This window comes from Sus scrofa, chromosome 1 (assembly GCF_000003025.6).
Source record: "Sus scrofa isolate TJ Tabasco breed Duroc chromosome 1, Sscrofa11.1, whole genome shotgun sequence".
Classification (NCBI taxonomy): Eukaryota; Metazoa; Chordata; class Mammalia; order Artiodactyla; family Suidae; genus Sus; species Sus scrofa.
The window spans coordinates 15,834,812-15,978,990 of record NC_010443.5 but is presented as its reverse complement, the minus strand read 5'-3'; the positions used below and the strand labels follow the sequence as shown (position 1 = coordinate 15,978,990).

Here is a 144,179-nt window from a genome sequence, read left to right as displayed (position 1 = left end):
AGAAAGACGAGGAGGGGAGGTCGCAGGGGGATGGCTGAGTTGACTTGGGGTGGGGTGCTGCTGTGTCCGGAGAGAATGCAACCCGAGTCTTGGCCACCGGAACCGAAAAAGAGAAAAAATCCTAGGGAGTGATTTGGGGTCCCAGAAAGGATCCTAACATTAAGCAGTGGAAAGACCCCACCGTTGATGTGAATCTTCCCAGAGTCTTTAACATGTTGTAAACTGTTACTCAAGTTCATGGCAGGCTGCCCTAGCCCTGGGAAAACCACACCTTCTCCTGAGTAGTGGCTTTTTCATTCCTCGGGGTTTTGTCTGTTCCAGTCAAGGATTGTTCCTGTATGTGGAGAGAAAAAAAGTGGAAGAAGATGGGGAACCATGTTTCTTGGAACAAGTGGATTTTGAAGGTGGAACGTTGGGGACAGAGGCTTTCGATTTAGAAGGCAGACAACAAATAAATAAGCAAAACAAACTAAGAGAAGTAGTAACAGGAGAACACAGCTGCATTACTCCCGTCTCACATCTTATCACCTGCAGGGACTTTACAGGCCTCCATTTATTCAATAGACATTTAGTAAATACCCCACCATGACAAGGAGCTGCATCGTTTGCTCTGGATGAAGTGTATATGAGCTAGACTTGGAGAACCCGGGGTCTGTTGGGGAGGCCAAATTGTGTACTATTGGCAGATAGATGGTGAGGAGTGGGAGCTGGGACTCTGGAGCCAGTGCCGTGGCGCTCAGAGAAGGCGAGATCCGGCTCAGCTGGGACAGCCCAGGACAGGCTCAGGGAGAAGGAGCTGAGAACTTGGACTTGAGGAAGGGCGCTGGGATTTGGTCTTGTTGGGGGTGTGGAGGATGGCAAGGACCAAGGCACGAAACGAGGCGGTGGAGGGCTCAGGAAGAGGAGGAGGAAGCCTGGGCTCAAGCAGGGAAGAAGACTGTGTTGGAGGGAGGTGCAGAGCCAAGCTGCAGAGGTTCCTGAGTTCCCGTGTGGGAGTTGTGGAGAGTCGTGGGCAGCCCTGGGCTTGGCAGGGGGTGGCTAGAAGACGTGGTGTGCAGACTGTGGGTGATGATCTGGTCTAGGGTGACTGCCAAGCCCCATCTCGCGCTTACTGAAGATGATGACTTTGGCTGGGCAATTTATCTGTGGAGCCAGGCACCATTAACCTGCTTCAGGCTGCAGTGGCTGCTGCTGTGGGAAAAGAGCCACGAGCCAGGAAGAGGCTCTGATAGTCGCGGGTGTTTTGAGGCCGGCTGTGTGATGGTGAATCCCTCTGGTCCCATCCACAGCCTCGCTTGTTGTGATTTGCTCCGAATCTGGCCAGGCCCAGCTAGGGCTTCATTCTCTTATCATTTGGAAGCTGAGCAACCCTGATTTCTGGAGAGTTTGCACAGGAGGCTTTAGGGAATTGCCAGGCAGTGCATACACTTGAAATACACACAAATAGTTACTGGTGTTGGGATGGTGGCTCTGCTTCCCCAGTCACACTGAACTACACCGAGGAATTCTGAAGCACTAAGCGAAGAGATTTTGAGTAAATATGTGGAAAAACATAATCCCAGATCATCAGGATCAAATCATCCTGGTTCCAAAGAGTTGTTACCCCTCCACCACCCCCAGGTGAGCAAACCTGTGGCCACAGTACATTTGATCCAGCAGGTGAGTATTTCTGTACCTTATGGTGGGTCAGCATGCCATCACCTCATACTCATTTGGAGGAGGGGTGGGCAACGCATGTATTTAAAATGTGGCCAATCAGCCTGGGTCCCTGGTCAACCAGCTGGCCATGTGATAAGGCTTTAAAAAGTGCTGCTGCTGCTTCAGAGAAATTCCCAGATGACTGATGGCATCTGGCCGGTATCTTTGCATGTAGGGAAAAAAATACAACTTACCATCTTTTGATAATCCTTTAGGTATTTAGAACTGGCCTTTTATGAACCCACCCCATGAAAGGGAGCCTCTCTCTCATTATTTCCTAATCTCATTCCCCTTTCATTATCCGAAATTATCCTGTTTATTTGTTTGCTTCTTGATTATCTGTCTGTCCTCATGAGAGTGTATGCCTCGTTGGTCCATCTGCTTCTGCTGTGTTCATGCCTGGAACATCCGGGAACCTACATTTTCCTTCCTTCCATGGTTGGGGCAGGCCCTCCGTGTGCACCTCCTTGGGTCTGGCCCCCAGAAGTGAACACTCTTCACCAGCCCCCTTGCCTTTCGCCTTATGTTAAGCATTAAATCACATAGAAGCTGGAGGTAGAAACTGCTTAAATAGGTGCTCATTAAAACTTGTGTTCATAGGGAAAAGCACTTAGCTTTTCACTCACACCCTTGACATTGGTTTATAACATGGTTACATAGAAGTCTTTGATCTTTAAAAAAGGATTAATTGATTTATGAATTATGAAATATGTTTCATCTTATTTTCTAAGTTTATGCTGTTTCTCAATGACATGGGAAGGCAGGTAGCCAGGGACATCACTCTGTAGCCAAAGACCATCAGGAAGTCACCTGGAGTTCCCGTCGTGGCGCAGTGGTTAACGAATCGACTAGGAACATGAGTTGCGGGTTCGTCCTGCCTTGCTCAGGGTAACGATCCGGCGTGCGTGAGCTGTGGTGTAGGTTGCAGACACGGCTCGGATCCCGAGTTGCTGTGCTCTGCGTAGGCCAGTGCTACAGCTCGATGGACCCTAGCTGGAACCAACATATGCCGGGACGCCAAAATACAAAAAAAAAAAAAAAAAAAAAAAAAAAAAAAAAAAGGAAGTCACCTATAGTTGAACAGATTGGGTTTTTCGCCCACTGCAGTGCAGGAAGGACACACCCTATGGGGAATTGGGGCCTGTCATTAAGAGGGTGTGAGAAACAAATGACAGGATTTGGGCTTGTGTTCATTGCTATTGGGGAGGTTTGAGGAAGGAGAGTTTTACTCTGCTTTGGATGCTGTCAGGAAGTGGGGAAATTCTATGGTTGGGAATTTTTTTTTTTTTTGTCTTTTTTTTTTGCTTTTCTAGGGCCGCTCCCCTGGCATACGGAGGTTCCCAGGCTGGGGGTCTAATCAGAGCTGTAGCCGCCGGCCTACGCCAGAGCCACAGCAATGCAGGATCTGAGCCGTGTCTTCGACACATGTTGCCTATACCACAGCTCATGGCAACGCTGGATCCTTAACCCACTGAGCAAGGCCAGGGATTGAACCCGAAACCTCATGGTTCCTAGTTGGATTCATTAACCACTAAGCCAGGATAGGAACTCCGGTTGGGTATCTTGATGAGTCTTATTTGGAAGACAGAAAGAGCAGAGGAGACTAGAGTGTGATTGGTAAAGAAATAGTCACTACTCATAATAGCCAGGGCAGGGCGATGCTGCTCATTTTGTTCAAGCAGTGGTCTCGTTTTTATCTGTGTTCATGGCTGACTGATGGGACAGAACACGTGGGGGCTCAGCAGTTTCCTAGATTTGGACACTGATCGCTTCAGGGATCAGAAGCGGGGCTACTGGCCTTTCTCATTCCCAGACGATACCTCAAGAGAGGAGACCAGGTGAGGTGGCTCACCCGGGAGCTCTGGCCATGCGCACAGACGGAGCAACAGGATCCACGCCAGGATGTCACCTGTGGGCCGAGCTGCATCTCTGCATGGTTGGCTGAGCAGTGTGACCAGTGGGTGGAGAGGGCAGGGTCTGAAGGGCAGAGGGCAAGGGCTGGGTTTGACAGCAGCCATGGGGCTAACCATCTGTGGGCCCTGTGTCTTCCTGGAGGTCCCGGCCTTGGTGAGCAGCATCCTGGGGCCTCATCCATGGTAAGATCCACGAAGGCAGGAAGTTGCCATTCTTGCTCAGTGATGGGACCACCCCCTGCACGCAGTGGGTACTCAAGAAACATCCGTCGAATGAATGACCGTGAGCTTTCTGTTGCCAAGGGTCCTGGCATGTCCCCTTCTGCCCAGAAGTCCTCTCTGTGCCTCCTCAGACAGGTCAGGGCCCAGCCTGGTGTTGGTTGGTGGTTGATCTTCCTGTTCCTGGGTTCCTACCTGACCTGCTTCTTTCCCAAAGGGTGAGTGGCTGGAGCCTCCAGGCGGGCTTTTGAACAAGGTCCCCACAATATGTGATTTCCTGGATCCTCTTTCCAGGGGTGTTATGGAAACCGCTGGCTCTTAGCATGACCAGTAAGAGGAAAGAGGAAATTGACAGAGAAAGAAAAATAAAGCTTAGATGATTATTGCGAACCAGACAGAAAATGAAGGAAAAGAAGAGTGTATTTATTGTATCAGTGAACAGTGATTGAAGTATCAGATCAGCAAATTCCTATTAATCACTGGAGGAACCTTAACATTCCATTAAAAAGATAATATGCAATGGTATTGAGTCGGCTCCCTGATAAATAAATTTCCCAAATTTTTGGGGGGAAAAGAATACAGAGTACCATTCATATGAAGATTTATTCACTTTTGGTGTTCCTGTCATGGCTCAGCGAAAATGAATCTGACTGGTGTCCATGAGGACAAAGGTTCGATTCCTGGCCTCGCTCAATTTCTGGCATTGCCGTGACTGTGGTGTAGTTTGCAGACGTTGCTCGGATCCCTCATTGCTGTGGCTGTGTCATAGGCTGGTGGCTGGAGCTCCAATTCAATCCCTAGCCTGGGAACCTCCATATGCCTTGGGTGGGGCCCTAAAAAGACAAAAAAAAAAAAAAAAAAAAAAAAAAAAAAAAAAAAGATTTATTCACTATTGAATACCGTCCAATAATGGTGCTTTGCAAGGTATGTATTCTCCCCAAGAAATCCTATCCAGAACCCGTCTATCTGTATGACTCTTAACTCTAAGTTCCCATCTCAGCCTCTCTTCAGAGCTTAGGGTCCATTTATTTTATTACCTTTAAGTATCTTCCAGTAGGAACTTCCAATATAACCTACCCAAGACAGAAACCAACCCCCAAATCTTCCCCTCTTGCCTTCTCAGTCTTACAAATGGAACCACAGGGTCTGAAAACTGGGGAGCGATTCATCTCCTTCTCTTCCCTTTCCTCCCCAAGTCAACCAACTGTAACATCCTGTCAGCTCTTCCTCCTCCTCATTTTCTAGTCTGTCCCTCGTTCCTATTCACTGGGGTGGCTTCATTCAGGCTCTCATCTCCTCTTGCTGGGTTGCAGCCACAAAAGCCTTCCTGACTTGTCTCCCTGCCTTTGGGTTTCTCTTCCACCCACCTCCAGGAAGACTTCACCTACTTCCCAGAGACTGGGGATGACATGAGAAGTCACATGATCTGGTGATTCTCCACCAACAAGACAAAGAAGTTCTCCAGGTGGGGCCCAAGGTTTTTCTGTCAACTACCAAACTTGCTGTAGTTTGTGCTCCAAGTCCACCAGTAACTGTGATGGGATTCCTGCTCCTCTTTCCTGCTGTGGTTTATCCACCTGTAACCTTCTGGAAGGTGGGCTCATGGACCCTCAGTACTGTTCTTAATCTCCCACAAGCAATTGTTTATGACATGCTGCAGCTGTGACTGCATTTATATATTTGGTGTTTGAAGGTCTGGGGTGACGTTCGACCTACAACACAGAACACTCTCCACAAGTACCATCGGAAGGTGTGTGCCAAAAAGACAGTCCCTGTCCAGCAGGGCCTTCCTAACTTGTAGCCCAACCTTGATTGACTGTCTCACTTGCTGGTTAGGAGAAAAAAGATGATTTTTGACAAACTCCCTGGGAGAGGAGGGAAAATTTAATTGAGTGACTGTTGGACAGCATTGTTTGAGAGTTTGAAACGACTGACCTAGAATAGCTCTGTACTTTGTAACATATAAACTATTCCCTAATGTTGTAGGAACAAAGATTTCCCTCAGCCCAGCTGTGTTCAGTCTTGTGAGAGGTGTTGGGACAGACAGAACGTTTAAGATGTGTCCCTTCCGAGAGGTAGGAGGCAGCTTATGTGCATGGACCACTGATACAAGCTCAGAGAACCAAGTATAGAATTGTATGGGGCAGAGAGGAGGCTGTCAGAGATGATGCTACAACATCCTGAAGAGCCAATCATGGAAAAAAAAATCTATGAAGGAACCACCCTGACCTTCTATTGTATTTTAGAACCGTAGCTCACAACATATCCAGTGTATTTGTTTGGTTTTCATAAGGTCATATGGTGAGAACATTTTTGATCTGATTGGAGTTTCAGTGAAAATTCATAAAGCACTTTTTCTTGTCATTCTACTTACTGGTTATTTTTTTGTGGTGTTGAAACATGGGAACAAAGAGACAAATTCAATCACCTGTGTGTATTTTTTGCTTTGCAGAACTGAATTTTAAACAGTTCTCTTAAATGTTGGCAGCATGGAGACGGGGACATGGCAAATGACAGTGATTCTAATCATGGTTAATGAAAACTGTAAGGAAATAATCATGGATGTGTTGCCTTCTGCCAGTGTTTACCGTGTGATACTGAGATTAATTTTATTTTAATTAGGATCATCAGCGTGGCCTCCAGTTCTTTAATGAATGCCAGGTTAAATCCAATACTTATTTAGCAGCCAGAATGGGTTCCATTCTTTGTTGCATATTCCAGAGGTCAGATTTTTTTCTTCTTTGTGGAAGAGGAATTTTTCCCTTTGTTTCATGTTTAAGATATTTAATTGGTTGGTTCTGTCAAAACCAGAACAGAACTAACAGTTTTGATCCCTGCTTCTTAGGCTGAATGGACTCATTTAACTTAGGGCAAAACTTTCCAACATCTAACAAAAGTAATTTATTCTTAAGACAAACCTTAGATGATTCCTTCAGTTGAGTCGAATCGAACACATCTGTTATGGGCTGAATTGTGTCCTCTCAAATTTAGTTGTTGAAGCCCTAATCCTCAGCATTGCAGAGTATGACTGTTCGGAGGTAGAGACCTTAAAGATGTGATTCACTTGAAATGAGGCCATTAGGCTCAGCTTTTATCCAGCCTGACTGGTGTCCCTGTAAGAGGAAATTTGGGTCCATGGAGAGCCATCAGGGATGAGCACAGAGGAAAGACCACGTGATGACCAATGAGCAGACAGCACCTGTAAGCCAAGGAGAGGGACCTCAGGAAAAGCTAAACCTACTGACACCTTGGTCTTGGGCTTCCAGCTTTCATAACTGTGGGAGAACAAATTTCTATTATTCAAGCCTTCTAATCTTCGGTATTTTCTTATGGCAGCCCCAGCAAACTGATACAACCTCCAAAACCAAATTTCTTATTTGCCTGTTCAAGGCCATTCGTTCTCTGGCAGAGGCATTTACTGCTCACTGACTATCCATATAATTCCCCCTAAAAGACCTGCTCACCTGCGGTCCGGTGGGGCTGTGCACTAGCTCTGGTCTGTGGGTGTCCATGGTCTTATTCCCTGTCTCATTGGTCAAGGAGTCCACTGTTCCAGTAGTGGTTAAGTAGCGCAGCTAGGATTTGAACCTTAGGAATATGATTTCCATTGCTTTCTAATAAATTCATAGCTTTAACGACCCTTCCAGTTCTAGTCCCAGTAAACCCTCTCCATTTCTTCTCCCTTCAAGGACAATCCTCTACACAACCACTTCCAACCCTTCACTCTAGTTACAGACCAGATTGTTTCTGTTCTCCAAACAAATCCTATTTCATTGCTCAAGCACTTCTATCAAAATTGCTCTATTGCCCATTCTCTTTCCCCCTTGGCTCTCTGCCTGTCAACATCATGTGCATCCTGCAATGCCCCATTCATTTACCACCTCCTCTGGGAAGCCTTCCTGAAGTCGCCTTCACTTAGGACTCCCATATCCTTTGCCTATACTTCCCTGCATGCACTCAGGGTTCACGGAATTATATGTGTCCCTTCTGTCTCTAAAGTTTAAACTCCCTGAACACTGGGACCAGGCAATGAGCACACCACACATACACAATCCTTGGGTTGTAAATTTTAATTGCAATTCAATGAAAGGAAAGTTCCCTTGAATGCCTTGCAACTTAACAAAAGATAATGATGTTACCCCTTCTCACTTTGGCCACCATGGCTTAGGATTCCCAGTCATAGGGTGTGAAAGTGACTTTGTTACCATCAAAGCATTTTCCTTCATTCCTCTGTCTGTGCTCAATTCTCTGAGTTTGATGCTATCACTTCTCATCTGTGTTGTTGGTAAATTGCCCCTTTGGTCTTTATATTAGAACTGAATTTCACTGAGTTTCAATTATTTCTCAGTTTTGATTTATTGATTAAGAGCAGCCTTTTATCCTGGAGGCACTTTCAAGCGTGGGGCGATGTGTGTTCCGGTGAGTGACAAGGACAGAGAAGAATGGTGTTCCCGCCTCTCTCCTTCCCTGCAGGTCTCACCTTTGAGCATTTCCTGAAGCCTTTAGTCTTCTTCTTGCGGGGTTGGGTGGGCTGGGCAGAAAGCTGAAAGGGAAGCGGAGTTCAGTCACTTCTGCCACAAGTACTTCTGGTTCGGAGGCAGGATGGATTTGAAACGTGAACACAATTGGATTTTCTGAGGTCTTGGTCCTCATTTTCCCCGAGAACGTATTTGCGTTCATTGTACATAGACGTGCATTTTCCCTGATGTGGTGGCTCCAAGAGGTCTCCAGAGGACCTGCAGGGATCCTGCCTCCTACTGTTTATGCTTTTGCCTCATCCCCTCCCTCCCGCACTAAAGCAGGGAGCAGTCCTGTGTCAATGGTAGGATATCGTGCCTTCCAATGCTACATTATAAAAGACATTGTGGCTTCCATGCGGTTCTATTGGGTGGCTTGCTCTGGGGAAAGCCAGTGTCCAGGTCCTGAGTGTGGGACTTCAGAGCTTCTCCAAGGAGATAAAACTCAAAGCCTCTGGCAGAAATACGAATCACCAGACCCTCACGGCCCCACCCGTTTCATTGTATGCACCCCCCGGCCCCCCCCCTGCCTTGTGCAACCTGGCCTACCCCTTCCTGCCTCCTCCTAGGAAGGGTATGTGGCTCACTCCTCACCCTGCCTCTGTAGGGGCCTTATACACGCCCTCCCAACAGCAAGTGTATCATGAGATCCACTTCCAATCTGTTGATGGTAAGCAGGTCAGCAGGTGTATCCTGAGACCTCTCCTCTCCCTGGGTGATCAAAACAGACACGACCTCGCGCTCGGGGTCATCTCTCCCTGATCGCCAGGAAGTCGTCCCGCTGCCCTTGCAGCATCTCTTATCTCAATAAACTTATCTTTTTCCCCCCCAATCTGAGCATGGACCAGTGGGGACTAGGAGCCATGCTTTGGAGAGGTCCATGTGGTGGTGAGGGGCTTCCTGCCCACAGCTAGTACCCACAACAGCCCTCTGAGCGAACCGTCTGGAAAGGGGCACTCTGTCCCCTGCCAAGCCTTCCGATAACTGCAGCCCCAACCTTAATTCATGAGAGATGGGAGGTGGATCAGCCCAGCTGAGCTGCTCCCCGGATCTTGACCCACAGAATGTCTGTGAGATGATAATTGCTTATATTTAAGCTGCCACGTTTGGAGGTAGTTTGTTGTGCAGCAATAAGCAATGTACATGGCACATGAAGTTTCATTTTACTGGTTCTTTGAGAATCCTCAGTCTTGTGTTTTCAGTTCCGGTATTTTTGGCAATACCTAGAGTATGACTGTGGTAGAAGTAAGAGCCAACCGTATAAAGAAAAAGTCACCATGGTTTGGTCAAAGGCTCAGCCTAGAGAGGTTGCCTCAGTTTCCTGCTTCAGTTGTGCCTGGACCCCTGGACTGGCCCCAAGACGTGGTCCCCTCACCTGTTCCACCCCCCCCCGCTCCTATGCCCCTTGCCCCCAGCCCCCTTCACCCTCTCACAGGGGCACTACCACTGTCTTCAGGACTCAGAGGCACCCATCAGATCCACCTGGACCTCCACGCTCCTCGCAGCTGCCAGGGTCCCGATTGCTCTGATGGGGATGCCGTGACTTTGAACTTTGTGAACTATTTCCTTCGTCAACCCCAGAAGGCAAGATGGCATGTGGAGACACAGATGCGAGTGTGAACGCACAGAAGAGGCCGAATCTTCCTTTGGCAACTGAGAGAAAGAGCTAGGGTCCGGTCATGAGCTGCTTCCCTCTGGCTTGAAAAAGCTGGCCTTGCCAGCTCCTGTCTGCTTCAGAAGGGGCCCCTGGCCACCCCGGGCATCGCTCCTCACCTGCCCCTCCTCCCATCTCCACCCCCCCTGCACTCTTACACACAACACAATTATAAAGCCCATCTTTACTATTCTAAATAGTGCATTTAAGGCACTTAGTTATCCAGTGGAAATTCTGCTTTGCTTTATGGAGTATGGAAAATGCTGTGAGGATGAACTCTATGACTTGACAAACATCAAAACTGAAGCAAATATGTATGAAGTGTATACATGTTTCCTGTACAATGCTTAAGAACCCAAGTCATCTCTCACTTAAATAGAGGCCACGGATCCGTACAATTTAGAGAGAAATCAAAGTTAAAATCTACATGGTTAATGTGTACAGTGTTCACAACCATGCTGGGTAATTTGAGCAAGAAAATACATTCTGTCTACTTTGATTATGTCTGCAAGACACGCTGGCTGCCAAAGCCTCAACTGGCTCCGTATCACATGGATAGATATTTTGGAAGTTATTCTCTTTAATTCCTGGATAAAGACAGAACACCTGCCCCTGCCCACCTCACATCACTTAGGGTGTTAATTGACTGACGCTCATGCTAGGAACAGGTGGAACTTGGCTGGGCACCCCTTGACCGTGGCCTTGGTGGTGTGAGGCCATCCTGGTGACGGTCCTTTCAGGCCTCCTTGGAAGCACAGGCCTTTCCTGAGGCTCAGCCAAGTCCATGCCTGACTCCGGGGAAGGGTCAGCCGTCCGCCTCTCCAGCCCTGCCTTCTCTTCCCCGCTTGCCCTGGGCTGGCCCGGCCCTACCAGCTCCAGGTAACAGCGCATTCCGGGCTGCAATAGTGTCTGACCGCCTTTTCCTAATCACGGTGTCAATCGGGTGCCATACAGAGTTGTCCCTCCACCCCCCTCCCCCATACCCAACAAGGGCTGTTGTGTTACTGGAACTTCCTGAGAACGTGGAATTCATCAAACAGAAACCACAGTAAGAAGTAGAAACAAATTCTACAAGTGTTTGCTCGCCTCGGGGCTGCCAGGGTATGAAAGTACTTTGTGCTTCTTGACCTCGGGGAACAAGCACTGGGGGCCACCCAGCCAGCCGCCTCAAAGTCACAGTCATGAGTCACGTTTGAAAATGCCTGGAAGGGAGCACTGCTCTCCAGGAGGACGATCCATCAACCAGGCCCAAAGACCATTCTTGTGACCGGTGCCCTAGGAGGCTGGACACCAAGGGCCAGCTGGCACGCTCTGCGGTGGTGTGGGCTTGTTTTGTGGCCACTCTTTTGAGGGCCTCTCCCCTCTGCTGACCTTTCCCTCTCACCACCCCTGTCCCCTCAGCCACACCCTTCTCACCATTGGCCCCCAACCTCCAGGCCAGCTGGCTTCACCCAAGGCCAGCCTCCCCGGTCTGTTCAGACACCTCAGGCTTGCCCTCCTCACCTCCTCCAGGCTGGCAACCTGATAAGCCTCCCCCCCGACCCATGCCCCCGTCAGAGACCAGCACAGTTCCAAGCCTTCTCTGCTGTGGGGGGAGCACATGTGCCTCCCACACGATGCTCTGTGCAGGTGTGTAGCACTCACACATTTCTGTCACCCAGTAGCCACTGTCTGGGGAGAGAGCACAGCCTCAAGGAGGGGACATGGCCACAGCAGGCCGTGGAGACCCCTCTAGGGGCCGTGCGGTAACTGTCCCATGAGGCAGAGCTGGCAAGCTGCAGCTCACAACGAAACGGGCTCGAGACATCTTGTTTTCTTGCCCAGTTTTCTTAAATTTTCATTGTCAACATTTTAAAAATAGGAGTTTTCACCTTAAAAAAGTCAATATTTCTGGATTCTCTTGAAAACCTGAAAACATAGCCACAGTTGGGCCTGACCAGGTCTTGGGGGACCTGAAAGTAAATTGTGAACGGGGCTGCTGTACCCCTTCTGGGGGCTCCGATGGCTGTGGGCTGGGGAGGCCTTGCTGGGGGGTAACTGGTGCCCGGTGAGAATTTGGTGGAGTCGGAGTCAGGACTCCTGCTCAGAACCTGCGTGCCTGGGATCAAAAGAAGGGGACACATGTGGGTGATAAACTCGCACCTGGATAAACAGGGTTTCACAATGAAGCTCATGTCAACACTTCTAACCAACTCAGAGGCGGCATTGCCCAGGAAGTCCCTCGGAGGGCAAGGAAAACCAGTCCTGGTGGGAGGAGGGGCGAGGGCGGCGGGTCAGGGCTGGCGGAGGCTCTTGTGACCTGGGCAGTTGCAAGGCCCGTGCTCGGGAGGGCCTCACGCTGGGTTTAATGCTCTGCTGATGTTGCCTTGAAATGAATGATAATTTTTGAATGAGGGCCTACAGTTTCATGTGTACTCCCCAGGTTATGGAGCCCAACCTGGCAGAGCTTCACCAAAACAGGCTCCTCACCTCACCAAGGAGATATGTTGGCGATAAGGTGCCTTCTTTTTTCTTTTTCTTTCTTTTGTTTTCTTTTTTTTTTTTTTTAGGGCTGCACTCGTGGCATATGGAGGTTCCCAGGCTAGGGGTCGAATCAGAGCTACAGCTGCCAGCCTACACCACAGCTACAGCAATGTCAGATCCAAGCTGTGTCTGTGACCTACACCACAGCTCACAGCAATGCCCGGATCCTTAACCCACTGAGCGAGGCCAGGGATTGAACCTGCATCCTCATGGATATTAGTCAGGTTTTTAACCTGCTGAACCACAATGGGAACTCCCAGAAATGAGGTGCTTAAAAGGGACTAGAGATGCTGATGGCGGCGCCATAGCCCTGGTGGTCCGAGCAGAGGATAATTCAGGTAGCGCTCTGCTAACCAGTGAAATCAGAGACTCCAGTCAGTAGGTCGGTAGAGCTGCCAGGAGAAAGTGGGGACAACTTAACACACTGTTAAGTGATCACAAGGCGACTGCAGTCTCAAGGAGGATGGAGTTAACGTCTTTTCTGCTGTAAGAAATTTTGTAGACTGTTGGATGGTGGACCAGAGCCAGCCAGGACCGCACGTGGCCCGCTGGTTGAAGCTGCAGTGCCTCAGGGCCCTTGTGGGCCAGTAGGAGCTTTGGAAACCTCTGGAGAGCGATCTACTTGGCATTGCTACTTTCCTTCCAAAGGAGCGGAACAGAAATATCAGGCTCCTTGGGAGTTCCCTTTGTGGCTCAGTGGTTAACGAACCTGACTAGGATCCATGAGGACTTGGGTTTGATCCCTGGCCTTGCTTAGTGGGTTAAGGATCCGGTGTTGCTGTGAGCTGAGGTGTAGGTCGCAGTTGAGGCGGCTCGGATCCTGTATTGCTGTGGCTGTAGTGTAGGCTGGCAGCTGTAATTCCGATTCGACCCCTGGCCTGGGAACCTCCATTTGCCACAGGTGTGGCCCCAAAAAGTAAAAGAATAAAAATAAAACATAAAAGAAATATCAGGCTCCTGCAGCATTAACTGAAGCAAATGCTTTCAGAACTTAAACCCTCCAAATGGAATATTTCTGCAAGTGTATTATGTTAGTGTGGTTTGCTAAATATTCTAGTTCATAGTGGTCCTTATGGTAATTCAAGACTGGATTGGTATGGGTTGAATTGTGTTCTTTCCAAAACATATGTTGAAGTCCTGACCCCCAGTATGTCAGAATGTGACCTTATTTAGAAATAGAGTTGGTTGGGTTCCTGCTGTGGCTCAGAGGTTAACGAATCCGCTTGGAACCATGAGGTTGTGGGTTTGATCCCTGGTCTTGCTCAGTGGGTTAAGGATACTGTGTTGCTGTGGCTGTGGTGTAGGCCGGCAGCTACAGCTCTGATTAGACCCCTAGCCTGGGAACCTCCATATGCTGTGGGAGCGGGCCTAGAAAAGACAAAAAAAGAAAGTTAAGAAATAGAGTCATCATGGATGTAATTAGTTAAGATGAGCTCATGCTGGAATGGGCTGGACCATTAATCCAATGTTACTGGTGTCCTTATGAGACAAGGAGAGGACACAGACACACATGGTGATGACCGTGGCACAGGTGAAGTGCTATAGCTGCTGGGGGACTGGATGTCAAGGCACGGTGGCCACCCAACAGGTGGGGGCAGGCTCGAGGGGTGGCAGGGGGCTGCTTCCCTGCGGATCTCGGGGCATGTGGCTGCGTGGCTCTTGCTCTTGGACTTCTCCTCCAGCACCAAGACAGAGCACATTTCTTTGGTTCAAGACACCCAGTTGTGGGGGATTTGTTACAGCAGCCCTAGGAAGCTAACCCAGAATATATAGGTATGTATTCCTCAAATATATGTGTTTTCTTTTGGGGTAAAAAAAGACATCTAGTTCTCCTGGATGTCCAGATTTAGATTAAAAAAAAAAAAGAGGGGAGTTCCCGTCGTGGCGCAGTGGTTAACGAATCCGACTAGGAACCATGAGGTTGCGGGTTCGGTCCCTGCCCTTGCTCAGTGGGTTAACGATCCGGTGTTGCCGTGAGCTGTGGTGTAGGTTGCAGATGCGGCTCAGATCCCGCGTTGCTGTGGCTCAGGCGTAGGCCGGTGGCTACAGCTCCGATTCGACCCCTAGCCTGGGGACCTCCATATGCCACGGAAGCGGCCCAAGAAATAGCAACAACAACAACAACAACAACAAAAGACAAAAAGACAAAAAAAAAAAAAAAAGTATTCTTCATTTTTTACTATCTGGATCTCATTTTTAAAAATTTAAAAATTTGTTTTATTTAAGTATAGTACATTTACAATGTTGTATTAATTTCTGCTGTATAAAAAAGTGATTCAGTTATATATATACACACCCACCCACACTTCTTTTTCATATTGGATCTCATTTTAAGCTCCCCAAATTTTGACCTGCTAAGTACACTTCGGTATTTTTAATGTATGCTCTAGTACACAGTAAAGTACTTAATACTGTGTTACTAAGAGGTGATTCTAGTCTATGAGTACTACATTAAAAAGATAGCTGTCATGAATGAGTGTGCACTTATTATACTGAGTATGCAGGAACCCTGGAATAGAATCATGGACAGCAGCATTTTTGTCTCTTGTTTTTTTTTTTTTTTTGTTTGTTTGTTTGTTTGCTTTTTAGGGCCACACTTGTGGCATATTGAGCTTCCCAGGCTAGGGGTCCATCTGGAGCTGTAGCTTCCAGCGTACACCAGAGCCACAGCAATGCCAGATCCAAGCCACGTCTTCGACCTACACCACAGCTCACGGCAACGCCAGATCCTTAACCCACTGAGCGATGCCAGGGATTGAACCCGCAACCTCATGGTTCCTAGTTGGATTTGTTTCTGCTGCGCCACGACAGGAACTCCTGTCTCTTGTTCTTAAGTTTTTCTTCGGGCCTGTTCCTGTTCAAGGAGGAAGAACTAGAAGCTTTTGTGGTTATTTGCAGTTTTTCTGGTCACTTTTAGTTAACCAGGCCCAATCTCATAATTACTCAGGTCATTATAAAGCGTCTCTGAAGCTTCCTTCCTGTTCAGCTATCTGGGATGAATGTGTGATCACAGGATGAACTTCTCCAGTCGTGAGAGCAGGACCCATTTTGGGTTTTCGCCACAGCAGTTAGCTATTCTAATGAACACATACTGTGTTACTGAAACATAAGCAGGTGCATTAGCAGAGCGTGTAGCTCATGGGCCAGATGGAAATAAATGTTGCATGAAATCCGTGCATGGTATTTATTTCCCAGGAACATAATGTATTGATTAAAGTTTTTCTGGATCGCTTTAGGAAATTGTTTAATGCCAATAAAGAGTCTGCTAACTAGCTACAGCCTGGGAAGTGTCCTGGGGGTGGTCTAAGGAGTCTAGAAATAAACATGACCTGCATATGATCTTGGCCACATCAGGTAAATGATCCCCATTAGCAGAACTGCCTCATTCCCATTTTAATTTCTCACGTGCACTCAGAAAACGTACCAAAATCTCCGGGAGGTTTGCCGAAATGGCGTCAGCAGGTTATTTTTGTCTGTTTGTTTGGTCTTTTTAAGGCTGCATCCGAGGCACATGGAAGTTCCCAGGGTAGGAGTCAAATTGGAGCTGCAGCCACAGCCACAGCCATGCCAGACCCAAGCCGCATCTGTGACCTACACCAGAGCTCACAGAGACACCTGACCCTTTAACACACTGAGCGAGGCCAGGTATCTAACCGACATTCTCATAGATATTAGTTGGGTTCTTAATCCACTGAGCCACAGTGGGAACTCCAAGTCAGCGGGTTTGATCCTGCAAATGCAATCATCGCTGCTGTCCTCTTGAAAATTTAGTTTTGATTCTGGCCATTTTAGCCAAGGCCAGGGGAATTGTGACATTTGGAAAGAGAGCTATGTAAGCAAACAGTTTGGCTTTCAAGATAGGCTAAAGGAGTTTATTTGCAGACTCATCTTCGCCTGAGGGAGACAAGCCAGGATTCTCGTCCTTTCCAGTGAATAACCGTGACTCCCACCTTGGTCAGAGACGTTACATCTGAAAGCCATCTCCATACCTGCTTGGCTTGGGGAACAGAGAGTGGAGTCAGTGAGAGCTTGCTGGGTCTGCACATCGGCTTTCTGGAGGAGGCTGTGCACTGTCGGGATCTTGGATTTGGAGGAAGGTGAGTGGGCTGTGACCCGGAAGTGCTTTCCCCGCGGAGACTCAAAGGTGCTGCTTTGTCTCACTGTGATGGCCAGACATGGTACTCACATGCAGTGGGTATTTCAGACACACTTGCTGGAGGAGGGACTCCTGATGAGACGCTGCATAGTGTAGGGGGCTGGCTCTGCCCCTTACTTGCTGTGTGATTTGGACAAGTTATGTAACCTCTCTGTGTTTCTGTTGTCTCCTGTGCAAACTGATGAGTTGTGAGAATTAAACAGTTAGTAAACATAAAAGAGGTGATTATGACAGTCGCCAGCATTTAGTAGTGTTATAAAAGGGTCGTCATTGTTATTAGCGAGCAGTATTAATATTCTCCTTGAATGTTGACTTCAGAATGCTGATGTGGGTCTCAGCGTTTCTTTCTTAATATGTTGAGTAGAAGAGTATAGAAGAGTTATAACTTATTGAGATGATATTTTTATGTCCAAATGGCATTTGTATTTAAGTATATATTTTTTTAAATTAACATACGTCATCATGTACTTATTCATTACATTTAGTGCTTGCCAAATCCCTCGCGAGGTACTAGGGAAACCAAGCTAGTATGCTAAGCCAAACCTTTCTTTGTTTTCCTTCTGAGATTTTATAATCTAAATCCTGGTGGTTAAAAACCATTTCTTCCAGTCTCACAAATTTTCTGAAAGCACTTTGACTCTACGGCTTAAATATTTATTTATTTATTTATTTGTCTTTTTCCAGGGCCGCCCCCGCAGCACATGGAGGTTCCAGGCTAAGGGTCAAATCTGAGCTGTAGCTGCCGGCCTGCACCATGGCCACAGCAACATGGAATCCAGGGCACAGCTGCTACCTCCACCGCAGCTTGAGGCAACACCAGATCCTTAACCTACTGAGCAAGGCCAGGGATCGAACCCGCAACTTCATGGTTCCTAGTTGGATTCATTAACCACTGAGCCATGAAGGAACCCCGTAGCTGAAATATTTAAACTTTCATGAGCTGGTCCTGTCTGGCAGGGCCCTTTCTGCTGCATTCTTTGGCTTACTAACAAAGGGTCCATTAATGAAGAAATCAATTGATGTTCAGTGTATTTGTATACGAATTCATAATTCCACTTCTAAAAAAGATTGGATTTATTCAAAACAGACTTTTGAAAAAAGTTCTGCATTATTTGTATCCCTTTCCTTTTTTCCCCCATAAAGTGAAACACTGAAAATTTTCAGTATAGAAGAACAGCAGGTGATTGTGGGAGCCGCTGGCAAGAATGTGAGTGGGAGGCTCTGAGCCCTGGCAGGTGCCTTCAGCGGGGTTGGCAATAGGTGACGTGAGCTGCCACTCCCTCTACTGGGTTCATGGTGGACAGCACTAGTGCCCGATGGCAGCCTTCCTCGTAGAGCCTGGGCACCGCCTTCCAGCCCAGCTCCAAGCAGAGTGCTCAGTGGCCCTGGGAACAACATGAGCGCCATTGATGAAACTTCTTTTCACCCAGAGTCTGCAGGAGGTGGTGGTTAACAGCTAGGTACCTTTGAAGGCTCTAAATTCATTCCCAGGGCTGGAGTAACAGTACAACAAACTGGTGTGGCTTCAACAAGAAAAATACATTCTCTCCCAGGGCTGGAGACGGGAGTCCAGCAGTCAAGGTGCGAGCGGGCTGGGCTCTCTCTGAAAGCTTGGGTGAGCATCCTTTGCCTCTTCTAGCTTCTGGAGGGTTCTGGCACTCCTTGGCCTGGTGGTTAAAAACCATTTCTTGTTGGCTCAATTCTACCATCTTTGCCTGTGTCCTGACACTCACACGCTGTCCCCTGTGTCCCTTCGCACTGTGTACGTCTGTGCCGCTGTGTCTCTTTTCCTCTTAGAAGGACACCAGTTGGGATAGGTTAGGGGCCCACGCTACTCCAGTATGACCTCCTCCTCACTGATCACAGTGATCTTATTTGCAATAAAGTCACAGTCAAGCTTCCAAGAAGGCTGTGAATTTGGGGGATGGGGACACTCTTCAGCCTAGTCCAGGCTCTTTGTTTCTGTCATTATCACACAGCTGGTTTATCCCCATTAGTAACTGCTGCCTCGATCCTGGAGGGTAAGAAAGAAGGCTGGCAGTGGGGAGAGGGATGGGTCTCCGGGACAAGGGAGAGGCTCTGAGCAGCTCTGTCCATCAGCCAAGGGTAGTGATGGCACACAGGTCACTTGCAATAAGCACCTGGGGGAGGTGGAGGCCTGGCATCAGGAACAGAGACATATTTCACCCATTCACAGCTCAGCTCACAGCCTGAAACCAACCCTTGACTGCATTCCAGGATTAGCAACTGCACGTGGCCCAGTTCACTCCTGAAGTGTGGGGTCTGGCTTGTTCCTTGTCCAGCCTGATTGATCTTACAAGACAAAAGAGGGGATACAGTGCAGTTGATAAATTAGATTCTCACCCTGCTTCCCAGAACGTCTCTACATTCTTGGGTCACTGGAATCATGAATTTACTAGAAGTTTTCTTTTCTAAAACGATGGCTGCAATCATAGTCGCAGTCCTGCAATATCTACAGTGACAGATTTGGAAGTTCCTTGAGGCTTATCGTCATTCATTATCGTCAAGCCTTTTCTGTATAGAACCGCTTTCCAGAGGGCATCGAGGAATTTTTAATACTTTCCTCTCTGTGTGAGTTGGGCAGTTGGGCAGAGGAAGTTCATGCCCCTTAGTGCATATTCTGCAGCTTATCGTGTCACAGTCCACCCTGAGGCATCACGCGCACCTGCTGCTTGCTTGGTTTTCTGGGCTGTAGCATTATTGCTGGACCATGACATACAATGTTATAATTCAGTCTTTTTTTTTTTTTTTGAGAGCATAATGCATGCAACCTAGTGCAGTAGATTTTTCTGTGATGTTAAATATAAAAGCTGGGGAGAAATGCCATTCTCTACTTGTTCACCATATTATGTTTCGTAGGACCCACACAATTCTCTACACAAGGTTCCGACAGACCATATTCTTAAAGTTTCTCTTATTACTTTTTTTTCGTCTTTTTTTTTTTAGGGCTGTACCCACAGCATATAGAGGTTCCCAAGCTAGGGGTGCAACTGGCCTATACCACGGCCACAGCAATGCGGGATCCCAGGCGCGTCTTAGACCTACACCACAGCTCACGGCCACACTGGATCCTTAATCCACTGAGCAAGGCCAGGGATCGAACCTGCGTGGATGCTAGTCAGGTTCGCTAACCGCTGAGCCATGACGGGAACTCCTCTCATTACTTTTTAATTAGGTAATTAACTTTCTTGGTCATATGATGGATTTACTTATTTATACAATTATACAACTATTTCTGATCCTTTTATTGTTCTATAATCGAAATTTTTTGTTTATCCTTAAAGATCCACTCTTTTTAGATTTCAAAACCGTTGCCAAATTGCTTCACCCGTGTCAAATCGTGTCATGAAATTCACCCTGTGACTGAATAGTCATTTTTACAGATGGCATTTTTACAGAAATTGACTTATAGAGGATTGGCAATGATGATTCTGAGATTTTTGTGGAGCAAAGCTAGAGAGCATAGCATAGAGGGGGAAAGCACGGAAGAAGGCTGAGCACAGAGGCCAGTGTTTGAGGAATCCAGTTGCCATAATACGACTGTCTCCAAGTGGTCTTGGGTGATGTTCCTCAACCCCAGCTGTAAGGTGGACTTACCTGGGAACAGCACCAATGCCCCGCCTGACCCCTGGACACTTTGACTTAATTGGTGTGAGGTGGGACCAGCCTCAGATTTGCATCCCCTGTGTCAGGGTACAGGATGCTGCTCATCTAGCAGACACTGTATATAATTGCCATGATTTCAGATTATCTCAGTTCCCAGGGTAGAGAAGGGGGAAGGAAAAACTGCCCTCCTTATTTAAAAACAAAACTGGGCTCTTCCGAATTTGGAACCAGATTAGAGCTCTCTGTGAGGAGTGGGCTCGTGGCCCTCCGAGGCTGCCTGTCTCCTGAGGCTCCCTCTCAGCGACCCCAGGCTCCACCAGGCCAAGCTAGAATGGAAGGAAAGAGGACACTTTGCCTTAGGCTCACAGCTCTGCCCTCAAGACCCTGCACAGGGGAGTTCCTGGTGTGGCTCAGCTGGTTGAAAATCCAGCTAGTATCCATGAAGATGCGGGTTCAGTCCCTGGCCTTGATCATGGGTTAAGGATCCGGCATTGCCGTGAGCTGCAGTGTAAGTCACAGTTGATGCTCGGATCTGGCATTGCCGTGGCTGTGGCATAGACCCCTAGCCTGAGAACTTCCATATGCTTCAGGTGCAGCCCTAAAAAGACAAAAACAAACAAACAAACCCTGTGCAGATCTGAGAGGAGGCTGGAACTTTCCGGTAAGATCTCACTAACAACCAGGCTGGCAGATAAAGAATAAGATCGCAGCTCCACTAACCACAAAAGCTCAGGTGGAGGGAGAGGGCCCTTCCCTCTCTCCTCTCACAGCTTGGTTTCTTTAGTTTTCAGATGCGCATAATCATCAACCTTGAAGGTAGATTGCTGTGCAGAAGGGCAGGAAAACTTAATGAGGTAGCATGTATAATAAAGTGTCAGACACATAATAGGTGCCAGTGATGGGGAGCTTTTGCTATTATAAGACCCAAACTCTGATAAACCTGGGTCAGCTGCTCCAGGAAGACTAGCTCAGGACCTGCCGACCTGGTCGTGGGCCCACCTCCCCGTGGAGGACACCTACGGGCATAGTTTGGCCTAGATATCTCCTCAAGGTCTAATCACAAAGCCCATGAAAAGTCACTTCTCCCACCTCCCTGTGCAGCGCCTAAGGAGTTTGGCTTCTAGAAGGACCTTCCAGTTTTCTGGATAATTGGCACCAGGAATGTCAAGCCCTCTGGGGACACCCAGCTCCCTTTCTACTGGGATGAAGCCTGATGTAACACCGTACAACACACAGTACAACACAACACAAGGCAGTGATCCCAACAGTCCTGAGAGGCACATAGGAACAGGGGTGTTGATTTCTAAAGGAAGGATTCTCACGGCACGTGGTGGACAAAGCGCAGGGGCCACACAACCTCCGCAGAAGGTGATGGTATCTCTGGGCCACTAGGATCAGCTTATTTTTATCAAAGATTTTCAGAGGCGGTGATTAAAATCAGCACCTCATTCTCTCAAGCTGGAGGGCAGTGCCCAGTGGCTAAGCCATTCCTAATGAACACTCGGGACCCCTAGCACAGAGCTTTTCCGAGGGTGGGTCCTGAACTGGTGCCGGTTGGTGAACTGTTCTGTTTCTGGGCCATGACAAGACAAATGCAGAACGTGTGAGTAGATGTTTAGAAAGTTTTAGAGACATTTGACATTGTCACGGGAGCAGCGGTGCAGGCTGGTGTCAGAGGGCAGGGTTCGGAGCAGCCAGGGTGCTGTCAGACTGGCTTGGTGAGCAGAAGGTGACGCAGCTGCAGGTGGATGAGTTGTGCCTTGTGGGGCCACACCTTGGTCCACAGTAACCTGGTCCTTCAACACAGATGGCCTGGGGTGGTGGCCTTTAGAATCATTCCTACTTTCACAGAAAGAAAACAACTGCTTAGCCGATGGCAGAGTCAGCGAAGAGGAGAACTGGAATCACGATCCGATTTCACACCCGATCCCCGGCCACTGTCTCCTGATAGCCTCAAACTCACGAGGTGTTGAGAAGCTGAAGCCACACACTGGAGGGAAAGGTGGTTAGAGCTCCAGCGGGTGTGTGGGTCCTGGGAGGTTGGAGCGCAGTTATTTCCTCTGTTTACAATGGAAACAGCAAAAACCCAGGAGCGTCTCTGTAGAGGGGAGAAGGGCCACTTCCTATGATTTAAAAGAACCGCCACCGCAGATTGAGCCCATTCTGAGGACAGATGAGAGACCTGCATTTCTGGGTGTTTCTATTGGAGAATCAAGAAAAGAAATGTAGAAAAGAAAAGAAAGAAAAGAAAATGATAAATGTATATGGGGGGAATTTTAAGCATATAACATGGATCACATTTGCTTTTAGAAATCCCTTGGCAGGAGCAATATAGAGATGGGTGGAAGAAGGCAGGAGCATATACTGGTCCTGAGGCTGGTGGCTCTGCGGATCCCCAGTGGCCTTTCATCTTTCCCTGCAGGCGCTCCCCCATTTCTTGAGGGAGCGTGGAGGTCCAGCAAAGGCCCATCTTCATGTATAGAATAGCCTTCTTTAGTTCTTTGGGGCGCTTCCAGGAGGATCACAGGCACACTCCATTTGGAGTCAAAGATATTGACCCAGAACACTTAACAATGAGGGAAGAGAGTGCCAGGAAATAAATAACCGGTCTGGAGTGAGCCATCAGGACTGCGGAGAACCAGGCCTGACACTCGAGGCGTAGTTCTGGCTACCGGCAGCACGTTTCAAATTCTGGGCTCCACCCTATTAATGGTCTGGGAAAGCCGTTTAGTAGGTTGTGAGCGGTGTTCTTTAAAAATGATGAAACCAAGCAGAATAGACTAGGACATGTCAGAGTGTATTACGTGTAATACGGAAAAGTTGTGTGTGTGGGTATCTATTTAGGTCACTCCAAAATGTATTTCTTTTTGCAGTTTGTGATAAAAAGATGTTGGCAAAAACTGGGCTAGAGCAGCAGTTGCAGGGTGAGAATAATATTCACTCCACTATTTTGCTCGCTAATGAATTGAGATAGGTGTATATTTGTGTGCTTGAACTACAATCTTATTTGCATAGCGCATGGGTCCTGACTGCGGTGGGGCCTGTAGATCTGAAGCTCAGACCAGAACACTGCGTTAGGTCGTGGTTTGGGGCATCTGTGGCAGGTAGATGGTAGGTTGTCGAAGCCGAAGCTGCAGCAGGAGACAGAGTCACCTGGAGTGCACATGTGAATGAGCCAAGAAAGCTGAGGCTAGAACCCTGGGAAACCACTCATCTTTAAGACAGGATTGTAGGAAAAGGATTTTTCTAGAATCACAGCCATGGAAGAGACAGAGATGGGAGCAAAACCAGGGGGTATGTGTACGAGGAGAGGTTTAAGATCGTCAAGTGTGGCAGGAGGTCAAGGCAGAGAAGAGCTGAAAAGCACACACTGAACTGAACGAATGGAGTTGGTTGGAGATCTTGGTTGGCCGTGGTGGCAGCCACCCTACTGAGCATGAGAGGGGAAGACAGACACACAGACATCTCTTTCAGAACAAGGACAGGGAAAGGGGATGGAGGGCAAGGGCCATTGGCTAGCGGCGGTAACTGGCTCCTCTAGATGTAAATGTGACCATAGTTTTACAGAAAAAGACAAACTGTTCCACAGGCTAGGCTTCCAGGAAGGTGCAGAGATGCTTAATCTTTGTTAGAAGGGATGAGATGAAGTTCTGGATTCCTCCCCTGCTTTTCATCATCTAGGAACAGTCAGGTAAGAATTTCTGTTAATTGCTTAGACACAATTTTAGAATTGTGACCATGACTGCTCTTGGCTCCGGTTATTTATGCAAGGGATGAGTAAGTTTATTTTGGAGTTATGATCCAAATTGTAGTGCATGATACAATCAAAGACCCAGAATTAGGAAGGAAAACTCAAGGCGGGGGATGGGGGGGTGGATGAAACAGTAGTCGGAGGAAAACTGCACTGATATGCTGTTGATAGCATCACACGCCATAAAGAATAAGGAAATACCAGACTGTATTCTGAACACTGAAAATACTGTAACCGATACAGTCCTAGAGAATAGATGACACTTTTTCTGTTTTTAGAATACAAATCAGACTTAAAATTCCTTTCTGTTTGTCTTCTGCTTTATCAGATCGTTGAGAGAACGTGGATGCAAGCATCCCATCACTGACCTGGATGATTCAAGATAAGGGTTCTCTGTGATGGTTGGTGGGCCTTGGGGGCTGTAATGACCACAGTCTTGCGATAAGATTACCAAGTGTTGCATAGTTATTGTGATAACTAGTCTTTAAGGAGTAAGGACATTTGCATCTGAGTATAAACATTATATATATAATGGTGGCACCTGAGGCATATGGAAGTTCCTGGTCCAGGAATGGAGCACGAACCTCTATGATGACCTGATTCTTAACTTATTCTGCCACATGGGAACTCCTAAACATTTGTATTTTAGTCCTTGTTTCCCTGGGGAATGAAGAAAGCCCTGGGCTCAAACGTTGTCACCTTTTCTAATAATCTTTAGATATATCGACATTGTCAGAGATACAGAACACATATAAATCCTAAAAGAAACTGTCCCCAAATCAGAAAGCAAGTAAAGAATGTCCAAGTTGAAATAAAAGCAAAAATAAACTAATGGGACCTAATCAAACTGACAAGCTTTTGCACAGCAAAGGCAATCATAAAAAACCCCAAAAAGACAGCTTACAGAATGGGAGAAAATAGTTTCTAAGTATGCAGCTGACAAGTGCTTAATCTCTAAAATATACAAACAACTTACAGAACTCAACAGCAAAAAAGCCAACAACCCAATGGAAAACTGGGCAAAAGACCTGAATAGACATTTCTCCAAAGAAGATAGACAGATGGCTAACAAGCACATGAAAAAATGCTTAACACCACTGATTATTAGAGAAATGCAAATCAAAACTACTATGAGGTACCTCCTCACACCAGTCAGAATGGCCACCATTAATAAGTCCACACATAACAAATGCTGGAGAGGGTGTGGAGAAAAGGGAACCCTCCTGCACTGTTGGTGGGAATGTAAATTGGTACAACCACTATGGAAAACAGTATGGAGGCACCTTAAAAAACTGTATATAGAACTACCTTATGATCCAGCAGTCCCAAACTTTCCTTGAAAAAGACACATGCACCCTGTGTTCATTGCAGCACTATTCACAATAGCCAAGACATGGAAACAACCTAAATGTCCATTGACAGATGAATGGATTAAGAAGATGTGGTATATACACACAATGAATACTTACTCAGCCACAAAGAAGAACAAAATAATGCCATTTGCAGCAACATGGATGTAACTGAGACGCTCATACTAAATGAAGTAAGTCAGAAAAAGACAAAACCATATGATATAACTTATATCTGGAATCTAATATGTGGCACAAAGAACTTTTCCATAGACAAGAAAATCATAGAGATGAAGAACAGACTGGAGGTTGCCAAGGGGGAGGGGAGGGAATGGGATGGACTGGGAGTTTGGGGTTAATAGATGCAGACTGTTGCCTTTGGAATGGATAAGCAATGAGACCCTGCTGTGTAGCACTGGGAACTATGTCTAGTCACTTATGATGGAGCAAGATAATGGGAGAAAAAAGAATGCATACATGTATGTGTGACTGGGTCATTTGCTGTACAGTAGAAATTGACAGAACGCCATAAACCAGCTATAAAGGAAAAAAATAAAAATCATAAAAAAATGTCCAAATTAAGAAAACACAAAGATGTGGGGAAAGGATATTGACGAAAGAACCTTCCTTAGGCTGCTCTCACAGCAGAGTAATTGCCTTCAAGTAGAAGCTCATCTTGTGTTCTAGAAAATTCTCAGACCACTCAAGTCACTAAAAACTAGTCATTGTTTTTGACTACTATTTAAAAAAAAAAAACTTAGAAATGAAAGCGTTTGCTCTGGACAAATGCCTACATTAGTCTTAAAGACGAGAAATATCATTGGCTTTTTGTTGAATTTAAATAGGCATCTATGTAAAGGGTTTCTGGCCTGTGGATAATTCCCTTGTTCCCAAATATTTTGTCTTCAGTACTTGAAATCTGCAAAAACAGGAATTCTCGTCTCCATCAGGATTTGATCTTTTGAGTTTTGATTATTCATACATGGAGTTAAGTGTGTGTGTGCGTGCGTGCATATTTGTGGTGGGAGTGGGGAGCTGTGGAGTTCAATTCACATGTAAATTATGTCTTGGGTGGAGCTTTGGATTTCAACTCCTAATTTGGAGTCAGGGTGACTCATTTTGCACATCTGAAGGTCAGTGTACCCTAGGAGAGAGACTGACTCCTCCCTGGCTTGCTTGTCTACAAGTTAGGATGCCCCAAACTCTAAATTTCTTCTTAAATGTCTCTTGGTACTTGTTATTTTCTAAGTCATCAGTGAAAAGTGAATTTTAAGCATCAAGGCAAAAGCATCTTATTCAGAGAGCAAAAAAAAAAAAAAAAAAAAAAAAAAAAAAACGGACAAGAGACATTCTCAGAAAGAACTTAGTGAATTTTTATAAATCCTTTGAAGTTATTCTTGAATGACTGAACTCATTGTCCCAAGACTCGAAGGAAGGAGTTGGAATTTCCCACACTTTGCCACACTCCTGGGTCATAGGCACAATTTTCAAAGTAATTGGTAGAGCCAAGCCCCAGCGCCCGAATGAGGCCGAGATTTTATATAGTTGCTCCTTCATTAATATTTTAGCTGCCTTGTTTTGATTGAAATTCTCCGGGTTGGTCCAGTTGGGTAAAGCTGGTGCTAGCAACTTGGATGAGTGCCAGCTCTCCAGAGGGAGACGGGCTCATTCAGTCCCTGGAGACTCTATGTGATGGCTGCCCTCCCTCCTCCTCCTTCCTCCTCCTCCTCCTCCTCCTGGCTGACAAAGTCCCATATTGTTGAGGTGCTTGTCCTCTTGGCTATGCGAACAAGGTTTAAAATGATCTACCCCTAAGGCAGGTGGGAGTAGAGGTGATGTGGAGAGTTCCCATCAATCTCTAGGAGCCAATCAGGGTCGTTCCATTTCCCTTCTTTGTGAAAGGAAAGGTCTGGTGGGGAGTGCCCATTGAGCCTCAGCGAAAAGAACCTGCTTTGTATCCATGAGGATGCGGGTTCAATCCCAGGCCTCGCTCAGTGGGTTAAGGATCCAGTGTTGCCATGAGCTGTGGTGTACGTCAAAGATATGGCTTGGATCTGGCGTTGCTGTGGCTGCAGCTCCAATGCAGCCCCTAGCCTGGGAACTTCTTTATGCTTCAGCCTTGAGCCTTTCTAATTTTGAGAGGGAGCCACCTTATTTCACACAATTCTCACTAGAATTTTCCTTTCAGTCGTCAAGGCCAGTCCTGTCCTGCTATTGAGCTTCAGGCATGGAACACGGGAAAATCCCTTCTCAGTCAGGTTCTGGCTGGAAAGCCACCTCAGCTGAAGAAATAAAGCAGACACAGGCAGGGATGTGAGTGAAAAAGACCAGGGCAGCAGTTGCAGAGACAAAGGAGGCAGGACAAAGCTCCTGGCTACTTTTATTTTCGGTGTCTTTGTAGCTGTGAGTCTAGGAGCCCACATAAAATCCTCTCCATCAGGAGAAAGTGTTCAGAGGAAATTGTGATTCTTTTTTATCTCTGAGAAACTTATTTAAGTAACTGCTAGGAATCTTTACCAGATTAAAAACCTTCATAAAAGCTACTTACTTGTGTTTGAACATTTTTGTGGTTTCCTTCATTTGCCGGAACAGAAAAATATTGGTACATAGAACAGAAATATATTAGCATCTGCATATAATTTTGCGCCCATACACCTGTCGTTTTCTGTTTTATAACTTCTCCATCTCCTTGCCCTAAACCTTAAAATAAGCTCATTCATTTGTAACTCTCCTTGGCTGTATGATGTTTTAAACGCAGTGCTGCTGCTTTCCCAGCTAAAAGGTGTTTGTTTGGAAACGGTAAGGAGAGAGAAAGACTAGCTCTGCAGGGAATACAATACTAGAAATAAGACCAGTAACCGCCGCTGACTCTTAGAGAAATGTTTGCTGTCAGTACCTTAGCCCGAGAGATGATCAAGCCTTCTGCCCTTTAGCTATAAGCCCTTTAGCTATAAGGAATGCTCTCCCTATGAGGAAACAAGACATCATGTAGGGGGAGAAAAACTGGCCTGAAGAGAATTTCTCAGGCGCAGTGATTGCTGGATTGCTCAAACACTGCCTTGTCAATTTTTCTCACAATCCAAGAGCGGAAGTGGCATGCAGAGGAACGGGTGTTTAGAGAGGCGGGGTGGGGCCGGGAGGGGAGGAAACACTTCCCCGCCATCCTTGGAGGCGGTAGGGGAGGTAAACCTATGCGCGGAACCTCCCGCGCGGTCCCTTCCCGCGTCCCCCGCCCCGGTGGTCGCCTATCCTCGGCAGCGCTGGCCGAGGCGCGAGAGGTGGCGGGTTGCCTGCGCTTGGGGACGGCGGGAGGAGCGCAATCCTCGTGTCTCGGAGGACGGGACACGGTCACCTGCGCGAAGGACCGCCCCTGGCACCGGACCCAAACCCGTCTCTCCGTGTCTACACCCAAGCGCCCGCGGGTGTCTGCGCGCACACATCCCGGCTCCCGCGCGCGCAACTCCCACGCCCCGGGCCCGCTGCCTGCCAGGCGCCAGATCCGCCTCCCGGGCTGGATCGAGAGGGTCCTCAGCGGCGTCTTTAAGGCTGCGGACCCCGCCCCTCCCTCCTCCCAGACCTCCCCCGCCCGCGCTCCTCCCTGTCGCCGCGGCTCCTCCCGACCTCCCCACGCGCAGACGGCGTCGCGGAGCAGGTGCTGGCGAGCCCCGCGCATGCCGCTGCCTGGCCCGAGGTGGTAGCGGCGCCCGGCGCGCTCCGCCCGCCTCTCCTTCGGGCCGCACTCGGGCTCCGGCGCGCGCGGGGACATGTCGGTGGCGACGGGCAGCAACGAGGCGGCCGGCGGGGCCGGTGGCGGCGGCGCGCGGGTTTTCTTCCAGAGCCCCCGGGGCGGCGCGGGCGGCAGCCCGGGCTCGAGCAGCGGCTCGGGCTCCTCCCGGGAGGACTCGGCGCCGGTGGCCACGGCGGTTGCTACCGGGCAGGTTCAGCAGCAGCAGCAGCGGCGCCACCAGCAAGGAAAAGTGACAGTGAAATACGATCGCAAGGAGCTTCGGAAGCGGCTGGTGCTGGAGGAGTGGATCGTGGAGCAACTGGGACAGCTGTACGGCTGCGAGGTACCTGGGAGAGGGGCCTGGAGGGACCCGGGCTGCTAACACAGGAATTCTCCCCGGCCGGCTCCTTGCCGCGCTGGCTCCTGGGGACCCAGGGCTGGAAACTCGTTCTCTCTTCAGGGTGCCCTCTGGTGCCAGGGCGCAGCGATTGGGACGCCCCACCTGGGTTCAGCTGCGGGGTGCCTGGAGAGCTGTGGACCCCCTTGATGGCCGTGGGGAGGGTCGTTCTTGCTCAGCGCTTTGCATTTCTCCGGGCCCTGGGAGCTTCTCGGCTGCAGCGGCAGATACCTGAAGTGGGGGCTCGAAGGGATTCACCCCAGCTGTGCGCAAGCCCACGAAAACATCACTCACCTTTGGGATCCTGGCAGCCCTGAATTTCGTGGGGAGGGAGCAGAGAAAATGCTGAAAGCTGCTTAACGGAAAGGAGAGGTTCTGGAGATCTTAGGGGCCCCCCTGGATTCCTGAAATAATACATTAAGATCATGAGCTGAACACTTTCCCTTTTCCAGCCAGCCCCGACGCGTGTCCCCATAATTCGTCCTTGCATTACCCAAGCTGCACACGTTGGGCTTTGTTGAAGCAGCTTTCTTTTCTTTCTTTCTTTTTTTTTTTTTTTTCCCTCTCCAATTTCAGTGACTCCTGTCGACTGGCGCAGAATGAGAGCCTTGGGCAACCTGGAAGAGTGCCTGGGTGGAAGGAAGGGAGCCTGCGGGTGGTGTGCCGGGGCCCTGACATCCCCCAACTCCCCCTCCAATGCCACATTTACTTCCCACAATCAGGGGCTAAGCTTACCGCAAGTCTGACTGTCGTGTATACATTTGATATCAGGAGAAATATTTAGAATGTACTGTAATGGACATATGTGGTAGAAAAATGACCAAAGTTGAAAGGACCTCCAATGAGAGTCTTTAATGACAGGAAGTGTAAATGAAGTATTCTGCTTCTCTAAGGGAGTGGAGTTTGGAAAGGGTAGCAAGATGAAGAGGAATAATAATTAAGGATATGGCTTCTGAGTTAACGCTAGGGTTGTGTCCATAGGGCTGTTGGCCTCTTCAGCAAACACGAAAGCCAGATGAACCCACTGGCTTCTCCACTGGTTTGGATTTCACACATTTTATGGCCTATTATGAAGACATGTTTTCCTGAACATTCTCATGCGCAAGGAAACAGCATTCTCATTACAGACTCCTGATGAATGATTATGATATAATGAAGCCTGACTGTATGACTAATGGGCTTGTAAAAAAATATATATTGTTTCTCCAGCCCAGCTCTTATAAAAAGCCATTTTAATTGCATAAATAAAAACTAGCCCAAATAGGAGGCGTTTATGGGATTTTTTAAAAATAGGAAGTTGGCCAAACTCTTTAAAGAGTCAATATATTGAATTTAGATGGCATTGCTGCGGGATGGATGGCTGTGCTCAGCCTTGCCTCCGTGAGTCCAGTTACTTTTCATTTATTTCAAACTGGTCTTTATACTCCATTTTGGGTTTGGAGAAGACTTGGATTAATAGAGAAACTATTGTTGAAATTAACAATGCTTTAGCAATGCTCTTTCATGAGAGACTAATGAGATACAGCTTGGGAAAGAGTTCCAGCCCTTCAGCAGTTTCACAAATCATATATTTAAAAAAGTCTTCTGAATAATTGGGGAAAAAAATGAAAGACTGAGTGCTCACTATATTACACATGTAGGGTAGGTAGCTATTTTAAAGAATGAACATGACCTTGAACCTTTCCCTTGTACTTCGCTTCCCCGGTTTCAGACCTCGGTGTATGGCAGACAGCTAGAGATTTGAGAGGTTTTTGTGGGAAAATGACACAAGATGCCATAGGCTGCCTGCGTGTCATTAGAATGTGCCAAGTTATTCCTCTTCGAGTGGTGTGTTCTGTCATTTTTGGCTGAAGAAATATAAGTCATTGAGGAGGTTGTTGGCAATTTGTAAATACTATGCGTGAGGGTACACCTTCATTGAATAAGTGAATAATAAAAAGCATGTGTACTAATAAGCGTCCATAAAAAGGATTGTCTTCCTTCATCTATTTCTCCCACTGATAGGGCTCTATTTTTAGGTTCAGTTGTGTGGTCTGATAACGTTTCCTTGTTGACAGTTTCAAGTATTTCAGCCTCTGGTTTGTGAATCAAGACGAACCTACCTGGTTTGTAGCTCTGAATCTCATGAATATGAAGTTTAGGAAATGTCCTTTTTACACTGAAAACCGGTAATGTGTCCAAATGCTTAGCGAGTGCAATTGACACGGAACGTCAACTTGCCAGACCTCAACCTGGCCAGAGGCCGGAGCTGTCTGCCAGGTTGGGGGAGAAGATGAGTGAGTATTGAATTTCAGGAGACCTTGCATCAGGCGGGTCAGCAGCTAGATGACCTGTTCTTTTCAGCGGAGAAAAGAGTGGTCTTTCAGAGTGGCATTGAGCAAGATATTTAAAATTAGAAAGGAGTGGGAGAGAAGAAATCCACAGAATAACTTCTTGGCTGTGGTTTCATCTAGAAGTTTGCAGTGGCCAAGGGGTTTTGTACGGAGAATAGTACAGAGACAGCATTTGTGCAGTATTTGTTATGTATTGCGTGCAGTTCTAGGCCCTTTGTATGCGCATCCATTTGGCCTTTACAATAACTCAAATGAGGAGTGTGCTGTTATCGTTGCTTTTATGGATGAGGAAACTGTGTCACAGAGGATTAAGAAGCTTTCCCAAGTGTGCATAGCTGGTGATTGGCGCTGGTGGGGTGGGGCTGAGAACCACCAAGCCTGCTTATAACTCTGCAGGGTCCCCAGCAAGAGAGCAGTGGAGGCCCTCATAGCATGTATCTAAATATTTAAAAGTTACCGGAGTTCCCATCATGGCTCAGCAGTAACAAATCCAACTAACATCCATGAGAACTTGGGTTTGATCCCTGGTCTCGCTTAGTGGGTTAACTATCCAGTGTTGTGGTGTAGGTCGCAAATGCGGCTCAGATCTGGTGTTGCTGTGGCTGTGGTGTAGGCCAGTGGCTGCAGCTCAGATTCAACCCTTAGCCTGGGAACTTCCATATGCCCTAAAAAAAAAAAAGGTAAAAAAAAAAAGTTGAAGTTATGTATCGAGCTAATGAGCAGTTATATAAAATGCATTCCATCTTCCTACCTTGACCAGCTATTTTGTAATGGCCTGGAAGGCCAGGTTTGAATGTTGAATTCTCCAGCTTCCCAGAGCCCAGGGCTGGTTGGGAGGATTGTCCCCGGGCCCAGGGCCTGCTTCCCTGGGCTTTTCACCTGTGATACAGTCCTACCCGGGGAAGGGCGTCGGGTCCACGTGCACGGCTGATCTCTGCCCACACCCTCTGCCCATCCTTAACCACGCATCTGGCTCCACCAGTGGCAATGTCCCCCTTTGGGAGGCCAGGGCCTGGTCCTGCCCTGGAAGTGTCTTGATATTTGGTCAAGGAATTCTGGGGCCTGGGAGTATGGTCACAAACCAGTTGGAGGGACATTGGTTGGTTCCAGATGGGTAAGGCCACTTGGTCCTGGGAGCTGGGAACTCTGCAGAGTGGCACCCAGAGCTGTGGTCTCTCTTCCCCAGTCTAAGGGGTGGCATCATTAACCCCACCTTGTACAGCCTTCTGGATAGATAAATGCATGATTTTATAGATTCTGAAATGATTAGTTATGTTTATGTTCATCTTCTTGTACAGGAAATTACATTTTTCACCTAGGAACTTGATTCTAATGGAACTGCCAGGTGAAATCTACATCCACATTTAAGGATTGCTTTTTTAAACCATTTTCATATCTCTTCCAAACCCTGATGGTTTTTAAGAGCATTTCAAATCTGGCATAGCATCTACTTTGACAAGTATTGCAAGTTGACTTACTGGATATGTCATATCAATTTTTTCCCATCTTGCCCAGCGTCAAGCTAACATCTATACTTCCAGTTTTGCAATTTGACCTGCTTAGGAAATAAAAGCCTGTTGTTAACCTTGGATTACTGAAGTGCCCACGGCAGCGTAGCCATAAAGAGACCTGTGCACTGAGGTGTCCCCTGAGTTATCCTGACTGTCCTTGGGGGGCCCTCCTTTTGAAGCACCTCCTCTTTGTGAGGTGAGGATCCTGTTTTGGTGAAGCTCTGCCAGGTCGGGGAGGGTGCTTTGGGCACATGAAACCATGGGGCCCTTGTTCAAATGCAGCTGTCTGCTTTTTAAAAGAGGAAATACTTTGAAAGGAGGTGAACTTGAAGTTCACAGAGGAGTACTTGGAGATCAGGGCAATTCCCTTAACCTCTCGGAGCCCCACGTTCCCCCTACGTTTCAGGGAATCATACTGGCCCCTTGGCAGCTTTGTTACGAGGACCAAATGGGTCAGACTGTGGAGCTGGAACCCAGGGGCTATTGTAGGTTGAACCATAACCAGCCACTAACTAACTGTTGGTTGTTCTCTAGGGTGTGGGAGAGGCCGGGGGAGGAGGGGAAAGCATGTAGAAAAGGAAATATTCACCTCTGTTTGGTGGTAGGATTTGGAGACGGATGTTTGTGTGCGTTGGGGTCAGAGGTGTTGGTATGTCTTTGAACTTCAACATGGGCTAATATTTGCTCTGTCATCTCCCGCCCTTTTTTCCCCCTAGAGTCTTCCTCATTCTGGACGTTCCTGTGAATTTTCATATATGTGAAGAGACGTTAGGCATCAACAAATTGAAGGCAGGACTAGTCTTAATTTTCTTTGTATATGGCCCTAGAAGAGCACAGCTCTTCAACCATTAGACATTTGTTTGAATGAATGAAAAAGGGTCAACCTTCAGAAAACCTTTTAAAGGTCATTGATGCTTTAGTACCTGATTGATTGGTGGTGCTCCTTTATCACACTCATATCTAGGGAGGGAAAAAAAACTGATCCAGGGTTTTGGTACAATAATTCGTATCAGGCTCTTGCACCATTGCTGTTTTATTTCAGCATTGTTGAAAAACACACCTACCTTTTTGACGTATTTGCTCTAAACAGGAATTTAGAGACAATAGTTGCGCCTAATTGATTTTTTTAAGCTTTGATGGACAGAATTCTTTTGAAAAGACACCCATCCACTCTTATCTTTTGCTTCTGCTGTGCCTGCTGCCATATATCTACCCGCTCTTCTCATCTCTGACACCTGTTAACTTCTAGTATCTTCTATTTTCCTCCTACCTTTGAAACATCCTGGCTCCACAGGGCACCTTGGCATGGCTCACTGTCTCTGCAAAGCTGTCCTCTCTTTCTGGATGGAGAGAAGAACACAGTCTCTTTTCCACGTGGGGTGTGCCCCATGTGTGTAGCTGCATTTTGTGGCTTACTCACCTGTCTCTCGTTTCCTGGCTTTGGCCATTGCAAACCTTCACCTGTCTTTTGGAGGCACCATTTCTGTTACCTGGCTGCCCCTCGCAGGCCCCTCCTGTTCCAGCCAGTCCAGTCGCCTCCTGGGTGCTTCCTTCTCTCAATTTCCCTCCTTCCTAGGCTGCTTTTCCAACCTCCCCCTTTGACCCCAGCACAGACACAAGCTGCAGCGTTTCTTTCTGCTACGAACAACCCCCAACACAAAAACGCTTCCCTTTCTCCATCCTGTACTCCCTCTGGTTGTCACCCTCTCTTTCTCCTTCCTTGCTATTTTTCCAGATCTTTCTCCCCCAGGGACCCTCTTTATCCATTGCAATCTGATGTCAGCTCCTGGCACAGCTTCTCTGAGGACCTTCTTGTTTCTCAATCCAGTGGGTTTGTTTGGGTCTTTATTTTACTTGCCCTTTAATAAGGCCCTTTGCCCTTTCCCTGGGAAGCCTTTGGCCTCTGAGCAGACCTCTCTTGGGTCTCATCCTAATTTCTAGCATCTCGTTCGGCCTCCTTTCTGGGGTTTCCTCCTCTGCTTGCCCCTTCGGTGATGTCACACTGTTTGCTTCGGGCCCCTGCTCTATCCTCTCTGTTTTTTGTCACTCTTGCATCCTCCTTCTGGGTGGTAGGAATAGTCTTGTGGCTTCAGTTGCTGTCCATATGCTGACAACTCTTCAGTCTCTATTTTTAGCCCAGATCTGTTTTCTGAGTACCAGGCATATTCAGATGCCCCATGGGAACCCTGTCTTCAACTGATCTGAAAATGAGTTTCTCCACTGGCTCTGCAAACCTGTCCCTCTTCCTCAGGTCCCTCAGTGAATGGTGGGCATGCTGTCCACAGGTGGTCCAGCCAGGATTATGCTGGCATCCTCCTCTGACCTCTCCCTGCCCATCACACCCAGCAGTCAGGAGGTCTGGTTGATGCCTGCTCCTCAGAGCTCTGGGCTCTGACCCCTTGACTTCCAACTGCCGCCACCTTAGTTCTGTGCCTTTTAATTCCTCACCTGTGTCCCTCAACTTGGTGCTGCTGGTACTAGGAGTACTAGTACTTCCCCGTCCCTCTACTAGTAGTGCTAATATTGGTAGTACTAATATTACTATTACTAATAACACTACTAATGCCAATATAAATAATATGATTAATAGTACCATTATTGTTAATACTAGTAATATCATTGGGACTAATATTAGTACCAGTTAGTGTTAGTACTAATATTGTAGTACTACTAGTACTAGCACTTCTACATCCCTCTACTATTAGTACTAATATTAGTAGTACTAATATTAGTATTACTGATATTACTATACTATTAATTATAGTAGTATTAGTAATATTATCATGACGAATGTTGGAACTAATATTAGTGGTACTAGGACTTCTACCATCCCTCTGCTATTGCCACTATCCTTACTATTTCTGCTACCCAAATGGCTCTCAGTCAAGGGCCAGATGATTTATACATTTTATCTCCTACAATCGATTCTGCCGATAACTTTATGGGGTGGGTGGTATTATTTTCGTTTCTTACAGAGGAAGAAACTGAGGTCAGAGAAGTTGTCCCTTGTCCTTGTCCAAGGTCACGCTGACGCCAAAGGCACATAGCCTCGACGCTCCCATTGCTGCCTGCAGTGCATTTATTAAGGTCTTACTGCACACCCGTCCTTCGTGAGCTCTCACTCAGTGCTTGCAGTAACCCTGCCAGGGATGTAGCGGAACCGAGGGCCAGAGCTGGAGGGCAGGACAGGCCCGGGCAGAGGCTGCCTGGCTCTCGAGTGACTGAGGGGAGTGAACCCGTGGCTCTGGCTCCTGGGCTGGGGACTCCTCCTCTGAGCCCTCACCTCCAGCTCTCCCTCCCCATGGGGGCTTCAGAATGTTCCTAAAATTCAGACCAGATCTAGTCACTCCCGCAGCCTTCAGGATACAGCCTGCGACAAGGTTCAGGGGTCTGTGCCGCCCACCTCTCTGGTCTCATCTCTGGTCCCGCCCCCACCCCTACTTCAACCCAGATCCTTGTGCAGGTCCGGCAGGACCCATTCCCACCTGCTTCTCCCTCTGCCAGAATCACCTCTTCCTCTCTCCTCCTCCTCACCTGTCTGCCACTTACCTGTTCCCCAGGAAGCCTCTCTGCTAGGGAGGTGACCGGCCTTTCTGCACTCATGCTTACCCCTGCCTCGGCATCTTTCTGTAATCCTGCCTCCTGGCCTCGCCGAGGGCAGAGTCTTGTGGTCCCTGCAGCCCCAGTGCCTTTTGCACAGCTGGTTGCACTCAGGTGTCCAGTACTTGGCTGTCAAGTAAATGATGCCGAAACTGGCAACCAGTGCCGTGCATTCCTGAAACACATACACCTAATGAAATGCACTAATGTCATTTGCCTCCACCTGTATTTAAAAAGTGGCTCTTCTCTTGTCGACTTGAAGTTTGGGTTCTTTTTCATGGTTAGGAATTATATCCATGCCATTTTTTGAAACCGTGACCTAAAAGGAAGTTATGCTGGAGTGAAGCACAGATGCCCGGGTAATGAAAGTCTTCAAAAGACGTAATCACACCTGCTGCCATTCTTCCCTGTAATTTTAACTTTTTGGTATGTCCAAGAATACGATTTGTTGCACAGTGCTTGTTCATTTCTTTGGGAGTAATTTGTTCATTCCTTGCTGTGCTGAGAAAGGGGTGAGGGCTTTTCCCTTCGCAGGTGGGATTTGGAACGACAAGGCTCACACACATGTTGGTAGACAAGGAATGAAAGCCACAATTCCTGCCTCTGCTTGAAAGTTTGGGCCAAAACCTTCTCACCGGGTCTTTCTTAGTCAGCAGTGGCATTTTAGAAATCTGTTGCACTGCGTTAAAGCTTAGACAAAAGAAGAGACTGCGGTGTGAATAAGTCTCTAAAGCGTCACTTTCTGGTTGTGGAAAAAATGATCAAAGACGGGCGCTTCCGTTTTGAAAGAATCCTTAGGGCAAACTGTGGGGAGAGCTGGGTCTGGCAGGAATATTCATTTTCCTTCATTCCAACAGATATTTACATAGATGGGGAAAGAGGAGGAAGAGGCCTTCATCTATTTAAACTGTGTAAGAGAAAGAAAAAAAAGTAAAGGAACCCTTCCCCTTATGGGAGAAGAATGGAGGTGCTTTGAGGTGGCAACTCTCTCCTCTTCACGGTTGTATTAGTGTTTTCAATACGTTTATTTACTGCACAGTGGTTGTGTATTTCTTCCTTTACTCAAAGCCTGTTTGCAGGAAAGAGTATCATAAATTCATTGACAATTACAAGGTAAATGACCCAAAACACTTTATCTTCATTTTAATGGGAGAGAAGGTCTTAAATAAGGGAAAGTCATCACTTCATAGCTGAACTGCAGCAATTAATAAGCCAGGGCAGACTGTATCACGGATGGGCTGTGGGACCACGTTGGCGTCTACGAAATCTACAAATCAAAACGTTGAGGAGTTCCTGCTGTGGCTCAGCGAGTTAAGGACTGGGAGCTGTCTCTGTGAGGATGTGGATTTGATCCCTGGCCCTGCTCAGTGGGTTAAGGATCCCAAGTTGCTGTGAGCTGCGGTGTTGGTCACAGATGCGGGTCGGATCTGGTATTGCTGTGGCTGTGGTGTAGACCAGTAGCTACAGCTCCAATTTGACCCCTATCCTGGGAACTTCCATATGCTGCAGGTGAGGCCATAAAAAAGAAAAAAAAATATGTCAATTGTTCTCAGTAAGATGCTGTGGGAGGCGTGGCCTGCGGAACGCTGCTCTAGCCGGGCAGCTGCTTACGTGCCAGGTGACCTGAGCAAATCATATTCATGGTAGGCTTTTGTTTTCAGGTCTCCTTTCCTCATCTTAAAACAAACAAACAAACAAAAAAATGGAGGGAACTCTAGGGCTTCAAGCTCTATTCTTTAGAGATTCTATACTAAAGCTGGCCGTGTGTTGGAGAAAATGAGTCTTATTAAGTGAGGGTGATATTTAAAGCAGTGATAGAGGGTTTCTCCTTCTCAGGGCAAACTTGAGACAACAGACTAGTTCCCCAAAGGATCGTCTGACTTACAAAGCTCATTTCAGCAGCTCAAGCGTCTCCAAGCTTCCTTTCCACCACCTCTTGTGTGACCTCAGTTGGATAGAGAGGATTTGATTGAGAAGATTTTTCCCCCTAGATCTTCTCTCCTCTCTAGCACTGCCTCCCCAGTGTTGACTTCCAAGTTAAATTTGAAATCTAACTGTACAGAGCCTCAGAGCTTCCCTCTCTGGTTTCTTGTTTGTTTGTTTGTTTGTTTGTTTTGCATTTGATTGGGTTAACCTTTAAGAAGAGTTGGCATATTTGACTTAAAGCTTTTAGTCATATAATTTATGATATTGGCTGTTGGGGGCTTTCCTGTTCCTATTATTTTCCTTTATCTTGGCAGTTCATAATTAACTAATGGTGGTGTTTATTTTAACTGAAGGGAGATGTGTGTTGAGATAGAAAATGAGCATCTGAGAGAGAAAAGCGCAGCAGCCTGAGGAAATAAATTTTTTAAAAGGCGAAGAGTACAAATTAGCCTAAGTAAGAGGCTGAATAAATCTGTACTAAGCACATTAATTTTCACAGGGGAATTTATTCCTGGAATGTCTCTATATAGTTGGTTTCAGAACTAACATGATGGGATAGAAAAAAAGGCATTAAGAGGTTTCACAGGCAGTTCTGGTAGGAAGTGGAAAGCAGAATTGATTGCTCCTTATAATATGTGTTATTTTGTTTCGTGATAGACTCCATAAAGCACCTTCAGATAATCCCATTCAATCCACACCAAAGCTCTGTGATGTAAATAGTCATCCTATTTTTAAAATAAGAAAATCGAGGCTCAGAAGGGCTTAGTAATATGCCCACCTTTAAATTGCCAGGAAGAAGAAAAGTTTCAAGCTTAGAAACAGCTCTCGGAAACCAGGAACAGCAGTTCCACCTTCACAGCCTGATCATTTCCGTGTATGCTAGCACGCTGGATCAAGACCCTGAGCAAGGCTTTTCTGCTTAATTTATTTGATATATGTTTATTTATTTTATTTTTTTAACAAATTTAATTTAATTAATTAATTAATTAATTTATTTTGTCTTTTTTTTTTTTTTTTTTTTTTTTTTTAGATGAACCATTTACAGAATTCAGCTGTTTCTTTGGAAAAGTTCAAATCCATTAGTTCTCAGGTCACTTCACAGTTGAGTATGAGACTTATTTCCGATTGCCTGGTTTGCGCAAGCAGTTCATATGGGAGCCCTCATGCTCTGCATTTATCCATTTAGATGGCATTTGAGGTGAAAAGTCAGAAACTCACTTTAAATAAGCCATAGGCTACAGCGTGGGTATTTAATTCTACATGTTTGAAAATACCAGTATTACGTTTGACATGACTGAAGACAAGACATAATGCTGCTTCTAAATAAAATGTGAAGACCCCCCTAACAACTTCTTTTGCTTCTGCTACAGGATGTTTTTGCCCTGAGCCACCTGTTAGTATCTTATATTTTATATGTCAGTAGTACAATTGACACAGCAGATTCATTCATTTCTGCAAATATTAATTGAATCAAATCTGTTTCAAGCCAAACAGGTAAGGTGTTGAGTTTTAAGATTGGTAGAGATGGCTTTTCTGCTTGCTCTTGTTAGTACACCACAGAACAATTCTAATTAGTTAACTGGTTTTTCCTCCTGTTTGTGATGGGGTGTGGCTGGCAGCCCTCTGACAAGTCAAAAGAAAATGAGTCATTGATTTGGTGCTAAAACATGATTAGGCCTGCTTTAATGAAAACACTCTGCACATATTACAACTAAAACAAAGTAGCATGTACTCTGTGGTAGACAAGTGCCTTTTGTTAAGTTAAAATATTCCATTTCTTCATCAAACCCCAGATGGTTCAGCATTTAATAATCTTTTGCCAAAAGCAGTTTATGTGGATGCATGTTTAAATAAAGAAAGTTGGGGGGTGTGTGTGTGTGTCTGATAAAAAAACTAGCTGAGACTTTCAAAGTTGCCAGTCAAGTCTCAAACTTCTGGCATATTCCCATGTTAAATTTCAGAGAGGGCTAGTGGGCTACATTTAGTAAGAGAAAGATCCTTAGAGTCAACTCATTATTCTAAAGAAGAAGATAAGGAACTAGTTTATTTATCCTTGACCCTTTACTGTATATGGGCTTGCATAAGGCAGTTTAAAACAGGGAAGGCAGTTTAAAACAGGGAAGGCAGGCAAAGAATGAGACACAGAGAACAAATAAAACAGTAAAATGAAATTCGAAGTATGACTAAGGCGCTGACCCACCAGGGTGCCTCGGAGGGGGCAAGGTCCTGGTAGCCCTGGGCTTGAACCTCGCCTTCCTCCCAAGGAATTCAGGCTTGTCTATTCCACTTCCCAGAATCAAAACAAACTGAAAAGTTTTTCCATATGGGTTCTTACTGGTGGTAGCAAACAGGCTGGCTCTTCTCAGAGGCCCTTATTGTTTGGGATCTGGGTTCTTTCTTCATCCTTTTTGCCTGGGGAGAGGGGCTGGGGGCCTAAGAGAGCCCCTCCCATCTTCCTCGGGCAGGAGTGGGTGTGGCCTGAGCAGAAGGATGAGGCAGGCTCCCCCCACCCGCCTTTACTCACGGACTGCTTATGAGCCATCATCCTTGGCTTCCTTTAATTTCCCCCTTTAAAGGATATAGCCCTCTCAGGGATGTTTTGAGGATTCGTAACGTTAAAAATCATCCCAGGAAAAGCCCAGGATATTTATGAAAGCGCTGCTAGCAATATCTGTGCTATTTTTTCCATAATGAGTCCTGCCTGGACTCATACATATAGTCAAATGAGAGGTATGTCCTTTGGTCAAAAAGGGAGAAGAGGGTTTTGGAGTTGTCTACTTTTTTGTTGTTGTTTTGAATAGTTGTTGGTGAAGTTTGTGCCTTCATTGAAAATTTTGGTCACACACCAGGTTCTGTGAATATGCAATCACCCAGTTCTTGTCACAGAATGACAAATCTTGTTGGGCTGCGTCAAGGGCGTTCCCTTTTTAATTCAAGAGAATTATCACATTTGAATGAAGTGATCATAGATAATATGCACACTGGATGCAAAACTTTTTCATAGGACATCTTTTCAATGGGCCTAGAAAAAGACTACATAAGAAATACAAATAGTGCTTTTTAAGTGTAGTCATGGGTCATTTTTAGTTTATGTTTGGTGCAGCAAACGAGCATTCCTTTTACTAAAGAAATCTAAAGTTTTCTGCAGTGACCCGAGTCGCTGCAGTTGGGTTCTTAACCCACTCCACCATAGTGGGAACTCCTCAAGTTATTTTTGAGAAGAGGTGGATGTGAGCTCTCGCCCTGTTTTGTTGTCACTGTGGGAAAAGGGCTCCATGTGCTTTCAGGACAGAGCTTCCTCCTGTCACAGGGCGTGACAACATTAAGAGCAGCTTTGGGGAGTCTGCCTTTCCTTCTTTTTGAGGGCCCCAGGCAGTTTTTATTTTTAATTGCAAATAATTAAGGAAAAAATGAGCCAACAAGTTTGTTGTATTAAATTCTTGGTATTTTCAGGACTTGCCATTGTGGCTCATCGGGTTAAGAACCTGACTAATAGCCATGAGGACATAGGTTCAATCCCCGGCCTCAGTCAGTGGGTTAAGGATCTGGCATCACAAGTTGCAAACAAGCTGTGGCATAGGCCACAGAAGGGGCTCAGATCCAGTGTTGCTGTGGCTGTGGCATAGGCTGGCAGCTGAAGCTTGGATTCAACCCCTACCCTGGAAACTTACATATGCTGCAGGTGTGAACTGCCCCCTCTCAAAAAAAAAAAAAAAAAAAAAAAAAGGAAAAAAAATTCTTTACATGTTCGGAATAAAAGTAGTGCTAATACTTTTGAATATTAGGTGTCTTTATCTTTTGGGGTGGAAAGACCATTTCTGGTGAGGGTGGTAGCAACAGTCATAGGACAGAAGGAAGATTATAAGGAAGATGGACTTTCTTCATCTTCAGCCTTTCCTTCTTTTCAACAGCCATGGATCAGTGCGTTTCGTGGTGTGTAAATGATGCCGCATTAAGTACCAGACCCACATACACGCAGGACTCTCTGTGCTTCCGCCTCCCTTGGCCCAGATCTAACAGGGATCTTGTCTATACCTTTTGTCCACATTTTGTTCGCTTCTGCTCTCCCTCAGCCCACTGCTGCGTCACTGTGTTCCCTCTCCTCCAGGAGCCATGCCCTGCAGGTGGCCGAGTCCTTCGTGCTCATGTCAGTTCTTGTCGTCTGTGCGCTCAGCAGCGTTGGACTGCCCTGCTCTCTCGAGCCACTCTATCCGTGATCCCCCCATCAGCCGTGCTGCCCTCTGACTGTCCCTTCCTCCAATATCCATCCATCGTCCTTGCAACCACCTTCTGCCTAGCCCACTTTTAAAAAAATAAATAAACTTTAATTTTTTAGAAGCCTTTAGATTTACAGAAAAACTATGAAGCTAATACTCCATGACTCTGCAACCAGTTTTACCTATTAGCAACGTCTTAAATTCGTATGGTGCATTTGTTACAATTAATGAGCCAATATTGATACATCATTATCACTAAAACCAACACTTCCTTCAGATTCCTGAATTTTTACTCAGTGTCCTTTTTCTGTTCCAGGATTCCATCCGAGATATCACATAACGTTTAGCTGTCATGTCTCCTTTGACTCCTCTTGGCTAAGGCGGTTTCTCAGTCTCTCCTTGTTTTTCATAACCTTGACAGTTGTGTGCAGTCCTGGTTAGGTATTTTGTAGAATGCCCCTCAAATGGGATTTGTTTGGTGTTTTTCTCGTCATTAGACTAGGACTCTGGGTTTGGGGGAGGGAGACCACAGAGGTAAAGGGCCGTTCTCATCTCATCCTGTCAAGGAGCATCCTATCTACAGGACTTATTGCTGTTGATGTTGACCTTGACTCCCTGGCTGCCCTGGTGTCTGTCAGGTTTCTTCACTGTAGTTGCTCCCTCTCCTGCTTTCCGTGCTGTGTTCTTTGGAAGGAAATCACTATATGCAGTTTACACCTATAGGAAACCACTATATGCCACGTAACTCCCCACTCCTTATATTTCTGCATAATTTATATGGAATTCGACTGCGTGGGACATTTGTCTTCTCTCCTCTATTTGTTCACTTAGTCAATTTATTTAAATCCATATGGACTTATGGGTATTTATTATGCACTTTGGGTTAAAATTCAGTGCTCCTGTATTGATTTTGTTGCTCAAATTGTTCCAACTCTGGGAATCGTTTCAATTGGCTCTTTTGTATATTTGACATAATACCCATCATTTTGTGTGTGTGTGTGTGTGTGTGTGTAACACTTCCTTCTTTCTGGCACTAGAAGTGTTCCAAGTTCTTCTTGTAAATTTCTTGCCCCAGGCATAAAATCAGCCATTTTCCAAGGAGATCTAGTTCCTTTTTTGGGAGAATGGTTTTAGAGACCAAGGCATGGATGCTTGGTGTGCTTGCTGCTACTGGGGTGTCATTGTTTCTAGGGCCTGCCATCTGTCAGAGTAAGGATGTGTGTATTCTAACCTGTGTATACATATCTGTATATATTTCTATATACAGATATATCTGTATATATTTCTGTAAATATTTCTATAATAACCATCAGTATCTATATTAAGCTAAACATGAGTCCAAGATGATGTCTCTGACCCAAATCCATCACCACATGGGTTTTCTAGCATCTATCTCTTGCTTATCTGTAAATCTCACTTCATCAGTGAGAAACCTGAGGTCCACCACCTGCTATCCACTCACTGAGTTGTTTGACTGCAACTTACATGTACAGCAGTATCAGAACTGTTAACCCATTCCCCTGTGGAAAATGGCTTTATCAACTAGAGTGCAGTACTTCTGCCCTGTTTCCTTTGCATTCAGTTGTACAGACTCTACTCATTTCCAGTTACTTAGGTCAGCACCTTTTTATTTATCTCCTTTAGTGAGGTTGTGATGTACATTTGTAATATAGTTAGATTGCTTTGTCACATTCCGCATTCCATTTTGGGATCCTCCAATCTCTTAAATGATTTTTTTTTAAATTTGCATACCCCAAATGTATTCTTTGTGCCCTCAAGATCTATGTGTTTTGACAAATTCATGGTGTCACCTATCCATCCTCACAATGTCATATAGAATAGTTTCATCATCCAAAAAATTTCCTGTGCTTTACCTGTTCAACCTTCCCTACTTGCCCCTGAGCGCCTGATGACCACTGATCTTTTTTTTATCATTGCCATAGTTTTGCCTTTCCTAGAATGTCATAGAATTGGAACCATGTTGTATGTAGCCTTTTCAGACCAGGTTCTTTCACTTAGCAATATTCATTTCAGATCCACCTATGTCTTTCTGTGACTTGATAGCTCATTTCTTTTCATAGCTAAATAATATCCCACTGTGTATTGGAATGTGCCACAATTGGTCCCTTCAACTATTGAAGGACATCTTTGTTGCTTCCAGTTTTTGACAATTATGAACAAGCCTGGCATAACCATTTGCAGAAGGCTCTTGTGCGGTTTTAAGTTTCAAATCATTTGGGTAAATATGCCAAATGTAGTTTTAAATAACAGGCATCCGGATGCTAGGGATACAGCAGTGAACCAGAGAGGCAGAGTCCCTGTGCCCCAAAAGCAAATACACATGTGTAAAACAAATGGTTCCAGCTTGTGAGATGTGCTGTGAAAGAAATAAAACAGACTAATGAAATAAAGAATCCATGAGTGTGGCTAGGTTAGCAGGACCAGGATGGCCTCTCTGAGGAAGTTTGTTGCACTTGAACCACGATCTGCATGATGAGAGATGACAGCAGCTGTGCAAAGACCCAAGAGAATGAGCTTCCCCCCAGTGGGTTCAGTTAATGCAGGGTAGGCCTTGACATAGTCATGGGACTAGGGACAGAAAAAATGTGAGATGAAATCATGAATGATTTAAAAAAAATTTTTTTTCATATAGTGTAACATACAAAGTACATAGATCCTAAGTGTACAGGTGGCTGAATTGTCTCAAATTGGAACCTCCATCCAGATCAAGGAACAGAATGTTGCTTGTGTCACAGGAGTCCCTACCATGCCCTCTTTCCATGGTTGCCACCCCCCCCATCACCTCAAAGGTAATTTGATGGCCTTTTAAAATAATTTTTATGTCTGTTTCTTTTGTTCACCATTGTGTGAGATACACCCAGGCCGTTGTGCACCATTGAGGTTTGTCCATTTTGTTCCCACTCAGTGTTCCATGCTTGAATATATCACAATTGTTTCTAAACTTGTTCTGCTTTTGATGGGCATTGAGGAGGTTTCCAGTTTGGAATTATTCTGAAGTGAGCTGCTGTGAACATTACTGCATGCGCCTTTTGGTGAACATATGCCTGCATTTTTGTTGGGTTATATACATAGTGGTGAAATTGCTGGTTTATAGGGTGTACATATGTTCAGCCTTGCTAGATATTCCCAGATGATTTTCCCAAGTAATTATACCGACTTACATTCTCACTACAGTATCTGAAAGTTCCAGTTGTTTCACACCCTTGCCAGCACTTGGTATTTTCTCTTTTTCATTTTGACCATCTGTTAGGTACATAGTGTTATCACACTGTGGTTTTACTCTGCACTTATCATGAAGTTCAGTCCTTTTTCATGTTTATTGGCCCTCTGAGTATCTTCTTTGTGAAGTGCCTGTGCAACTCTTTGGCCCATTAAAAAATAAAGCTTTGGGTTGAGTTGTCTATCTTACTGATTTGTATACATTCCAGATACTAATCTCTATACATCCTGGATACTAATTTTTATGCATCCTACACATCAGTCTTTGGTCAGGACTATGTGTTGAGTATGTACTTTCTCCCACTTTGTGAACTGCCTTTTCCACTTTTTTAACATTTAAGCATGTTTCGATAAATAGAAATTCTTAATGTTAATATATATATATATATTTTTTTACCAGTTTTCCCCTTCATAGTTAATGCATTTTGCATCTTGTTTAAAAAAACCTTTGTCTACCCCAAGGTCACGGAGATGTTTTCCTTCGTTACGAAGGTTTTGGGTCCTTCATTGTTTTTCCTTTCATAATTAGATCTGTAATGTATCTGAAATTGATGTTTGTCTATGGTATACGGTAGGGGTCAAGATTCGTTTTTTCATGGGGACATCAGTTGACAACATCATTCATTGAGAAAATTATCCTCTTCCTCCCTTGCATTGTAGTCACAAAACAAAGGACTTGTATGTGTCTATTATAGATTCTGGAGAGTGTGTTTCCATGCTGGGTGGGACCTTTCCATCTTGCTTATCAGACTCATCTCCAATTCCTGGCGCAATGGTCCATGCGCAGTAAATGGTCAGTAGGTATCAGCCAGTTGATGGTCAGGTCTGAACTTGCCTTTCAGCAGGACGATGTAAACTCCCTGGATTCAGCTCAAAGAAAAGATACTCAGATTTCATTTTAGAGAAGACTTTGCTTAGCTAGTTAATTGTATTCGTCAACAGGCCTAAATATGGTTTTGGACAAGTCCTGCTGGCCAAAGTCTTAGGGCCAAATCTTACATCCACTGACTCGCAATCCAGTCAGTAGGGCCAAATCTATTCATCCACCCAGCCAGTCACCCCATAAGTATTTGTTATGGGCCTAATATGTGCCAGGTGTAAAGTAGAACTATGAAATAATGGGATTCTTTCCAGAGTTTCTATTTTTGACTTAAGAACATTTGTTGTTTCTTTCTTTACAAGTTGAGTGCTCAGTACAAGAAGGGTAATTTTTGGAATTTTCTTCTATTTCTGTGATAGCGTTGTTGTTCTATTATAGTTATTTAAACTTTTTTTGTGTGTGACAGTCTGGGTAAATAGGCAACAGCCTAAGAATTAGAGCTTTTATGTTGCTATCAGAATATTTTAAAACAAAACCCCACACAAGAAAAGAGATTAAACAAAATATTTTAAGAGGCACATTACTGCATCCTGTGAATTTAATAGGCAGTGAAATACTTTTCTTATTTTCAAAATTTAGTGCCACCCAAAGACCACATTCAGATAAATAGAGACATGCATTTTCAGGAGTTGGCATAGTGCCTAGGAGGGGAGTCAGTGTTGTCACATCAGATTGCCCTGCAGGGGGGTCTCATGCTTGATGCTGCTTCTGGTACCCATCCACTGGGGGATCTGTCAACTGACGGCTTCTCTGTGACCACCGTGCTGCTCAGCCCCAGTTCATGTCACTGGGCCTCTCTGCTCCTCTCTGAGACATGCATGAGGAGGGGCAGGTTGAGCAGATGACCTAAGCTGGGGGCAGCCCCCCGCATTAGCTGCTGGAAGGTGGGGCTGCCTCTCCTAGCCCTTCCTTGCCCACTGCTGCCTGTTTCCAATGGCTTCCAGTTCCAGCTGCTCAGTGGCCTTTGTGGACACTAGGAGAGGAGCCCTGGAGCTGGGCCATGCCCAGCTCTGCCCTCTATCTCGGGAAAGGGACAGAGGCTGGCAAGTGAACAGGGTGTGCATGCTATGGACTATCATTTACATGCAGGACTTTGATGTGCTTTCTTAGTGAATGTTAGTTCTTTTAATTAATTAATTATTTATTTATTATGTATGTATTTTGTTTGTCTCAGTTAAATGATTTATATATTTAGTGAAACCTCACCTATCTGGAGGTCATTCATTTGGAACACAGTAAAGAACCTAAAAGAAAGCAGAATAGTGACTTTGGGAACCAAAGGAGCTGTCTGGAGTGTCTGTTCTTTCTTGGAGGAGAGCCTGAGGCTTTGAGAGAATTTGTCTCCTCTTACTGCAGCCATGGTTCTAACACCTTTGGTTTCCTGACTTTTTAGTTCACTGGGATTTAGAAGCAGCAAAGTGGGCTGCTAGATGTAAGTACTGGGAGAGCATCTCCAAGTGCCAGCCTGGCAGTAAGGGGGTTGGCAGGGAATCTATAAGCAGCTCCGAAGACTGGTGCCATCTTCATAGAAGACAAAGAGCTCTCAGTGGCCTGGAGGGTTGCAGTGCAGCACAGGAGGACGTCTGATCTGAGTCCTTAAGAAAATATTCGATTCTGTTGCTAGTTTCTGCTTCAGGAGGCAGGCATATTTAGAGCAAATTTCAGAAAAGAGTGTAGAGATTGGTTCTGAAATAATTTGCTTGCATGTATAGAGCTCTGTTGTCCTCAGGATACTAAATAGATAAAACTATTCTCCCTTTCTCTGTCTTCCCATCTTTCCTCTTCCTCCCTCCCCTCTTCCTGTGCCCCCTTCTTATTTCTTTCCTGCCCTTTCTCTTATCACCTTCTCCCTCTCAACACAATACAGTTTCCTATTTGCACTGGCTTTGAAGCACACAGATGTGTCTGATAGGTTGCTGGTAAATGTATAACAATGAGCTCTCAGAGGAAAACTCCCTTGATTTATAGCATCTGCCCATGTCCTTGGTGTAAATACTCCCTCTGTGGTTGATTTCAGGCTGCCATTGTGATGTCACAAGCTCAAAGCAGGGAATTAACCTCGAGAGTGTAGATGAAGTGAAATGTAATTAAATCATTGCAGAGTGATGAGTTTTGAGTATTTATTAACTGTTTTAAGCATAGTTAATTTACTTGTATATCTACAACATTTAATTTTGTAATGACTGTTTAATAGCTGGTTTGTAAAATTCCTCAACATTTAATAGTTGTCTCTTGTGAGCCAGCTCCAGCACACCTCCGGAACACACCTAACACCTTAGACCTGAGGGATACTGTATAATCGTATTTGACCATAACAGCAATCTAAATTCTATGAGAGGGGAGCTCCCATCATGGCTCGTGGTAACGAACCTGACTAGCATCCATGAGGACGCAGGCTCGATCCCTGGCCTTGCTCAGTGAGTTAAGGAGCCAGCGTTGCCGTGAGCTGTGATGTAGGTTGCAAACTTGACTCAGATCTGGCATTGCTGTGGCGTAGGCTGGCAGCTGCAACTCCAGCTGGACCCCTACCCTGGGAATTTCCTATCCTGCAGGAGTGGCCCTAAAAATAAATAAATTCGTTCATTCATTCATTCATTCATTCATTCTAGGAAAGAATCCCAGAAGCTTAGGGTTAAAAGAGACCCTAGAAATCATCTCTTCTGACCTTTCTGCCTGACACATCAGTTCCATCTATAGCCCAGGAAAAGGATATTCCAGAGCTTCTGCTGCTCAGGTGTTTTATGTTCCGGCACAGAACCTGTGATTGACGTACACACTTGACAGTTCATGGACTTTCTTCAGGCTCCAAACAAGGGCAGAATTTAATCTCTTTCTCCTGTTGCTCTCTGATTTCATTTTTATGATAACAACTTGATTCCTGATTTCATAATTTAGCATAAGACGTATTTTATGGGTAAGGATTAATTTCAAGACCACCAAACCATGTCATTAAGTAAAATCAACAAAACTTTATTAGCATGTATTATGTGGTAGGTGGTCAGAATCTCTTTTATTTTTGCTAAAGAATTTCTTTTATTAATTCATCCCTCATATTTTAAAGGATATTCATTGTATAGGTTTTACTTAACTATATATGTTCATTATATGGTATATTCATTTAGAGGGGTATATATATATTTATATATATATATATATATGATATCTGTATCTTATATACACATATTCATTCTGTGGTATTTTCTTTTTTTATCATTGTGTTTCTTTCTTTTACATTTATTTTTTATTGTTATTTCCCCAACACATTTCTTTTTTCCCACTGTACAGCATGTATTCTATGGTATTTTCAGCATTCAGGGCTGATGGTTCAAGTGGCTAGAGGTAGGAAATACTTGATTCTCTCAGGCCAGTGAGACTAGACAGCTTTCTAGAAGATTTCTCTATCCCTGGGGCATTGGTGCTTTTATGAGATGGTGAAGCTCTTTGGTGAAAGTGCATTTCTGTGTGTTTGGTCATCCAGCAAACCACGAATGGCCTTCTGCTGAGATCGCATGGAGTGGTGGGAGAAACAGCCTTCAGAGCAAGGCAGACTTGAGTTATTAAGAACTGATGTTAGGGATATATTTTTTTTTTTTCCTTAAGAAACCATGGTTTATTTGGGGCCTCAAAATAGAAACTTCTTTGTCTGAAGATAAGGTTCTACAGATGCTCTCTGCCACCTCTCCTGGTGGGCAAATTTTCCATAATAGGAAGCAGCCTTTAAGGGGTGTGTGCTGTGTGTGTAACCAGAGTGAGGAGATGGGCTCATGACAAATATATGAATATGGTAACTTTAGAGGATAGTCTGGTCACTCCACATCCCCGAGAGGCCAGGTTTGTCCAGATCTGTCACATGGCGGATGCGGGCACGATGTCATATTCACCCGTGTTTGGGGGAGTACCTCCCGGGTCTCTCATCAGCCATCTTGCTGTCAATCAGCTCATCACCTAAACTCCAAACTGGTGCTTACTTACCATGACTTCTTTCTTTTTATTGATGACGTGATGAATCACCCAAAAAGACCTGTTTTGGGTTTTTTTTTTTTTTTGCATTTCAAATAATTTTAGATTTACAGAAGAATTGCAAAGATAGTATTAAGTTTTCCCATATCCCCGCTTACCCAGCTTCTTCTAATGCTCACATCTGATAATCTGGTACCTATGTCCAAACAAGAAGTTAACAGCAGTACAATACTATTCACTAAACGACAGTCTTGTATTCAGATTTCTTTGTTTGTTCATTTTCACTAATGTTCTTTTTCTCTTCAGGACCTAACCCAGAATACCTCCTTGCTCGTAGTGGAGTTTGTTTTTGACCCCTTCTCTAATATCCTGCCCAGTCTTAGAGCCAGCTGATCCAGTCCCTTACACCTGCCCTTCTTTTCCATCCCTGGGACAGTGCCTGCACCCAGCCCCAGCCCCTTACCACTCCATGTGGACCCTGGCACATTATTTCAGGAGTCCTGTCCCCCTTCTTGTGAGATGCGCAGCACTGCCAAGTGAGGCGTCATACAAGTGGTTCTTCCTAGGTGGCTCAGCTCTCTCCCCCAATGAAAGCTGAGCTCCCCACAGCCTCCCTTTTTCACCTTCCAACCTCTTCTTGACCCACCTTCCAGCTTTGATTCAGCCTCTTCTTCAGACAGGGGACCTCTCGGCAGCCTGCTTACCACTGCTTAATATCTCACCATGGCTGACCTTGAGCCCTACTGTGTGCCAGGAACCATGTTCAGCTCCGGACATGCTTTATCTTAGTCTTCAGGACGGTACCTATGGAGGGGGACCAGTTAGAAACAGGCACAGAGAAGGTTAAGTAACTGCCCCTACTCACTCAGCTAGTATGTGGCTGAACATGGCTTTGGACTGAGGCCGGCTGACTGAGGACCCTAGGCTCACAAACACCAGTCTCTCATCTCAAATTCAAGATGGCCCGTATTCCCTTCCCGAACCTTCCCCCTCTCGCCATTGGGATCCTATCCCTCCTCCAAAGCCCAACTCGGATCCCATTCTGTGATGGTTTTCATTTTAGGCTGAAATCAATCCGCTGACCCAGCACTTCTTAGTATTTATAAATCAATTAAAAATAAATGCGATAGCATCGCCCAGCTGGCATTGCCCATGTGCTGCCTGTGCTGTGGTTTCTTATGTGTTTGTGTCTTCTCTTCCTGATCTGTCTGTAAGCTCCCGGAGGGTAAGAACTTTGGTGTGTAGTGTATCGGGTCCTCTGAAAAGTCCAGCAGATGTTCCCTGTTCAAGGGAGCATCCTTAATAAGTAAGTATGATTTCCTGGAACCCCATGTGATAATAAATAGTGAAAAGCGCTTCTTTTTTGGACTCATTCTACTGGAAACATACTGTGTATGGCTTGAAGGTTTTTTATGGTGCTGCTATGGCTTTTAATTCCCATTGAGCAGGTAATAAAACCCAAACAACAACTAGCCTTCCGCATATGAATGCTTTGTCTTTTCAACAAACTATTAATTACTAATCCCATTTTAAAAAGGGGGGAACCAGACGCTGAAAGGTTCAGAACTCACCAAAGCCACAGAGAAGCTGGCGGGGCAGGAAGGATTGTTGCTGGTGGGTCTCCTGAGCCCGCTTCAGTGAGGTCTTTGCCAGCAGAGGTCAGAGATGGATACAGAACCCGCCTCTTCTTTTTGGGAAATCAGAGTAGTCATTTACTAAGGATGCAGAACTGTGATACATTGAGTACATTTGGGAGAAGGTGAATCTGTCCAGACTGTGAGACTTTATAAATATTTAACTCCTCACTCTTTATGACTGCTCCATAACTCCCTTTGTAAAGTATGACTTCAACAATAAAAAGCGCAAATAAAGGCGAGGGCCCAAGGCTTGGCGTTTGTGAGGGTATTTCTCACTGCAAGGAAGTTGCTCTGACGTTTCCTGGCTGGTGGTTTGGTTGCCCCGGGAGGAAGGTAGGTAATTACCAGAACTGTTACTTTGTGTGGTTTGTCTGTTCCAATGCTAAATCATTTTACAGCATCCGACTCTGTTTTTCCGTAACCACACCACCTATCTTTTCACTCTACCAGGTTTCAGGCTGGTGTTTATTTCATCAGAACTGGTTAAAGTAAAACCTGAATGTCATACTATGAATGTGTTTTTTGGGAAGTGTGGTTTGTACCACGGATTCAAAAAATACCGGAAGTTTTTAAAGCACCGCTTGGTTTGTTGGTCTGAATTGCTGCAGTGGGTCCTGAACTTTTTCTAAAGTTAGCCCTTTAGTAACACGATTTCTAAAGCAGCAGCACTTAAATCACAAGTTATTTGAATAAAGAATTCAGAACTCCAAGCGGGTATTTGGAACACAAAGACCAAAGATCAGGCCTGACATAGCCTGTGGGTTTTTTTCCCCTTTCTTATGGTTACCTGGTTTTGCAGGGGAGGGGTTTTCATGATTGGGGGGAACAAAAGGGTCCCTGTCCGCACTGCCACGTGAGGGGGTGTGGGGTGGGGGGCAGAACCCTTGTGAGGCTTGCATGGCCCTGCTGGCCGGTCTGGATTAGCCCACCCCCTGGGGGCCGTCTCCATCTCAAAGGGGAACCCCCGGCCTCCTTGAGTCACCAAGCCAGGAGTTGCTGCTAAAACCCAAGCTTGAAGCAGGATGCTCAGGCTACCACTTGTGTCTCACTCCCTGGGGGCAACTACCTCTCGTCTTGTTTCCTGTTTCGAGGCGTGATCTTTCGGTTTAACCTGAACTTTCCCCTTGGTTGTAAGTCTTAGGGGCAAAGGGATGGCAGAAGAGCAACCTCCTCCATCCGTCTATGCCGACGTTTAAAATACCGAGTAAGTTCAGGCGCCGTCAGCGTGAGGACTTCCTTAGTTCATTTGAAGGATTTGTTCTGTGTCTCATTCACGCTCTGCGTCTTTCTGGGGCTGTTTTGATGGCTCAGTGGGTTGGGGTCTTGGGAGCCAGGAGAACTTTTATGATGACCTTCAACTAGTCCACATTCAAACAGATCCCTTTTGGGTCACAGAAGTGAGACTTCTCTTTAAAGCTGTTATTGGGGGTGAGGTCCCTGCCTCCGTGTAGGTGGCGGGTTGGGCAAGGGACTTGGAGAAGTGTCTGAATCAGGAGTGTCTGTTCGCTCTGGGGGAGGGGACCCTGTGGGGGAAGCAGCGAGTTTTATGCTGATGAGCGAGGCCCCTCAGGGAAGTGGGAAGAAGATCTGCAGGAAGAGCCAATGATTTTTAAAAATGTTATTAAAGCAGCGTAGATTCTCAATACTGTGCCCGTTTCTGCTGTACAGCAAAGCGACTCAGTCACACATATGCATCCATTCTTTTATATATTATTTTCCATCACGGTCTGTCCCAGGAGACTGGATATAGTGCCCTGTGCTGCACAGCAGGAACTCGTTGCTCCAAATGCAACCCCCAAGCTCCCAGTCCATCCCTCCCTCTCCCCTTCCCCTTCCCCCGTGGCAGCCCCGAGTCTGCTCTCCACGTCTGAGAGTCTGTTTCAGAACAGCCAGTGATTTAAGGAGGGTACTCGGCAAGTGACCTGGCCTCACCCCCCGTGTCAGCTGGCCTGTCCCTCTACGCTCTGGTTTCCCGAGATCCTGACTCGGCGTCCTGTTTGCTGCCTTCCTTTTACCAGAAATTCTAATATCCATGTTCCCAGCCTGCAAACCTGACCCTAGTTCCCAACAGACGTCTTGCTGCGTGGTTTTCTTGTCGATGCTGTGGGCCCGGCTTTGCCCTCTGCACACAGGCAAGCCCAGTCTTGAGTCAGCGGAGAGAAGTGGGCCTTCCCCCTGCATGGGGGGGGATGTTGGGAGGGGTGTGTGTTGGGGGGTTGTGGGGGGGATGTTGGGAGGGGGGTGTGGGGGGATTCGGGGGATGTTGGGAGGGGTGTGTGTTGGGGGTTGTCAGGCCCAGAGGGAGGGAGCGTCTACTCCAGTTTCAGAGAAACAAAGACACACACTCTATGCCTGTCGTTTCTGCAAGGGGGTCTGGGGAGAGGAGACAGAAATGAAGTCATACTTTGGGCCCATATATGGGTCTCACTTAGTAGCACTTTCAAGCCAAGTCTATATTGGGAAGGAACTATCTCGGTAGATAAGAAGGGAAAATCATTGCCAGTGTGACCGAGGACTGGCCCCTGACTGGTGACAGCCAAGAAGGGAGACAGGGTCACATGGGGCGTGTCCCGGGGGCTGTGGAGACACAGTGATCTCTCCGCAGGGCTGGGGTCGCCCGCCCTGCCTTCCATCCCCTCTCCTTTCCATCCTGCTTCCTGTCTTTCTCTCCCATGGGCAGAGGCAGACGGGGCGGGGAGGTGGGGGGTGTTGGGGGGCGCACGTGACGTTGCTTTGACTGGGTTGTTTGGACCTGCATCTGAACCCAGGGGCCAAGGCCGCCCATCACCTCTCCCAGCCGGGAGGCAGCACAGACCTCATGGCCGAGGCCCTGTCTCAGGCGAGGAAGGAGGGCTTCTCTGCGCTGTCTGCATCCTTCTTCTTTGCACTTAACTCTGGTTGGGGAATGAACGTTATCCAGTTGCTCGCTGGTTTCAAGTTTATCCGACTTGTAAACATGCTTTCCCCACGAGGCCGTGGACTGTGACATCACCTCCCAGTGGGCTTCATGTGTGTGTGTGTGTGTGTGTGTGTGTGTGTGTGTGTGTCCTGGCACCCTGGGCCCCTCACCACCATCCGCAGGTACCGAGGCCTTTGCGCAGAGGCTCTGCACTCTCCCAGTCTGTCTGCATCTTGTGGTCACAGGCTGGCCCCGCCCTGGCAAGGTTTATGGCCACCTGGAGTGGTGGCGGGAGGTCTGGCCTCAGGGTCTGGCCTGTGTGGTGACGCAGCCCCTGGGGGAGGCTGGAGGAAACCCCAGGTGGGCAGAGGAGTTGTGGGGGCATGAGGACAATGGACATGCTACCTGGGCTGATAGAGAGGGGCAGGTGCAGCTGGAGAATCGCAGGAAACTCCAGGCTCTAGTTGGAGGGGAAGGGGGTTACAGCAGGTGGCGATGGATTCTTTTCCTTTTGTGGATGACCAGCCTTTCAAGTTCAATTCCTCAGTTTTAGTAAAGTCAGCGCAAAAGACTTATAGACCTGCTGGAAAAGTATCTCAACCCAGGAGATGACTGTCTGTCTAAGCAGAGCACAGTCATAGATGCATTACCTTTTTTTTTTTTCCTTCTTGGGGCCGCACCTGCATCATATGGAAATTCCCAGGCTAGGGGTCGAATTAGAGCTGCAGCGGCCGGCCTCCACCACAGCTACAGTAAGGCCAGATCCGAGCCGCATATGCAACCTACACCACAGTTCATGGCAATGCCAGATCCTTAACCCACTGAGAGAGGCCAGGGATCGAACCCACATCCTCATGGATGCTAATCGGGTTCTTAGTTTGCTGAGCCACAACGGGAACGCCATAGATGCATTACCTGATGGCCTGGTTTCTACTGTCAGTTTTTGGAATCACTGAAGTCACACCTGGCTTTCAAAATTGTCATGATACAAACATCAGGAATACTGGAGGGTCTTTATGCTGTTGGTTATTGTGTTTTTATGGGGCCAAGTGATCATCTGAGAAAAAGAGCTGGCTGATGCTTTGTTTTGGACACGCTGATGGGGCACGAGGGGGTTGGGGGCATCTGGGACCATGCTCCGTCAGGCGGGTTTTCAAATCTCACAGCCGACCCATTGCTTCAGCCCCGGGGAAGGAGAGGAGATGAGATCCTTGCACCTCTTGGAAGTGGCAGGCACGGCGGGCTCTCCAGGCAAAGTCAGCCAGCCGTGCTCGGGAGCTTCCTAGACGCGCTTTCTGTCACTCTGAGTACAGAAGGCCTTTTCAAAGCTCAGGTCTACTTCCTAAATTACCCTCCCAACCCACTTCCTCTGGGAGGAAGGGAGGCCCGTGGTGTCTGCTGTCCTGAGGGCGGAGCCAGTGTGGGGAGCAGGGAGGGGGCCTGGGAGGAGAGGGACCTGGGCCTCGCAGGCCTTCAGCCTCACAGGGAGGAGAACAGACCCAGGCCCAGAGTCCCAGCAAGTATCTGGATTTGGGGGCCTATCTTTTTATTTTTATGTTTGCTTTTTAGGGCCACATCCATGGCATTGGAGTTCCCAGATTAGGGAACAAATTGGAGCTGCAGTTGCCAGACCACATACCACACCGAGCAACACCAGATCCGAGCCGAGTCCCAGACCCACGCCTCAGGTTGCGGCAATGTCTGATCCTGAACCCACTGAGAGAGGCCAGGGACCAAACCCACATCCTCATGGATACTAGTGGGGTTCTTAACCCGCTGAGCCACAATGAGAACAGCCCCCCGCCCCGGGCCTGTCTTTTTAAGTGGAAACTAACTTGGCAGATTTGCCCTTTAGTAGACTCTGAATCCCCCAACACGCATCTCACGTTAAATACCTGTGGTTGGTTCATGAGCTATTAAAATAAGGGCCACTATCCACGAGGGTGAGTCCACGTGTGTGAGAGGAAGCAGCCTTATGATTTCTCTGCAGTGTGGTTGTGATGACACCAAAGGATCACGTGATGCAGAGAATGAGCGAGGAGGGCGAAAATGGGAGTCCCAGCTGGGCCACCTGGTGACTGTGCGCCTTTTCGGAAAGTTCCTTAGCTTCTCTCTTCCCTGGTTTCCTCATCTGTCAAATTTCGGGGAAGGGCTGTTGTGTGCATGACCTGAGGTGATGCAGGTGATGAAGCCTTTCGCACAGTGTGGGGCAGATACTAAGCTCTCAGTGTTAGCTGTGACGCTGTCTGAGGCCGAATAGTGTAGACAGATACAAGGCTTGGCTTCCCCTCTGGCTGGATAACTGTGGGCAAAGAGCTGAACCTCTTTCTCTCGAGCCTCAGTTGCTTCGTCTGTGAAATGGGGAGATTAGTTCCATCTACATGAAAGGGCTGTCCCAGGAGCACACAGCATAGTGTTTGCGGAAAGTACTTCTCTATGACATCAAAGTACTTTGGCCTTTGGTAGCTTTCTCTTTCCTCCAGCATTGCACAAACTCTACACATGGAGAGAAATCTCAAGGGCCCCTCAGTTGGCCGTGGGTTGTCTTCTCTGGTGTCAGTGTTGTCCCAGCCCTAGAGCCGCTGTGGGAAGCACTGTCTTAAGTGCTGTCTGGAGGACCTCCCTGGGGCCACTCCAGCAGGACACACAGGGGACGCTGCCTGGCTGAGCTGCTGGAGAACATGTGACGTGGAGATGAGAGTGACACCGGGTGATTTCGAAGAGATCTGGGACTGTGCCAAACAGTGTGGCTGGGGGATGGGGTGGGTGAGTGTGCAAACCGCAGGCTTGAACGTGAAGGAAGCCTGATTGTGGAGCTGTTTGGTAAGATGCGTTTTGACTGCTGACCTCTGACCCTGAGCCATATGGTCATCAGGTCTCAGAGGGGCTCTGCTTGGAAGAAGAGGGGACCCAGGGCGGATCTGTGATGTCCCTCAAAAAATTAGTGTCCACACGCTTCTCTCAGTGTGTCTGAAATAAGGACAAAACGTCAGATTTAGGTTTATGTGGGGAGAGGGAGAAACTATAGCTTCTCCTTAGGAACTAATGGTCAGCTATAAACTTAGTAGTAAGTGATATCTTTTTAAAAGTGAAATCCACTAGATCTGTCTTCAGAAGTGCAATTTTTCTTCCCTCTGCTTCCGTCTTTTTATCTGTAAGTGGTTGACTGCTTCCGGTGAGGCTGGCAGGTGAGATAGTCTTAATAGGAATTGCCCAACCAAGGGTAGGGGGTGGTAGATGCAAACTCTTCCATGTAGAATGGACAAGCAATGAGGTCCTGCGTACAGCACAAGGAACTGTATCCAATCACTTGCGACAGAACATGAAGGAAGATAATATGAGAAATATATACGACTGGGTCGCTTTGCTGTACAGCAGAAATTGACAGAACATTGTAAATCAACTATATTCTAATTTAAAAAAAATTAAAAAAAAAAAAAAGAATTCCCAGACCAGAATCCAGCTTCTTTTGAGGGTCTTTTTCAGGGAAGGGAGACCCCGGTGGGCGTTTACCCTTCCTTTCCACTTTAGGATCCAGGTTGTCCTTAGGGGAGACATGTTCATAGTTGGGAAGAACCTTTAAACAAAAAAATCCTGTCTTGCGTAGTTAACTCTTAGTTATTCACCTTCTTTTCTGTTGCCCCCGTTCTTCACTTTTATTACGTCCTGTGTCCCCAGGTGTCACACGTCTCCAATTAAAAAGTCGTCGCGGGCACATGATGGTTTCTTGCTTATATGTAACTTAATTAGGAAAGATGCCACATAGGAGGCCAGCCTTCTTGTTTCTAAACCTAATCAGATGCTTTGTCCTTGGCCTTCGTCGCAGCCCGCTGGACGTGGAGGTTGCTCGGAGTCTGGGCCTGCCATCTTCCTTTCTATTTTGTGGGTATCTTGGTTACGACCTTTCATTAGCGTGATGATTTATTTTTGATGTGGGGCTCTGAGAGGTTTTCTTTTTCATCACTCCTCTCCCTTGAGATTGGAAATAAAATTACCTCGGGCGGTCAATGGTTTACAGAATGTTTGCCCCTTTCTTCCTTTCCTTCCATGGCAGCTGCTGGATGAAGTGGGAAATTGGATGCAGGGGGAGAATAAGAATCCATTTTTTTTTTTTTTTTTTTTGAAATGCTGAGCTTGACATGGACTGTTTAGCTAATTAGTTTGGGTATAAACAGTATGAAAGAGAAATAAAACTGAATCTTGTCATTTGACTAAATTGAGCCCTCTTGACCCAGCTGGTTAGGGTCAGTAACAGGGCACCTTTGGTTCTGCAGGGCCGAGGGCACATACTTGACATCCAGACCTGCTGGGTTTGCATCTGGCTCCTTTGCTTCCTAGCTGTGTGCCTTGGGGCAAGTTATTCAGCTTCTCTGTTCAGTTATAAAAAGAGCATAATAGAAGTGACCCTATGTTAGAAGGTCAGTAGAGGATTAAATGAGACGATACCCTTGTGGTGCACAGTGTAGCACCTGTCGCCACGTAAGCTTCCTATAACTGGAGAATTCGTAAATGCCCATCGAAAGCACACGGATTCTGGAGCTCCCTGGTGGCCTAGCGCTTAAGCATCCAGCATTGTCACTGCTGTGGCTTGGGTTCAATCCCTGGCCTGGAAACTTCTGCATACCAAGGTCATGGCCAAAAAAAAAAAAAAGAGTACACATATTCTGCTGGTTTGTGGAGTATCTTTTTCATAATCTCTATGTTAACTTAGGATTTTTACATTTGAAGGGGATGATTTTTTTTTTTTCCTTTTTAGGGCCACACCCAAGGCACATGGAGGTTCCCAGGCTAGGGGTTGAAGTGGAGCTACAGCTGATGGCCTACACCACAGCCACAGCAACGCAGGATCCGAGCCGCAACTACAACCTACCCCACAGCTCATGGCAATGCTGGATCCTTAACCCATTGAGCGAGGCCAGAGAGCGAACCTGCATCCTCATGGATGCTAGTCAGATTCGTTTCTGCTGAGCCACCATGGGAACTCATGAAAGGGAGTGATTTTTAAAGTCAAGTTGTCTTGGAATATTATTAAGCATTTCTGGCTAATTTTAGTCGCAAATTTCACTTGCATTTTTTTACAGTACGGTTAGCCCTAAAATTATAAAAATGAAAACAATTTGGTGTAAATGGATTTATAAATTCAACTTCATGTCTATAGAGTGGAAATAGCAGGAAAAATAAAATCTGTTTTGTCTTAGGACCTCAGGGAAGCTCAGTGCTCAGAAAAATCCTTCTCAATGTCATAGTACATACGATGGAGAGTTACTACAAACCTACTGCCAAACGTGAGTGTTGGTTTCTACCTGAGTTACTAAACTGAGCACTTTCTTGAGATAAAAGTTTCAGTGGCCTGTAAAACCTCCACATTGATGCAGATCACTACCAAGCCCGTTTATTTGAAACAATCTGAGAAAAGAAGATATGTGTGATGGAGTAATGCTCTCCTTTTGACTGTTGGCATCTTTCTCCAGTTTTGTGTAGTCACTTTGCATGTTAGGTCGATGATTCATCTGGCTTTTGAAGAAGGATTTGTTCTCAAAACTTGGTGAACAGCTAAACCGGGCAAGTTAAATATCCTTTTCTTCTTTGACATAGATAGACTCGGAAGTTAAGGTCTGAGCTCTCTGTTAACTAACTTGCAGTGTAATCATGTATCTGAGTAGAGTAAACTCTGCACCTGCTGAGCAGGTATCCCAGATGGTGGGATGCTCTTATAGGAGGTGCTCAGCCCTGGGTCTGTCACATCTCTGAGCTGTGGCGGCTCTTATGTGGAGTTTGGAGGGGCTCTCTCACTCACTGACACCTCCTCTGGCTGGTAGATGAGGTGCATTCTCTTGGGTGGGTGCATCCAGCCACCTCTTGGCAAATATGGCTGCCCAGCCCTCTGTCTCTCTACTGCTCTGCCTTTACAGCTGTAGGCTGTGTGATTCGCCACTACTTGCAGTTTGGGGGACATCACTTTTTAGGCATGGTTAGAGCTTCTCTCTGCCAGGGATGTGTAAGTGACCCCTGTTTTGCCCAGGGGGTCTGCACCCCCAGTTTGTTTTCCCCACTGGAATGAAAGGCTCCCAGAGGGCAGCTGCTGCATGGGTTCCCTGATGGCTGTATCTTTGAATATACATTTCCTTGCACAAGGCAGGTGCCCCAGAAGATTTGGGAATGAGTCAATGAGTAATGAATTTGTCTTTGAACAAACCAAAGCTGACACACACAGCCCGGCTGAGGTACACACCATCAAAGGGTTTTGTTCTTGGCTCATCCACGAGTTGGGGCCCGAATGACTAATTCCTGTTTCTTCCTCTTCTTTTTTTAGGGCCATACCTGCAGCATATGGAAGTTCCTGGGCCAGGGATCAAATCAGAGCTGCCACTGCTGGCCTCACCACAGCCACAGCAACACCAGATCCTTAACCCACTGAGCGAGGCCAGGGATCGAACCCACACCCTCACAGAGACAACATTGGGCCAGGTGCTTAACCTGCTGAGCCACAATGGGAACTCACCCCCATTTATTCGTGATTCCTGGCTGGGCAGGCAGGACCTTTTCTCTTCTAACCTTACATGGATGTTGGAGCTTGGCTAGTATGTTCTGTTGAGGATTTTCCCCCTTTAAATTTCAGATTATTATTAATAGGCCTAATTGCTCATGCGTGCATTCTCGCTTCCCTACCTCTCAGCCTAGCTGGATTGCTTTGGGTGAGTTGTTAAACGTCTTTCCATCACTTTCCTTGCCCATAAAATAACAGCAGTGGTTCTGCTTATCTGGGAGACTGGTGGGGAGGGTGAGAGGAGTTAGCTGTATGAATTACTTAGAAAGTGCCTGGCAATGGTCAGCTCTGATCACTGACTGTCACTCCAATGTCGTGTGCACAGGCAGAGCAGCTCCCACGGAGGCCCTGGGCCATCTCGCCTTTGATCTGGGCCCTGCCAACTGCCTCCGTGATTTTCCAGCTTCGTTCGGCTTTTGCCTCGGGGACCCGCCCTACAGACACCGTAGAGAATTTCTAGCAATAACCCATGGTATCCTTAGCACTTGGCCCAGGCTCTGACAAACTATTGATCGCTGAGGTCCCCTGCCTGCCCCCTTGCTGGGTGTGGCGCTCAGGCCTCCACAGTCTGAAGGCTCCTCTTTCATAATAGTTCTGCAAACTCCTGTCTGTAAAGGAAACTGATGATGAGTTATAATTCCAACAATCAGTGACGAATTGGCTCAACGTATTAGTCAAGATAGGTTAGGTTTGAGTTCCCTGGTGGCTCAGTGGGTTAAGGATCCTGCATTGTCATTGCTGTGGCTGGTGTTAGCGCTGTGGCTCAGGTTTGATCCCTTGCTGGGGAACTTCTGTATGCTGTGGGCCCTGCTTAAAAAAAAAAAAAAAGAAAAAGATAGATTAGGTTATGTGGCAACCAAGACTGACCTCACATTTCTGTGGTCCGAAATTACAAAATTGTAATTCTTACGCATGCCGTGTATCCAGGGTTGGCTGCTTGGGGTTCCACTCTGCATTGTCACTCAGAGGCCCGGGCTGATGAGGCTCCCTCTGGACATGTGTTTCCACGATTAGCAAGAGGATCGAGTGGCATGTGAAGCATCCCTTGACTCTGAAAGCTTCTACCACATATTCCTGTTGTGGTGCAGTGGTAACGAACCCGAGTAATATCCATGAGGACATGGGTTCGATCCCTGGCCCCACTCAGTGAGTTAAGAATCCCGCGTTGCCTTGAGCTGTGGTGTAGGTCACAGATGGAGCTCCGATCTGGTGTGGCTCTGGCTCTGGTGTGGGCTGGCAGCTGTAGTTCGATCCTTAGCCTGGAACTTCCATATGCTGCATGGGTGACCCTAAAAGAGCAATAACAACATCAAAACCTTCTACCAGGAAGAGCACACAGCTCTTCACCTCCCAGGTTAATGGCCAAAGCAAGTCTCTTGCCACACCTAACTTCAGAGGGCGCAGCAAAGCACAGACTCACCTGGAGCAGGAAGGAGCTGCTGGAATATTTGAACCAGAAAGGGAGATTCGGCTGGTAAACGGGGTGTTACTGTCACTCTCCCAAAGGATTGTTTTCTGCCATGTCACCACCCTCAAATTAAACAGCTTCCAGGAAGCTTAACAAATAGCCAGGAACAATCTTCCCAGCCATGTTGAAGGAAATAACTCTGCTTTCTGTCTGAAGATCACATGTCCTATTTTAAAGGCGAGCCTCGAAAGGGAGCGTTTTACAAGAAAAGCCCTTTACTTAACTCAATTATTTTATGGGGTGTTTGCCAAGCCCTTTGTGGTCTGGGTTTATATGGCCTTTTATCCTGACTACTAGGGGGCCTGTCATCATATGGACAACTCCACGTCTAGTGCACCTGCTTCCATCATCTCGAAGGTACCCTTTGGGGAGTAACCGCCCTGTGCCCAGCCCTGAGCTGGGAGCTGGGGTTCTGAGCTTCTGTGGTTAATAAACACAATGATGGCAGCTTGAGAGGAGGTGCAACAGGGAAGCGTGGGGCTGAGGAATAAGGGGAGGTTAGGCCCATGAGAGAGCAGGTGAGTAGGGCACTCCAGTGCTGCCTGGAGGCTGGAGGTCTGCGAGCCCAAGGTGCGAGGGGGGGCACTTTAGGAACTGCTTCCGGGCTAGCGTGGCTGCCCCAGGCACAGAATGAAGCTGGCGGGGTCAGCCCGTGAGACCCTCGGGGGCCAAATCAAGGGATCGGAATTTTGAGTTTCGTTAGAAGCCATGGAAGCAGAGGAGTGAGGTGATTTGATTTGATTTTTTTAAGTTATTCTTTTTTTTTTTTTTCTTTTTTCTTTTTTGGCTGCACTCACATCACAGCAGAGGGAAGTTCCTGGGTCAGGGATTGAATCTGAGCTGAAGCTGTGACCTAGGCCACAGCTGCAGCAATGCTGGTTCCTTAACCCACTGCTGGCCTGGGGATTGAACCCGAACTGCAGCAGAGACAACACCAGATCCTTAACCTAATCCTTAACCTGCTGTACCACAGCAGGGACTTCTAAAGCTATTCCTTTTTTTTTTCTTTTTCTTTTTTGCTTTTTAGGGCCCCATCTGTGGCATATGGAAGTTCCCAGGCTAGGTGTCACATCAGAGGTATAGCTGCTGGCCTACATCACAGCTCATGGCAATGCGGGATCCTTAACCCACTGAGGGATGTCAGGGATCGAACTCACACCCTCATGGATTCAAGTTGGGTTCTTTTCTGCTGCACCACAATGGGAACTCCCTAAGGTTATTTTTGATTTGGTCATTATTTTTTTCAGTTTCACATGCTTTACTTCTTGGTATGATTTATATTTCCACAACTAATGGTTCTCCAGAATATTTCTGTCTTAAACCTAAAGTTATATTTTGCACTGGATAACCACATTTAAATCTCATCTTTGCCAGTGTTTTTCACACACATGGAAAATTCAACAGTGCGAAAAAACCAAAGGAGCATATCATACTGTAACATAGATTCAGTGGCTGTGGCAGGAGATCTGTTTATTATCAGGGTTTATTTATCTCATTAGGCAATTGCTACAATTTGCTGTCTTGTCAAAATTTAACTTGCCATGGGTGTGCTTAAAGCATTAAGAGTTTCTAATTTAAAACAGATTAGTTTACTTCTGGTTTTGCTGGTTTTATGGTAAGATGATCTGTTTACTCGAGTCTTTCCTCTTTGGGTAAGGGCTTAATTAGGTGGTCAGACAAATGTTAATCCAACATATTCTAGAACTCTAAGTTTTGCTTCTAAATGTGTGAAGGCAGATTCGAGTTTGGAGACAACCCCTGGTGGTTTCATGTGTGAAACAGGCCCAGTAGACAGTGGTGAAGGTCGAAGGTCAAAGGCAGAAGGTCGGGAGAGTCAGGAGGCCGGAGAGGGCCTGTGGCCTGAACTGGGGTGGGGGGTGGGAGTGGGGAGAGGCAAGTGGGTGCAGGTGCTCTTGGAAGTCAGATGGACAGGACGTCGTGCTGGGTGGGCGTGGTGTCTAGCGGGAAGGCGGCAGTGGTTGTGTGTCCAGGGCAGCTGTCCTGGAGGGCGGGGGGTACTTGGGGACCACGAGGGATTAGCAGGTTGGTGGTGAACAGAACAGAGGGAGCTACTTTCTTAGGAGGTGTTATAATTACCCCTTGTTCACTCCCTGAGGTCCCCCCTCCTTTGAGTGCTTTTTCAGTTGGTATAACTGAAACCAACCCTTGAGGGTCAGTGCAGTCCCCCCCCATCCCCCACCCGAGTGCCAGCTGAGGAGGGACCCATTTAAAATGTTTGCATCCGCTCCCCCTCCCCACCCCTGTGCTTCTTAATGTCTTTCCTTCTGTTGACACGGCGCCAGCTCAGGCGGAGGTCACTGTACAATGGAGCAGCTTGCAGTGTTCTTTGATGACTTAATTGACATCCTCGTCCCATTTTTCATGGTCACGGTTATTGGGTTTGAGGGAGACTCTGGTCTCTTGATTGGATAAGGAAGACACCTGCGTGTCCCTGATTGAATTTGGCAGACATTCCGGTCGCCTTGTGGAGGATGGAGGAGATGCCTGAGTCTCATCTCCAAGCGATCATCCAGCCATCTTTTACCTTGGAGGGATTCTGGACACAGCCAAGCTCATCACGCGGATGTTGATTGTTTAGCTTGTCTTTCAGTGGCAGCATTTTCTGACCTCCTGCTCTAGGGCTGCTCCCATATGGAAGCTTTAAAACCTCAGACTGATAAGGACTGTTTTATTATCCAGCATACCTCTGGGTAGCATTTGAAAACCGTAGATATCTCAATACTAACAACCAAGGTTGAGAATCTTAATTCTCTACAAATCCAACAGCTTCCATCCCCTTCCTCCTGGTCTTCTTCCTCTTTTTTTTTCTTTTAAGGCTTCACCCGAGGCATATGGAAGTCCCCAAACTAGGGGTCGAATCAGAGCTGTGAGCTGCCGGCCTGCAACACAGCCACAGCAACGCCAGATCCAAGCTGTGTCTGCAACCTACACCACAGCTCACAGCAACGCTGTGTCCTTAACCCACTGAGCGAGGCCAGGGAAGGAACCCTCATCCTCATGGTTCCTAGTCGGGTTTGCTTCTGCTGAGCCCTGATGGGAACTCCCCTCCCGGTCTTCTGCATCGAGTCACATGGATCTGTTCTGGGTTGTAATCCCCCACTGCCCCCAGAACAGAGACCTCCGGGGAGGTGAGAGCCAAGTAGCTCACTGCTCAACAAGGCCTTCCTGGCTCTTAACCTGGCTTTGAATCCCCATCTCACTTGCAGGTTAAAGAAGAATAAGATGTTTTTAGTGAAATCAGGTTTGGGTCAAGCTGCCTGACCCAGGACAAATCTCGGAACCTGTGGAAGTCCTCATTTCCTCACTTGTAATACTAGCACCGTAATTAGGGTTGAGATGAGAAGTAATTAAACTCTTGATTATGAAAGTGATAGGCACGGTGCCTGGCACAGAGGTGCTGATGAATGTTGGTGATTGTCAGTTTGAATAAAAGAAGACTGTCTTATTCAGCTTGGCAGTACTTGACCAGACCTAGATCTGGGCTTTGTGGTAGTTTGTGTCTCACACATATTTCTTTCTTTTTTTCTCTCTTTTCAGCTACACCCAGGGCATATGGAAGTTCCTGGGCCAGGGATCGAATCTGAGCCGTGGTTATGACTTACACCATGCTGTGGCCATACCAGATCCTTAACCTACTGGGCTAGGTCAGGGGTCAAGCCTGAGCTGCCCCAGAGACAACACTAGTCCTTAACCTACGACACCACAGTGGGAACTCCTACACAGATTTCTTAAAGAAAATAAACACTTTGGCTCTAGTGCTGATTCATAGCTGACACGTGGTTCGGTTCGGGACTTTTCCTTTTTATTATTAATCAATGGACATAATAGTCTCTACTCTGGGGTAACACTGATTCTCACAGGCTGTAGATCAGGTGGTTGCTGAGCAGTCTTCTGGGCAGAAGCCAGACGCCCTAAATAATGGCATAATAAAATCTTTTTGAGCTCTGTAAACACAGGCATCACCCAGATGTGATGAAGTATTTGAATCAAGGCTAATGTTTTCTCTGGCCTGGGTCCACTCTTGACCTCCTCAGACTTAATAGAAGCTCTCATTGGTGAAGCGCTTACCATACATAAGGCAGACACTGTGTTAGATGAAGGACATGCTATTTAATCCTTGCCATAGCCCAGGGAGTAGGCATTCTTCTTCTTTATTCCATTTTATGGATGAGGAAATTGAGGTGTGTAGAGGTTAGGTTGCACAGCCTGTAAATGGCAGAGCTGGGACCCCCGAACCCTGGTCTATTCGCTCTGCTGTCTATTCTGAAATCTTGTTACAGCTTGATGGGGCTGGTGATGTTGGGTTTGAGAATATTCCTTTGGAAACAAATACTTGATGGAGTGTCAGCAGTGTGCAAAGTGATGTGTGCAATCCACTAAGAGGGAACCTGCTGTAACAGTGTCCACCCTGGGTTTCTTCTGCCCAGCGCTACGCCAAGGCCATTCTTGCCAGGGAGCAGTGACGTTCACGGTGCTCCGTGCAGTGGCCCCTCTCCCTTGCAAGATCTGACACGGTTGATCAGCCCCTTCCTCCTTAAAACGTGCTCTCCTACCTCTGGCTTCCAGCACCACATTCTTCCCACTCCCTTGGCTGGTTTTCCATCCTTCTAATTTCTACCCCTTGGAGGCCTTAGGAATTTATCCTCAGACCGCTTCTCTTTCTCCCTTCCATCTCTCGGGGGTTCTTTTTTAGTCTTATGGCCTAAAATGTCATCTATATACGTGTGAATCCTAAATGTACATCTCTAGCCTGGACCCCTGCATCAGACTTCATTCTTCCATATCCATCCGCTCTGCTTGGATGCTGAGAAGGTGGCTCAACCCAAGTGTGTCCAAAACCAAGCTCCGTTCTTCAGCTCCATCCCTCCTCCAACTCCTCTTCCCTCCCATCTTGCTCATCTGACTAAAGGCAACCCCATCCTCAGGGTTCCTTGAATCAGAAACCCTGGAGCCATCCTATCCTTGTATCTGATATTCACTCAGCAAATCGCCTTGGCGCTACCATCCAAGTCAACAACCAGAGTCTGACCTCCCCTGCTGTGATCTGTATCATCTGCTTCTCTAGCCTAGATTATTTTAGCTCTCCCTGCTCTCCCTTCTTCCTCCTTTGCCTCTGACCCCTTTCTTCTCAACACAGAAGCTGGAATGATCCTGTTACCGAAAGTCAGATTGCAGCTATGTCTTCACACTGACCTACGGGTCTTTGAGATCTGACTCTCCACCCCATGACCTCTCTGAGCTTCCTCTTCTTTCCTTTCCCTGACTCTGCTCCCACACACTGGCATCCTTGTTTCTTGAACAAGCCTCGTGTGTTTCCTCTTCAGGGCTTTGCAAGTTGCTGTTCCTCTGCCTGGAACATTCTTCCCCTGGACATCTGCGTGGCTCACTCCCTCACCTCTTCAGAGTTTTATTCAGAATGAACCCTTCACAATCAAAACTTTTGGAATTGCAATACATCAGCCTTTCTTCACTCTCTTTCCTGCTCCAGTTTTCCTTATTGCCCTTGTCTCCACTTAATGTTATTTTGCATCTCTGATCTCCAGGAGGACAAGCGTTTGTCTATTTTGTTTCCTACTCTTTTCCCAGTACCGGAACAATGCTTTGCATATATTGGCACTCAGTAATATCTGTGGGATGAATTAATCTGCCAAATGTTTATTTACTGTCCCTGTGGACAAAGAAGAGTGCTTCGAATTGGAAGGGACACAAACATAAATTGGTTGGGGATAATCCTCCAGTGTTCTTGTTAGCATGACGCCGGAAAAGACACGTGCGTACACCTACTTCTACAATCACCGTTCAGGTGCCATAGTGATATTAGGCTTTAAAAGAGAGAGACTTTACCCTGCCAGCTGTTCTAGAAGGAAGTGGTTTCAGGCATCAGCATGATCTGAACCCAGGAGTGAAGTGTAGATGAGACAGAAAGCATTCTAGGTGTGGATACCCAAACGTGCACGGAGGCGGGAGCTTTCAGACTCCATGTGCAGAATGAGTCACTCGGTTTGCAATTCCATTTTGTGCACATGTTCTCTTCGTGAATTTCAGTGTCTCCCTAGAAGGCTACTAAATGCTTTCCCTTGGGTCCTCCCAAAGCATAGAAATTCAGTGCTTGAGACTGGATTGACTGCCGATTTGGGCTGGTCCATTTTGACTTTTCCCATCCATGCCGCGGATGTGATTTGGATGCTGGCCACTCTGTGCCGTTATCCATTTGTCTCCAAAACCTGGCCTGGATGTTTGTATTGTACTTGAGTGTGCTGCAGGATGCTGTGGGCACAGCTACACACCCGGTCAGCCTTTCAGTGGGAAGGAGATAGACCCTGGACTATTCTGAGTGCTCCATTTTCTTTTCTGTGTGTCTTTTTTCTTCCTCTCTTAACTGCAGAGTAAAAATCCTTTGTGTGGGCTAGCACTGGACCACAGGTAGGGCCAGGCTTTGATTCCTGGGGAGAAAAGCTTAGAGGGTGTTGAGTTCTGTGTTTCCCAAGCTTGCTGCTCGTCAGAGTCATCAGGGGGGTTTCTAAAGCCAGGCCAGGCCTTCTTCTCCATCCTCTCCAGAGAAAGGGCCAGGAATCAATACTGAAAAACAAAAGGAGCCTATGATTTGGAGGAGGGATGGCACCTCCACCAGCCTCTGCTGGCTCACTCAGATCTGGAATGCCTTCCGACACAGCCCATTCTGATTCCCAAGAGGTGTTTTTTTTTTTTTTTTTTTTTTTTTTTTGCAACTGCACTTGTGACATATAGAAGTTCCTGGGCTAAGGGTTGAATCAGAACTGCACCTTCGGGCCCTCACATAGGCTCAGCAACACTGATCCTTAACCCACTGAGCGAAGCCAGGGATCAAACTATGCTGGGTTCTTAACACGCTGAGCCACAGCAGGAAGGGCCGTTCTTGTTAATAGCTCATTCCCTCTTTCCTCCAACTGTCATTCCTAGGATGGGGCTCCTGACTCCACTGTCCTACGTCTCCCCTCCCCGCCTCTCATCCAATTCTCCAGTAGCCATTCACAGACTGCTTCTTGGGGGCATGGTTTTCCTATCTCTTCCCCCTCCCACCAATCCCCTTCCACTTTGATTATCCTTCTCTTATCTCAAGAAATGTTTGCTCGACCAATTCTTAATCCTTCTGAGGATTTGAAAACCGCTTGAGCCAAGATTTATCTTTGTATTGAACACCCCGTTGTTGGTGGTTTTTTTTTAAAGAATGTGTACAAAAGGATACGGGCAACGGGATTTTTAAGTGGTGTGTGTAACTTAGTGACAAGAGCCAAATAATATTCCACCACAATTTGTGTATCAGTTACAAGTCATTCTGTTCTCATTAATTAAAGGAAGAGCTCTCCAGTTGTCTGCCCAGTAACAGTTTATTATCCTAGGATGGTTTGGGGATTTTACTTTAAAATGATGAAATAACACTTCATTTAAGATATTTTACTTTGTATTGAGTTGCACTGGCCTCTCCTCACTCTGAAATTACGAATCCTATTACTTAGCAGGAGGCTGGCGATTCTTGTGTCATTTCACCTTTAGCACAAACCATCCTGGCATTTGCTAACCTGATAAAATGCCTGCAAAATGTAAAAGATGCTCTTATTTTTTTTCCCATAATTTAAGACCCTTTCCATTGATTGAAACTCCTTGGCAGTAGATGTTTTCTGTTCTTTAACATCTTGATGAGTCGAGGGGAAACTCTGTTGCTCAAGTACTGATGCTCATTGAATTTAACTATTGACCTAGAATTTAAAGGTGAGATTGAGTCAGTTCATCAATATAGCAATTCATCCAAGAGGCTCTCTGTCTGGGTCACATCGATCTGCGAAGGCCAGGGTTATAAAAAGAATATATGCCGACTTTGCCTTTGAACTCTCTCTCCTTACATACCTAGAGCAGTGACTATTTATAGTATCTCTTCTATAACCTGCATGATGGTCTTATCTCCACTTCTGGGTCAATTTCAAGAGAGAATTAAGTACCCATGCAATTACATGGATTCCTCATTCTTAACCTGAATATCCTGCAAAGTGTGTTTAATGGGAGTTTTAGGCTAAGCATTTTATTTGGGAGAGGGCCTCAATTTATTCACTCCATAAAAATTTCACTGTGCGCGTATGCGGGGTGGATACCACGCTCCAAATGGGGGTGACGAAAATAAATGAAGCACACACCCTGCCCTCTGGTTTGCTGGTGGAGATTCATTCTTGATGGGCTTTCATATGCTCGGGACCGTGACGAGATTTAATCTGCCAGTGACCGCAGCGTGCAGGTGGCGGCCAGAGGATGGCAGGGGTAATGCGCTGGAGGGGCTCATGCAGTGTCAGGTCATGGGCAGGGGTGCCTGGAATGGCTTTCGGCCCATCTCCTGATGCGCCCTGGACACAGAGGGGAGAAGCTCTGAGACCCTTCGGCCTGGTTGCAGAAGGGTCTGAGCAGAAGACCTGTCCCAGTGGGTGGAGAAATGGGATTCTCCTGTCCCTTGTCATAGACACGGAGAACTCTAGTCTGAGTAGAGCCCCCCTTTCTAAATAGGAGTAACATCAGGGTTTTCAGGGGGAATCATCACAATAGACTTGTTATGGCTGCTGAGTACTAGCTGGGCTGCTTCGAACAGCCTAGATTTATGGCAAAGATTTATGGTCCTTGGGGGCACCTGGGCCATCATAAATCTTCAAACCTGCTTGCCTTTAGAACAACTGGGTTAGCTTGCTAGTGCAGAGACCCCCTGGGACTCCAGATAAATCAGTCCGTCACTCAGCAGATCATTATGGCGTGTGAATCAGGTGCGAGGACTTCTGTTCCCGCCTTATTTATATCAGTATTTAACAGCGGAAGAGCCAGGCGTTGGATCCTTGAATCTAATTTCTGTTCTGAGTAGACTTTAAAAAAAAATCGTGGGAGTTCCCGTCATGGCTCAGCGGTTCCCAAACCCGACTAGCATCCATGAGGATGCACGTTCAATCCCTGGCCTTGCTCAGTGGGTTAAGGATCCGGTGTTGCCGTGAGCTGTGGTGTTGGTCACAGACATGGCTCGGATCCCATGTTGCTGTGGCTGTGGTGTAGGCTGGCAGCTGTAGCTCTGACTCGACCCCTAGCCTGGGAACCTCCATATGCCTTGGGTACGGCCCTAATAAAATAAAATAAAATAAAATTGTGTAAGGTGGTTTTGAGCAGGTCATCTTCAGTCCACATTGTTCCCTGCTTGGGACAAAAAGAATAAAGCGTTGGTGCAAGAGTTGGCCACGCACCAAGTTTCTGGAGAGAAAAATGTACTAAGTGTAAGAAACATCCCCCCTTGTGATTTGCCACCATTTTTGTTCCTTCCAAACATGGATCTGTAGTTCCATCAATTCATGTGCTAAAATGGATCAAGTATGGCACCCCTGCGCCCGTTCCATCTGCCACTACTTTGATCTCAAATGAATGTCTGTTCCAGTAGCGAAAAGTAACAGATGCAGATGAGGTAACAAGCTGCTGCCTCACTGGTTGACCTTTACTTTGTGATGGAGTCAGAATAACAACATCCGAGGTGTTGGAGTTACTGGAATTGTCTGGGACTGGCCCTGGGCCTGAGTGACAAAGCTGTTATTACAAAGGCGGAACTCTGTCATCATCAGGGGTGACAGTGTTTGTGAAGACAGATGAGCGTCCCCAGGTTTTGGCAAGGCCCCCCTCTCCCATGTAAACCTGATAACTGTCCACTCACCAGACGAAGCCTGAGCGGCTGCTGCTCGCTCACCCCTTAGCTCCCAGATGTAACTGGGTCAACACTCTGATCGCAGTCCTTGAAGGACTGCAGAGAGATCCAAGGATTCTCAGCCCTTCTCGCCTTCCTCAGGCGGAGCACAAGGGCAGGTGGGGGAGTATGTTGGTGGCAGTATTTTTGTGGGAGAGAGAAAGCCAGGAGGGGGCCCAGGGCGAGACCTCGGCTCCACCCGAGGGTGTAAACTGGACCCGCTGCAGGTTCAATTCAGGTGAAGCCTGCTTCCCATTTCCTCTTGTTTGTCTAGGAAGTTCCACTGTGGGGCTCTTGACACCAGCAGCCACTTCCAGAAGGTGCTCCAGCACACCTCGGGCTCCAGAGGGCACTTGGCCTGCTTGTAAAAGGCACCAAGTGTTTGAATTGTGTTTGATGTTCACCGCTCCCCTCGGATCTGTGAAATTTGGGGGAAGGGCAGGAGTAGCCCCAAAGATATAGGGCTGCTTCGTAGTTTGTAGGTTGGCAAACTGCTGATTCCCAGGCTGTTCTGGGACGTCCAGGGGTGGGCATTATGTTCCATGGGGGGGCGATCCGCCTCTGACGTCATCGGCCCCTCATAGTCAGGGTCGGAGGAGGACCCGGGTTAGGCCCCTGCTGCCGCTGCTGCACGGCTGTCAGATGACCTCGGGGTCCAGGGGGGCTGCTCCTTGGTGAGGGGATGTGTGGATGACTTGGGTCCCTGCCACAACTTCCTTTAAGACCTGCACAATTGCAAAAAAGTGGTTTTGAGGTTTTTTTTTGTTTTTTTTTTTTTTTTGGACTTATATTCAAAATAGAGGCCCCGGCTTAAGAAACACTCAGATGCCCTCAGGTGACCTCTGTAGTGCCATCTATTCTCGCAGGGTCTCCGGAGAAGCGAAGACTAGCAACGGCAGGGCAGCAGTGGCCTTGGGCCTGGGGAGAACCTCGGGCCCCTGACCTAGTGGGGACAGGGCAGCCAGCTGTCACTCACTCAGCTGAGCCCCTTGCTCCGATGGCCAGGCAGTCGTGTGCCTTTGGGCAGTGGCCGACTGCCTCCATCAGCATCGTCTCTGCAGTTTATCTGAGCCCCAACCTGCAGGTGTGGGTCTCCTGCCTTGTTGAATCCTCCGACTTTGGTAGGCAGCCAGCATTGCAGGAAGGTTCTGAGAGGGCTGTGGGCTTAGCCACCCTGCACAACTAGTTCCTTTTCTTCCTGTCTGTCTGTCTGTCTTCCTTCCTTCCTTTCTTCCTTCCTCCCTTTCTTTCTCTCTCTCTCTTCCTCTCTTCCCCTCTTGCCCTCTTTCTTTCCTTCCTTCCTTCCTTTTTTTGCTGTCACTGTCTTAAAAGATGCCCAGAACTTCCTGATAGACTTAGAGATGACTTGATGGTGGGGACAGAAGGAGAGGAGGGGTCAGGGGCCTGCACGGAGTGAGCCCTCATAGAATGTAAATGATTATGGTAATGATTTGCAAAGCAGCGCTCCCTTTGGTCTGGTCAGTTCTCAGGGAAGTTCGGGTCAAAGGACTTTTGAGGGGCAGGAGGCACAGGCTTGTCTCCCTGAGACTGGGATGAGACCAGTGGCAGTTGTGCCTTCTGACCCTGAGGTGGCCCTTTCAGCCTGGAGTCGGACCCTCCATGCAGGCAGAGCAGGCTCCTTTTCCTCTGGGACAGCCTGCGGGGTCCTCCTCCCACACTTTTACCCTGGATTCCGAGGTGGAGCTTAGTTCCCCAGACATCCCTCAGTTGGCTAAATGCCATAGTTTGACTCACTTTGGGACCTTTTATACATCTGTTTATTTTATGAAGATTCTCATGGCCATTAACAGGAGGATCAGCCTCTCACTGTGCTATGTGTCATCACCACCAAAATGGTAGTCTTAAAAAATAAAGCAATAGGCTTTACTTTTTTTAGAACAGCTTCACATTAGTTAAAAAAATGACGGGAAGTACAGAGCTCACCAACCCTCCCCCCGCCGCCACCCCTGTTTCCGTTATGAGTAACATCTGGTATTAGTCTGGTGTGTTTATTACACTTGATGAGCCAATGTTGATGCATTATTACTAACTAAAGTCTATAGTTTACTTTAGATTCGCTCTGTGTGTTGTACATTCGGTGGGATTTGACAATAATGAATTGGATCCACAACCACAGTTTCATCCGGAATAATTTCTCTGCTCTAATAATGTCCTGTGCTCCACACACTCATGCCTCCTTTCCTGTGAACCTTTGACAACCACAGATCTTTTCACTTTCTCCAGAGTTGTGCCTTTTCCAGAATGTCGTGTAGTTGGAATCAGACAGTATGTAGCCTTTTCAGATGGGCTTCTTTCACTTAGTGATTTGCATGAGGGTTCCTCCATGTCTTTTTGTGACTTGATAGCTCATTTCACCAAGCCTTTCAAATTCCAACTACACTGTGCCTACTGGTCTGCTCCTGGAGGTTTCCATATGGGAATCACAGTTTCTCTTCAGTGTCTGGTGTCTCCTCCAAGTGGCATTTCACATGTCTTCTTGGTATTGCTCTTTTGTGTACCTGTCAATTCTGAACACATTTGGCCATAGCTGATTTTGGAGTCTTCCAAGATAGGAGCTGGAAAATGACTGGATTCAGTGTTCCCTGTTCAGGAAATCTGACTCCATATTCCCATAAAATGATTCAGTGAAAGTTTTGGTAGTGTGTGAGAACTTCCTTCTCTCTAAGAACCGGGCTGTACCAGACTTTGAGTTATTCGTTGCATTTGTTACACCTTGGGGGAAAATTGGTGGTTTCCATCCTAAAGAATTTTGCTTGGTCCCTAAGCAGCTTTATTGTGGGTGTGCACTATCTTCCATCAGAAGACTGCCCTGGCCAGATCACTAAGTAGATGGGAAGGGGAACACAGTTTAATGTGACTTCTTAGAGACAGGCTGCATGCCCATTGCCTCTTGCACTCCTTGGAGAGCCCTTTCCAAAGCCTTTTTCTTTAGAACACTCCTTTATTCTCCAGTGTCCTAATTCATCACCTGCAGTCCATGACCAATTTGAGATCAATGCTGAGTTGCTTGTCCATATTTCTGAGCTGATTTCTCCCTCCTGTCTTTTTATAGTGTCTTAATGTCTGTGTCCACCAGCTCCCTCGGTACCCACTTGGGAGCTTATGTGTGGTGTTTCTCATGATGTAGGTGTTGCCATGGAGAGCTGAGGGTCAGAGATGAATACTACTGACAATCAGCATGGGGTCACGAGAATGGTAGCTGTCCATCGATGTAGCTAGAGATTTTAGGATTCTGTCCTCAGGTATGCTCTGGCTAAGAAGGTTGTCACTGCCATTTTTATGCTCTGCCTCAGCCATCATGTCTTTCCACATACCTCATAGGAACAAGCTCCTGACTTTCCTATTACTTTGGCACTGTTAACAACAGCTGTGCATCTTTAATGTTCAGATGCAGATATGTGGAATCAAGTGTTATTGTTTCCAGAAAGCTCTGCATTTGTGATTTTTGGTTATATTTTCTTTTCTTTCTCTCCCCACTCCCGCCCCTTTAATCCTTGTGCTTTTGAACAAGTTGGTAATGTGTTAGGTCCTTACTTGCCATTTTCAGGCATCAGGGGTGAAAGATTCCTTGGAAGAGACATTTACATTGGACTTTGTTTTTTAAGAGGAATTAAATGATCAAAAGTACCCAGTCAACTGAGCACCTTCTGAGGTCATGTTATCGTTTGCTAATTTGTACTACCTGGCCAGGTACCTTCAAGCTATCTTTTTTTTTTTTTTAATGGTCATACCCATGGCATATGGAAGTTCTTGGGCCAGGGATTGATCTGAGCTGCAGCTGTGACCTGTGCAGCAGCTGTGGCAACCCCAGATCCTTTAATCCACTGCACTGGGCCAGGGGTTGAACACTCACCTCTGCAGCAACCCCAGCTGCTGCAGTAGGATTCTTAACCCACTGTGCCATAGTGGGAACTCCCAGGCCAGCTTTTTATCCAGCTCTGAGAATTAGGTAGTCGTTTTCATTTATAGGCACAGGAGGTGAGGGTTAGGAGGTGAGTTACCTTGTCCTGCTCATACAGGCTATAAGGGGCAGAGGTGGAGTTTAAACCTTGGCTTGTCTCTCTCCAAACTGCCTGCACTGGGCCCGTCACTACGTGCCCCCTGCCAGAGGGGTCTCATTCATGCTGAGAAGCACAGCTCCTGGGGCCAGTGTGGGAAGATACAGGTTTTGAACCCTCTTCACCCGGGACCCTCCCCACCTCTCCACTTCTACCTGGGTCCTTTTATCACAGAAGGATGAGGCCTCAGGAGCCACAGACACTAGGGATTGGGCATATAACACCATTTCTGCCCTGACTCTGAGTCCTTTTTTTAAAAAATAAAACTGCATTTGGAGAGCTATAATTGTCTCTCCAGAGACAATCCAGAGATCATCATTTGTTAAAACAAGTTGCTAAATGTTAAATTGTTGAAACGAATTGCTAAATGTCTGGTTGCAGGAAGGGCAGAGATCTAGGTCAGAGGAGGCCTCCCAGAGGTGCCCTGCCCTGGGTGCGCCACGTGCGTGCGCGTGGAGAGTGGGAAGGGGAACAGGGTACCACCTGGGGAAAGCCCCTCAGCTGGCTCCACGCTGTTCTGCCTGCACCTGGGCCAAGTGCCCTCCCTCACTGCCAAGGCTCACACCCACCATGGCACCCCTCTCCCACGATCCTGTTCAGAGGAGGCCCCTGACCTGCCGCCTGGTTGACCACTGCGGCTGGATAGACAGCAGTCTGCCCTTTGAGGTTTGGATCAACGGTCACCCAAATAAGAACAGAACACATTTTGTGCTGCTGCCCTGGTCTCAGCCAGTGTCATCTCTTCCCCGGTTACTCTGCGACTTCCCAGGTGGTCCTGTTTATGCCCTGGCTTCCCACAGCCCTTCCTTCACAGAGCACGGGGGGTCTTTGTAGGAGGGAAACCAGAGCACACCACCCTCTGCTCACACCCCCAGGGGCTTCTCTTCAGTCGGGGTCCAAGTCTGAGTCTTTACAGAGGCCCCGTCCGAAGTCCCCTGCTGTGACCCAGAACCTTGTTTCTGACTCACCTGGGCACCTGCTGTGCTCCCCCGAGCTCTTCCCCCAGGTGCATCACCGCAGCTTCCCTCACCTTCCTCAGGTCTTTTATTCAGATATTTCTTTCACTACTCTCACCACCCCGTTATAATTCCAGCCAGCCCATCATTCCCTGTCCCTCACCTCTGCCTATGTTTTCTCGAAAATATTCAACACCCTTGCTATACAGAATACTGCACTTAGGTGTTTATTGTCTGTCTTCTCCACCAGGGTTTAATTTCTACAAGAGCAAGTATTTTTGTCAGTTATTTTTTCCCCTCTTCTCTCTCTCTCTCTTTTTTTTTGGGGGGGGGGTCTTTTTGTTTCTTAGGGCTGCACCCATGGCATATGGAAGTTCCCAGGCTAGGGATCGAATCAGAGCTGTAGCTGCTGGCCTACACTACAGCCACATCAACGCCAGATTCAAGCCTTGTCTGCGGCCTACACCACAGCTCACAGCAATGCCGGATCCTTAACCCACTGAGCGAGGCCAGGGATCGAACCCACAACCTCATGGTTCCTAGACAGATCCATTTCTGCTGAGCCACGATGGGAACTCCTCTCTTTTTTAAAAAAATTTTTTGGAGTCTAGTTGACTTACAACGTTGCGTTAGTGACTCAGTTGCCCATACACCTATATCCATTCTTTTTTCCCATATAGGTTATTACCAACTATTGAGTAGATTGCCTTGTGCTCTATAGCAGTCTTTGTTGACCATCTGTTTTGTATACAGTAGTGTTGATGTGTTGTTCACGCTTTGTCCCTGATGGCTAGAAAGTTTCTGGGAGGTAGTGGGTCCTCCGTAAGTAGGTGTTGCATGGGTTTGCCTGGCCTGCTTAGATTCCAACGTAGGTGTGCCTTGTTCTAGAATACTCTCCTGTGACCAGCCGTGTGGATCTTTATATCTCTGAGCTGGCATGTGTTTACATTGTTGATTGTTAGGACAGCCGTCCTCAACTGGGCTGCTGTGACGTGAGCATGTGTTGCAAGTAATTTGTTAAATGGTAACAGTGGAAGTACCAAATAAAATTTAAAAGTTAAAAGTGAGCTATCAAAAAATTAAAACATTTTCTAGATGTTTGTGAAGTAATGTACGTCTTGCTCACTGGTGTCACCATGTGTTTTCTTGAGGAGGAAAGGGGGTCGCTCTGTAGAGGCTGCTGGGGACAGGGCGTGCCCTGTGGCTTTTCTGCTCGCTGCGGCAGCCCTCATCTGTGTGTGCTGAGTGCTCCAGAAATGAACCCTAGCTCATTGGGGAATGCGAAATAAAGAGACAGTGAGGACAGCTGCCTCTCTAGATATTATATAAAACTTCACTTTATCATAGGATGAAATTTGGTCAGGCTATTTTAATCTTTTTAAAGGAGGATTGAGGGGTGGGGGGTGGGTAGTGATGCTGTTTGGCTCTGGGCAAGCTTCAGCCTTTGTAGGTTGTATAATTTTTAAAACAACTGTGTGTCGGGGACATTGGTAACATAGGTTGTACCATTTGTCTTTTGTTTGTTTATTTAGGGCTGCACCTGCAACATATGGACGTGCCCAGGCTAGGGGTTCAATAGGAGCTGTAGCTGTTGGCCTACACCACAGCTCACTGCAACGCCAGATCCTTAACCCACTGAGTGAGGCAGGGATCGAACCCACATCCTCATGGATGCTAGTAGGGTTCGTTTCTGCTGAGCCACGACAGGAACTGTCAGGCTGTACCATGTGTCAGGGTTGAAGTTGGAAGGACCTACCCTTGTTTACCCCATTTTATTTCCATTTAAGGCCCATCCTGCCCCTGCCTCTCTAAATGGCCCAACAGATGTGAACCTGTCAGAAACCCAACCCCACGCCTGTATTAAAAATAGGTTCATCTTGGAGTTCCGTCGTGGCTCAGTGGTTAACAAATCCGACTAGGAACCATGAGGTTGTGGGTTTGATCCCTGGCCTCGCTCAGTGGGTTAAGGGTCTGGTGTTGCTGTGCACTGTGGTGTAGGTCACAGACAAGGCTCGGATCTGGCGTGGCTATGGTGTAGGCCAGCAGCTGTAGCTCCAATAGACCCCTAGCCTGGGAACTTCCTATATGCCGTGGGTTCGGCACTAAAAAATAAAAGACCAAAAAAAAAAAAAAAAAGGTTCATCTTCTCTTTTCTTTTCACTCAGCTTCCATCTCTCTCTCTCTCTTTTTTTTTTTTTTTTTTTTTTTTTTGGTCTTTTTAGGGCCTAACCTGCGGCATATGGAGGTTCCCAGGCTAGGGGTATAATTGGAGCTGTTGCTGCCGGCCTACACCACAGCCATAGCAATGCCAGATCAAGCCTTGTCTGTGACCTACACCACAGCTCACGGCAACTCCGAATCTTTGACCTGCTTAGTGGGGCCAGGGATCGAACCCACAACCTCATGGTTCCTAGTTGGATTCGTTTCTGCTGTGCCATGACGGGAACTTCAGCTTCCCATCTTTTTAAGCCTCTGTTTGCTTTTTTTTTTTTTTTTTTTTTTTGCTAATGGCTGCACCTGCAGCATATGGAGGTTCCAGGCTAAGGGTCGAATTGGAGCTGCAGCTGCAGGCCTACACCACAGCCATAGCCACAGCAACACCAGATCAGAGAGTCATCTGGGACCTATGCCACAGCTTGTGGCAATGCAGGGTCCTTAACCCACGGAGCAAGGCCAGGGTTGGGAACTGCAGCCTCACTGTGTTGGGTTCTGTGAGCCACAACGGGAATCCCTTAATTTGCTTTCACTTCCTGGCCTCCTTATAACCCTCCTCAGTCTTGATTTTAGTGTATGACCTCTGACCTTCACGATCCACTGCTAGGATGACTTTCCTGGTTTCTTTCTTTGTTTTGCTGGGGTACTTCTTCCTGAAATGGGAGGTAAACATATTAAGATGTAAGGCCTGGTGTGTCTTTTTTTTTTTTTTTTGATCTATTTGTCTTTTTAGGGCGTACCCTCTGCATATGGAGGTTCCCAGGCTGGGAGTCGAATTGGAACTCTTAACCCACTGAACGAGGCCAGGGATCAAACCCGCATCCTCATGGATTGCTAGTTGGGTTTGCTAACCGCTGAGCCACGACAGGAACTCCCTGATGTGTCTTGAAATGTCTCTGGTCTTTCTCTCTTAGTTGGCGGTCTGGGAGTATGTAGGCGTCCAGGTTGGAAATCACCTCCTCTCGGGATCTTGGAATCTGTGCCCCTCTGGCTCTGCCTCCCAGCCTTGCTGTGGGGAATCCAGCATTGATGCTCTGTCCTGCTGTATGAGACTCTTTTCCTTCTGGAAGCTTCCTGGATCTCCCCTGCATCCTCAGTGTTCTGATTTTCCACGGGGATGTGCGTAGGGTAGACGGGGCTCCTTTTTAAGCAGAAAAAATTTCTTGCAGATTCCAGGGCTGATTTAAAGGTTTAATATGGTCATATGTAAACATTTACCACTTAAAAACCAAGCACGAACTCCTTGTGCTTATGGTTCCTCCAATTTTAAAATCAAAATTGCAGATGAAATGTGAAGTCCCCAACCAACAAAACTCAGACAATGTGCATTGGCTGCGATGGTTGATGTCGCTCTTTCTGTGAGGGGAATTAGGGACAGTTTGGGGCAGCACGGGGTCTTTGGAGCAATGGCTTCTGGCTTCACTTGGTGTGAACAAATCATCTGGGCCTTCTTCTCATGAGCCTGCGATGGGAACACAATTCTGCTTGGTGATAAACACACGGCTGGCTTGGTTATTGGATGGTTGTCTGGACTCATCTTAGAATGACTGTGCCTGCTTACAGGAATGATGCTGAGTTATCATCAAAACAAAAACACGAATGTAAATATTTTCACAGAGCAAATGACACTACCCGCGTGGCCCCTGGCAGTCTGTGCGCCTCTGTTCTTTTCAGGTTTTCCGCCTGAGTTTCCGTGTGGGCCGTGGGAGAGAGGCGTTCTAGGGAGTGTGGGCTCTCAGAATAGGCCTCCCCATTCCCCTGACAGCTCTGTCCCCAGCACCCTAATTCCACGGTCCTTCATGTCCCTGTTTTGGGGTGGGGACTGCGGAGAACCATGAACCACTGTCACTTGCAGGAGCCCTCAAGCTGGATGTCGTGGGGCTTGAAAACCATCATCCATTTTCAAGCTCAGTGTTCCTGCCCCGTTCACTGCTGCGGAGAGAGGCCCGCGTTGGTGTTTTCTAACAGCTGACACCACTCTTGATGGGCGTCATGGTATAAATTTTCAGGCTGGTTAAAAGTGTGCATGCGTGTGTGTTTTCAGGGCAGGCTGGTGGCATTGCGGGTTCACAGTACCCAGTTGCATCACTGGGCCCTGGGGCCTGAGCCTGGGGTGGTAGCAGGCCCGGCTGAGGTTCTCAGCGTGCTGCTGTGAGTCCCCTTCTTGCTTAGGGCTGGGGTGCCGGAGATGGCTTCGCTCTGACCTTCCCATTGCTTTGTGAAGGGTCTTTGAGGTCCCAGGCCTGCCCTCTGTCACTTGTGTTTCTCCAAAACCTCGGGCGCTCGAAACCCGCATCTTCTCTTTACCTTTCTCTTCTCCCTCTTGCCACAGCCAGTTCATCTCCAGATTCCATCTCTTTTTCCCTTCCTGTTTTATCACTGTTTAAAATCTGTTCGTTCTTGCCACAGCTCGCATCCCAGTGCTGGTACCTCCCACCGGGATCCCCCCTCCTCCCTCCGTGCTCTGTCCAGACCCTCCTGCTGTGCCACCAGCTCTGCCAGCAAGTCCCACCCTTGCCCTGGAGCCCCCAGTGGCTGTAGTCTCTGCAGGCTGAGGCAAAGCTAACAGCCTGACGGCTGATGGATTTTATTCGTCTTTTACCGTATTATAAGGACTTGTAGACCCACTTCAAAAATTAGGATATTTATATATTATATTATATATAATGGGGAGATAAAAATCTGTATTTTTACTTTTCTGAAAACTTGGAACATCTGGCAACACTGAGCCTGTGTTCCTAAAAGATGACATGAATTGGGAAAGGAAGTTTTCTTGCTGCCTTTCCTTGGGCCTATTTTCTCTTGTTTGCCACACTCCCCAATACTCCTTATAGTACCCCACCTGCTATGGCATGGGTTCAGTCCCTGACCCAGGAACTTCCACAGGCCACAGGCTTGGCCACTCCCACCCCCAGTATTAAATAGCAAATAAACACAGGATTCTATGCTTGATACTAGATCAGTCTTTTCTTCCCACTTGTACTTCCATGGCGAGTCTCTGCGTCCTCATCCAGGCTTCGGTTTTGGCATCACCAGCCTTCGGAACGTCCCTGGCTTCACATGGGCTCCAGGCACATAGGCCGAACCTGACCTCCTCCTGGCCTCTGATGGAAGTGGGTGGGGGTAATGAGAAGCTCATGGTTTGATAGAAAATGCTGATGCCTAGTGATTTGTTATAATTAGCTGGCGAGAGAATACTTAGTTTGCAGCAGCTTTCCCACTTAGAAAGCCAAGCTCAGGGTTTCCCAGCCACATGCTCTCGGGACATGGCAACGACCTTGCCATGCTGGGGGTTTTCTTTACTCCAGTCAGGCTCCTTTGAGAGGGGACGGGGCTTTGCTTTGTCTGGACCAGAGGGTGAGTGAACTCCCGGGCTGTCCCATCCAGTGGAGTGAAAGGCCCTGTGTTTCTGCTGTCCGGTACAGCAGCCACTTGCCGCAGGTGGCACCTGAGCCCTGAAATGTGGCTAAGGTGACCGAGGAACCGAATTTTTAATTGTGTTTCATCTTAGCAAATACCACATGTGATATTAAATACAGCATGTGCTTGCCAAGTGGACAGCCCAGATCCCAGGGCTTGGGGAACAGGGGTCGGTTGCAGCCAGTGCCTGCGGGAGAGCCCGGTGTGCTCGTAAAGAGAAGACAGCTAATTACAGAGGCTCCTGTGGGTGCGACGCTACGTGGCTGTGCAAGTAAAAGCCTGTCGGCCCGAATTTGGCAGGGTCTCAAAGCCAGATGGCATTTGCAGGGAAACCCATGGCTGTTCTGATCAAGGCGTTATTCACTTATTCTTTTATCTCCTTGAAGAATAGCAGACACAGAGCTCCCTGTAGCTGTGATTCCTCGAGCAGTTTCTATATTCTGCTTCCTCTGCTTGATTTCATGAAATGGTGACATAAATACATACTTTGGTGACATAAATATGTACTTTGTGGCCAAATCGTATATACATGCTGAATCCCCAAATGACTGTCTTGGGGAAGGGGTGTGGAAATTTAGGGGGAGGCCCTGGACGGTTACACAGATAGAAACTTGTGGGTTTCATTTTGTCGTGCTGCCTTGGCTCTTCTTGAATAGAGTCAGCCGAACCTGGCTCTGGGTGTGTTGGCCTCCACAGGGGTTATTAAAGCCACTCTGGGCTGTGGATGTAGCAGAGTTAGCCTTGAGCCTCATGTGCTAGAGTGTGTGTATGACGTGTGCCCGGCTCTGGTCCAGAGGCTGGATCACTGCAGCTTCAGCATCACTGGCCCAGGAGGGTCCGTGAGGTCCCTCTGTGATTCGTCCACACTGCGGCTTCCCCGCTGCCATCTGTGCTCCTGGGCTGCCCGTTGCTCTGTAATCTAATGTGTTTCTTTGTTGGCGTTTCAGTTCCTTTCACTGTGAAAAGCCTGATAGATCCTTGAGGGCTGTTCCGCTGTCAATTTGTGGTTCCCAAATGACTTCTCTCTTCCTCCCCCAGTCTTCCTTTCAGCCACAATTTCAAATATACCATCAAATAGGAAGTCAGGCAGAGGCAGCATCGGGGTAAGAGGATGCCAGCGTGGAGGGGACGCGATGGCCTGGGAGACTGGTGCCCACACAGGGAAGCAGTGTGCCCATCCAGGGCAGTCTTTCCCAGTGTCCTGAATGAGCAGATTACAGCCTTGCCATCCCCCAGCCTCCTCTTCCTCCCGATGGAGGCCACATCTGTATTCTTCTCCCTGCTCAGCTCCAGGGAGGGCTTAAAAACAGCCCCTCATGTGAAACCGTAGCTCTGGTCCAGTCTGAGAGACAGACTGGCTGGATGGAGGTGTGGGATGAATGGCTTCTGGAGAGGGAGGGAAAAGCCACAGCAGCTCAGCCAGCTGTAAGCGGAGGGCAGTGATGCTGTCTGTGTTCATTGCCTTCTGTGCACTGAGTCTCTAGGGCTTGGCAGAGACTACGGTCAAATAGTCCCGAAGGCAGATAAGCACCTCCTCCCCCCACCAAACTGCTTTTCTGACATCTTGAGAAGTCAGGTGATTATGTTTTTTTTCTTTCTTTTTTTAAATAGCTGCACCTTTGGCATATGGCAGTTCCCCGGTCAGTGGTCAAACGAGCTGTAGCTGCAGCCTACGCCACAGCCACAGCCACAGCAACACCGGATCCAAGCTGCATCTTTGACCCACACTGCAGCTTGTGGCAATGCTGGATTTTTAACCCCCTGAGCAAGGCCAGGGATCGAACCCCCATCCTCACGGAGACGACATCAGGTCCCTAACCTGAGCCATAATGGGAACTCAATTATGTTTTAATGTTACTCCTATCGCTGCTCTACAGCAAGAAGCCTTCTTTCCCAGTTCTGAGGTCATGAGAATTTTCTGAGATATGCTTTTTTTCATCTTTTGTTAGTATCATTAACATGCTTAAAAAAGATGTGAACCTTAATAAGACGAAGATGCTAGACTTGCCCCTCTACTCTAGGTTCAGCTTTCCTTCTGCCTTATCTGAGCTTTTCCGTTTGGATTGCAGGTCTTACAGGAACGGCAACGATCATCAGCATCCCTGTTTATAAGGGTTTCAGGAGCCCCGTGTCAGGAGCTCCTAAACATACATACACATATCTCTTATTATTTCCCAGTAGTAGATCATATTCCTCAGTTTCCTCAAACATGTGGATCCTCATTACTGGAGCAGGAGAAATGATGGTTGAGCCCTATGATTTAGGAATGTGTTTTACTAGAAAAGAAATACTCAAGAAATCAGCCTTGCCCCAGAGGACCAAGGTGAGGCAGCTGGCACAGAGCGGCTAAGCCCAGGTGGACGCACAGGTGTCCCCCGACAGGTCACTCTCTGGCTTCTGCAGGCACTCCTCGGCCATCCCTGTGGCTGGGGTGAGCAGCCATGCAGATGACACCTCATGGGAAGGGGACATGCAAAATGATAGCACTCTCCTCAGCATGATGGAATCTCCACTTTCTCAGAGGTGATGGGTGGAATCGGGAGAGAGAGGCAGCGAAGGTCCACTAAGGGTTGGAGGTACAGATTCCAAATTGGTGTGGTCTGTCACCACCACATGGTAGCTGGACGCTCCTGCTCTCTGTGATGGACTGGACATCTCTGGCTGCGGGACATTAAACTTGACTCACAACAATAGGGTTTCACTGGAGGGTAGGTGGCCTTCAGAGGAGGTTTGACTGGGTGACCTGGGCGATGCTATCCAGAACCTTCTTTTCTCATTTCTCCCCACTGCCCACGGTGAGTCAGACCCTCCCTTGGTGGTTACATGACAGCGGCCAGCACCTTCTCGGTTCCGAGCCTCCTCAGCCCGCTCTCGAGCAGGGATGCTTCTGTTCAGAGCTTCTTTACCCACAGCCCCCACTGGGCTCAGCTGAGTCCGTGGCTGGGTCTGGGACGGTGCTGACCCAAGCCCCCCCGCCTCAGCAAACACGTGGTGGAATCAGGTTTTCCCAGACCCAGAGCGGGGCAGGGAGATGCGGACTCCTGAGAAAAGGTCAGGTCATCGCCAAGGGAAGGGAAGATGTGAAATAGGAAACTGCACCCCTTACCTCTCTTCCTGGAACCCCCCCCCCCCCGCCCCACAAGTACTTACTTCATTTGCAAAATAGCATTGACTTTCTACCACTTTATGACTCAATTTTACATCTCTTTTGTTCCCCACTCCTCCGTCTCTTCCTTTTTCTCCTTCCCCTGCCTGCCTCTTCTTCCTTTTTCTTCTGTTTCCCCCTTTCTATCTCCTCCCTCCCCTTCCTCCTCGTCTCTTCTTCCCCTTAATTTGTCAGCACCCCTTAATGAATGATCTAGTTATCTCTCGAACTCAACTAAATTGGTTTTGTGCAGTGTAGTCTCTCACTAAATAGCATGTCTTCCCGTTTGCTTCCCCAGGAAGAAGAAATGCCGGATGTGGAAATTGACATTGATGATCTGCTTGATGCAGACAGTGAGGAAGAGAGAGCTTTAAAATTACGGGTAAGCCGCATTCAAAATCTAGAACCTTTGATCACGGATGCTGGGATCCGCTTGGGTCTCCAGAGCCTGGCTTGCCCTGATTCTGCCCTGGGTGATATTTGCACCAGCACTAATGGTGCTGCAGAGAGAAAGCGCTGAAATACTGAGTATTCACCCTCATAAACTACATTCCTGGCAACAAATTGACTGTAGTCAATTCTTTTTTTTTTTAGGGCCGCACCCATGGCATATGGAAGTTCCCAGGCTTGGGGTTGAATCAGAGCTACAGCTCCCGGGCTTTGCCACAGCCGCAGCAGTGCCAGATCCCAGTCACATCTGTGATCTACACTGTAGCTCGCGGCAATGAAGGATCCCTAATCCACTGGTTGGGGCCAGGGATCGAACCCACATCCTTGTGGCTACCAGTCAGGTTTGTTGCCACTGAGCCACAACGGGACCTTCTCTATAGTCAGTTCATAAAGCACTTTACAGATACAAATTTCTCCAGCCTCCTCTTCCTGGGAAAGAGAGATGGTTCTGCCTCCAAAGAATGAAGGCAAAATGAAATTTATGTTCATTTGCCACAGAAGGAAGTGATGTCCCACAGTTGTATGAGAAGTGGGGGCTACTGAGCCAGAACTGGAGTATCTAAACCCAGGATTCTGGCCTTGCAGTTGTAGATTACATCATTCATGAACTTAACTTCTGGATAAGCTTCTCTACTATATAATTCTAGTTAGTAAAGTATCTTTTATTGGCGTATGCTCACCTGGTAGAAATGGATGTTGAGATGTCCCGTGTTTCCTTTGTTCAGAGCAATACAATATTTATTTCCTTTCCCCAAGGAGGTCAAGTCTGTCATTTTAAAATCTACATTTAGGGGTTTCTAAAGCCAATTAACCTTCGGCTGGCCCTTGTTCTTAATGTTCACTGGTAATTACTGTTAATGGCTGTTCGTTATCACCGGCGCATATGATCACTGAAGGTAAGTAAAGGGCACAGTTTAATGTGTTCATGTGTCTAATGTGTTAATAATTATTAGTGTCCCTTGAGTGGTGAGTCTCAGTTTAAGGATTTTTTTCTTGCTGGTTAATTTAGTTGGGAGATGATAGCATCCTGGTTATGAAAGCTACAAGAAAAGGCACCAGTTCTACAGAAAATGTAAAGCCATACATTTTTTTTCTCTTAAAAGTGAGATTGAAAGGGGCTTTAACTGCCATCAGGTCACCTCCTTTGGTTCGCAGGTGAACAACTGAAGCCTGCGGAGGTGTGGCCAGCTGCTTTGTGGTTGAATCACAGCCAGGCCCTGGTTCTGCACACTCTGTGATTGTCACCATCTCACAGGCTGCCTCAGTTTAGGTGTATCCAGTTGTTATTAACCAAGTCAGCATCCCAGAGGACAGGTGTGTGTGAGTGTGTGTGTGTGTGTGTGTGTGTGTGTTGTGTTGCGTGTCTTCTGAAGAGTGCAAGGCATGCCTACAAATGAATAGTACAACTTTCTGTATTTTCAGAGACCAATGAATGCCAAAATAAAGAGTGATTCTAAAGAGTTAAAATGAAATCTTGATTTACCATACTAAGAATAATACTAGAAAGATGAAATCATTTTTGATTCGCTTTTAAAATGATGTGGAATTTTAAAATAAGACTTCTGTGTATTTCATTCTAGGAAGCTCTCGTAGACTGCTACAAGCCAACAGAGGTAAACAAATCGCTTTTCCTAAATGCCAAGTTTGAATAGGTTTTTATTAAATCAATTTGTCTGTTGTTAAAGCTAAACCATAGTAAGTGGGTTTGATTGTGTGTGTACTCAGTAGACATTATTATCCATAAGTGAAGTGCATGTGTTTGAATAGCACTTACTTTCTTATTTGTAAACCTAAATGTGTCTGGTTCTGGAAGACTTAAAACTAATGGAGTTGGGTGTATTTCCTGCTTTTATATGAAAGCCAAACTTCAAAGGAAATTGTGGGAGGGTTTGGAAGTATTTTAGCAAAAGTTTCAGAATACATTCTATTAGTGTATAGGTATATATTTTTTAAAAGCTTAAAGCTGATTCTGTCATTATTGAACAGTGGCCTTTATTGGAAAGATAAAGTTTATGCTTTTTTGGATATTTGTTGAGTGTCTAAGTGTTGATGTAAAAAACAATGGATGTCAGTTCGAGTAGGTCAGTAGGTCAACGCATTTAATGTCTACTCTATTGACCAAAGGAATAACAGTTTAGAAATTAAGGATTTGACTAGTTATGAAAATATTGGTCAAATACTTTCAGTTTGTTCCTGCAATAAATCAGAGAAATTAAAAGATGCATCAGATGTTTTGTAGTCTATTTCCAACATCAAAGCAATGGTGGTAGGACTTCTTAGAAGTAGGGTTATTACAGAGCGAGAGGAAAGCAGCTTTTTAAGAGTGTAAAATTTTAATAAGTGGGGAGTTTTAGGGTCATTTGGTTTGATGCCAGTTACTTATTTGAGCTTTATTTTTATAATTTCCAGTTTTCCTTGATATTGATTACATGCTATATCCATAGAGATTTTTAATTGTAATTTTAGTTATTAAAATATATACTTTGAATCAACATATTCGTAATTTTCAAAGCCAAAAATACCATTAGGTTTGTGAAGAAAACGTAACAGTGTTTTTTCCACTCCTAGTCCCCTCCCTGTAGGTGTATATTTTATATCTATAGGCTATATTTATATATTTTTATACCACAACTTTAGCCGTTTCTCTGCTATTTACTCTTGTTTCTTAAATGTGCATTTACTACTTTTTTTCACTTACTGACTTAGGAGGGAATGTGGTGGATCTCTCACGCTCCACACAATTCATTGCCCTTCATCCCCTCAATAAAGTTATATAACAGTATTGTGTTAAATCCGTAGTCAAGATGAATAGAAAACCTTTTCACTGCTAAGTCCAACAGTGAAGCATGACCATGGCTTCTTTCTTGTATAGCCATTTGCTTTTCCTGGAGTTGATAACTACCTTGCCATTTATTTTGTCTAGTGCCTGTTGATATTTTTTGTTGAACTCTCTAATATCTTTACCAAACTTGAAATATATTTTCTGTGTGCTTAAATAATCATTGCTATCCCCCCATTGTCAAGCTTTCTTTCTTTTTTTTTTTCTTTTTTTGTCAGTCTTTCTTCCTGGACTCCCTTAGCGACAATCTATAGAACTTACTCTTTGAGTAGCTATTGTCCTGAGAATTCAGTTCAGTGCTGTGCTATGTTAGATGCTTTGTTTCTTAAATCCCAGTCTTTCCCATTTTAGTTGGAGTACATCATCCAGTGGCTTTTTGTGAAAGGATGCATAAAAGGTGCAATTTTCTGAAATGTATGAACCTTGAATATATGAAGATGTATCTTTTTGTGTGTGTGTCTTTTTAGGGCTGCACCTGAAGCATATGGAGGTTCCCAGGCTAGGGGTCAAATTGGAGCTGTAGCTGCTGGCCTACATCACTGCTCATGACCATGCCGGATCCTTAACCCACTGAGCGAGGCCATGGATTGAACCTGCAACCTCATGGTTCCTAGTCGGATTCATTTCCATTGCGCCATGGTGAGAACTCCATGAAAATGTATCTTGATCAATAGTTTGAATGACGTAGAATTCTAGGTAAAATTCATTATTAAACCTCAATTTTAAAGGCATTGTTCTATTGTTATATTACTTCCATTGTTAAGAAGTCTGATGCTGGAGTTCCCGTCGTGGCGCAGTGGTTAACGAATCCGACTAGGAACCATGAGGTTGCAGGTTCGGTCCCTGCCCTTGCTCAGTGGGTTAACGATCCGGCGTTGCCGTGAGCTGTGGTGTAGGTTGCAGACGCGGCTCGGATCCTGCGTTGCTGTGGCTCTGGTGTAGGCTGGTGGCTACAGCTCCGATTGGACCCCTAGCCTGGGAACCTCCATATGCCGTGGGAGCGGCCCAAGAAATAGCAAAAAGACAAAAAAAAAAAAAAAAAAAAAAAAAAAAGAAGTCTGATGCCATTTCCAGTTTCAGACTTTTTAAGTATCATATTATTTTCCCTTCAGTTAACTTTTAGGATTATCTCCATATTTTGAAATTTTAAATGATATGCTCTAGAATGTGTATTTTTCTATTCATATGCCAGGTACTTTGTAAGCTCTTTTAGTCTGAAGATTTATGCCTTTCAGTTCTTCAAAACTTGTCTTTTATTATTTATTATCTTTATTAATTTACCCCCTCAGTATTCTATATTTTTGGCTCTGTTATTTAGATGTTACATCTTCTGGATGGAGCCTCTGATTTCTTATCTTTTCTCTTTTGTTTTTCCATCTCCTTGATCTTTTGTTCTAGTTTCTGAAAGATTTCCTTGACTTTATCTTTTAGCCTTTTTTACTGATATTTTAAAATTTCAGCTACCATATTTTTAATATTCAAGAGCCCTTTCTTGATGACTGTTCACTGTTTTGTTTAGTATGTTTTTATGTTATGAATGCATTTATTCCCTTTTTCTCTTTGAAAATATCAATCATGTGTTTTATTTTCTTTGTGTTTGTTTTCAAGATTATTCTGCTTTCTACATTTATCTCTGTTTTCTCTGAATTGCCTTTTCTTCTGTCTGTTTTTCTCTGTCTTAACTGATTCAGGTCAGTGTACCCATTTTTGAATGTCAGGACCCAGTAAACTGATTGGAATCTGTATGTGTGAGCACAGCTTGTCCATTGGTGGATCTCACCATGGAGGGACCAGGTTGCAATTCAGAGTTTTTGTGTTGTTGGTTGTGTGTGTGTATAGGGCAGAGGTACGTCTTAAACTGTCACCATTTGGACATGTCTTTTCTGGAGAGTTTTTTTTTTTTTTTGAGTTTGACCCTGTAAACTCCTATCTGAGAGTTAATAATTCGACTTCAGGCTTTTTGGAAATGAGGATGAGAAGCAGGCAAGAAACCTCACCATTTAGCTTTTTGGGGACCAGAACTCCTTTATTTAGAATTAGTTGAGAAATTAATATGAGTTAAAACACTTAGATATTTGAAGAGTATCAAATTGTTTTGAAGGGTTAGACAAGCACAGTAGGATTGTAGTCAAGAAAAGTGATGGATTTTGCCAGTGAATTGACATGGGATGTGGGGGTGGGGAATTTTTGCTGAGAGTGGATCCAGACTGGTGAGTGGAGATGTGCCATGTGCTCCCCTTATCATTCCCTTTTTCTTCAGTCCTTCTGGGTGGAGAAGTTCCATGTGTTGGTATTTAGGTGGGAAAGAGTGGATATGCAGAAGTGCCCTTCTCCCCGTCGCCAGGTTTTGCAGTGTCTAGGGAGCAAAAATTTGCACCAGGAACAATGGTTAGATGAAACGGACGGTCTGGTTCTCCGGAACAATAGTGTTTCCCCTCTGGTCTCTCTAAGGATGCTTATGAGGTGAAAGGATGTGATATTTGAATGTCGCTCAGAGTTCCAAAGGAAGAAAGAAAGAAAAGGTGCTGGAATTGACAAGTGAGATTCTTGGGTTCCTTGTTGAGCTTATGGTTTTAGGATGGAATAGTGTACATGGCTGAGGAACTTCAGTCAAGCTCATCGATCAGTTAAAGGATCGTTTCAGAAATTTTGGGTAGTTTTGCCTTTGAGCTTATGTGCATAAGAAACAGATTTTACTGGCACCTGGATTGTGATGATAAAAATAATAGCTTATGTTTCCCCAGAGCTCTGGAGTTCACATTGTGGTAACAAGCGTTCTCTTATTTAATCCTCACAAGCATCACTTGAGGAAGAGAATTTGGGTAACTTGCCTAAGACCCCGCAGCAGTGAGCAGAGAGCCCGGGACTCATCCCTGAGTTTCTGACGTCGCATCTCCTGCTCTTTCTTTCCATCCTGCCACTCTTCCTAAGCTGCTTGACTCGGCAGGACATTTAGGGCATTAGAGGACTTTGTCTTATCTCAGCTAAATGCCTGACAATTAATGATGTTCCTTTTCAAGTAGCCATCTCTGGAGGTGCTATTTTTTGATCAAAAGAATTTGACATACAATTATTACGCCACTTTGAAGTTAGAAATATGAGGAAGCCGTCTTTGCTGAATCAGACACATCTATTTATAGTCTCTTTGCAGAGGCGGGGGTTTTGGGTGGAAAGAAGGCTGGACTTAGAATCCAGAGTCTTTTACCAGCGCCAGCATGAAACGTGTGTTGGTTTGAAGCAATTTTCTCAAGCTCTCTGAGTGTCCATTTCCTCCTTTATGAAATGGAGGTGATAATAACCACCTCGCTGGGTTTTAGTAGGGCTGTCTGCCACGATGATAATTTTAGTTATAGTTATGACAACAAGAGCTATATTGTTACTAAGCACATGCCAGGCACTGATCTAACGATATGTGTTAACTCATTTCATCTTCCAGACAGAGCCATGAGCCATGAGGTTGGCCCTAGGATCATCAGTTAAAGAGTTTGAGACATTGAAAAGGCTCTGGGAGTTCCCATCGTGGTGCAGCAGAAACGAATCCGACTAGGAGCCATGCGGTTGCGGGTTTGATCCCTGGCCTCACTCAGAGGGTTAAGGATCTGGCGTTGCTGTGAGCTGTGGTGTAGGTCACAGACGTGGCTTGGATCCCACATTGCTTCGGCTGTGGTGTAGGCTGGCAGCTGTAGCTCTGATTCGACTCCTAGCCTGGGAACCTCCATATGCCACAGGTGCAGCCCTAAAAAGCAAAAAAAAAAAAAAAAGAGAAAAAAGAAAAGGCTCTGTAAGTTGCCTGAGGTGACGTAGTTAATAAGTGAGAGTAGTAGGAAAGCATATAACATAAAGCTTGGTACATGCTAGTTGAATCCCATCCTATATAAGGCAGTACTTCTCCATATTAAATACATGTTAAATATGCAAAATGCCCAAATTAACTGATAGTAGTATTCTTGGTTTTGAAAAAAAAAATTAAATTTTAGAAAATTGTACTGGAGTATAGTTGACTTACGATGTCACGTTAGTTTCAGCTGTATAGCAAAAGTGAGTCAGTTATACATATACATGTGTCCATTCTTTTTCAGATTCTCTACCCATACAGGCTCTAACAGAATATTGAGTAGATTTCACTATGCTATGCAGTAGGTCCTTGTTATCTGTTTTATATATGCTAGTATGTATATGTTAATTCCACCCTCTGAATTTATCCCTCCCTCCACTGTTTCCTCTTTGGCAACCCTAAGTTTGATTTGAAATCTGTGAGTTTGTTTTTATTTTATAAATAAGTTCATTTGTATCATTTTTATTAGATTCCACATATAAGTAATATCATATGATATTTGTCTTTCTCTTTCTGACTTCACTTAGTATAATAATATCTAGGTCCATCCACGTGGCTGCAAATGGCATTATTTCGTGCTTTTTTTTTACGACTGAGTAATATTCCATTGTATATGTGTACCACATCTTCTTTCTCCAATTCTCGGTTGGCGGACAGTTAGGTTACTTCCATGTCTTGGCTATTGTAAATAGTGCTGCAGTGAACATTGGGATGTCTGTATCTCTTTGAATTATGTTTTTCTCCAGATATATGCCCAGGAGTGGGATTGCTGGATCATACGGTAGTTCTATATTTAGTTTTTTTAAGGAATGTCCACATGGTCCTCATAGTGGCTGCACCAATTTACGTTTCCACTAACAGTGTAGGAGGGTTCTCTTTTCTCCACACCTGCTCCAGCATTTATCATTTGTAAACATTTTGATGATGCCATTCTAACTGATGTGAGGTGATGCCTCTTGTAGATTTGCTTTGCATTTCTCTAATAGTGATAATGATATTCTTGTGTAATTCAATTTGAAGAGTAGACTGTAAAGAATCTGCTCATTTCACAGCTCAGATCTGGTCTTGCTGTGACTGTGGTGTAGGCTGGCAGCTGCAGCTCCGATTGGACCCCTAGCCTGGGAACATCCATATGCTGCAGGTGCAGCCCTAAAAAGACAAAAAAAAAAAAAAAAAAAAAGAAGAAAAAAGAAAGAAAGAAAGAAAACACAACAGTATGATTGTAGTCACCACACAATCATGCATTAGTGGTTGACTAGTAAGAATACTGTTTGAATTTTTTCCTCTTGAGTAAATGCCAATTTTAATGTAGTTGATGTTGAAATACAGCTGATTTAAAGGTAGAGAAAGGATGTTTACGGTGTAAGAAAAGGAGGGATTTTGTTCTGGATTCAAAGGATCTTAGTGGACATCATAGAAGCCAGGGAGGGGGTGTCGAGGCCAGTGAGCCAGGCTAGGGAGGTTCTTCTTGTGCTTCTCACTCTCCCTTCGCATGGCTTTCAAATCTTAAGATCACATAAGAGCCTTTCCATTGTACCACGATAATAAACAGAAAAGGCATTTAGTATAGGCTTGAGGGCATCTCTCTTACCATTTGTTACGGGGATTGCCAGACCAATCTATGGACTTTCAGAAACCTCTTTTTATAGTTAAGGTGGCTGTGCTGTTGCTCTCTGATAAATGTCAGATTTTTCTTCCTGGGATTGATTTTGTTTTTGTGAAATAAAGGTTGAGGTATTACCTATCATCTTAGCACGCGGAGCCTGTAAATTGATACACATCAGAGGTTCATGCAGAATGACTAAGTCTGTGAGTAGGTGGTGAATGGCATGTCTGGGTCCCCGTAGTCAGCTGGGTCGTGGAAATGACAGGTGTTGATGCAGAAGAGAGACATCTAATTATTGTTTGCCAGGAGAATTGACCAGTGTTTTCAGAGAGGCAGGGCTGCTCAGTTGTTCGTCCTGTGTTTGAGTAGGAAGGCAGATTCTCCTTGGCTTTGGTGTCACAGTGATTGCGTCTTACTTGTCTGATAGGCTTTGGTGGTAGCCATTGTCAATTCATCCTACACACCTCAGCTCTCTACCCAGTTAGCATCTTAACCTGCCACTTAAATTGTTGTTCAGTTTATGCGTACATGGAAGTACTCCCAGCCCCTGATTGCTCAGCTGATTGCAGCGGAGAGAAAATATAAACTGAAAGAAGCTTAGTGCGTGACTAGCAGAGGCACGACTTGGCATTTCGCTATGTTCTCTTTATTCATTTGCTCAACAAATGATGTCTATTGAACATCTATATGCCTGTAACTAATCTAGGGTCTCAGAGAGGGCAGTAAAATGAAAGTGTGTTCATTTTAAAAATAATCTCTGAGGCCACAGCCAACTATGGTGAGAATTTCAGTGCTCAAAGAATATTAAAATGGGAATAAAAGATCAGAAATGCCATGGTGTCAGCCTAGCCCATGGTTCTTTAAGGTAGGAACCAAATTGCTAACAGAGAGTGATTTTCGGGGATCTGTATTTGCTAGAGAAAGCCGGGAGGCAGCCATTTCACTTGTTTAATGGGTCTGAAAGCCTGCATGCAGGGAGATCTTTTCATCTGGCTTCTCCTGGGGTTTCCTCAAAAAAGACTGCAGTGTGGGGTTGAGACGAGCCATAGTACTTGAATTTCTGCCAGATTAATGAGCTGAAATCCTCTCTTTGAAAGCTGTCACTTTTCAAAATGCCACTTCTGAAAAGTAAGAGAATTGGGAACTTCCCCCCCAAAAAAGACCAGAAAAATGAGAACCACATTCTAGTGGTTGGACATTGGCTATGAGAGCCTTGTTTTGGTGCAGTTAGGCGGGTAAGTATTAAAGAGTTGGGATTTATTAACCAGAAACACGGGAAGCTTTACCTAGGAGCCAAAAGGATTTTGATCCCAGCGTGTTAGTTGCTCATGCTCTTTTGTTAGGGGCTCTGGATGCTCCAGGTCGCCTCTGCCTGGGAAAAAGAGCCAGAATGTGCTGGACCTGGCATTTGGACTTAGGTTAGAGCTGACATCCTGTGCTCTGTCTACGTCTCACTGCCTTTCTCTGAATTCGTACCAGGTGAGCATAAGCTCTACCTTGGAGTATTTATAAATCTGATTAAGTTTGTCTTCATTGAGAAAGATCAACCCAGAAGTGTTAGGTAAGCTTGCCAAAGACATTCGGTCATGGAGCAAAGCTCTGCATTTATTTCCTGGCTTATTCAGGACTCTTTGCAAAGGCAGGGAATAGTCCACAACACCATTCGCACTTCGCACATCAAGTGCAGGTTCTGGGGTCCCCAAAACCATAGTCGTGTTTGAGAATTTGCTGGAAGGACCCACGGAACTCACTGAAAGTTGTCATACTCACCGTTAAGGTTTATTACAATGAAAGGCCGCAGATTAAAATCAGCCCAGGGGACAGATACATGGGGCAGAGAAAGTTCCCAATGCAGAGCCTCAGGCTTCCTCTCCCAGTGGAGGCGTGGACAACACTGATTCTCTCAGTGGTGATGTGTGACCATATGTACAGATAGCCAATCAGGGAAGCTTACCGAGGCTGCATGTCCTGAGTTTTTACTGGGACTTGGTCACATAGGCATAGTTGACTGCTCAGTGGCTAACCTCGGTCTCCAGCCCCTCAGGGTATGGAGCTGATAGCACCTGACTCAAAGCACCCCCCCCCCCATAAATCACAGTGTGAGATTCTCTTGCATGGTCTAGGGCCCCTGGGTAAACAAGGACGCTTTTATCAGGGAGGCCGTCCAAGGGCTTAGAGCTTGCTCTCAGGATTCAAAGGCAAAGACCAGAGCTCCTTTTGGGCAAGTTTAAATTCTTACTACACTCTTAGAAGCAGGATCCCCATGAGAAGGATGATAATGATGATGATAAAAATAATCGTGATAAAACATTAGGAAAGAAGGAGTGCCATTATAGGAAGAGCCACAGGATCTTCCCTTTGGATGCTGTTCCTCCCATAATTGATGATGGTTATTTTTATCAAAGACTCAGTGGAGGAGGTACCGGCCTTAGAGGGCAGTAGACCTTTAAATGATTGGCATTTGCCAATGATTGACTGTGATTGTATGGCCTTTTGTTTTTCCATTAAACTCGGAATGAATGATGTTGTTTTTACAAGCTGATCAACCCTGAACTAAAAACAACTCTATATTGTCTTCTTAGGTTTAGACGTATCTAGACAGAAGAAACAATATGAGTTAGAGGCAATTTGACACATGGCTTTTGGTTTTCTATGTCTTTACCAAAGGGAATCGCCACAACAACAAAACAAGTCTCAAACAGTTTAGAAATGAAGTTCTTTCATTTGGACAAGATTCAGGTACTTGTAGCAAATAATAGGGTCCTTCAGAATAATGGGACCACTGAGGAAATTACTTGCGATCCCTTACTGATGAGAAAGTGAGAGATTACAATTTGCCGAATTTACTCCACTGATTATTTACTGTGGTTGGATTACTTGTGTGGACTTTATGTTGTCTGAATTGCCCGTGTATATATTGTGAGAGACCCATCAGTAAGGGAAGGAAGAATTAAATGCCGGTAAGGTTGAATCTGTTTGGGCAAGTGAACTCTTCTGCTGCATATAAACGAATGCTAGAGTTTGGGTACAAAATAAATTAATCTAAGAGCAGCGGTCTGGATCTCTAAAACAGATAAATGGGACCGCTCTCACCAGCCGAACAAATGAATCTTTAATGGCAGATAGTCAAGAAAATAAATGGATACATCGTGTCAGTGGTTTTCACTTAAGGGAAAGGGAAGCAGGATGCCGTTGAGACCTTCAGGAATTTATGTTGGCAGAAGTCATTATAAGCACAGCGGGCACAAACCTTTGCCCAAACCAGAGTCATAAGCCTCTTTTCAGATAATGAAAAGTAGGATCAGTTCTGGTGTGTGTGCTCTGTCAGCAAAGCAACCCCTCTAAACACTCCCCGACTCCAGAGGAGGGAGAAGGGAGGTATTTCAGTGACGAGTGATGAGGGGCATGCGGTGCTGAATGACAGCAACTGCGGGGAGCAAATCCTGGCGTCACACAGGGACGGGGTTGCCCCTGAAGCTGTGTTTGTCAGGGTTGACTCACTGTCTGTCCCTGTCACCTCCTGTGTGACCTGGATGGACAAGCCTTACTGGGTGATTTCTAAATGCTTAGCTGGTTCTTGGGCTGAGGGCATTTTGCCATCGGGATCAGTTTCAGGGGGTTACTAGCACGTTTGAAAAAAACGTACGAACTACTTCCCCTTCCATTGTTCTCGTGTATCTAAACTTCGCGGGATCTAGAAATTCTTCTCCTGGAGTCTGGTGACTGTGGTTCACAATATTGCATTTGAAGGTTGGAGGTTTGAACATTGCTAAGAAGGTAGAACCTGAAAGTTTTCATCACGAGAAAAAAAATGATGTGTGGCGATAGATGTTAACTAGATATAACTGTCAGGATTATTTTACAGTGTATACATGGATCGAGTGTTATGTTGTACACCAGAAATGAAGAGTGTGTCCATTATAGCTCAGTTTTTTAAATAAGAAATTCTTCGTTCTTTCTCACCTGATCACGACTCGCCTGATGCCCATGTTATTGGTTGAACGTCAGCTCTTTGGAAGTGTCAGGTAGCAGCATAAGATGCGTGAGAGGTGACTTGATTTGCCAACATTTGGCAGTAAGCCCAGGACCAGGAGCAGATGGCCCCTGTGAAAGTGCATTTGTAAGAAATAACTGGTGCATTGATTGGGGCGATGAAGAGGAGGCTTGCACCCCAACCCCCATCCCAGTCTCCAGACCTGGGCCCTGCTGTTTCTCCTCACCCCCGCCTGGACTCTGTGTAGGGGTGGGTAGTATTTTTGGACAGCATAGAGCATCCAGAGTTCTGCTGGTGCCCTTTACGGGAACTAGCGTGATCACACAACCACGGTGGTTGGCGACACCATTCACTGAGCCACGGTTTTAAGCATTTCTTGGGTAAGCTCTTTGGTCAGGAAATATTTTTAATCAAGGCGCACAGCAAAATATCCATTTATCTTGTTTTTCTTCTCTGATGACTCGAAATGCTTGAAAGGACGGCACGAGTGCGAGTGCAGCTGGATCACGTACAAAGCAGCCGTTTGCAGTAACACCATGCTGCCTGCTCCTCTCCCTTTCCAATGGACCCACCTTCACTGAAGCAGCACGTTCTCATCACTGAGTGTAACAGATGAATCACTTTGGGCGACTCGGGAAGGGTCCCAGACGCCTGGTTAGGGTGATAATTACAAATGTGCCTCCATCTGCCACCCCTGGCACAGGCCCGAACAGGCAGGAGGGGGTGGCAGCTGAAAGCTATGGGGCCCAGGAGGGATCAGCGACCAGGGTTCAGAGAAAGCATGGCCACTGCAAGGCCATGCCCTGTGACAGCACACATGGCCAAAACTCCAGAGCAAGGAGAGACCTTCTGTCTCCATGCTGCTGCCAGGTCTCCTCAGAAACCTGCTTCGGCTTCTTTCTTCTTGGAGTCTCTCGTAAATGGGTGGTTGCATGGCATATGAAGTCACATTTCCAGGATCACTGGAAATCTTTCTATTGCTTCCTTGATCTCGCTCTTCTGTGTTTGTGTCTTGTATGTCAATTATATCTCAGTTGAAGATACCTCAGGAGTTCCCATTGAGGCTCAGCAGTAATGAACTCAACTAGTATCCATGAGGACATGGGTTCGATCCCTGGCCTTACTCAGTGGCTTAAAGATCTGGCATGGCTATGAGCTGTGGTGTAGGTCGCAGACACGGCTCAGATCTGGCGTTGCTGTGGCTGTGGTGTAGGCCAGCAGCTACAGCTCCAATTGGACTCCTAGCCTGGGAACCTCCATATGCTGCAGGTGTGGCCCTAAAAAAAAGACAAAAGACAAAAAAACTCAATTAACCCCACCTGCCCAACTCCCCACCCCCTGCCAAGCATCCTAGACCCCCCTCTTCCCCAAATGCTTCCCTAACTACCCTGGGGCAGCTATGTTCCAGCGCTGAGAGAACCTCTAGAACCATCCTCCACAGTAGCTGAGGCTACTTGATACAACCCCCCCACCACCACCATTGATATACAAAGATCTAGTCTCCCCTCTCTTTGCTCCTTCACTTTAATGCCACAGTTGCATGAATTAATTGCTTTATGCACATATTTCATTACTTGGCAAACCTTTGCTGACACCTCCTGTATATTAAGCACCGAGCTGGGAAAACAGAGAGGAAATGGACTCTTGCAACCACATAGGAGTGACAAGTGTGCGTATGGATTATCCTGCAGGCTTTATAACCATATAAATGATACTTTGCACATTTTCTTCGTTAACCTGCTTTTGGGCCCAACCTGCGATTTCTGAGATTTGTCCATGTTGACGCAGGAGGCTCCAGGTGATTCATTTGTTTTGCATCCCTGAGCAGTCACGCTCTTGTGTATCAATAGACTGTAACCCACTCTTCTGTGGGGCACACTCAGTGCTGTCTTTATTCGCAGACAACATGATCATCTATGTGCAAAGCCCAATAGAGTGTACAAAAAAGTGACTAGAACTGATAAGAGAGTTCAGTGACTTGCAGGATACCAGATTAATATTTAAAACTCTTGCATTTCTATACAGGAGCAACAATCAGAAATTGAAATAAATGCTAACCATTCCAATAACATCAACAATATTAAATACTTAGGAATACATTTGACAAAAGATGTGTCATATTTGTACCCTGAAAACCACAAAATGTTGCTTAAACAAGACTTAAATGGGTGTGGAGACATACCATTTTACCGTTGTGGTGAGAAGATTCATTGTCGTTAAATGTCAGTTCTCTAGAAACTGATCTACAGATTTAATTCAATCTCCGTGGAAACCCAGCAGGCTTTTACTGATAGACATTTACAAGCTAAATAATTCTAAAATTATTAAGGGAATTTAAAGGACCTGGAAGAGTTTTGAAAACAATCAATTGAGCTAACATTACTTGATTTTAGTCTTCTTATAAAAATCAATATTTATCAAGACCGTGGTATTGGTATAAAGACAGAAAAGAAATAGATCAATGACTCAGCCATTCCAACTCTAGGTATTTACCACAGATAAAGGGAAGCACATTTCATGCAAAGACTGGGATATAATGTTTTTGGCAATTTTGCCCATGATAGCCCCAAACTGGAAATAACCTAAATTTCCACGAACAGGTAAATGGGAAAACAAATTGTGCTATGTCTATAAAGTGGCCTGCTACTCAGCATGAAAAAGGAGCGAACTATTAATACATGCAACAGTATCACTGAATCTCAAAATAATTATGCTGAGCTAAAGAAACCAGACTAAAAGTATATAGTGTTATAATTCTATTTATATGACTCTAGAAACATGCGAACTAATCTGTAATGACGGAAAACAGATCAGTGTTTTCCTGGGACGAAGGAATAGGGAGAGAAGGAAAGGATGGCCAAGGGGAGTGAAGAAACTTCTGGAAGTGTTGGAAGTTCATCATCAGCTGGTCTGCTCATGGTGGCTGTGCACTTTAAATATGTATAATTTGTGGCATGTCGATTATATTTTATTTTATTTTTTTTTTTTTTCTATTTCTTGGGCCACTCCCGGGGCATATGGAGGTTCCCAGGCTAGGGGTCGAATCGGAGCTGTAGCCGCCAGCCTACGCCAGAGCCACAGCAACAAGGGATCCGAGCCACGTCTGCAACCTATACCACAGCTCACGGCAACGCCGGATCGTTAACCCACTGAGCAAGGGCAGGGACCAAACCCGCAACTTCATGGTTCCTAGTCGGATTCGTTAACCACTGTGCCACGACGGGAACTCCTCGATTATATTTTAATAACTCCATTTACAAAAAAGTCCCTGGGACTCATTTAGTGTTGGGCACTTCCATCCCAATCATTCTACTAAAATGTCTCTCCCCCAGGAAGCGGTGGCCCTTTTCTTGTCCAGTACAGCAGCTTTTGACTTGCCTAACCTCTCCTCTCATCAGCAATGCCTTCTTCTGCTGCATATGGAAGTTCCCTGGCCAGGGGTCACATCAGAGCAGCTGCCGGCCTACACCACGGCCACAGCCATGCAGGATCCGAGCCCCATCTGTGACCTACACCACAGCTCACAGCAACCCTGGATCCTTACCCCACTGAACAAGGCCAGGGATGGAACCGCATCCTCATGGATGCCAGTTTCATAACCCGCTGCACCACAATGGGAACTCCCTCTTTTGGCTTCTTAACAGCACATTTTCTTCACAACGTTGTAAATCAACTATACCTCAACAAAAAGAAATGAAAAATGAAAACTACGACAACCGCGAAACAAAACACGGCATACTTTCTTGAGTTTTCCTCTACCTCAGTGGTTCCTCTTTCTCAGTCTCCTTTGCTGGCTCCAGCCCTTCTGCCAGATCTCACGTGTTAGAGGCCTCTGGCCTTGCTCTTTGGCCTTTTCTTCCTCTCCATTTCCATGTTTCTTCGAGGTTTTCTCATCTAGTTTTGTGATTCAAAGTATCACCACCTTGTTCTGCTCAGTAGAATTCTCTGAGATGATGGAAGTATCCTCTATCTGCATTTTCCAATGTGGTAGCTGCTAGCTAGTGATGGCTGTGGCGTATCTGAAATGTGACGCGTGTAACCAAGGAAATAAATGTTAAATTTTATTTAATTTAATTAATTTATGTCTAAAGAGCCACATGTTGTTAGGGATTATTGTGTTCAATAACCTGGATCTGGATCATTATTCTTGCACATTATGGGTGGTAACTATTAGGTGGTCTTGACTTACGTATTTTTTTCAAAATAGAATAGAAAATAGCTTACATGGAGTGCCTTATGTTTTCTCGTGAAAGTTTTGTGTTGGTCTTGCATCTCTGGGTACGAGGTTGTTATAACCATGTAGAGATCACATGGAAATTTTTAGGGGTTTTTTGTTGTTGCTTTGTAATTTTCTTTTCTTTTCTTTATTTCATTTCATTTTATGGCCACATTTGTGGCATATGGAAGTCCCTGGGCCAGGGATTGAATCCAAGCTGCAGCTTCGACCTATGCCACAGCAGTGGCAGTGCAGCAGCCTTTAACCCAACCCCACGTGATTCCTGAACCCACAGGGATGGAATTCATGCTTCCTAAGCGACCCGGGCACTACAGTTGGATTCCTAACCCTGTGTGCCTTAGCGGGAATTTCATGGGGTTTTTGGTTTGTTTTTGTTTTTAATTGAAAACCACTGATCCGGTTGCTGGTGAGGCCCATATTTACGTCTTCAGCTGTGAGCTGAGACCTGAGGTTATATTTATCTGACTTCTTGACATTTATCCTCAGATACCTAGTAGGCAACTCAGGTCTGTAAACTTGTGTTGTTTTTCTCCTCCAGTTACCACCCCCCCCCCCCCAGTAAACAGCACCACTTTTCTTCTAGGGTTCTGCCAAGGATTGGTCACCTTCATTTTTTTTTTCCTGTTTCTGCTCCCCACTGCACCCTGCTCCCACTTTCAGTCCAACAGCAGGGTCTGTTGGCTCTGGCTCTGAAATAGCTCTCAAATCTACCCATTTATTTCTATTTCAGTTTCCATCGACTTTAAGCCACCAGCCCCTGGAGCACAATAACAGCTCCAGACTGATCTTTCTTTCACCGTTGTCTGCATATAACTCATTCTCCACACAGTAGCCAAAGGGATCTTTTAAAACCTAAATCAGATGAGGTTGTTTCCCTACTTAAAGGCTCCATGATTTTCCATTGCACTGAGTATACTCCCTCATGGCCTTACCGTGGCCTCCAAGGCCCCCGTGAACTGGTCCTCGCACGTCCAGCATGGCACCCATCACGTTCACCTTGGCCTTTCTGCATCAAGAATACTCGTTCCCTTGCTTGTTTCTCTGCAATGACTCTGCACATGTGCCATGACTCAGACGACCAGATCTTCTTTGGGCTAACCTCTCTTTCTTCATTCGGGTCTTGAATTAGATGTCATTTCCTCAAAGAGACAGCCCTTCTCTGATGAAATCCGTGTCCTCAACCCAAGTCTAAGTGATCTATTTGGGAAGTAAAGGAAAGATGTTATTACTTACACAAAGTATTTTTGAGTAATATAGGTCAAGGGCCATCAGTCAGTACTTTTGGTTAGAGATCCTTGAATCATCTGTAATCAACACAGTCCTTTCTGTGGAAGTGGTGTTGTTAAATTTCTCTCTGGAGAATAAATATTGGTCTTTCTGTTTTTTTTTTTTTTTTTTTTTTTTTTTTTTTTTTTTTTTGGAGCCACAGGAAAAGAAAAGAGGGATAGGGACAGACACACAATTTCTTTTTACGTAAGTGATGCAGACGTTGTATACATTCCATTGTTTAGAACAGGGCCATGTGTCCCACAACTAATATTAAGGAAGCTGAAAAATGTAGCCTTTTTTTTTATTTCTTTTTTTGACCATCCCACAGCATATGGAGTTCCCCTGGCCAGGGATCAGATCTACACTGCAGTTGTGAACTACTCCGCAGCTGTGGCAATGCCGTATCCTTAACCCACTGTGCCGGGGTGTTGAATCTGAGTCCTAGTGCTCCAGAGACATAGCCAATCCCATTGTGTCACTGTGGGAACTATGGGTCTTGCTATTTTATTTTATTTTATGATTATTTTTCTAGGGCTGCACCTGCAGCAGCTGGAAGTTCCCAGGCCAGGGGTGGAATCAGAGCTGCAGCTGGAGCCCACACCACAGCCACGGCAACACTGGATCCAAGCTGCATCTTCAACCTATACTGCAGCTTGTGGCAATGCTATGTCCTTAACCCACTGAGTGAGGCCAGGGATCGAACCTGCATTCTCAGAGACACTATGTCAGGTACTTAATCCGCTGAGCCACAATGGGAACTTCCTAGAAGATTCTTAAGTTAGATAAAATAGTGTTCAGAAAACTAAAATAGGGCATCGTTTTACATCACATGTATTCTGTTCAAGTTCAGAAAATGATGATGATTCAAATGTTTATACATCCTTTGACCTACTACTGGATAGCTCTCCAAAGGGAATAATCCAAATTGCAGATAAAGATTTATGTGCCAGGATGTTAATTTTGGCTTTGTTTATAACTTTGAAAAGCCAGAAATCAACCCAATATCCAGTGATGGGGAAATGTAAGCAGATTGTAGAACATCCTTACACTGAAGGCTTGTATAATCATTACGATTCTTTTTTTTTTTTTTTTTTTTTTTTTTTTTTTTTTTTTTTTTTTTTTTTTTTTTTTTTTTTTTTTTTTTTTTTTTTTTTTTTTTTTTTTTGTCTTTTTGCCTTTTCTAGGGCCGCTTCCCTTGGCGTATGGAGGTTCCCAGGCTAGGGGTCGAATCGGAGCTACAGCTGCCGGCCTGCGCCAGAGCCGCAGCAACACGGGATTCAAGCTGCGTCTGACCTGCACCACCGCTCATGGCAACGCCCGATCCTTAACCCACTGAGCAAGGCCAGGGATCGAACCCACAACCTCATGGTTCCTAATTGGATTCATTAACCACTGCACCACGATGGGAACTCCATGATTAATTTTTAAGACTATTTAATGTTGCGGGAAGAAGTTTTGACATAATACCAAGAGGGAAAAAGGGATATATTTATACAGCATGATCTTAATTAGGGAAAATAGTTTCCAAAGAAGAAAATATGTTAATAGCGGTTCATTCTGAGGAGTAATTGTTGCCATTGTGTGTTTTCTAGGTTTTCTAGAAAAGGCACCTTATTTTTATAATAGCAAAAAGGTCGTTAAAAAAGAAATGGTGGCTATTGAAATAGTCATGATTTAAGCTTGCTGTGCTTTGGAGCTGGAGAGTGCCACAGGGATCATTTATCTGGGAGCTATGACCAGGGTGGTGACTGGTAGGGGACATGGCCTAAGAGCTGTTTTTCAGAAAGTCGCAATGGAGAGGAAGGAGCCTTAGTGTTTTTGCTCTGGGGTGTCCGTGCTGTGTTCAGTTCTGTCATTCGCTGGCTGTCCCTAGCTGGTCCGAACGTCTGACTCGCTGTCAGCTTTGCTTTACCAAATATAAAAAAGGAGGAGAAACTGTGATCTAATAAATGTGCCTTATTTGGTAGCCAGAAGCTTTCATATGTGCGGTAACAATGGAGGATTGCTAAGGGGGTTTAAAGTGGGAACTATTCTGCTTTTATTTTTATTTTTTGTATTAATGACTTTTATTACATTTATAGGCGTACAACAGTCATTGCAACCAAAGGTTCATCCCAACCCCTCAGGGCATCCCCCCAAGTGGGAACTGCTCTAGACTGTGCTTCAAAGCTTTGGATTTTCACCCAGGAGTAGTCATGAAATCATTTTGGTGGGTCACCCCCAGCATGACCTTTTAAGTGAAATTAAGAGAATAGATGGAGTTCCTGTTGTGGCTCAGTAGGTTAAGGATCCAGCATTGTCTCTGTGAGGATGTAGGTTTGATCTCTGGCCTCACTCAGTGAATTAAGGATCCAGCATTGCCACAAGCAGTGGTGTAGGTCGTGGATGTGGCTCGGATCCGATGTTGCTGTGGCTGTGGTGTAGACCTGCAGCTCTGATTCACCCCCTGGCCTGAGAACTTCTAAATGCTACAGGTGCAGCCATAAAATAAAAAAAAATAAATAAATAAAGAGTGGTGCATGGCATAGAGTAAGTATTCTTTTTTTTTTTTAAGGACAATTCAATTATTCCCTCAAATATTAACCTTTATACTTATAATTTATTATGAAAAAATGTTTCCCCACCTGGAAAACAAAACAGGATCTCTGATTTGTCCCATAAAGTTTTATGAGATTTTAAAAAGGGGGATAGCAAACATAACTTGAAATTCTTTTTTTTTTTTTTTTTTTTTTCGAGTCACACCCATAGCATATGGAGGCTCCCAGGCTAGGAGTCTAACTGGAGCTGTAGCTGCCGGCCTACACCACAGCCACAGCAACACCAGATCTGAGCCACGTCTGCGACCTACACAACAGCTCATGGCAATGCCAGATCCTTAACCCACTGAGTGAGGCCAGGGTTCGAACCGCAACCTCATGGCTCCTAGTCAGATTCACTTCTGCTGCACCACGGTGGGAGCTCCTAACTTGAGGTTAAGTTTTCATTTCAGTTTTTTTTTTTTTTTTAATGAAAATATAGTTGATTTACAATGTTGTGCCAATTTCTGCTGTACAGCATCAGATGTGTTTTTGCATGTACTGTATTATAAGTGTAAAATGTGTTTTGTTTTTCTTTTCAAACTACCATTTGCAGTCAGAAAAGTCAGGAGACTCCACTGTTATCTAGACCTGTGGGTTTCAGTAGGATTCTGGGACCAGAGCCTAGGTATCACCTGGGAGCTTGTTAGAAATGCGCATTCTCAGGCTGCACCCCAGACCTACTGAGTTAGAAACGTGGGAGTGGGCCTAGTGCTCTGTGATCTGTTTATTATTTATTTTATTTTATTTTCAGGGCACCTGCGGCAGATGGAGGTTCCCAGGCTAGGGGTCAAATCAGAGCTATGGCTACAGCCACAGCAATGCGGGATCCACAGCTTGCAGGAATCTCGGAGTCTTAACCCACTGAGCGATGTCAGGGATTGAACCCACATTCTCACAGACTCTATGTCAGGTTCTTAACCCACTGAACCACAATGGGAACTCCTACGGTTTATTTAATAAACCCCCCATCCCCATGATTCTGATGCTAACTCAAATCTGAGAACCACTGGTCTAGCCAGTCGGAAATGCACCATCTCCAGCCCCACCCGGACCTGTTCATTCAAAATCTACTTGCTTCCCAAGTGGTCTGTATGCCGTATTAAAGGTTTAGTAAAGGCTGAGAAAAACTGATCTCAACTGCATGGGCCTTCAGGGACCAATTAGATAATGTTCATGAGTGAAGGTGGCTTGGTTTTCTCTCTAAAGAGAGTATAGTGATGAGAAGGCAGAGCCGTATGAAGTTTAAGCATCTTCATTTGTCTAAAATATCTTGTATTTTACCAGTTGGCGTTAAGACATCAAACCAAGCTCCTCAACTGGAGTTATCTGCAGTGGACATCAGTGACTTCAAGGAGCTGTTAAACCCACCTTTTCATAGTGTGACCCTCATCTCATAATAACTTCTTCTGATCTCATTTAGGAATTTATCAAGGAGCTGCTGTCTCGAATAAGAGGCATGAGGAAGCTGAGCCCCCCGCAGAAGAAGACGGTGTAATTCCAGCACGGTGGACTTTCTCCGAGACCCAGAAAGGGATTTGGACTTCATGAAGACATTTATTAAAGAATAGTTGTCCTTATGAGCAACTTTTGGGGGGGAAGGGGGGTGGTATCTATTAGACATTTATTCAGGAGTGTTCCTTTTTTTGTTGTTTCTAAGGGTTTTGTTAGTATAATATTTTAATAGCAAAGACATCAAGACTCTGGTTTCAGCCCAACCAGGGATGATCAAACCAGCCCGACACGCAAGGATGGGCTGGACCAGGCAGCATCTTCTTGGAGAAATCAGATGTTTAGCACCTAACGCTACAGGGATGATGGTTTTCTTACAGCTAGTTTGGTAACACGTTTTCTCCCAAGTTGTACATTTGACTCAGATGTCGAATTTCTCATATTGTATATATCTACACGCAACTAAATTAAAACGTAGAGGTGAATTTTATTTCACATTGATGGAATAAACTCGTGGTCGTCCTTCCCTGGAGGTCACGGCACGTGCGTGTTCAAGAGGCCTCTGGGTGTGCACGTGACTGCCGTGACCTTCAGCGTTCACCTTATACGCCAAAGCGAAAAGGCTTCACTGCATCCGTTGTTTGAATGAGCTACACTACAGAGCTGTGGAGTTGGTCATAGGGCTTAATTTATGGACTTTGTATTCTTTCGTTAATGGGGGTGCTTCGCCAGGTCCTGTGCTTTTTGCCTCCTTTGTGGTATTTTCAAGTTTTCGGAACCCTGTATTGGAATGACTCTTTGGATTTCTAGAGAAACATCCGTGCCGTCTGAGTGGTGGTTTGCAGTGGAACAAGGATGCCCCGTACAGCACTTCATTCTCTGCTTTCAACCAAATACTGTGTATTGTTCTCTCTCTCTGAAAGCCAGTCCTAAGGAAGGGAGCAGATCGTGCGTCTTCCTCCTTAGAAGGAGACCTGGTCGCTTGGGGGCCTGGGCCGCATCAGACCAGAGAGGGTGGTGAGCTGAGTGATGAGCGGGTGGAGAAGTGAGAAAGCCTCGCCTCCTCTTAAGAAAGATGATACAGGAGCATTTGCTGGCTTGGAAGCACAATGGAGATTTCCTTTCCGGCTTCTCTCAGTGGCCTCGGGGGAGGACTCTGGCTCCTGGCCCTATTCCTGCACCCGGAGCCCCTCGCTCAGAGCTGAGCTTGGGGCGCCTGCCCTGCCCCCTCTCAGTTCTCCGCCAGCTCCTTGGAGAAGGATCAAAATCCAGATGGATGTGGGTGGGGTCAAAGGTCAGATAGAACCTCTTGGTACCCTCCAGGAGGCCCCCACCGCCTCCCCACAGAAAGCCCCACATACTGTAAGGTGTCCCTCGGCGGCCCTGTCAGAGGATGGGGTCCAGGCATTTTATATCAAGGGTGCTCTGAACATAATTTTATTTTTTAAAAGAACTATGTTTGTGAATTTTATGTATACTGGCAAGCTTTTGAAAATGTATTTAATTTTGTAATGTTTACCAATGATTTATTTACAAGCTATTTACTCAAATAAATGGAGCTGCTTACAACATCTGCTAACACGGTTGCCTTGCGAAACAGTGTCAACGGGATGATTTTACTTTGTCAGCGGCTCTGCAGACAAAAGTCCCAAGCACCTATCTAGAACTCTTTAAATTTAAGGGTTTTTTGGTCATTTGATCCTGGCCCTTACGCGATGTGGCTTCAGATTAGGTGGAGAAAGCAGAGGAGCTGGGACACATTTCTGGCTGAGAAGGAAATAGAAAGTGACCCTGCCCTTGGCCCTGCCCGCCTTCATTCCAACACGCTCCCAGGCTATGCCCCTTTCATTTCACTAAGACTCCCTTTTGCCCATCTGCTCTAAATCCTCAAGATTTCAGATTAGTCAGATATTCCAATTATTGTTAGAACATCACATACCCTAGAAGTAAAGAAAAATGCAGACTCTACAGGACTTCTGTTAGGCTTGACCAGCCCCAGTCATGAGAGGCAGGTTCGATCCCTGGCCTCACTCAGTGGGTTGAGGATCTGGTGTTGCCATGAGCTGTGTGTAGTGTAGGTCACAGACGTGGCTCGGATCCTGCGTTGCTGTGGCAGTGGCACAGGCCGGTAGCTGCAGCTCTGATTCAAACTCTAGCCTGGGAACTTCTGTGTGCCATGGGGTGCAGTACCCCCCACCCCCCCGAAAAAAGAACTCCATGTATTTGCAGATTGGAACTCTGGGAGAGCCATTTCCTAAATGGTCACAGACGGGAATACCAGTGATTTTCTGCAATTCTGTCTTCTTCTTCCTTCCTTTATTTCAACCCACATGATCCTGGAGAGTGATTACTAAGAGCCAGTGCCATTCCCTTTGGGATTTGGGAGGTAACGTATGTGTGATGCAATTTGCCTGTGAGAAATCTGGTGGCTTCCCACAGACTTCTGAGAGTCGGAACAATTCAGATTTCATGCAGTTCCCTTCTAGCCCCATTCAGACACGAGAGCTGGCAAAGCTTCACTTCTTCAATGTTCTGATGCCACTGTGGTGTCACTTGCCTGGGATGGATTGTTTGTATAAGACGGGATTGTTCTCTGCCTCTCTCAGCTACGTGGGTGTTCCCACAGCACACTAGACAGGCATCTCAATAGATCACCAATATGAGAACAAGTACAAACTAGTCCTGGAAATCTGTTTTTTCTAGAGCTTTTATTGGACCCATTGGATAAATAAGGCCAGATTTGTCTCTGGTACGTATTTCCTTCAGCTTCCGGCTCTTCGAATAGGGCATATGAAATGACCTTGCTCATTTTGGTTCACCTTGTTCTGCTGATTCTAGAGGTAGGAATGCCAGTCAATCATATAGGAGTTAAAAAAAAATGCCCTTTTAATGTTAGTGTTATGTCAACTTGATCATGGTTATATAAGTCTAAATTCAGTGTTACCATTGGCTGGAGACAATTTTACATAGATCTCCTGTCTGTGGGCAGACACTGCCTTAGTTCTGGACAATTGTTTTTAAGTACATTTGTCTGCACAGCAAAAAGCATTGGAGGATAGATTGTTTCTCCCTCTAGAGCTGAAAGCAGGCGTGTTTACTGTCCATTATAAAAGATGCAGGTTCCCTAAGTTCAGGGTTCTCTCTCCTGTGGTGCAGCCCTCTGCATGTGCAGTTGTCACCCAGCCTTCTTTGCAACCCCCGTGGGAATTGGGACTTGCAAAGTCACCACCAAAAAAATGCTGCTACTCTGGCTACTGCTCTTGCTGTGAGTGATAAGCTGTCCTCTCTCTCAGACCCCAGAGGGTCCGGTCTTTGTTGCGTCCATGGCACTGTGGCAGGCTAATTTGTCAGTTTGGGAGTAGGGTCAAATCTCATTCACTTCCCAGGTCTTGGCAATGGTCAGTCTTCCTAGTCTAAGTAGGACATGCATCATTCTTGTAACTAGTAGATACTTTCTTATGTTTAGATCCTAACCTGATTCTTCATTTTCTATTTTATTTTATTTTATTATTATTTTCTTCTTTTTTGGCCACCCCATGGCATGTGGAGTTCCCAGGCCAAGGATAAGATCTAAGCCACAGTTGTGACCTATACTGTAGCTGCTACAACGCTGGATATTTTAACCCACTGTGCCAGGCTGGGGATTGAACCTGCATCCTGGTGCTGCAGAGGGAACTGTGATTCATCATTTTCAACTATACAGGGTCAGAAATTTTTGTTAAAGAGATTTCATGCCTGGAAATGGTTGTTCTGTGGACAGAATTTACCTTCACCAAAGGCACTTTCTCTCTTCCTTCTTGTTAACAGCAACAGGGAGATGCTGCCTGGAGAAAACCGGGGGAAATAGGCCATTGAAGAGAGACATACCTAATTTACAGAAAACAACACTCTAGATTGAGGTAGAGAAGACAAGCAAATGACAGTTCTCGCCTTGCCTCTTTTCTCTTTAAAATATGTGCCTAGGAGTTCCCGTTGTGGCTCACTGGTTAACAAATCCAACTAGGAACCATGGGGTTTCGGGTTCGATCCCTGGCCTTGCTCAGTGGGTTGGGGATCCAGCATTGCCATGAGCTGTGGTATAGGTCGCAGATGTGGCTCAGATTTGGCGTTGCTGTGGCTGTGGTGTAGGCCGGTGGCTACAGCCCTGATTAGATCCCTAGCCTGGGAACCTCCATATGCTGCAGGTGCAGCCCTAGAAAAGACAAAAAAATTAAAAAATAAAATATGTGCCTAAATAATATGAGTAGCATATTATCATCTGTCATATCGGCATTTCCCAATTAAACTCCAAAAGCGGTTTCGTGACCATAATTTATGTGCAGTGTCACTGTGCAGTCAGTGGTCACTGAACCCAAAAATAGAAAAGCGAGCTCAGGGGATGACCACCTGGTTCTCCCAGACCACAAAGCAAACCACCCGTCTGGGTCCCAAGTTGCTCGAGGGTAAGTGATTTATACTTTTGTTCTCCTGTTGTTAGTAGTAGGAAATCACTCTCGATGTGGATTCGATTCTTAAAAGGAGCCATTCCCGATTCAAACCCCTTCTCTGAGAGCTTTGGATTGTGGGACAAACAAGATAATGTATCTTTAAAAATATGTATATTTTTCTAGAATTTAGACCAGCACCTCACTCTTTTTGGCTGTGATCCCAACATGGGAACCAAAATGTACAATCTACAGTGTGGGCGTGTGTCTCTTCAACAGAATGCACCAAAGCCTTAGGAAATCACCTCTTTCTGGAATCAGTGATGGGTGAGAAATTGGAAAAAAAATCTCCCAAACTTTTTTGTTTTATATCTATATATATGTATAAAAGAGCATGGTTGGAGTTCCTGTCATGGCTCAGCGGAAATGAACCCATCTAGTATCCATGAGGATGCAGGTTCCATTCCTGGCCTCACTCAATGGGTTAAGGATCCAGTGTTGCCATGAGCTGCGGTTTAGGTTGCAGATGCACCTCAGATCCAGCTTTGCTGTGGCTGTGGTGTAGGCTCCAGCTGCAGCACTGCGTCAGCCCCTGCCTTAGGAACTTCCATATACCTAAAAAAAAATTAGTTTTATTTCCCTGAATTTTATTTTCTGTTTCAAATCCAGGCACATTTTAGAGCTGAAAACTCTCTGCCTATATGTTTAAGCTAAGAGGTCTTAAGGCTACAGCTCATGGGGCCTTAAAGGGGCCTCAAAATCTCTGAAACTTTGTAGGAGAGAGAGATCAGATTGTTACAGAGCCACAGGCAGAGCAGCAGAGAGAGATGTGCCAGAGAGAGAGCTTGAGAGGGTGCTAGAAAGAAGAGGCAGAGTGGAGAGAGGAGAGTAGGAGACTGGAACATTTGGGGAGGAGTCCATGCTATCCTCAGGCTCGAGAAACGTCCATGCCTGGCACAGCAGAAGGACCAGGGCCCTGCAGGAAGCCAGGGGTGCCGGGGGTCCCAGAAGAGCTGAGGGTGAGCCCAGCCTCCTCTCCTGGGCCTCAGACCTCCCTGCCTTCCTACCTCATACTCAGAGGTTCTGCTCTGCTGAATTCCTTCCATGAATAATAGCTTCTCCCCAAGATGCTGCTCCGGAGCCAGCAGCAACCTGCACCCCCCACCCCCACGCTTACACTTCAGAAGGTGGGGTCCACGTCCCTTTCCTCTTCTGCCTTTCGTGATGAGTTCGACCCACAGGTTCTGATGATCACAAGCCTTTGGTTCCGATTCACCTCCAGCTGGCTTCGCTTCACAGGTCTGCTTCAAATGCCAGTGCCCTTTGCCTAATCTGTGCACACCCAGGGCTGACGAAACATCTGGGGATATTCCTTTCCTCCCCCTCCTCCTCCCATCCCTTCTAGCATCTCGTTGAGGTCATCAACAAGCAAACATATGAAAACAAAAGTGAGTTCAGGGGTGTTCCTGTTGTGGCTCAGAGGTTAACGAATCTGACTAGCCTCCATGAGGACACAGGTTCGATCCCTGGCCTAGCTCAGTGGGCTAAGGATCTGGCATTCCGCAAGCTGCGGTAAAGGTCACAGATGCAGCTCAGAGCTGGCGTTGCTGTGGCTGCGGGTAGGCCGGCAGCTGTGGCTCAGATTCGACCCCTAGCCTGGGAACCTCCGTATGCTGCAGGCACAGCCCTAAAAAGACAAAAAAGTGAACACTGGTGTACGATGCAGAGCAAGGGGTAGAAGACGAATGCACACTCTGTCATCCTGTCCCTGGGGAGAAAAGCAGTTAGGAAAGGTGGAAAGGATGCTTTGTCCCCGACAAACCACTTTTTTGTACATTCTTCTGTTGTTTCATAGGTGTGCAAAGAAGGAAAGCTATTGTGTTATATTAGGGCTGGGAATTTAAATGTATTTATTATTTATTTATTTATTTGTCTTTTATCTTTTTAGGGCCACACCTGCGGCATATGGAGGTTCTTCAGGCTAGGGGTCTAATGAGAGATATAGCCACCGGCCTACACCACAGCCACAGCAACTTGGGATCCGAGCCACATCTGCGACCTACACCACAGCTCACGGCAACGCCAGATCCTTAACCCACTGAGAGAGGCCAGGGATCAAACCCGCAACCTCATGGTTCCTCGTCGGATTTGTTTCTACTGCGCCACAACGGGTGCTCCCTGGGAACTGAAATTTAAATACAATGTTTTATAACTTCTAGGAGGAAGAAGAAAGTCCTTAACGGCACTTTTTGCTCATGAGTTATCATGAATCTCATTTAATCCAAAGGACTGCCTCGTAATGTATGATCTTTATGTGGAGGAAACACAGAAAATTCTTTTTACAGCCACTCTGCACGCAGGGGGGCCCATTTAATGTTCGGGACAGACGTTGTCCTGGTTTAGTGCCCTCCCCCTCCCCCACCTGAGATGCAGAATGACTCCCCCTCCTCAGGAGGAACCAGGCAAAGCAATATTTCTAAGGCGCTCAGGAGCCTGAAGGCAGAAACTGGGTAAGCGCTGCGGTTCCCCTTTTATTGCCAACAACAAACACATCAAACGTAATGTTCATTCCATGACGACTGTCCAGGGAAAACCAAGCAGAAGCAAAGGGGTTTTCAAAGCATAAGTGATCATCAGTCCAGTCAATTCCCTTGGATACTAATGTCATCACTAAGGAGGTCATTATTTTTGTGTGGGCAGAGTTGTAGTGAAAAGAGCTTGGGGGTTATTTACTGGTCATTGGGAACGTGTCTGCGGCGACTCGGGGAAGAATGTTTTATGACCAACTCTTCGGATGCTTGTATGGGATTGGCTGAGTCTGGACGTTGCTCTGGTTTTCCATTCAAGGCTGCACAGGAGCCTTTTTTTTTTTTTTTTTGTCTTTTTGCCACTTCTACCTGTGGCATATGGAGGCTCCCTGGCTAGGGGTCTAATTGGAACTGTAGCCACCGGCCTACACCAGAGCCACAGCCACTTGGGATCCGAGCCTCATCTGCAACCTACACCACAGCTCACGGCAAAGCCAGATCCTTAACTCACTGAGCAAGGGCAGGGATCGAACCCGCAACCTCATGGTTCCTAGTTGGATTCGTTAACCACTGAGCCACGACGGGAACTCCTCCAGGAGATTTTAAATTACACGCCTTTGTCAGAAGGGACCGGGCCCTTAGCAAGGTGGATGGAGCTTGCACCACACTGCATTTCAGGTTTTTAACATAGCGCTGTTGCTGCCTCGGGTCTCCCTCTTTGGTTGTGAATCGTGGCCTTGAGGCCAAGCTATGAGGCCGCTGATATGGTATATTTGGCTGGAGGGGGAGGTGGGCATTGAGCAAGTATCCTCAATCTAATAGCCATCCCTCCAGGCCAAAATTCTAGGTGGGCAGATGACCCTCCATAGCTGAGGTTCAAAGAAGGAGAAATCCATGTAACAAGACACATGTTTTTTTTTTTCCCAGCATTTCTCAGGGCCAATGTTTTTTAAATCAAGGACAAGGTTATGGAAAATCATCTTTAATTAAACCTGCAGTCAGTCCCTCTAGGGCTTTGTGCTGTGTTCACCTCTTGAATTATACTTTGAATTATACACTCCAATTAGCAGAATCCTTCCTCCTGGCCCTGAGGTTTTATTTTCAGGTCTCCGACAGGTCCAATCTGTTTCATTCTCTCTGGAAGCATCGTCTGTGCGATTGCTTCCCCGGCTGCCTTAGGCTGCATCCCTTTTCTGTCCCAGTGTGTCTTTGTTGTGAGCTGGGCTGAAGCCACCACCAGCTTTAACTCTTCAACCACTACCCCCCTGCCAGTCGCTACCCTGCTGACCCCCGCTCTTGGCCTCCTCCCCAAACCAGGCTCCACCCGGGCAGGTATTTGATAAAGATGGTGGCCAGCATTCCTTGCGCTTCCAGAACGAAGCTTAGGGAAGCAATGTGCCCTCCTTAGGCCAGAAAAGCCAAAGTGCCAAAAAAGGACTTCTCGCAAAAGAAATGGAGGCGCCTCCTTTATCCAGCATCGACCTCACTGACATGATGCCCTATAATGATTAGAAAAAACCAGGTAATATTTTAAATCGTCATTGCTCAATAATTTAATCTACAGAGGGACCAGAAAATGTGGATTTGCTTTTATGTGATCCGCATATTGACCCATAGAGACGTCGGCTTCCTGAAATATCTATCAAGAGCTATAACTCACTGAGCAGTAATTTAAAAAAGAAAATCATTACAATGAAATATTTCTAGTGTACAAAAAAATCTAAGAAACAAATATTGAAATGTTTATATCCCTATAAATATCCGTATCTATCATCTATTTCTCTCCTAGTCATTAAGCTTCAGAAGTGAAACAGATAAAATTGAAGCCCTCTTTATTCCCCTGGCTGACCCATTTCTCTCTCTCCGTAGTGGTAACTCTGAAGCTGAATGTGGTGTGTATCCTTGCCGCTCAGAATACCTTCAGTGTGACGTTGCTGTGGGTCGTAGACGTGGCTCAGATCCCTCGTTGGCTGTGGCTGTGGTGTAGCCCAGCAGCTGCAGCTCCGATCTGACCCCTAGCCTGGGAACCTCCATATGCCGCAGGTGGGGCCCCAAAAAGGCAAAAAAGACAAAAAAAAAAAAAAAAACCTTCATGTAAAGAGCATCATATTCTATGTACCTGTCCATCACCTGGTTTTTACTTGTGAGAATTTCCTGTGTTAATAATCTGGCCATTTCCTTTATTCTAAAGGATTTGTCCATTCTCTCCCCCGTGGATGTTTTAAGCCAACCCTGACTTTGATTACAAGCAATGTTGATGACGGACTCGTGGTAAGAGGGGATCTGTGCTCGTGACAGTCTCCACAGGTGAGTCAAAATGACCAGGCAAGTTTGGGAAACCTTAAAGGGCCCCATCATAAATACTTTCAGCTTTGTGGCCACAACGCTTTCGACAGGATCTGTCAATTCTCTCCCCCAAAGGCCCCCCTCTAACCCACCTTCTTCATAATCCTATAAGACTATAAACACCGTTTTTTAAAAAAATTTATTTTATTAAAGTGTAGTTGATTTACAATGTTGTATCAATTTCTTCTGTACAGCAAAGTGATTCAGTTATGCATATATATGTACCCTCTTTTTCATATTCTTTTCCATTATGGTTTATTACAGGATATGAAGTATAGTTCCCCGTGCTACACAGTAGCACGTGGTTGCTTTTTTTTAATTCGTTAATTTATCAACCATTCTTTTCCTTTATTTTTTCTTTTTGGTCTCTTTCTTTTTAGGGCCACACTCACAGCATATGGAAGTTCCCAGGCTAGGGGTCGAATCGGAGCTACAGCTGCCGGCCTACAACAGAGTCACAGCAATGCCAGATCCAAGCCACATCTGCGACCTACACCACAGCTCATGGCAACGCTGGATGCTAACCCATTGAGCAAGACCAGGGATTGAACCTGCAACCTCTTGGTTCCTAGTCAGATTCATTTCCACTGCACCGTGATGGGAACTCCTCCACCATTCTTAATTTGAGGGCTGGACACAGGGCACTGACAGGTTTGGCCAACTAGACTAGTGTGCTGCTCTGTTCTGAGCATGGCTGGTATGAGCTATGTGTGTCTCTAAACCTATCAGAGACACCTGTCAAATGCTCTCAGGTGATTTTGGAAAACCACAAAATCTGTCATCTCCCCTTTATTTCTGGTAGTCTATGACTTCCTCCCTCCCTCTTTATCTTCCTCTCTTCCTTCTGATATGCTGCTTGCATGTTTCATCATTACTATGGAAGCTTCCTGCTTGAGCTCAGCTATTTAGCAATTAGATTTGAAAAGCAGAGTGCCAGAGTCACTCTTCCTCGATCAAACTCTTACAGAATGAGGCTTATTCCACTTTGGGAGACTTTTGGTGTGTCGCCCCAGCAGGTAGTACAGTGTGGGAATGTCTCCTGCCTCTAGGAGCTAAAGCCCCCGAACAGATGCCCCTTGGGGACCAAGGGGGCAGGCAAGTCTTCATTGGCCACATGGCCATAAATGTCCTGGATGACTTGGCGTATTAATGGTGCGAGCGGATGAAGGCTTTTAATTTTTATGATTATCTAGGGGAACGAAACTTGTGGGGAATGGAAGGAATTCTGGAAGACAAAGAAAACATTAACATGGAGCAGTCTTGAAAATACAAAAGAAAAATACGACAGGTCTTGAGGGGATGAGTATGAAATCAATATTTGTAATGAAAAATGTATGGTAAGGAGTTTCAGAAAATGGGAAAATTCCAGACCACAGACTGCAGGGCTTTGAACAGGCTCACCCCGGTCTCACTTGGCATTTTTAAGTTAGAACTAGAATATCAGAGGAATAGGAGGGGGTCTCCTGGATTTGAGAAGAAAGCATTTTGTTCTCAGAATTAATGTGTTGGCCTGGATAAACCGTGGAAGACCGGGGAAATACAAAGTGGCCCTGCGGCCCTACAGGTGTGGTGTCATTTGGCTTTTGGTGTCATTGGACCAAAGATGAGAAAAGAGAAGCGGAGTGTGGCGGCTGCTCCCCGCACACCTGAGATGGTGACAGCTGAGCTCTCTGGACCGCCCTGGGCAGAGGCAGTAACCAGGACGGTCCTGGAGGAACTCACCCAGACCAGTGACTTGGCCTCCGTGTGGTGTATACCAGGAGGGAACTGCAGGGCCTCTCAGACACAGTGACATGGGTGCTGCTGGGCAATTTGGCAGCGGGCTGGTTTGCCCACACCCTTCTGCAGGTGTGCAGGGCGTATCCCTGGCAGACACACCCTGGCCTGGTTCCCCGCAGCTCCGCACCCCCCTCCCTCTCCATTCTCACGTCTCCTAACCCACAGGGAGGCACCAGCCGGGTGGCACCCCTTCCAGGCCAGGGGACACTGTCCCTAATGCAGCCAATGGCTGCACAGTTCTGAACGCCTATTTTGGTGAATCTGGAGGTTCCCTTCCTACTTCTCAGATCACAGGAGTTCAGGGACCCCAGAGCCAAATTGCAAAGTTTCAGAGGGCAGGTTCATCTCACGGCTCGGCTGGGAGCAGCCAGAATGCCCTTTGCTTTTCCTGGTCTCCTAAGGAAATTGCAGGGCTGATAGAAAATACTTTTTTTTCTGTCTCCATGCCAACGGTGTGCTCCCAGGTCCTGCCAGCCTGCCTCTGCCCTCCCCACCCCTGCCCCTGGCAGGGGCAAGGACGCCTGAGCCGCAGCTATTGATCACCTCCTGGAAGTGACTCATGGTGACCTCCGGCGCCTGTGTCTTCATTCATTCCCTCTGAGTCCCAGGACTGTCTTTTTACTGTCCTGCTTTGAGAGCAATTGTGCAAAGTCAGAAAGAAAAAGAAGAATCACCTATCACCTTTAAGAAACATGCCCTTGAAATTTGCAGCATTTTGTTGAAAAATTGTTTTCCCTGGTGTGGCATAGTGGTTTAGCATGTTTAAAAAGTGATTTCACCTGTGTCATTTGATACAGCAACTCTACAAGGTAAGGGAGGCAGATATTATTATTCTAGAAATTTTTATTGCCCCTTTATAACTGAGGAATTTAAAGCTTGAAGAAAATTTCTGAAGATAATTTTAGGTCTTCTGGACATTTCTGAGGTTTTCAGAGCTAGTATGTGGTAGATCTGGGACTCAAACCCAAATCCTCAACTCTTTTTAAAAAAAATTTTTGGGGAGTTCCCGTCGTGGCGCAGTGGTTAACGAATCCGACTAGGAACCATGAGGTTGCAGGTTCGATCCCTGCCCTTGCTCAGTGGGTTAGGGATCCAGCGTTGCCGTGAGCTGTGGTGTAGGTCGCAGACGTGGCTCGGATCCCACGTTGCTGTGGCTGTGGCGTAGGCCGGCGGCTATAGCTCTGATTGGACCCCTAGCCTGGGAACCTCCACATGCCGCAGGAGCGGCCCAAGAAATGGCAAAAAGACAAAAAAAAAAAAAAATTTTTTTTTGTTTTCTTTTCAGGGCTTCACCTGCAGCATATGGAAGTTTCCAGGCTAGGGGTCACAGCCATGCCAGATCTGAGCTGCATCTTGACCTAGGCCACAGCTTGCAGCAAAGCTGGGTCCTTGACCCACTGGGGGGAGGCCAGGGATGGGACCCCAATCCTCATGGACACCATTCTGGGTTCTTAACCCCCTGAGCAGGAACTCCAAAATCCTCAACTTTCCATCGTGTGATTTTCACCGAGACTCTTGTTTCCTCAGGGATCTGCAGAGAAACAGAACTGATAGAACAGACACATACATGTACACATATGCATATATACATGAAAATGCATGTGTGTATATACATATGTTTGCATAAAATTTCTTTTAAAAATGCAGACATATAATAGTAAGTATCAATATTATCTTAGTACTATTATCTCAAGGATTGTCTTATGTGATTGTAGGGGCTGGCAAGTTCACAATCTGTTGGGCAGACTGGCAGGCTGGAAATCAGGTGAGGTTTCATGATGCAATTTTGAGGCAGAATGTCTCTTTTCTGGGAAACTTCAGTTTTTGCTCTTAACATCTTGAATTGATTGAATGATGTCCAGCCCCATTTCTGAGCTTAATTTCTTTATTTACTGTCAACTGGTTATAGAAATTAACCAGATCTACAGAATACCTTCCCGGCAACTCCTTGATTATCGTTTGATGGAATAACTGGGAACTATATATAGTCTAGCCGAGTTGATGCATGAAACTAACCATATCATAGAAACCCTTCCAGTATAAGCTTCAATGTTGTGGTGGGTAGAACCAAGAGTTAGCACAGAGGGGTGAGATTGGACCCAAAGATTTACACACTGGCCTGTCTTCTGTGGATGCTCCATCCCCTCTCTGCAGGCAGGGTCTGCATCAGGCACAGCTTTGCTTCTTGGTGCCCAGAATGATGCCTTGCCTTGAAAGGCCATTGAATGTGGGCTCAAGGGAAGTATGTGAACCGTTCTTATTATCTCTGAGATGCTGATCATGGCATTAACCATCTCCTATAAAACTGGTGGCTTTGAAGTCTTTCTGGCCACAAGAGGAGTGCTCTGGAGCTTGAGTGCCACGTATTGAATCATAGCCTTCCCACCTCCTAGCTGTGCTGCCTTAAGCAAGTAACTAAACCTCTTCTCTGGCTGTTTTCCTCATTTTAAAAATGGGGGTGATAAGTGTGTCTACTCTGTAAGGTTGCTGTGCAAATTAAATGAGTTAATGCATGTGAAAGGCTCAACTCAGTGCCTGGCACCTGCAAATAGCCCATAAATATTAGCTTCCTTCCGATAGGATCAGACTGTATGTCTGGGGGGCACCTGTGCGCCGCTAGCAACCTCTGCAAGAACAAGGCCCTGAGGTGCTCGTGGTCCCAGACGCAATTGCTGGCAGGACAGGAATGGGAGTCAGGGGGCCCCGTTCAGGTCTAAACAGGATCCTGTCATGTGCTGGGGGCTGGAGTTCAACAGTGAATGATAGAGCTGCCATTTTTTTGAGGATCTGCCATGTGCCAGCACTCAGCATGTCCCATGGATTATTTCATTGAATCCTGACAATGTTCCGGTGAGGCTGGGAGGCACTTATACTATCCCATTTTACAGATAAGAAAACTGAGGCTCAGGGTGGTTAGGAAACTTGCCCAGGTATACAGGTAAAATAGGGGGGTCAGGCAGCTAGCCTAGTTGGTCTGACCTGAGAGCCAGGTCTTAGCCCTGTTAGATTCATCAAGTTTACAGTCTAGAGGGAGACCAGCAAGCCCACAGGAATTGTGAGAGGGGTGGAATAAGGGCTGTGGGAACAGAGAGGAAGGATGCGGAATAGAATCTTGAGGGGATCATGGAAGCAGAGTTGGGGCGCTAGCTCTGCACCCCCGAGGCACCCTGTGATGGTGAATTTTATCGTTGGCTTCCCTGGGCCACAGGATGACTAGGTCAAGCATTATTCTAAGTGTTTCTGCAAAGATGTTTTGCATGAGATTAACATTTAAATGGCTGTTAAGTTCCACATTAACAACAAAAACCAAAACCAAAAATCTTTGTACCCATTTAAAAGCCATGTATATCCATGTGCCTCCAAGAGCTGTTTATTCCTGCTCACCGTATAATCACTCAGCTGACAAGACTTTTTCATTGGTCAGATGTACTGCTTTATATGGGGAGATGTGGAGGGCAAGGAGATTAATTAAATACTCCCAAACCCTGGCTTGCTCCCAGGTTAACTCTTGCAAGAGCACTAGCTGGTTGTAATTATTCTTATTCTTATTATTTTGACTTTCTGCCTTTTCTAGGGCTGCACCTGCGGCGTATGGAGGTTCCCAGGCTAGGGGTCTAATCGGAGCTGTAGCTGCCAGCCTACGCTGGAGCCACAGCAACATCAGATCTGAGCCATGTCTACAACCTACACCACAGCACACAGCAACGCCGGAGCCTTAACTCCTGAGCAAGTCCAGGGATCAAACCCGCAACCTCATGGTTCCTAGTCGGATTTGTTAACCACTGCGCCACGACGGTTACTCCCTTGTAATTATTTTTTTTAAATTAAAATATAGTTGATGTACAATGTGCCAGTTTCTGCTGTACAGCAAAGTGACTCAGCCATACATGTATATACATTATTTTTCTCAGACTGTCTTCCATCAGGTTCTATCCCAAGAGACTGGATATTGTTCCCTGTGCTATATAGTAGGACCTCATGGCTTATCCATTCCAAGTTCAATAGTTTGCATCTACTAACCCCAAGCTCCCAGTCCATCCCACTCCCTCCGGTACTCATGTTTTGGTTTACCCAAATGTAATTTTGCTCCCAAGAGAAGTGATTTAGTTTGTGGAGTCACTAGAGGAAGAGAGGCAAAGTGGTTTTCCCAGCAGTCCGGTGGACAGAAAAGTATGGTTAGCATTTTGTGTTTGGTACAGGGATGATGGAAATAAAACAAACGCTTGGGAAATGCCAGTGGTTTGTACCACCTCAGCAGATGGGGATTGTGAATGACAGACTTGAGGTCATTTTTGGGAACTTGGCCTGTGGTTGTCACACTCTTGCGAGTTAGAAGAATCCAACGTGATTCATACCATCTGAACAGGCACTTGGGAAGTCAGACTGGTACCATCAAATGAAGACAGAAAATTATTGTCTAACCCGAGGGCAGAGTATTTTTCTCCCTTCCCTTTTTCATATGATTTCTTTTTTATTACGCTCCCTTTTTCCTGCCTTTCTTGTCCTCTCTTTACTCTTAAACTGAGTAAATCCCCCATCTCCCCACCTCCTCTTCCTTGAATTCCTCTTTGTGCTCATCTCATTTCAGGACAGTAAGGGCTGTGTGGATAAACAGGTGGATCACGCAGCAGAGGCTCTTCACAAATCAGATGTACTTAGCACCTTATCCAATGACCGCCGTGGGCTTAGCGCATAGTCCCTGGATTCCAAGTGCTGGATAGACTGATGGGTGACAAGTGCAAACTGTACAAATCCCACCTGAGGAAGACTGAGCACGAAACAGTGAGTGTGGCCCCCAAGTGCTGTAGACATTCAGAGAAAGTAGAGATGAAAGAGGAGGCAGGTTTGGATGGGCAAAGAGAACCCTCAAGGCGTGAGGGTTAAAATGAGCAAAGACCATGAAGTAGGAAATCATGAGAAGACCAGTCTGGCTGGAGTGAAAGATGCGGAACCCCAGCGGGCGGGCAGCCAGCCAGAAAAGGATGTGGGCTTTAGAAGTAGCCTAGGAACGGTTAAGAGCTGTGTGACATTTACGGGGCATGGAGTCCCACTTTTGAAAGCTCATCCAGCTCTTGGTCTCTGACTTCTCTGCTCCTCCATAAACTCTATTTAGATCTCCTGGTATCACGCCGACTGGTTGTATGATAATGCACCATTTGTAATTATTTTTATGTTTATCCAAATGTAACTATCATCAATAAGGTTTTGAAGGGAAAGAATATTAGAGTGTTCTGTGGCACACAGGAAGTGCTCAATACAGATGACTTAACATCTGTACCCTCGTCACGTAGCACAGGGCCTGGCATCAGGGGCATTCTGCACATCTTTGCTGAACGTCGGGGTTCAGTTGCAGATGACAGAGTCCACTGCAGTTACTTTAAAAAGAAAGGGATTTTTTTTTAACCAATTAACTTTTTAAAAATTGAGGTATAAGGGTATAAAAATTGATTTACAAGAGTGTGTCCATTTCAGATGCCCAGCACAATGGTTCAGCTACAATATGTGTACATATTCTTTTTCAGATTCTTTTCCATTATAGGTTATTTTAAGATATTGAATATAGTTCCCAGAGCCATAAAGCAGTTCCTTGTTGGTTATCTACTTTATATATAGTCATGTGTATCTGTTAATCCCAAACTCACAAGTTACCCATCCTTCCCCTTTGGTAACCACAAGTTTACTCTCTATATCTGTGAGTCTGTAAGAAAGGGATTTAATACAGAGCATTAGCTGCTTACAAAATTGTTGGAAGGGCTAAAGGCTTGGGATTTTAGGCTGGGCCCCCAGGAATGACTCTCAGGAGAACAGGACTGCAACATAGAGCCACCAAAAGAACTTCAGGAATCTGGGCAGTCGGCACACTATGCTACTGCCTGCCAGGCTCCAGAGTCGCACCGCTCAGCCATACCCCAGGATTAGGAAGTAGCCATTGCTAATGCTGGTCCCAGGCACACACGGTCCCAGCTGTGATCCTGGCATCAAAACCTACCATCAAACCTGTTGACTGCAAAACCAGCTGTGTGTGCATTTGAGCTCTGCCTCCTGCCCACTTAACTCGGTTCCTAATTCCAGACTGTGTGAGTGCATTTGAGTGACAAATAGCAATCACATAGGAAACATTAGTTGCAAAGGGTTTGGAAAATTCCACTTTGAGTCTTTGAAAGTGACTGCAATACACGAAAGCCCTTAGAAGAAGATTAGAATAAATAAATAAACCTGAATAGGAAATCCTCATCTGCTTCCTATTCCAAGCATACACGATTTAATATAGTTACCTGGAAAAGTCCAAACACTCACCCTCTTCCCTGCCCCCAGTTTGTACTCAATCTAACTATAGATTGGAGAAATGATTGGCTCATCCGGGCTGGGGCAAGGCCCCAGGGCTGGGGGGATTAGGCATGCTCCTGAGGGAGAGCAGCTCTGCCCACACGGAAGACCTGACACTGGATCCCAACGGCACGATTCATGGAAAGGACGCCACTGTGTCCACCCTCCCCCACCCCTCAGGAAGCACCAGCCACTAAGTTAATTCATAGTAGAGCCGATAGTGGTCCCAATGCCTAGACAGTTCTCTCCTTTTTTTCTGATTATAAAGGTAATCAATGCTTGTCCTGGAACATTAGAAGATACATCCAATAAGAAAAAAGGGAAAATTAATCTATAATTATACCACACATTTTGGCACTTTCTCTGTCTTATTTCTCAAAGTCATAGGATTTTAAAAGCAATCCAGGGAGTTCCCGCTGTGGCTCAGCAGACTATGAACCCAACTAGTATCCATGAGGATGTGGGATGGATTCCTGGCCTTGCTCAGTGGGTTAAGGATCTGGCATTGCCGTGAGCTGTGGTGTAGGTCCCAGATGCAGCTCCGATCCCACGTTGCTGTGGCTGTGGTGTAGGCCAGCAGCTACAGCTCTGGATGGACCCCTAGGCTGGGAACCTCCAAAAGCTGAAAATAAAATAAATAACTAAATACACAAATAAAAGCAATCCAAGAGGACAAGCGAGTGTACAGCCTCCTGGCATTTGAGCGTAGTCTTCTCAGGGACCTGGGGCCCTCGCCTCCCGTGGAGACACAGGCATGGAGACATCACCACTTCCCAGTGCAATGTTCACCACTCTGCCAGAAAATTCTTTTTTTGTGGTGAACTTAAAAAAACCCTGGTTTGGTCCGAGCGCATTTTCTCAGGCCCGCAGTGATAGATAAGCTTTGGCCCTCACTGTGTGGCTGATGTGAAGGACGGCCCATCCCCTTTCTTGGACGACAGCAAGGAAACTGCTTGGTAGGATGGTCAGGGGGCTGACAGATGTCTGGGGGCGAGGCTGTGAGGGGGCGCCTTGAATTAATCAGGGCTTTTGTTCTAGAAGAAGTGTTAGACAAAGGCCTCACCAAATGGGCAGCATCTCCGCAGCTCCCTTGACATATGTTCTGACTCTGCTGCTTAAGCACACAAAACATTAGCAGATGGCTTTCCTTCTCTGTCCTCCTTGAAACACGACAGCCGGGGCGAGTCCGTCTAGCCTCACTGTAGCCCTCTCTCTCTGGAAAACAGTGTGTCTGCGGCGTGGCTGCTGGTGTGTATTCCTCAGAGGGCTCCTGGCAGGCCTGTCCTGGGAATGAGTGTTGGCCGAGAGCAGAAGGCCAGTTGGGCTGGTTCTTGGTGGGGCAACCAACCCTCGCAGCAGCTGAAGTTGGGGTTTGGGTTTGAGGTGAAATGTAACCTCTCACACTTTCTGGAGTTGCACTTGGGTAAGCTTAAAAGGGCAAAATCAGGAGTTCCCGTCGTGGCTCAGCAGTTGGTCGTGGATCAACATACCTGACTAGGATCCATGAGGAGGCGGGTTCGATCCCTGACCTCGCTCAGTGGGTTAAGGGTCTGGTATTGCTGTGCGCTGTGGTGTAGGTCGAAGACGAGGCTTGGATCTGGCGTGGCTGTGGCTGTGGTGGAGGCCGGCAGCTACAGCTTCAATTGGACCCCTAGCCCGGGACCCTCCATATGCCACGGATGCGGCCCTAAAAAGACAAATAATAGTAATGGTAATAAAAAGAATAACGGCAAAATCAGTCTTAAGGTGCTTCTCTTACCAGGGGAAACACCACGTCTATCCTTTCTCCTCAAGCCGTAGGGGTTCCAAGGACGTGAAACATCTGGAATGAACGGCCTTCCCGATCTTTTCAAGAGAATGACCTGCAGTGAGAGGCCCCGGTGTAGCCAAACCCTCACCTCAGCACTTTCCTTCTTTCTCCTTCCCTCCACCTGCATTCTGCCCACAGCTTTTCCTTTTTATTGCTGACCCTTCAGAAGCATCCAGGACAAGAGCTGGGGCTGGGAGAAGTTAACTGGGAAAGGAAAGCCAGCCAGGGGAGAGCAGAGGGCCTGGAAGGGAGGTTTTTGGATCTGATTAGCGTGGTGAGCTTCAGCCTTTTCTGAAGGGATGCCCAGCGCAGCAGCCGTCTTCCATCTGTGCCTGGTGATAAACCAGGCCCCTACTGACTGTCGGACACGGATCTGATGATGTTGCTTCCTCATCCCGCTCAACAGCGAGGGAGCTGAGAGCACCTCTGATCCAAAGTCAGCCTGTAAATATGATGAGATGTATAACCTTAAGATGTGTATGTGGTCTTCCTCCCAGTTCCTGGCACAGAGCTGCTAAAGCCCTTGGAATTTCCTAAAAGCGGTAAGAAAGGGCAAGGTGTCTTTTGTTATGTTAATGAAATGACTTTTGGAAAGCTCCTAGGTCACCTGAGGATGGGGGGCTGGTTGCCAGGGAAACCAGCTGGGTCTTAAGAAGTTTGGAACTTTCAGTCCCACCCCTTGATCTGGGGGGAGGGGAGGGGGCTGGAGGTGGAATTAATCCACAATGGCCAGTGATCCTGTCTGTATAATGCAGCCGCCACAGAAGGCCTAAAGGACAGGTTCAGAGAGCTTCCGGGTGGGTGAGCACGTAGGGGTTTGGGGAGAGTGGTGCTTTGGGGAGGCCGGGAAGCTCTGCATCCCTTCCCGGTAGCAGGCCCTGTGCGTCTCTTCCATCTGGCTGCTCTTGAGCTATATCTTTTTATAAGAAACCAGTGACCTACTAAGTAAACTACTAAGTAGTTCTGTGAACTACTGTTTTTTCCTTTTTAGGGCTGCACCCACAGCATATGGAAGTTCCCAGGCTAGGGGTCTAATCGGAGCTGCAGCTGCCAGCCTATGCCACAGCCATGGCAACGCCAGATCCGAACCACATCTACGACCTACACCACAGTTTGTGGCAACACTGGATCCATAACCCACTGAGTGAGGCCGGGGATCGAACCCACAACCTCACAGATGTTATGTTGGGTTCTTAACCCACTGAGCCACAACAGGAAATCCGAAGTAGTAAATTTTAATTTTAATTTTATTTTTTATGGCTGCACCTATGGCATTTGGGAGTTCCTCAGGCCAAGGAACCAAAGCCAGAGCAACCACCCAAACTGCTACAGTGACAATGCCAGGTCCTTAACCAGCTGCCCCACCGTGAGTCACTTTAGCAAATGAATCCAACCCAAAGACACAGAGCATGGGAATCTTCAGTCTATAGCTGGTCAGTCAGAAGCACAAATGACAATCTGAGCTTGCGATTGGCAAGGGGGTTTGTGGGGGGAGGGCATCCTTATAGGACTGAGCTCTTCACCTGTGAAATCTGATGCCATCTCCAGATTGATTGTGTCAGGACTGAGCTGGATCTTCTAACACCTTACTGCTGTGGGGAAATTTGTTGGTGGTAGGCAATCCACGCCACCTACCCCCGTGTACCCACACACATTCGATTGGAGTGCAGAATCACTAGAAGCCTAATAAATACGTTTGTGGTGGAATAATTACTGTACTTCCCAATCTTTTCCACGCCCCAAGATGCATAGAAAAAGAGATGTGATGGCCTACGGGAGCCCACAGACCAGCTGGCCTCTGAGGGATCAGAACTGTAACCCACTTGCACAACCCAAGGGGAATATTCTGAATTACTGAGCCCAGTCACGCCGCATGCATTATCCGAGGAGGAGAGGGGAGAGGGCGTCCACCGCTAAGCAGCTGGAAATTCTGGAGACCAGCGTTCAGGTGATTGATTCTTATCCCTCTTTGATGGATTGATTCTTCCTCTCATCAAAATCTGTCTTCGGGGATCTCACCTTCAGATCTAGGGAAAAGGCCCGTTAAGCCACCACAAGGCAGCATAAAAGGTGCGAAGAGAGGATGGTCAGAGTCTATTTACTGAAACCAGTTGCTAAACCAGCTTCTCTCCAGCACGGAATCCTCTTTGCAGCTACGCCTCAGACCTCATGCTCAGGCTCCCAGCTGAAAGTCAGGAGTCTGCCTTCTATCATCCCCCAGGGGGTCCTCAGGTCACCTTTTGCAAACCTGCTCAAAACAGTGTCCCCTCCCGCCCTCCCCTTCCTTCCTCAACCCAACGTCAGGATGGTTCATCACACTGTTTCTTCGGCTCCTTTGCTGTTTACCTCTCACTCCTTTCTGTCCAGACTTAGGTACTTGTTTTTTTCGGCACCAAGGAAACATTTCTAATCTTTCTGTTCCCCAGAGGGCGCCGGACCTCAAAGCCATCCCTTCCGGCCGAAGGGTTTTCTCAAGATTCCCAGTGGCTGCGCTCCGTGAAAGGGTGGGGGGCAGGGCTGTTCTGAGGGGCAGGTGCGGATGTGCTGACAGGTGGGGTCCCCCCTGCCTACTCCCCAACGGGTCGGGCTTGTGTGCAAGAAGAAAACGGCTGCAGACTGTGCAGGACAAAACTCAATTGATGCCTAAGCTAAGAGCTGGGTGAAGAAGATCAGTGCGCTATGAACACAGGCTTCTGGCCATCCCAAGGGGACCTGTCCTAAAGCTGAGTCAAGGAACACCTGCCCTCTGATGAGTCTCTGAGGCCCGGCAGACGCTGGCCATCTGTCCAGCCAAATACGGGGTGACCATATAATTTACTGTTCAGCCAGAGTGGAAAGGGTTCTTTTATTTCAGGACAAAAATATATGCACGACAGTCCTGGGCCCCCAACCTAATGCCCACTTCCTTAAATGGAGGAAGAAAGTGTCGGGGTAAAAGGACTTAAATCCCGTGGTTTCAGCCAGGTTGCTGACAGAAGTCTGCGTCTTTCGTGCACTTCCCGGCCTGGGACACGGAGGTCCAGCCTTCACTCTACCGCTACCTGGCTGGGTGACCTTGCACAAGCCACTGGCCTTTGGTGGCCTCATTTCCTTCTCTGTAAAATGAGCTGCACATGGGCCAGTTGCTCCGTCTCAGGGTCTCCGTATGGATTAAGAAGCTTGCGCTCTGGTTTCCTTTGTCCTTTTCTTTGTTACTCCTGTTCCTCATTCTGCACCAGCGTGTGAATGGCAGCACCTCTGGTTAATTGCTGCTCATTTCAAATCTCTTGCTTCAACATGCAAATCACTTGATTACAAAGTCAAAGACTGTTTTAACTGGGGATGTATCCCTGCTAGACTGGACCATATCCTCCATTGCTTACATGTCACGTTCCTCCAGCGCATTCCAAACCTTTTTCTGTGAGGCGGGGAGCTTCGAGCTTTGTTTCCATCTAGTTTAACACCTCTAGAGGCCCGGAGGTGCTATTGAAGTGAATTACAGCAACTAAGCTGAGCTCATTAAGTTCTAGCATCAGTCAGGGGCATAAAGAAGCTTTTTCTTAATGGTGGCAGGAGCCTGAAATTCCATCAGTTTAGAGTGATAGCCTGAGTTTCTGCCTCCTGCCAGCTGAGATGGCAAGTCCCAGAAAAGGGAGGGGCGAGCTACTGCAAACTACACCAGGGTAAATCAGACTGCTTCCCTGAGCCTCTGATGCAGAGAAGTTGTCACCTTCAACCCCAGAAAATGGGGAGAAGAGGCCTTAGGTCTGTAGTTTGCTCATGACTTGATAGGATTAAGTATTTATTGAGAACCAACCTTTAAAACAGGAGTGGGCAAACTATGGCCCCAAAGCTGAATTCAGCCCACTGTCTGTCTGCCCTTAGTGCTATGAATAGTTTTTCCACTTTTATTTATTTAATTTTTACGGCCAGGCCAGCAGCATGCAAACGTTCCTGGCCCAGGGATCAAACCCGAGTCATGGCTGGGACAAAACCAGATCCTTAACCAGCTGAACCACCAGGGAACTCCCTAACCTGGGAACCTCCATATGCCACAGAAGCAGCCCTGGAAAAGGCAAAAAGACAAATACACACACACACACACACACACACACACACACACACACACACATACTTTATTAAACAACAAGATCCTACTCTATAGTATGGGCAACTATATCTAGTCTCCTGAGATGTATACATATAACAGAGTCACTTTGCTGTACAGCAGAAATGGGCACAACATTGTAAATGAACTAGAATTTTAAAAAGAATAAAACAAGATAAAACAAAAAATAAAAATGTTTTCTTGCTTAAAAATGCTCAGTTACCATAGTAACATCAAAGATCACTGATGGAAGATCACCATAATGAATAAAATCATGAAAAGTTTGAAGTATCATAACAATTACCAAAATGTGACAGAGACACGAAGTGAATAAATGCCGTTGGAAAAATGGTGCCGGTAGACTTGCTCCAGGCAGGATGGCCACAAACTGTCAACTTGTAAAACAAAACCAAAACCAACCAAACCAAAACTAATAAAGCTAAGCACAGTCAAGGACGTATGCCTTTGTTTATAGTTACATAACAGAGATGCAAACTATCCTTGATTTTGCCTCTTGGCCCACGAAGCCGAAACTGTTTACCATCTGGCTCTTTTACAGAAAAAGCCTGTGTACCACAGCTTTTTTTTTTTTTCATTTTTTTTTATTACTCAAATGAATTTATCACATCTGTAGTTGTATAATGATCAGCACAATCCAATTTCATAGGATTTCCATCCCACAACCCAAGCACATCCCCCCCCAACCCCCAAACTGTCTCCTCTGGAGACCATAAGTTTTTCAATGTCTGTGAGTCAGCATCTGTTCTGCAAAGAAATTCCGTCTGTCCTTTTTTCAGATTCTACATGTCAGTGAAAGCATTTGATGTTTGTGTCTCATTGTACGGCTGACTTCACTTAGCATGATAATTTCTAGGTCCATCCATGTTGCTAAAAATGCTGGTATATCATTCTTTTTGATGGCTGAGTAATATTCCATTGTGTATATGTACCACATCTTCTTGATCCACGCCTCTGTCAATGGACATTTAGGTTGTTTCCATGTCTTGGCTATTGAAAATAGTGCTGCAATGAACATTGGAGTACATGTGTCTTTGCGAGTCGTGGTTTTCTCTGGGTAGATGCCCAGGAATGGGATTGCTGGATCAAATGGTAGTCCTATTTTTAGTTTTCTGAGGAATCTCCATACTGTTTTCCACTGTGGTTGCACCAATTTACAATCCCACCAGCAGTGTACTAGGGTTCCTTTTTCTCCACACCCTCTCCAGCGCTTATTGTTTGTAGACTTTTGGATGATGGCCATTCTGGCTGGTGTAAGGTGGTACCTCATCGTGGTTTTGATTGGCATTTCTCTAATAATGAGTGACGCGGAACATCTTTTCATGTGTTTCTCGGCCATCTATATGTCTTTGGAGAATTGTCTATTTAGATCTTCTGCCCATTTTTGGATGGGGTTGTTTGTGTACCACAGCTTTAATATTTCCTGTCTCTTCCCAGAATCCTGGAGATCTGGCATCAAGGCTGAGCCCATCTCTCTGCTCCAGTCTGATCTGACCCAACCCACTTCCTGCATGTGCCCTGGGCTTCGGCCACAGCCCTGACATGCCACACTCTGTTTCACTTCCCTGTCGGAGCAGGGACTGCTTCCTGGGCCCCCAGCATCCTCTTTCTTCCATGCTGACTGCTGGGTTGGGAGGGCACCTCTTTCCCTGCCTTCTTGCTTCTAGGAAAGTAATAATAACAGCTTACACTCGTCAAGTACTTACTGTGTTCCAGGGACTACTGTTCCCACCACTTTGCTGCAGTACCTAAGTTCACCCTCTTGGGCCTATTGGGGTAGATTCTATGGCCATCCACAGCTTACAGATCACACAATTGAGGCTCAGAGATGTTAAGCGACCTGCTGAGGTCACACAGGTAAAAAGTGGCAAACCCAGGCTTTGAGTTCAGACAGCCAAGCCCCAGCCTCCATGTGCCAACTGCTTTCCGGAGCCTCTCTGGAAACATATCTGGCCTCTTGCAGTGTTTCCTTGACTCTCCATGGAGGCTGCCTGAGTGACCTGATTGGGGGTCACAGCCAGGGGCCCACGGTTGGTTGGAGCCAATCAATTAAATCCTTCAAGTCTTAGGGATTCAGCTTCCTCTGCAGTCCTGGGCAGCAGCGTTGGCTCCCAGGGTCTGCAGTTCCCAAGTGGCTGATCCACCAGCCACATCTGGATGAAGGGCTAGGCCCTTCTGTTTTTCTCTTCGATACTTTGTTTTTGACAACGTTTGCAGAAGGAAGCACCATCCCCTCCAATTCTCCTACCCGCAAGGGTGGCCCGTCATCCCCAGGATGGAGACTTCGTGGGGCTCCTCTCGATGATGGTTTGAAGGAGGCCTTGCCGAGGACCAGGTCCATTCTCCTTACAGCTCCTTGGGAAGGATGCGGGGCTGCCTAGCTGGTGCAGCTGGAATAACACGCCCGTCCAGGACCCATGTTCAGTTATTGCCTCCATCAGTATTCACAGTTGTTACCAAAGAAGCCAGGAGGAAGGTGGTCTTCCCCTTTCTAAACCTCAACCAAGAGGCTTCCTCTTGGTTGAAGTTTGGAAAAAAAATCTCAGTAAAGGAGTGTAGTCCTAGAAACTGACAAGGAAGCATAATAGCATCTATCATTGTTGAGCAAATATGATGAGCATCATGCTGGCTGTTTCAGGCATGAGATATTTAATTCTTTTTTTTATTTTTAATTAAAAAATTTTTTTTGATCTTTTTTAGGGCTGCACCTGTGGCATATGGAGTTTCCCAGGCTAGGGGTCGAATTGGAGCTGTAGCTGCCAGCCTTTGCCACAGCCACAGCAATGCCAGATCCGAGCCGTGTCTGCGACCGACACCACCGCTCATGGCAACGCCAGATCCTTAACCCACTGAGCAAGGCCAGGGATCGAACCCACAACCTCATGGTTCCTAGTCGGATTCGTTAACCACTGAGCCACGATGGGAACTCCAAGACATTTAATTCTTAAAACATTTAATTTCTTAAAGTAAATCATTGATTGGGCCTTACCTGAAGAACAAATGACTGGAGACTCAGAGAGGGGCAGCAACTTGTTCAAGATCACACAGCCATAAAGACCTGCCCCAAGTGGGTCTCATCCAAAATTCATTCTCTTTCTACTGATTCTACATTGATTCCCTTCATCAGCTTGCTGACTTTCTTCATTTTCTGCTACTGTAATTAGCTGAGTCTAAGAAAATGCTGTGAGAAAGGACACAGGATTGGCCAGCAGAACTCAGCAGATGGACCAAGGTTCTGTTCTTTTTTCGAAAATAAGACTCCATTTTTGTCATTTTGTCCTAAAGAATGCTAACTCTAAACCGTTTGTGTACATTTTACCCAAATTTTCGCTGAGACGGCGTACTGTGTTTTCTTGATTTTAAGATGCACATTTCCCCATTTTTTTATATCCTCTAGAATTCAGACGTCTCCTCACTTGCGTTCAACTTGGATTAAAATCAAGTTTCTTAAGAGGGGATCCTAGGTTCTATTTAAATCTACCTCAGAGTTCCCCTCCTGGCTCAGTGGTAATGAACCCGACTCGTATCCATGAAGAGCGGTTTGATCCCTGGCCTCGCTCAGTGGGTTAAGGATATGGCATTGCTGTGAGCTGTTGTGTAGGTCGCAGATGTGGCTCAGACCTGGCACTGCTGTGACTGTGGCGTAGGCTGGAGGCTACAGCTCCGATTCAAACCCTAGCCTGGGAATTTCCATATTCCATGGGTGTGGCCCTTAAAAAAATTAAGAAAATAAAGAAAAAATAAGTAGATCTGCCTCATTTTGGGGGGTGGGGTCCCACCTGCTTGGGTTCAAATTCTCCAGGGAATATTTTTCCCCCACCTTCACTCAGTGCCAGTGAAGACTTGCAGATTTTCTGCTGTTCCTTTTTTCAGAGTGGATTGACTCTCATTTACCCTGAAACTGAAGGTGTAGCTTTGACGGACCAGCTTTATGGGATGAGCAATATCTCCCAATGTTGGTCCTTTTAAAAATTTTTTTTTCGTATTATTACATCAAATAAAGATGTATCTTGCAGTCAGTGGTAGTTCAGAGTGAATGAAATGTGTGTTTATCGAGGTCTGGGGTTCATTTCAAGCAGTGTGGCAGCCAGTCTCCACAACGCCTTCCCTGCCCACCACGGTCCTTGCTCCTTATATCCATGTCCTCATGTGTCCGCTCTCCCACAGAATAAGGCTGATCTGTGCCACCAAGAAGATATTATGGGAATGACAGAGTGTGACTTCCAATGCTGGGCCATAAAGACTCTGCTGCTTCTGTCTGTTCTCTTTCAGATCACTTGTTTTGGAAGAAGTCAGTTGCCATATGTTGAGGATACTCAAGCAGTCCCACCGAGAGGTCAGTGCAAGGGCTTAGGACCTTTTGCCAGCAGCCAGCGCTAACCTGTCAGGCATGTGAGTGAGCCAACTCGAAAGAAGATCTTTCAGCCCCAGTCAAGCCTTCAGATGACCGCAGCCCTGGACTTGACTGCAACCTCATAAGTGACTTCAAGCCAGAACCACCCAGTTAAGCTATTTCTGGATTTGTGATTCACAGAAACTCTCAAATTATAGATGTGTATCTTCTTAAGTCACCCGATTTTGGTGTAATTTACAACATAGCAATGATGGCAAATACAGAAGCTAGAAAAATATATTTTGAAACTAAAATATACCTGTCTTTTCAAAAGCAGTGTTTAGTTTGTTTTTGCTGTTGTTGTTGTTGTTTTTCTTTTTAGGGCTATACTTGCGGCACATGGACGTTCCCAGGCTAGGGGTCAGAATGGAGCTGCAGCTGCCCGCCTATGCCACAGTCACAGCAATGCCAGATCCAAGCAGCATTTGCAACCTACACCAGAGCTCACAGCAACACTGGATCCTTAACCCACTGAACGAGGCCAGGGAATGAACTCGCGTCCTCACAGAGACTGGTCAGGTTCATAACCTGCTGAGCCACAATGGGAACTCTAATTCTTTGTTTTTTTAATGTCCCTTTTCCACATTAATGAGAAAATTTCCATTATTTTCAGGAGAACTGAGATCTAAAGAAACTATGACTATTTGTTCTAACATAAAGGTAAAGACTTTAACTGACTTCATAGTTTATACAACATGTTTTATGCTTCAAACGTCAGAGTTTCATTAAAGGATTTTTCTTCTAATACTACAAAGAAAGATGAAATATGGATTGCTTTTTTAATGGGAAAGTATTGGTTGGATTATTACTATTATTTTTTATTTTTTGTCTTTTTGCTATTTCTTGGGCCGCTCCCATGGCATATGGAGGTTCCCAGGCTAGGGGTCTAATCGGAGCTGTAGCCGCCGGGCTACGCCAGAGCCACAGCAACATGGGATCCGAGCCGCATCTGCAACCTACACCACAGCTCATGGCAACGCCAGATCCTTAACCCACTGAGCAAGAGCAGGGATCGAACCCGAAACCTCGTGGTTTCTGGTCGGATTCGTTAACCATTGCGCTACGACGGGAACACCAGGTTGGATTATTTTTAAACCAGAAGGAATACTTTACTTGCAGATATGTCCCTAGTTACTCTAAAATGGCTTAGTTTAGGCCACCGGATCACGTACACATTAAAGAGACCTTGCCGACTCCTGGTTGCTAGCCTCAGCTATTTATTTGGGGGTACTGTGGTTTTGTCCTTCGGACTTGCTGAAACTTCCATTATAATAAATGCTTAATCAACACGCCCTTTGAAGCGCCTCTTGGTTTTTGATGTCATATTTGGAAAAAGCCACTTTGTGTTGTCTTGTGCCCTAGACATTGACTAAATCTGTTGAAATAACTGAATATTATCTTCCTCTTTGATATTCCAGCTGATTGCGTTCATTTTGGTTATGACTTCGGATTGTCACAAGAATCCCGTGACTTCGAAACTTTCTTGTTCATCAACATCACTTGGGGAGGTGTGGGCTTTCTTTTTTATTTTTTTATTATTTTATTTTATTTTATTTATTTTATTTTATTTTTGTTGTTGTTGTTGTTGTTGTTGTTGTTGTTGCTATTTCTTGGGCCGCTCCCGCGGCATATGGAGGTTCCCAGGCTAGGGGTTGAATCAGAGCTGTAGCCACCGGCCTACGCCAGAGCCACAGCAACGCAGGATCTGAGCCGCGTCTGCAACCTACACCACAGCTCACGGCAACGCTGGATCGTTAACCCACTGAGCAAGGGCAGGGACCAAACCCGCAACCTCATGGTTCCTAGTCGGATTCGTTAACCACTGCGCCACGACGGGAACTCCTCTTTTTTAAAATATAGGTGCTGGACTGAATCTCATACCCAATTTCCTAAGTCAGAATCTTCGGGAGTGGGCCTTGGAACTGTGTATATTGTAGTTCACAAATTCTCCAGTTGATTCTTTTAGAGTCGTTCCAACGTACAGCTAATAGGTGTGTTAGAACCCACCGCGTTTACTCCCTGCCCTTCCAGCCCAGCCTCTAAGTCTATGGGGAAGAGAAGACACAGCACCGCGTTGGCCAGAAGAAATCTTAGGGATCATCCAGTCCACAATCACTCGTTTTTCAGATGAGGGAACCACTACTTCATGAGAGAAGTGAAGCGACTTACTTTCTTGAGGGTTTTTAGTTATCTCATTAGTATTAGGACAACTTTTTAATTGGAAATAAAAAGTCAGTAAAAACAAACACAAGAACAATGGTTGCTACCAATCTTCATTCTGGAGAATCTTTAGGACAGTAAAGCCTGCAAGCGATTTCGTAATTGTTTCCTTTCTTGTCTTGTCTTGTCTTGTCTTTTCTAGGGCCGCACCTGTGGCTTATGGAGGTTCCCAGGCAAGGGGTCTAATCAGAGCTGTAGCCCCCAGCCTACTCCAGGGCCACAGCAATGAGGGATCCGAGCCACGTCTTCGACCTACACCACAGCTCACAGCAACATCAGATGATCCTTAACCCATTGAGCGAGGCCAGGGATCAAACCCCCAACCTCATGGTTCCTAGTTGGATTTGTTAACCACTGAGCCACAACAGGAACTCCATAATTGTTTTCTTGAGGAGACTTTTCTAATGATGCATATCAGCAGGACTAAAAATACTTCTCATGTGTAGATTAGGTAAAAATAATTCATTGGAATATTTTCAGTCAAGAAGGAAATACATTTCTTGCCTGGGTGCCAGAGGCAACATAAAGAATCAACATTTTCTGTGTCGTCAGCAGCAGGATTTCTGGGTTAGGGTCTCATAGGCTGGGACAGAGGAGGTAACGGGTAGGACCTTGAAGCTGAGTAGACATCCAAGGATTCCTGAGATAGTCTCTCTGGTGGGGGTGGCTGGGGAGGTCTGGACTGTGGTGTCAGATGCTCAACTTTCCATCCGAATCGTGTTGCGATTTTCCCTCTATGATCCAAGCTTCACTAAACCATCTTCTACACACTCATCTTGGGTTGGTGGGGCTTTGGGAAATGCAGGAAGGGGAACCCTGTAGGGTGGAGTGATGTTACATGAGAGTGGAGCATTCGCTGGAAAAGGAAGGGGGGAGGTCGAGAAAGAGAGGGGGAGGGGAGCAGGGAGAGAGAGAAAGCGACAACACTGAAAGCATTTTTTGGATATTAAAGGAAAGAATGACTTCCCAGAAGAAAGACTCGGGAACCGCCATGCCAAGCAGACGCTTGTGTTACATCCTGAGTTTTCTATGAAATGGAAGGGTTTCTATCATGCCGCACACATTCCTTCCACAAAGAAACCTTGGATCCTGATGGCCAGGCCCCCCAGAGGCCGAGACTGCCCTCTTATATATATATCCAGCTGTTCTTTAGACACTGTCTCGGTGCTCCCCAAAGAATAAAGCCACAAGTACTCCATCATAAGGAAGACAGGTTCACAATAGGTGGGGGCAAAAAGCTTCATTTAGCCTCCAGGAAAGGGCCAGTGTTGTCAAGGGAGAACTAAAACCACCCCCTCTTCTTCCCAGTCTTTGTATCTCGTGATTTTTAGGAAGACAGGGGCCAAACCCTGGTTTTGTGCCGTGATGAATAAAATGGCCTGCCTGGGTTTCAGCAGGCCTGCCAAAGCTGGCAGCTGGCAAGGAAGGAACAGGGAACTTCCAAGGAGCTAGCTCCATTTGCATGTGTAATGTGTTCATATATGCTTTCTGCATATAGATCATATAATATCCATGACATACAGAAAAGGACTTCAGGTTCCTGGGGAGAAAAAGCTCAGAAATACACATGCCAAGCGTAGCACGAATCAGGATACAGTCTGGTCTCACATGTGGGGTGCTCTCAGCCACCAGAGAACGTTTAAAAGGCAGGAAGGGGCATGTGAGGACAAAGGAAGTCATTCCCACAGGCAGGGCCCTGACCTGAAGCTCAGGGAGGGACGGGGTTGCCTGGCAACAGCAGAGACCTCCTAGGGATGCTGGGCGGATGGTTTCTCACGGGGAAACTGAGCCCTCAGGAACTAAATCCCACTTCACTGAAGCATCTGGTTGCACTTACAGGTTTGCCAGCTCCTACCGTGGACAAAGTGTGATGAAAAATGCACACAGCTTGGAGAAGAATGTTGCTGTGGTCCCAAAGGCCTGCAGAAACAGCAAATAATTGTTCTAATACTTTGGGGGTTTTTGTTTATTTTTTGCTTTTTAGGGCCGCACCCGAGGCATATGGAAGTTCCCAGGCTAGGGGTCTAATCAGAGCTATGGCTGCTGGCCTACACCATAGCCACAGCAAGTTGGGATCTGAGCCACGTCTGCGACCTACACCACAGCTCATGGCAACACCGGATCCTTAACCCACTGATTGAGACCAGGGATCGAACCTGTAACCTCCTGGTTTCTAGTCGGATTCTTTTCTGCTGAGCCACAACAGGGACTCCTGTTCTACTACTTTGAATAATTATTCTTACTGCACACCATCCTGAGACTCAGGCATTGGCTTCCAGCCTAAGACCGTGCAAAGTCACTTTGCCTCTCTGGCCCTCGAGCTCCCAGCCTTTACAGGAAACCAACTCAAGCATTGCTGTAAGCTGCAGCATAGATCACAGGTATGGCTTGGATCCTACATTGCTGTGGCTGTGGTGTGGGTGGCAGCTGCCGCTCCAACTTGACCCCTAGCCCAGAAACTTCCATATGCTGCAGGTGCAGCCCCAAAAAGAAGCAAAACAAAGCAAAACCCCATTTTCACATTTTGTAGTACATATATTATGTTCCACCAGCCCCATCATCCTTCTCCATCTTTCCACACCAAAACTGCACACCTCTTAAGCACTAACTCCCCATCCTCTCTTCCCCCTGGTGACCCCCATTCTACTTTCTGCATCTAAATTTGACTACTTCTGTTACCTCACATAAGCAGAATCATGCAATACTTGTCCTCTGGTTTCTTTCACGTAGCATAGTGTCTTCAAGGCTCATCCATGTGACGTTACAGTTAGAATTGTATTCCTTTTTTAAGGCTGAATAATATTCCGTTGTGAATGTATGACACATTTTGTTGATTCATTTGGCCATCAATGGATTAATTTTTGAACAGTGGGCTATGTGTGTTCATTTTGACAGGGCACCATACATGACTGGTCTGCTTACATCTCCTCCGGGCCTGAAGGGACAAGAAGAGGAGTCACAAGTTGTCATGGGAACCAGCCTCGGGAGGGGCTGCTCATTGGAGGCTGTGGTCTGGGAAGACACTGCTGCTGCTGTAAAGCTGTGGCTTCTATGGAGGAGGAGGGATAAATCCTGGCCTCTGTCTCCTCCACCCTCTGAACTCTGGCTGTCACCTCCCATTCACTGAACCACACCAGAGTCTGTGGATTCTCTGGAATGAGCCTCTCAGAATGGGGAAGGAAGGGAAAGGCAGCTGGTGGATCTGAGCAGGCCAGTGGAGATGCACGCTGTCTACGTAAAGAATCAAGTTAGGAGTTCCCGCTGTGGTTCAACGGGATCAGTAGTGTCTTGGGAGCCCTGGGATGCAGGGTTTATCCCTGGCCCAGTACAGTGGGTTAAGAATCCGGTGTTTCTGCAATGGCAGCTCAGATCTGATCCTCAGCCTGGGAGCTCCCTATACTGCAGGTCGACCGAAAAACAAAAAAAGGGATAAAGCTATCTGCCTTTCAGCGGAGCCCACCTGACCCCCACCTGTGCAGTGTTCGCCTCCCTTTGCTTCTCCTTGGAAGCACAAGTCCTGCTTCTCCCATCAAGCTGACGCGCCTCCTAAGCACATGATCTGGCTCCAAGGATTTCACTAGATATAAATTAAGCATTGTTATTTTATCCTAATAAGTGTTTATTCATGTCATGACTCTGACTAGATTTATTCACTCATTAAAGTGGTCCCTGAGGACCATCTGAGATCCCGAACGAGATGTGACTCTGCTGGGACAGCCTGTTGCCAAGCAGCCCCAGCTGATTCATACCCTAGGGAGTCTAGGTTTAGTCATGTGAGTGCGGGACCAATGGGACAACAGCAAATATGACACAAGAAGAGGATCCAAAAGTGCTTGCACATTGGGGCCTGCCCTGTCTTGCTGCTGGAAACTTCCGCCACCTCGTGAACAAGGCCGGGTTGGTTTCCTGGAGGATGAGAGTGCGGGTTATCCCAATAACCCCGGTTATTCCAGTTACCCCAGTTACCCCAATTATCCCAGTTACCCCAGTGGTCCCAATTATCTTATCCCAATTACCCCAGCCAGCCCAGCCAAGGCCCCAGAAATGCAAGAGAGCATATTAGAGACCACAAGCCACCAGCCAAACTGACCCAGATCAGAAAAACTAACCTCACGGATCTCACAACTAGTTCCTGAATCCAGGCAGGACTAGCATGTGGCAGCCGCCGATAACAGTGCAGCTTTGCTCTGAGAGGCAGGCACTGGGTGCAGAGCAGGGGCGGTGGAGGTGACCCACGGGCGACAGGGAAGGAGCTGGCCCTTGGAGGCGTGGCGTTGACCAGCAGGATGAGGTGGGTCCTGGAGGAGCCTGAGCACAGGGCAGAGATGGGTGGAGCAGGGAGTCTAAGGTCCCTCTGGGGACGCAGGCCAGGTGCTCCCTGAACCCGGACTCTGTGCTTACAGCCCAGCAAGTGCAGACAGGACACACCCAAAGACGGCCAGGCAACTCTGGGGCAGATCTGGCAGCCGGTGTCTTTCTGCAAGGATTGCTTCCACCATTCAGGCTTTTACGACTTCACTGCTTTTTTTTTTCCCACTTTCCTGGTGCTCGCACCTTGCTGTGGGGGCCGAGCTGTTTATAGCTGTCACCTTTGTGAGCAACTCTGGGGCGCAATGAAAACCTGTCTCGGGGTCAGCAAGGGCCCGTTTGAATGATATGGACCGTCCCGCCC

At 46.3% G+C, this 144,179-nt stretch overlaps 1 protein-coding gene and 2 long non-coding RNA genes across 3 annotated transcripts; 2 read left to right on the top strand and 1 right to left on the bottom strand.

The window, feature by feature from the left end:
* On the top strand, positions 29,040-111,145 carry PPP1R14C (protein phosphatase 1 regulatory inhibitor subunit 14C). The gene is made up of 4 exons (XM_005659147.3): positions 29,040-29,477; positions 87,616-87,699; positions 89,348-89,380; positions 109,547-111,145. The coding sequence occupies exons 1-4, from the start codon at positions 29,172-29,174 to the stop codon at positions 109,619-109,621; spliced, it is 498 nt and encodes a 165-aa protein (XP_005659204.1). The 5' UTR covers positions 29,040-29,171; the 3' UTR covers positions 109,622-111,145.
* On the top strand, positions 118,582-127,429 carry LOC106508816. The gene is made up of 3 exons (XR_002342453.1): positions 118,582-118,834; positions 122,368-122,417; positions 125,241-127,429. It is a non-coding gene; the product is annotated as an uncharacterized LOC106508816 (long non-coding RNA).
* On the bottom strand, positions 140,383-143,761 carry LOC110256937. Its single transcript, XR_002339019.1, has 3 exons — positions 143,617-143,761; positions 142,187-142,442; positions 140,383-141,427 (listed from the first exon to the last, which is right to left on the bottom strand). It is a non-coding gene; the product is annotated as an uncharacterized LOC110256937 (long non-coding RNA).

Coding starts and splice junctions, on each gene's coding strand:
- PPP1R14C (XM_005659147.3), top strand. CDS start 29,172: ATGTCGGTGGCGACGGGCAGCAACGAGGCGGCCGGCGGGGCCGGTGGC. Junction 29,478..87,615: donor GACAGCTGTACGGCTGCGAG/GTACCTGGGAGA, acceptor TTGCTTCCCCAG/GAAGAAGAAATGCCGGATGT. Junction 87,700..89,347: donor AGAGAGCTTTAAAATTACGG/GTAAGCCGCATT, acceptor ATTTCATTCTAG/GAAGCTCTCGTAGACTGCTA.